This window comes from Cervus elaphus, chromosome 1, assembly GCF_910594005.1.
Source record: "Cervus elaphus chromosome 1, mCerEla1.1, whole genome shotgun sequence".
NCBI lineage: Eukaryota > Metazoa > Chordata > Mammalia > Artiodactyla > Cervidae > Cervus > Cervus elaphus.
The window spans coordinates 95,031,946-95,176,124 of record NC_057815.1 but is presented as its reverse complement, the minus strand read 5'-3'; the positions used below and the strand labels follow the sequence as shown (position 1 = coordinate 95,176,124).

The 144,179-nt window shown below is 40.1% G+C and overlaps 3 protein-coding genes across 3 annotated transcripts; all 3 read right to left on the bottom strand.

Annotated features, from left to right (window-relative positions):
- Nucleotides 1-8,652: 8,652 nt before the first annotated feature.
- LOC122703224 (olfactory receptor 5G3-like) lies at nt 8,653-9,597 on the bottom strand. Its single transcript, XM_043917344.1, has one exon. The coding sequence runs from the start codon at nt 9,595-9,597 to the stop codon at nt 8,653-8,655; it is 945 nt and encodes a 314-aa protein (XP_043773279.1).
- A 64,271-nt stretch (nt 9,598-73,868) lies between these two features.
- LOC122700608 (fatty acid desaturase 2-like protein FADS2B) lies at nt 73,869-126,242 on the bottom strand. The gene is made up of 12 exons (XM_043913605.1): nt 125,805-126,242; nt 113,442-113,552; nt 96,968-97,165; nt 95,208-95,309; nt 89,476-89,601; nt 87,035-87,095; nt 83,375-83,453; nt 83,118-83,228; nt 81,570-81,666; nt 78,674-78,753; nt 75,693-75,818; nt 73,869-74,278 (listed from the first exon to the last, which is right to left on the bottom strand). The coding sequence occupies exons 1-12, from the start codon at nt 126,123-126,125 to the stop codon at nt 74,218-74,220; spliced, it is 1,473 nt and encodes a 490-aa protein (XP_043769540.1). The 5' UTR covers nt 126,126-126,242; the 3' UTR covers nt 73,869-74,217.
- Nucleotides 126,243-132,629: 6,387 nt separating this feature from the next.
- Nucleotides 132,630-139,211, bottom strand: LOC122703219 (fatty acid desaturase 2-like protein FADS2B). Its single transcript, XM_043917330.1, has 5 exons — nt 139,108-139,211; nt 138,113-138,209; nt 135,789-135,868; nt 134,231-134,356; nt 132,630-132,844 (listed from the first exon to the last, which is right to left on the bottom strand). The coding sequence occupies exons 1-5, from the start codon at nt 139,209-139,211 to the stop codon at nt 132,784-132,786; spliced, it is 468 nt and encodes a 155-aa protein (XP_043773265.1). The 3' UTR covers nt 132,630-132,783.
- Between the last annotated feature and the right edge of the window lie 4,968 nt (nt 139,212-144,179).

Sequence of the window (144,179 nt, the reverse complement as noted above, 5' to 3'; positions counted from 1 at the left end):
CAACAAAAATCCTCTATAAGAAAATACTAGATAGCTAAACATTAAAAAAGGAAGTAGAGTCAATGTTTTCATCTATTTGAGGATTCAATAGATGTAATACATTTCCTCTAAAATCAAGAGCAGTCTCCAATACTGTGATACATGATCTCATGAGAAAGAAAAGTACGGAGAAGGAAGGGAGAGGAGCAGAAAGGGGCAAAGGAAAGGGAGTAAAGGAAATGGAGAAAAGCATAAAATGTTACTTGGGGAGGCTATGGCCATGCTGATATTTTAAAGAGTAAAAGAAAAAGAAAACATTCTTAGTTTCAAAAATCTCCTGTAACAACAGAGTAAGTAATCTATAACAACCTTAGTCCCTGGTGGCTCAGCTGGTAAAGAATCCACCTGCAATGGGGGAGACCTGGGTTCGATCCCTGGCTTGGGAAGATCCCCTGGAGGAGGGAAAGGCTACCCACTTCAGTGTTCGGGCCTGGAGAATTCCATGGACTGTATAGTCCATGGGGTCACAAAGAGTCGGACACGACTGAGCGACCTTCACTTTCATAGCTAAAGGAGTAGAATAAAGAATTGTCAGGAGGATATGCAGTGAACGTGACGTTGCTCAGTCCTGTCTGACTCTTTGCGACCCCGTGGACTGTAGCCTGACAGGCTCCTCCACCTGTGGGATTTTCCAGGCAAGAATACGGGTTGCTGTTTCCTTCTGCAAGGGATCTTCCTGACCCAGGGATCAAACCTGGGTCTCCCACGTTGCAGGCAGACTCTTTACTGTCTGAGGCACCAGGGAAGCTAGACTGGAAGCTAAAAGCAAATAGAGAGAATAAAGACCAATAATCCATTGAACAATCAAGTGAACATTCCAATGATGAGTGATGTGACTCTTAAATCAGCTTAGGGTGAGAAGACATCAATGAGCAGAATGATGAAAGAAACTGATCCAGGGAGAACTAGAATAGAAGTATTTCCCTAAGCTATCTCTCTTTCCAGCTTGTTAAGAAGAGATGATAATTATGACGTAAAGCAACTATATGTTTTATTCACTCACCCATTTAACACTTTCTCCTGAGGATTTACCATGTGCCAGGTATTCTCTGTTTCTGTGCAAACCACACGTGATGCTTTCTCCTCACAATTTTTCACCAAGGTCTTCAGTGAACTGCTTATAAAGGGCTAAAATGCCATCCTACTTTCTTTTAATCATCAGTCTTTTTTTAACAGATTTGTATTGCCATGATAAATCACTGAGTTGAAAAACCTTCCAGGTAATATCCGGAAGGATTATCCAGGGAGATCATATCCCTAGAAGGAAAAACTAGAAACTTGAAGGACATCATTGCTAGGAAGCTCTTTCTTTTGGTCAGTATATGAAAAGATAGCATTCGGCTTACCAAGGGGTAAAGGGGGGAGGGATAAATTTTGAGATGGTGTTGACAAATATACACTACCACATATAAAATAGTTAATTAATAAGGACCTACTGTATAGCATAGGGAATTCAATACGCTGCTATGGCCTATATGGGGAAAAAACTAAAAAAGAGTATATATGCATACATATATATGTATATATATAGCTGATTCACTTTGCTGTACAACAGAAATTAATGCAACATTATAAATCAACTATATTCCAATAATACTAAATTTTAAAAAGATACCATTCATAGAAACTTTGGTATATTATATAGAATCATAGAACTTTAGAGAAGGCAGTCATTTAGATGGCATTGAGTCTATTACCCTCATTTTACAAATTAAGACATCAAGAACCAGAAATGCTATAGGATTTATCTGCTTTTAGTCTTCTTAATATTTGGTGACCTTCTTAGGCCAAATTTGGTTTTTCTTTTTAATAAACACTTCAGTCATTCCCGGTAGCTCAAATTGTAAAGAATCTGCCTGCAACACAGGGGACCAGGGTTCGATCCCTGGGTTGGGAAGATCCTCTGGAGAAGGGATTAGCAATCCACTCCAGTATTCTTGCCTGGAGAATCCCATGGACAGAGAAGCCTGACGGGCTACAGTCCATGGGTCTCAAAGACTCAGACATGACTGAGTGACTTAGCACACACATATGCATTCAGTCACTGCAACATTTAAACATATACCACCTCAGGGAGCAAGAAGTGTTATGAAAAAAAGAAGGAATCTCAGTTCAAATGTCACTGTCTGTGGCAGACAGTATAGTGGAGGGGATCAGCACAAGGCTGGAACCAAAGGGATTTAGAGTTAAATGCTGACTCTGCTCTACTTTCTCTGTTTTCCCTGGTGGCTCAGATAGTAAACCGTCTGCCTGCAGTGAGCGAGATCTGGGTTCAATCCCTGGGATGGGAAGATCCCCTGAAGAAGGAGATGGCAACTCACTCCAGTACTCTTGCCTGTAAAATCCCATGGATAAAGGAGTCTGGTGGACTACACTTGGACACAATGGAGCAACTTCACTTTCACTTTTCACTTACTGCTTCTTTTTATCTACAGGTATAGCTTTGCATTACTAACATATGTTAAAAAATAATAAAGAATAATTAACTCAGAGAGCTGTTTTTGAAAGAGTGGATTAATATATTAAGTGCTCACTAAAACTCACTGCTGCTTTTATTCTTTCCTCTAGTAGGTTTTTCGCAAATCTGAGGTCACCATTCATTTCTCCTTCGCTGTGATTCCATGGCTTCATAACATACCTTTATTCAAGAATTTCAAATCATAATATTATTTCCCAACATAAAACAATGTGAGCTTCCCCAGTGCTTATCAGAGTACTTGGTGGGAGGGGGAGATGTGCTAGATACTTGAATAAATAAATTAGAAGAAAAGAAAATTAACATTATAATTTCAACCATACTTTCATCAATCACACATCATCCCTGGACAGTATCATTGTGCAATTATGAAGACAATATATATGTCTGATTCTTACCAAAGAAATATGGAGAGAGCAAGCATACCAACAAAAGTACAAACAACAATAAAGTCAGTAACGCAATCTTAGGTGATGCTGTGATCTTACTGGAAAATGAGCTTTGGGCTGGAGATAAGATTCAAAGACATGCCATCTTGTCTTCAAATACTGAAAGAGCTATTATGACAAAGGGCTGTTATGAACAACAGTGGTTTTACTTTTTTCTTTGAGCAGCCCCAAAAGGCAGATGGTGTCCCTGAGGATTTCAGCCATAAGATCATTGACTTAAGCTAAGAAGGTAAGGATATTTTCCAACTTTAGAAAATTTCAAGAGTAGTTGCTTTTGGAGGTACAAAGATCCACGACATTTTACGAGACCCAGTCAGGCAGTGATTGGATGGCAATTTAATCGCAATATTTCAGAACAAATGAGGAAAAGGATTTGAGAAATTTATCAGCAGAACTTGAGCTTCTGTCATCTTATTAAGTATGTTATTCTAATTCAGAGTAACAGAATTATTTTATTTTCTCAATTCTATCTGAACACAATTCAAGACATAATGGATACAGAGCCTATGAAGATGGATCAATCCCTAATCAGTGTTTTCGACTCATCCAAGAGGAAAAGGAAAAGAGGAATGGATTATTTCAAATGACCAACAGGAAGTCAGGTAGAGGACACCGTGAAGTCATCTGAGCCCCGGAAGTCTCAGTACTCAGCATGTGAGTCAGCTGCAACCACATCACTTGGAAGTGTGTCAGAAATGCAGAATTTGAAGCCCCGCTCCAGTTTAACTGAACCTACATTTAAAAAGATCCCCAGATGATACATACACACACTAAATATTTAAGCACAAGTATAATCACTTGCATTTCCCTACATGTGAACTTCCCAGTGAATCACCTGTGTAAACAAGGGCACTATGAAATGTCATTGTCTTATGACATTGAACAATGTTAAATACAAAATAGAATTCCCTTTATAGCATAATTGTGGTAGGCCAAAGTATCTGCAGTTGTATATTTCATCTCTGCCATAAATTATCTGTGGGAGATCCATACGATTGTGTTTGCTGTAGTCAAATGGTGACTGCCACTTAGTGATAGCTCTTACAGAAGTCTTAGCTTCCAACAAAACCATGAGCCATTTCAGATTGTGTTTATATTTGCTCACAAATTAGTTCATATAATATAGGAAAAATAATGAAATACGGTTTTTAAATAATCTGTTTTGACAAAACATATGTCAAAAAACCACCAGCAATGGAATACCAGTCAAGTTACATCCCTAGATCCTCATTAAAATGGAGCGATTTATGAATATTTTAACAACTCCAATAGGCCAAATTAACACGCTATCCATGTTTAAGAATCACTTGTTTAGTGTGAAGCATACAAGAGAATATCTAAGTTAAGCTGTTCTATTTGGAGAGTTTTAAAAACTAATTTTGGCCAAGTACTCATCATTTCATTTTATGAATTTGGCTTCTCAGCAAACTCACCTCTTTGGTAAAGTCCTTTATTCATCTATTTTAATTACTTCAGAATGATACCAAAATGTGTGGACTTCCAGCCTCAGACAAGAATAATTGTCTCTAACACACTGTTCTTTAAACATCATGAATTCTGACTGTATTCCCTTCATGATGGGTGACCTCTGTCCTGATTCACCTGGGGTCTCCTAACTCACACGTATGAAATAATTCCTTGCCCTTTTCTGGCTCCCATACAGCACAGTATGATGCACATATTTTCCGTGAAAGTTTTGAGTCAATTGCACTTGATGCCCGAAGAACCCTGAAACTCAAGGGTCTACATCCATAGAAGAGAAATTAAAGTGAATCAGATACAGAGTTTGACCCAATATTACCTCACAATGGGACTTTTTTCTCAAAGACAGATCTCTAAAGAAAAACAAAATACTCTCATCTTGGGACCATGTTTGAGAAGTGAAGCAGATTTCTACTGAAAAAGAGGCACTGCATGCTGAGATAAAAACTCACAGTTAAAAAGTTATTTCTGAAAGTAGATACAGATTACTTTGGGAGATGGGACATAAATGAGGGAAAATCAAATATATAACACTAACTATACACAACACTTGGGAATATCTCACTTTAGGTTTATTTAAACTGACTAGGGAAAGTCCATCCAGTAGTCATGTGTAGATGTGAGAGTTGGACCAAAAAGGCTGAGCACCAAAGAATTGATGCTTTTGAACTGTGGTGTCAGAGAAGACTCTTGAGAGTGCCTTGGACTGAAAGGAGGTCCAACTAGTCCATCCTAAAGGAAATCAGTCCTGGGTTCATTGGAAGGACTGATGCTGAAGTTCCAATACTTTGGCCACCTGATGTGAAGAGCTGACTCGTGGGAAAAGACCCTGATGCTGGGAAAGGTTTAAGGTGAGAGGAGAAGGGGACGACAGAGGATGAGCTGGCTGGATGGCATCACCGACTCGATGGACAAGAATTTGAGTAAACTCCAGGAGTTGGTGATGGACAGGGAGGCCTGGCGTGCTTCAGTCCATAGGGTCGCAAAGAGTCAGACATGACTGAGCGACTGAACAACAACAGGGAAAATCCCCAGTTGAGGAATGGGCTCCCAGAGACCACTTGCCAAAATACTTTAAAGTATATAATATAGTCATGCTAAGTTGCTTCAGTCATGTCTGACTCTTTGCAACACTATGGAGTTGTAGTCCACCAGGTTCCTCTGTCCATGGTATTCTCCAGGCAGGAATAATGGAGTGAGAAGCCATGCCCTCTCCCAGGGGATGTTCCTGATCCAGGATCAAACATGCATCTCTTGTGTCTCCTGCATCGACAGGCAGGTTCTTTATTACTAGCACCACCTGGGAAGCTGTTAGGGGTCAAAACTTATTTTCAAATATACCACAGCACTTGGTACTTCTAGGAGAAACTAGTTAATCAAAACCTAACCTGACAGGGTATTATTAGAGTTTAACTGACCTGTGGGGAGGGAGAGGGCCAACTTTATCTTCCTCTGAACTTCCACATGGGGGAAGGGAAGTACCCAACTCCAGCCCACTCTAACCTTCTTATGCCAACTTATGGGGGGTGAGGAGACCCTGTGAAACAATTGTGAAGTTTATAATTCAGATACCTCAGTTCACTAAAAGACTGAGACCTAATCATAGGACATAGAACACGTCTCTTCCCCTCACACCTCACATCACAGTTACTAGAGACCCATTTACAGCAACTCCTTTTACTCAGCACACCATGTCTGGCTACCAAGAAACAATTACAAGGCATACAGAAAGGCAAAAAATACAACTGGACAAGACAGAGCAAAGGTCAGAACCAGAACCGGCAGGGATATAGGAGTGATAAGACCAGGAATTTAAATTGGCTCCGATTAAAATGCTAGAGATCAAATACACTGTGACAAAAAAAAAAAAAAATTTTGATGAGATGATTAGTAGACTGGATGTGGCTGAGGAAAGGATCAGTGTACTTGAGAACGCAATAGAAACTTCAGAAACTGAAAACAAGAGTGAATGAAGACTGAAAAAAAAAAAACAAAAACAAAAACAGAATGGCTAAGGACTGTGGAATAACGCAAAAGTTGTAACATATGCACAGTGGTAATATCTAGAGAAGTATTTCAAACAAAATGACTAGGAATTTCCCCACTAATATTAGACACCAAACCACAGATCCAGGGAACTCAGAGAACACGAAGTGGGATAAATGCCAAAAATGAATAATAACTATACTTAAAATTTTCAAACTATGAAAATCAATAGTAAAGAAAAAATCTGGAAAGAAGCCAGGGGCAAAAAATATCACCTACAGAGAAACAAAAGTAAGGATTACATCAGAGTTCTTCTGAGAAACTATACCTTATGAAAATTAAGCACCTCCTCCCAGGTATCAGCATTGCCAATCAGGTGATTTCAGTGTGTGGATGCCATAACTGACATATAATTTCCCTGCTACTGATGTTGAGACTCACTCTTTAAAAAAAAAAAAAAAATAAGGAGAACCGCTTACAGACTTACAGCGTGAACAAAAATGCAGCTCCAACTGAATTTCTGTCACTTCCTAACGTGAAGAATCAGCTACAAACATTTCTCACTAATAAAAGCAAGCAAAATAAAAATGATCTTAACAAGCAACACGTTACACTTATAAAGTCTGAAGGAAAAGAATATGATGCTGTAAGGGAAAAATACAGAATGGCTCAAATGAGATTGGAGAGTTAGGGTTATTCTCGGAATGAAAGTCACATTAGCCAGTATTTTTAAAAAGTAGTTATCCATGTAAATATGGTACAAAAAGTATTCTAGACAGAAAATACATTAGGGTTTCAGGATAGCAACAGCTAGAGCTAGAGAATACAGTTGGTTTTGAATATATTTGCATATACTTGGGGAAGGAACACAGAGGCATTGAGAAAATTCATAATTATCATTTGTTTCCTATTGTTCTTCTTTCAATCCCCTTTCAAAAGATGTTGCATCATAAATATTTAAGAAAAAATTAAACAGACAGGAAATACTTCAGGTGTCATATTAGGAAATGGAAATCTCAAAAGGTAATGTGATTTGTGATATGCTATATAACAAAGACACAGAACAGATGGATTTAAGGCAAAATTTGATGGAAAAGAAGCTGCTGATCTTTCTAGATAAAACCAGGAAGAATGTATGTTTCCCCTTGTCACACCTAAGTCCAAGTTTTAACAATTCTTTTTTTTTTTAAATATTTGTTTTATATTGGAGTATGTTTGATTAACAATGTTCTGTTAATTTCAGGTGTACTACAAAGTGATTCAGTTATACACATATGTATATCTATTCCTTTTCAAATTCTTTTCCCATTTAGACTGTTACAGAATATTGAGCAGAGTTCTCTCTGCTATACAGAGGTCTTTGCTGGTAACCCTTTTAAACTATATGTTAAATGTAGTAGTGTGTATTGGTCAATCCCAAACCCCCAAGTTATTCCTTGCCCCACCTACCTTTCCTTTTTGGTAACCATAAGTTTGTTTTCTAAGACTGTGAGTATGTTTTTGTTTTGTAATTAAGTTTATTTGCATCATTTTTTTTACATTGTGCATATAAGTGATATCCTATGGTATTTGTCTTTCTCTCTTTTACTGACTACACTTACTATGATAATTTCCAGGGTTAGTAAAATGATGTTGAAAATTTTTACAAGACTGACAATTAGTGATGATAGTTTTATATCTGGATAAATTTAAGACAATATTTTGTATGCCATTCAAATTTCATATTTGCATTGTCATGTGTTCTACAACTGTTCACTCACTTTCCATTGCTCAGCTTTTACCAAGGTCCATGAAACCTTTATTAATGAACTCTGGTGAACTTTCCCTTATACCATTTGATTTTCTGGGGAAGATTAGATTGTTTTCCCACATATAAGAATGCATAAATGTCCTTCTGGATTATGTTACATTTATACCATATATATATGGTATTTATTATGGTATTATATATTATGGTATTATATATATGGTATTTATACCATATATATAATATAAAATATATATATATATATATAATATAATTATATATATATATAATATTTTGTATTCCCTATTATTTTACAAAGGAGAAGACTGAAGAAAAAGCAATATAAGCAGTAGTTTCAGTATATACAACTGTCAGACCTAGGGATTAAAAAGAGTCTATTTCTTAGTCCAGTATTCTTTTAACCACACATAATCAAATCAACATCTTTGGTGCAGCACAATTAGAATTCTATTTTATCCACCTTTAAAAATAGTTTTCCTTTCAAACCTCCTGCTGAATGAATTCTTCACCTCTTTGTTCCTCAAGCTGTAGATAAGAGGGTTCAACATGGGAGTTAATACCGTGTAAAAGAGGGAAATCACTTTACAGATATCTAGGGAGGAACTTGAGCTAGGTCGAACATAAACGAAGAAAAGAGTCCCATACAGGATGGAGACAACTGCCAGCTGGGAAGAACAAGTAGAGAAAGCTTTCCTCCTCCCATCGGCAGTCTGGATCCTCAGGATGGCCACCAGGATGCAAACATAGGAGATCATGATGATCAGGCCACTGAGCACTCCTATTGCTCCAGCCAAGGTGAAAAGTATACATTTAATCACTGAGGTGTCTGTGCATGCTAGGGAAAGCAGTGGTGAAATGTCACAGAAAAAGTGATTGACGACATTTGGACCACAGAAGGGTAAGTAAAAAGTGAGAATCATATGGGTCATGGTGCTTACAAGAGCCACAGCATAAGGGCCTATAACCAGCTGCACACAGACCCTCTGGGACATAATAAGTGTGTACAACAAGGGCTTGCAGATGGCCATATACCAATCATAGGCCATGGAAGCCAGCAGGAAACATTCAGTGGCCACAAAAAGACCAAAGGAAAACATCTGTGCAGCACAACCCATGAAGGAGATGCTTCTTTGATTTGCAAAGAAATCACACAGCATCTTGGGGGCAATGGAAGAAGAGGAACACAAGTCTACAAAGGACAAGTGACTAAGAAAAAGGTACATAGGAGTGTGGAGTCTGGGATCAATCCATATGAGAGTGATCATCCCCAAGTTACCACCCAGAGTGGCAAGATAGACAAAAAGAAGAAAGAAAAAGAGGACAATCTGCAGATAGAGATGATCTGTGAGGCCCAAGAAAAGAAATTCAGTCACTGCTGTCTGATTCTGATCTTCCATTGGTCATCTGCAATCTGTTATAAGAAAGATTTTCATATCAATGTATGGCAAAAACCACTACAATATTGTAAAGTAATTAGCCTCCAACTAATATAAATAAATGAAAAAAATAAAAAACAAAAAAGAAAGATTTTTTGTTGAAAAATAATCATTGAGTTACAAAGAACATATTAAGCCAATGAAAGGTTCTGTTAGATAGGTCTACAGTAGACAATTACTGAAACACCGTGGAACTAGAAAATAATATTCCCAGATTCTAATTTGGGCTTCCCAGTTGGTGCAGTGGTAAAGAGTCCATCTGCCAATGCAGGAGACACTAGAGATGTGGGTTCAATCCCTGGGTCATGAAGAACCCCTGGAGTAGGAAATGGCAACCTGTCCCAGGATACTTGCCTGGAAAATCCCAAGGGCAGAGGAGCCTGATGGGCTAGAGTATGGGGTCGCAAAAGTCAGACATGACTGAACGACTGAGCACACACACAGATACTAGATCATGGCAGTTTGTGCAAAGATCCTGTGTAAACTCGGGCGATTCACCATAAATCTCTACTGTTTGCCACAAAGAGTCCAAGCCTGTAATCTAAAAATCTTTCAAGTTACAAATTTGTATATGAACTACCTTTCATGTTTCATCTTATTGCATAATTGGATATAGAACCCCAGCTAGAAAAACCTTGCTAGGAATACTATAAGATCAATGAGATATTCAGATCCTAACATATGACATCTGAGAAATGCAAGACAGGGAATTTTTTTTTATCTTAATGATCACAACCATCCTAATATTTTTAACACACAATTCACATATGTGTTTATCAGTCTATTCCCTACTACCATTTATACAAAGATGTGGAAAGGGTAATATACACAAATAACAGAGGTTACTCATCTAAAAGAATATGACCCATGGAAGGAATGAGGATGCCTTGCCTGTAATATCAAATGATCTGGCATCATTGGACAGCAAGTTGTCATGGAAACTATATAAATAATTTAGCCTCTCTGCACCAAAATAATGGAGAATTATTTTATATGATATCTCATATTTCATATAAACTTCTTTTAGGACATTTACCCTGAAATCTACCAGGCAATATCAATTATGGTACTGATATATGTAAAGTACCAAATGCATGAGACTTTAGCATGAAATCCGTTCAAGAATATGTTACTTTCTGATTCATTAAGGAATTAGGAATCAAACTGTTTAAAATTCCTACAAGAAGATCACTATGTAGGGTAATTTGTATGAAAAATACCTTGTTTTAAATAACATTTATTATCACTGCAGTGATAAATAAATGCAATAAACTATTCTTGAGTTATATAATAGTTATATGTAGAGCTTGATAAATGAAAAATAAGTGACTTGATTTGTGATTATCTATGATTATGATTTTCTGCTAATCCTAAGGTGGAGTATATTTTCAGCAGTCACAGAGATATTTCTCAGCATAGATTAAGAGCATTATCCATTGCATTAAATGCTTTTGTTTTGTTAAAATTTTAGTCCAAGAACTTTTTAGTTATTTGAATGTGAGTAAATTTAGGTCTTTTATAAAGCAAGGAAGATGGTCTTTATGACAGTTTCACAGCTAACATTCTGTGACTTTAGAATTCTTTATGGACTTTGTAGTATCTGTATATTACACAGAAATAAACAAGAAAATAAGATCTGAAAAAGTCACAGAAAACAGTTACTTTGCCTGTTTAAGGAAGTGAATAAAATGCCAGTCTGCTCTCTTTAAAAGAGAACTTGGTCTGGAAGGGTTACATTCCCAAAGTTCAAACACAGCCTGAAGCTTTTCCATCATACTTCAAAAACGTCATATTATCCAGAAAGCAAAGTACTCACTTCCTTAAGGATATTCTTTATGTAGGTCCTTTGATTGCTGCAAGGAAATAACCATTTTCCATATATAAGGATAGAATATTCAATTTCCTTCATGGTGACAACTTTTTCTAAGAGGCATGACTTTCCAGTACTTGGTGAAGAAGATAAATCCATCATCTTGAACATTCTAGGAGAAAAGAGATTCTCTTTGACCTGCACATTGATTCACATACTGCATAGAATAAGATACTCTCCCTTGGGAGTTTACAGTAATTTAGAGCCAGGTCCCCAAAGAACTAAAGCCACAAGAGTTTACATCTGCAGTCACAAAATTAACATGATCACAGAGGCATCTGGACCAAGTGTTTTTTCCTGTCTTCCCTGGAAAGAAGATGCCTAAGAAAACAGTGTATGTTTTTCCCCCTTTTGGATCCTCCCAAACAAGAGCTCTCTTTTCTAGCAGGGAGGAGGGACCCATTGGTCACCCAGCACCAGTGCTGCCAGGTTTGCTATCTGGTTCTAGAGCCACCCTGCCTGGGTGTGAATCTTCATGTCATCATTTACTGTCACTCTGAGCAAGCTTTAAATCTCTCTGTGCCTCATTCTCTTAATGTATAAAGTAAACAAAGATGGTTTCTAGCTCACAAAGATGTTGGAAGCACTTAATGAAGCAAAACGTTAAAAGAATTAAAAACAAGGTCCAGCATAGAATCAGTGTTCACTCGTCATTTACTATCATAAGGGAACTATAAGACTATTTAGGAGACAATATCTAGATATAAAAGTAAGACACCAGTTCAAAGTAGCATGTTCTTCTCTCTAGACAAAAGATGAAAAAACAGTCTCTGAATTTGAAAGGAGGACAGGTCACTGTAGCAGTAAAGAAGGAAATTTTCAAAAAAGAAGTTGGTCTGAAAGCACAGTTTAGATTTACTGAAGTTAAGAGCAAAGACATTCCAGTCAGTGCTGATGAGTTGATCAGAAGTAGGGAGGCAAGAACAAAGGCAAGAAGTTTGTTTTGCACAGGATTGTTGCAGAAGAGAGAGAAGAACATGCAGAGTCTGATGCCATTGAGTGAATTCTCTAAATCACCACTTCTCTGAGAATCCTAATTGCTTACCCCCCTCAACAAGGCCAGATATCACTCCCATAACACTTCATTGTTAGCTCATTTATGAGTCCTCTTAAGTATCTAACTCAGAAGGCTGTCAATAATTGTGTTCTGTACATATTTGTTGAATTTGTGGGAATAAACCTATAAAATCTGTATATTCATAACGGTTCATGTTTTGCAATTAAAATTATGCTATATACTTTTTAAATTGGAGGATAATTGCTTTATAATGCTGTGTTGGTTTATGCTTTGCAACAAGGTGAATCAGCTATAAGTACACATACTTATGCTATAATTAAAGATACCGATGGAAAAATACTTGTTATTTTTCTTAAAATGATTTAAAATCAATGAGGAAGCAATGAAAACAGATTTTTAAAAATAGAGAATGACAGTACATTAAATCAACCAAAAAAGGAATATGAACAATAACAGAAAGTATTCAATTAATTAAAAAATTATTGGAAAATCCTTGCTTGTCACATTAAAATAAAAGTAATATCTCTTCTGTGGAATAGCAAGTTTAAAAAAAGAAATAGCAAAATGATATCAGGCAATGCAAGGTGAGCCGGCTGAGCCCAAGAAAGAAAATTATATGCCAATTTTTAGTTACATGAAACAAAACCAAAAAAGGAGTATAGATGCTTCTGAAAGCAATCATGGAAGACACATAAGATCTCTATGGAGAAAGAGTGTACAAAGTGTCTTGAAGGAAAAAAACATAAATTAAATAGCTCATGGTTTATTCTAGTAAAGTGTGTGGGCTTCATTTTTTTCTTAAATGTAGGGTAAAACTCAAATTGTTCTCAAAATTCTCCACAACATCATTCTACACTACACTCATCACAATGAATACTCTTACTGATGGAACCAAGACTGGAAAACTCTGTTTATAGGAAATGGTGGTATGACAATAATAATAATATAACCAATAAGGACTAATACTAAGTAACATAATCAAACAAAAATCTTGAGATAAAAAAGAAGGAATTTTACAGGCATTCTGAACAGCCCATCAATCTCCTCCTCTTGGTGTGCCTGACTCTGTGATCCCATGAACTGTAGCCGGCTGGGTTCCTCTGTCCATGGGATTTTCCAAACATGAATACTGGAGTGGGTTGCCATTTACTTCTCCACCTCTTGGTGTAGGAAATTATTAAATATTGCTTAAGTGTGACATATATCATTTTCAGTTCAATTCACTTCAGTCACTCAGTCATGTCTGACTCTTTGCGACCCCGCGGATCACAGCACGCCAGGCCTCCCTGTCCATCACCAACTCCCGGAGTCCACCCAAACCCATGTCCATTGAGTTGATGATGCCATCCAGCCATCTCATCCTCTGTTGTCCCCTTCTCCTCCTGCCCTCAATCTTTCCCAGCATCAGAGTCTTTTCCAATGAGTCAGCTCTTCGCAGCAGGAGGCCAAAGTATTGGAATTTCGGCTTCAACATCAGTCCTTCCAATGAACACCAAGGACTGATCTCCTTTAGGATGGACTGGTTGGATCTCCTTGCAGTCAAGGGACTCTCAAGAGTCTTCTCCAACACCACAGTTCAAAAGCATCAATTCTTCGGTGCTCAGCTTTCTTTATAGTCCAACTCTCACATCCATACATGACTACTGGAAAAACCATAGCCTTGACTAGATGGACCTTTGCTGGCAAAGTAATGTCTCTTCTTTTTAATGTGCTGTCTAGATTGGTCATAACTTTCCTTCCAAGGTGTAAGTATCTTTTAATTTCATCGCTTGAATCACAATCTGCAGTGATTTTGGAGCTCCCAAAAAATAAAGTCAGCCACTGTTTCCACTGATTTCCCATCTATTTGCCATGAAGTGATGGGACCGAATGCCATGATCTTAGTTTTCTGAATGTTGAGCTTTAAGCCAACTTTTTCACTCTCCTCTTTCACTTTCATCAAGAGGTTTAGTTCTTCTTCACCTAATGCCATAAGAGTGGTCTCATCTGCATATCTGAGGTTATTGATATTTCTCCCGACAATCTTAATTCTAGTTGTACTTCATCCAGCCCAGTGTTTCTCATGATGCATTCTGTGTATAAGTTAAATAAGCAGGGTGACAATATACGGCCGTGATGCACTCCTTTACCAATTTGGAACCAGTCTGTTGTTCCGTGCCCAGTTCTAACTGTTGCTTCCTGACCTGCATACAGATTTCTCAAGAGGAAGGTCAAGTGATCTGGTATTCATTCCCATCTCTTTCAGAGTTTTCCACAGTTTGCTGCGATCTACACAGCCAAAGATTTTGGCATAGTCAATAAAGCAGATATAGATGTGTCTCTGGAACTCGTTTGTTTTTTCAAAGATCCAGTGGATGTTGGCAATTTGATCTCTGGTTCCTCTGCCTTTTCTAAAGCCAGCTTGAATGTCTGGAAGTTCATGGTTTGCATATTCTTGAAGCCTGGCATGGAGAATTTTGAGCATTACTTTACTAGCATGTGAGATGAGTGCAATTATGTGGTAGTTCGAGCATTCTTTGACATTGTCTTTCTTAGGTATTGGAATGAAAACTGATCTTTTCCAGTCCTCTGGGAACTGCTGAGTTTTCCAAATTTGCTGGCATATTGAGTGTAGCACTTTCACAGCATCATCTATGAGGATTTGAAATAGCTCAACTGGAATTCCATCACCTCCACCAACTTTGTAGTAAAACTTCCTAAGGCCCACTGACTTCACATTCCAGGATGTCTGGTTCTAGGTGAGTGATCACACCATCATGATTATCTGGGTCATGAAGATCTTTTCTGTATAATTCTTCTGTGTGTTCTTACTACCTCTTCTTAATAGCTTCTGCTTCAGTTAAGGTCCATCCCATTTCTGTCCTTGATTGAGCCCATCTTTGCATGAAATGTTCCCTTGGTGTCTCTAATGTTCTTGAAGAGATCTCTAGTCTTTCCCATTCTATTGTTTTCCTCTATTTCTTTGCACTGATCACCGAGGAAGGCTTTCTTATCTCTCCTTACTATTCTTTGGAACTCTGCATTCAAATGGGAATACCTTTTCTTTTCTCCTTTGTTTTTTGCTTCTCTTTTTTCACAGCTATTTGTAAGGCCTCCTCAGACAGCCATTTTGCTTTTTTGCATTTCTTTTTCTTGGGGGTGGTCTTGATCCCTGTCTCCTGTACAATGTCATGAACCTCTGCCCATAGTTCATCAGGCACTCTCTCTATCAGATCTAGTGCCTTAACTCTATTTCTCACTTCCACTGTATAATCATAAGGGATTTGGTTTAGGTCATCCCTAAATGGTCTAGTGGTTTTCCCCACTTTCTTCAATTTAAGTCTGAATTTGGCAATAAGGAGTTCATGATCTGAGCCACAGTCAGCTCCTGGTCTTGTTTTTGCTGACTGTATAGAGCTTCTCCATCTTTGGCTGCAAAAAATATAATCGGTCTGATTTCGGTGTTGGCCATCTGGTGATGTCCATGTGTACAGCCGTCTCTTGTGTTGTTGCAAGAGGGTGTTTGCTATGACCAGTGTGATCTCTTGGCAAAACTCTGTTAGCTTTTGCCCTGCTTCATTCTATACTCCAAGGCCAAATTTGCCTGTTATTCCAGGTGTTTCTTGACTTCCTACTTTTGCATTCCAGTCCCCTATAATGAAAAGATATGTTTTGGGGGTGTTATTTATAAAAGGTCTTGTAAGTCTTCACAGAACCGTTCAACTTCAACTTCTTTAATGTACTGGTCAAGGCATGGACTTAGATTACCGTGATATTGAATGGTTTGCCTTGGAAATGAACTGAGATCATTCTGTCATTTTTGAGATTGCATCCAAGTACTGCATTTCAGACTCTTTTCTTGACTATGACGGCTACTCCATTTCTTCCAAAGGCTTCCTGCCCACAGTAGTAGATATAATGGTCATCTGTGTTAAATTCACCCATTCCAGTCCATTTTAGTTCACTGATTCCTAGAATGTCGACATTCACTCTTACCATCTCCTGTTTGACCACTTCCAATTCACCTTGATTCATGGACCTAACATGCCAGGTTCCTATGCAATATTGCTCTTTACACCATCAGACCTTGCTTCTGTCACCAGTCACATCCACAACTGGGTGTTGCTTTTGCTTTGGCTCCATCCCTTCATTCTTTCTGGAGTTATTTCTCCACTGATCTCCAGTAGCATATTTGGCACCTACTGACCTGGGGAGTCCATCTTTCCGTGTCCTATCTTTTTGCCTTCTCACACTGTTCATGGGGTTCTCAAGGCAAGAATACTGAAGTGGTTTGCCATTCCCTTCTCCAGTAGACCACATTTTGTCAGACCTCTCCACCATGACCTGACTGTCTTGGCTGGCCCCATATGACATGACTTAGTTTCATTGAGTTAGACAAGCTGTGGTCCATGTGATTAGATTGGCTAGTTTTCTGTGATTGTGGTTTCAGTCTGTCTGCCCTCTGATGCCCTCTCTCAGCACCTACCATCTTAGTGGGGTTTCTCTTACCTTGGATGTGGGGTATCTCTTTTTGGCTGCTCCAGCAAAGCACAGCTGCTGCTCCTGACCTTGGACGTGGGGTATCTCCTCATGGCCACTGCTCTTGAGCTTGGATTATTTTATATGTAAGTATATTCTAAGATGCAAAATTTGTTACTAAGGCATTGAAAAGTGAAACTGAGAGTATCTCAGTCATGTCCTACTCTTTGCCACCCCATGGACTGTAGACTGTCAGGCTCCTCTGTCCTGATACTGGAGTGGGTAGCCGTTCCCTCCTCCAGGGGATCTTTGCAACTCAGGGATCAAACCTAGGTCTCCCGCATTGCAGGCGGATTCTTTACCATCTGAGCCACCAGTGAAGCCCAAACCTGGAGCCCCAGCACTAAGAGCACTGAATCCTTACCACTGAACTGCCAGGGAAGTCCCTAGGGGCATTAGGGAAAATAATATAAACTATCAAAATCAGACTATGAAAAGAACATAAGGAACGTAAGTGTACTAATATTAATATCTTTCATACCAATATGATCTTAAGGTAATAACTCTAGAAACAAAAATGTATAACATTGCTCCTAAAGATTAATATCAGAAAGGGTAAAAGTGAATTGTAAAATTTTCATATTACCAGAATAAATTTACATATTTTATACATGCCAAAAACATGAAAAATTTATACCATAAAGTAAAATATTTTTTAAAAGCTTTTAAATGAAATAGCACATTTAAAACAAAACTTATCTATTATTGCAGCATAATCAGTTATAATAAAAAAAGATTGGGAGTAGTTTTGTATCAATAAGGGATTTACTAAATAGTTCTCAAAATGAGTTAGAGCTATGTTTATTGATTCAACATAATATCCTAAATTATTTGACTCAAAAAAGGAAGGTGTAGAAGTATGTACAAGGTAAGCTTTCATTTATGTTATTATAAAAGCACACAAATTTACATCTGTGTATGCTTTCATATGCAGAGGAAAATCTCTTGATAAGAAATATCTTCATAGGAATCTATGTAAAGTGGATGGGAAACAGCATTTATTTACCCGTGCTATCATGCAATTTAATTTTGTACTAAGTGCAATCATACTTTATAACTGAAAAGGAACAGACACTAAAAGTCTTGTTGGAAGTAATATTTAATCAGATGAAAATATATTCATATATTTATTGGAAAACAGAATAAGAAACAGCATGTATAATATGCATGCTCAAAGGAATTTCATTCAAATTTACTATTTACCCATGCCTTCATCTCTAAACCTTATAATTTACTTTCTTCCTACAGCTTTATCAAAAATAAATGTAACATGTAAGCTACCAGCTGTAAAGCAAGAAATTTACTTTTCTAGAAAATGTATATGCATTTCAACAGGAGTAATATAGGTGTTAATAGAGGTGGTCCTAGTTTCGAGTGCTTCTGATTGTCAATTTCCCACATTACATCACCATATTTAATTCTTTGCTCTATAATTCCTTTCACATGCATTATCTAATCTGGTATGCAGCCAAGTAGTAGTTATAAAGCTTGTGAGGCTGACATGATAAATTAAACTATAATGCCACATCCTAATATTCTCAGCAGTTTCTTGGAGTCATATTTGTTGTTTCTTCCAAACTGAAACAATAATTTAAAAGAAGCCTCAGTCACTTACTCACTGGGCTCTCTACAATATCATGAGATTTCCTTTTCAATTATTAGCCAGTGAGATTTTAAAATCACATCTTAGTTAACTTCAGGCACTAAAGAAGGTGTAGCACATACACTGCTTCCCACTGTTACATTGGTTAGCACGGCAGCCTTTCTGTCTCACTCATCATTTCAGTACACACCACCTGCATTTCTTTACTTCAGAATTTCTTTTCCCACTACTTTTCCCCTAGGCTTCCCAGGTGGCTCAGTGGTAAAGAATCTGCCTGCCAGTGCAGGAGACCCAAAAGAGACAGGTTTGATCCCTGGGTCGGAAAGATCCCCTGGAGGAGGAAATAGCAACCTGCTTCAGTAGTCTTGTTTGGAGAATTCCATGGACAGAGGAGCCTGACAGGTTACAGTCCATGGGGTCTCAAAGAGTTGAACACATCTGAACAAACACACACACACATACTTCTCTACCACCCAACAAGCCAGATGTGTCGAAAGAATAAAACCCTCAGGAGTAAATTTCAGCCAAATACTGATTAAAAGAAATGAGAAAATGAGGCAAAAATGAACCAAGTGCAGATGAGACAAAAAGCACACAAGAAGAATGCAGATGTAAGTCCAAGCATATCAATAATCACTTGAAATCAGTTCAGTCCAGTTCAGTCACTGTCGTGTCCAACTCTTTGCAGCCCCATGGACTTCAACATTCCAGGCCTGCCTGTCCATCACCAACTCCCAGAGTTTACTCAAACTCATGTCCATTGAGTCAGTGATGCCATCCAACCATCTCATCCTCTTTGGTCCCGTTCTCCTCCTGTCTTCAATCTTTCCCAGCATCCCCAACTAAAAGGCAAAATTTTTATTACTGTGAATAAAGCAAGATAATCAATACAAAAACTCCTAAGAAAAATCTACTTCAAATATGAAGACATAAATCGGTCATTAAAACATTGTATACTATACAAAACATTTAGAGATGAGTTAACACTTATTCTTCTGAAACTATTCCAAAAAATTGCAAAAGAAGGTAGACTTCCAACTTATTCTATAAGGCCACCATCACCTTGACACCAAAACCGGACAAATATGTCACACACAAAAAAGAAAATTACTGGCCAATATCACTGATGAACATAGATGCAAAACTTCTCAATAAAATACTGGCAAATGGAATCCAACAATACATTAAAGAAATCATACATAATGATCAAGTGGGATTTACCCCAGGGATGTGAGAATGGTTCAGTATCCATAGATCAATCAGTACAATGCACCATATTAACAAATTGAATAATAAAACTTTTATGATCATTTCCATTGATGAAGAGAAAGCTTTTGATAAAATTCAACATTCATTTACGATAAAAACTTTCCAGAAAGCAGACATACAGGGAATATATCTCAACATAATATGATAAACTCACAGCTAACATTATATTCAATGGTGAAAAGCTGCATTTGTAATGAAACAGTACATTAAACAGATCATACACAATGATCAAGTGGGATTTATTCCAGGGATGCAAGGTTGGTTCAACATCCACAAGTCAATCAATGTGATACACCACATCAACAAATTGCAGAATAAAACTCATATGATAATGAAATAAGGAAAATGTTTCTTTAATGAAATTCACCATGCATTTATGATGAAAACTCTCAACAAAGTGGATACAGAAGGAACATATCTCAACATAACAAAGACCCTTTATGAAAACCCCACTGTTAACATAATGAATGATGAAAAGCTAAATGCATTTCCTCTAAGACCACTAACAAGTCAAGAATGCCCATCCCATATCTTTTATTGAATAAAGTCTTGGAAGTTGTAACCACAGAAATTAGGAAAAAGAAATAAAAGGCATCCAAATTGGAAAGGAAAAAGTAAAACTGTCTTCTTTTCAGATAAAATGAAGCTATATATAGAAAATCCGAAAGATGCCACAAAAAAACTACTAAACCTAACAAATGGATTCAGTAAAGTTGCAGACTACAAAATTGATACACAGAAATCCATTGTGTTTTTATCAGAACTATCAAAAACAGAAATTAAGGAAGCAATCCCACTTACAATTTCACCAAAAGAAGAAAATAACTGGGAATAAATATTACCAAGGAGATAAAAGACTTATACTTGGAACACTATAAGGCACTGATGAAAGAAATTGAAGATGACACAAACAAATGGAAAGCAACTGGATTAGAATAATTAATATTGTTAAAATGATCATATTACCCAAACCATTCTACAGATTTAGGGCTATCCCTATCAAAATACCAATGACATTCTTCACAGAACTAGAACAAATGATTCTAAAATTTGTATGGAAATACAAAAGACCCCAAATAGTCAAATCAATCTTGAGAGAGAAGAACAAAGATAAAAATACCACACTTCTTGATTTCAATTTGTTCTACAGAGCTACTGTAATCAATACAATATGGTGCTGGCACAAAAACAGACATATAAATCAATGGAACAAAAGAGAAAGTTCAGAAATAGGCACACTTATATAGGCAATTAATCTACAACAAAGGAGGCAAGAATATACAGTGAGGAAAAGACATTCTCTTCAATAAATTGTGTTGGGAAAACTGGACAGCTATATGTAAAAGAATCATGGGCTACTTTCTTATACCACATTCAAAAATAAACATAAAGTGGAGAAAAGACTTAAATTTAAGACCAGAAACCAAAAGTTCGCTAGTAGAAAGCATAGACAGTGCCATCTTTGACATTGGTCTTCACAATATTCTTTTGGATATGTCTCAGACCAGAAAAAAAGAAGCAAACATAAACGGATAGGACTGTATCAAATTAAAATGCTTTTCACAACGAGGGGAACTCTCCAAAAAAAAAAATAAATAAATAAAAATAAAAAGGCAGCATACTGAGTGGGAGAGGAAATGCAAATTAGAGCTTGATATTTAAAGAACTCATACAACTCAACAGCAACAAAAAATCCGATTTAAAAAGGGAAGATTAAAAATAGATATTTTCCAAAGAAGACATACAGATGGCCAACAAACACATGAAAAAATGCTTGACATTACTAATCAACAAGGAAAACCAAATGAGATACCACTTCACATTTTTCAGAATAGCTATCAAGAAAAAGATAAAAAATAACAAGTACTGGTGAAGATACAGAGAAAATGAACACTTGTGCACTGTTGGTGGGATTTTCTATCAATGTAGCCATTATGGAAAAGAATATAGAGGTTGCTCAAAAAAATTAAAAATAAAGCTGCCATTTGATCTGAATCTTCTGGATACTTACCCAAAGGAAAACAAAAACTAATTCATAATACATATACAGGGAGGTGGGATGGAGGTTCAAGGGGGAGGAGATATATGTATGCCTATGGCTGATTCCTGCTGATATATGGCAGAAACCAACCCAATAATGTAAATCAATTATTCTCCAAATAAAAATTAATTTAAATATAAAAAACACATATGCACCCATTATCATTGAAGCATTATTTACATTAGCCAAGATAGGGAAACAACTTAAGTGTTTTTGGCTTGGTATATATACAGACATATATATATAGAGAGAGAAATATGTGTATATATACCAATACACACACACACAATGGAATATTATTCAGCCACAGAAAGGCATGAAATCTTGACATTTGTGACAACCCAAATGGATCTAGAGGATATTATGCTAAATGAAATAAGACAGACAAAAACAAATACAGCATGATTTCACTTATATATGAAATTTAACCAAAACAAACCAAAATTAAAATAATCTCATAGAGAACAAAATGATTTCCAGAATGGAGGTGGGTAAAGTTGATCTGGGTGAAATGAGTGAGGAAAATTAAGAGGTACAAGATTCCACTTATATAGGATATAAACCACAGTTCAGTTAAGTTCAGTTGCTCAGTCATGTCAGACTTTGTGATTCCATTGACTGCAGCACTCCAGGATTCCTTATTCATCACCAACTCCCAGAGCTTGTTCAAACTCATGTCCGTCGTGTCGGTGATGCCATCCAACCATCTCATCCTCTCGTCATCCCCTTCTACTGCCTTCAATCTTTCCCAGCATCAGGGTCTTTTACACTGAGTCAGTTCTTCCCATCAGGTGGCCAAAGTATTGGAGCTTCAGCTTCAGCATCAGTCCTTCCAATGAATATTCAGGATTCATTTCCTTTAGGATGGACTGGTTTGACCTCCTTGCAGTCCAAGGGACTCTCAGGAGTCTTCTCCAACACCACTGTTCAAGAGCATCTCTTCTTCGACACTCAATCTTCTTTATATTCCAACTCTCACATCTATACACGACTACTGGAAAAACGATAGCTTTGACTAGATGGACAGTTGTTGGCAAAGTAATGTCTCTGCTTTTTAATATGCTGTCTAGGTTGGTCATAGCTTTTCTTCCAAGGAGCAAATGTCTTTTAATTTCATGGCTGCAGTCACCACCTGCAGTGATTTTGGAGCCCAAAAAAACAAAGTCGCTCACTGTTTCCAGTGTTTCCCCAACTATTTGCCATAAAGTGTTGATCACAAGATGCCGTGATCTTAGTCTTTTGAATGTTGAGTTTTAAGCCAGCTTTTTCACTTTCCTCTTTCACTTTCATAAAGAGGCTCTTCAGTTCCTCTTTGCTTTCTGCCATAAAGGTGGTGTCATCTGCATATCTGAGGTTATTGATGTTTCTCTCAGAATCTTGACTCCAGATTGTGCTTCATCCAGTCTGGCATTTTGCATGATGTAGTCTGCATATAAGTTAAATAAGCAGAGTAACAATATACAGCCTTGTTGTACTCCTTTTCCAATTGGAATCAGTCTGGTGTTCCATGTTCGGTTCTAACTGTTGCTTCTTGACCTGCATACATATTTCTCAGGAGGCAGGTAAGGTGGTCTGGTATTCACATCTCTTGAAGAATTATACACAGTTTTCTGTGATCCACACAGTCAAAGGCTTTGGCATAGTAAAAAAGCAGAAGTTGACATTTTTCTGGAACTCTCTTGCTTTTTTGATGATCCAAAGGATGTTGTCAATTTGATCTCTGGTTCCTCTGCCTTTTTAAAATCCAGCTTGAACATCTAGAAGTTCTTGGTTCACACACTACTGAAGCCTGGCTTGGGGAATTTTGAGATTAATTTGCTAGCGTGTGAGATGAGTGCAATAGTGCAACAGTTTGAACATTCTTTGGCATCACAAGATGAAATATACAGTATAAGGAATATAGTCAATAATACTGTAATACCTGTGTATAGGGACAGATATTAGACTATCATGATGATCTTTTAATAAGCATGCAAATGTTAAATCATTAGTATATCTGAAGTTAGCATAATATTGTATATCAACTATATTTTAATAAAAGTGAAATATTTAATAAATGTCATTTTGTAAACACAATGAAAATTTGATTCCCATGATCAATCTTTTGGCTAATTTTCAAATGGGAAAATCACCATACAAAACCATTGAGCTCTGTCCAGGATCACGGAGCAAATTAGTACCATTGTTGGAACTAGAATCCATGTCCCCTGATTCTCACCCAGTGCAAAAAAGACATCAAAGAGAATATTAAGATCTCTGGACAAAAAGTGATAACTGGAGTGAATCTAAATCTGCACCTCAATGCTCATCGCAGCGTTATTTACTACAGCCAAGATATAGAAGCAACATAAATGTGCATCAGTAGACAAATAGGTAAAGAAGACATGGTATATATAGATACACAATAGAATATTACTTAGCCACAAAAAACAGGGAAATCTTGCCATTTGCAACATCATGGATGGAATCTAATAGGACTTTTCCTAAATGAAATAAGCCAGAGAAAGACAAATACCATAAGATTTCACTTATATGTGGAATCTAAAAAGAAACACAAACATAATAAAAACCAAAGCAGTCTCATGTATAGAGAGAACAAACTTACAGACAAGAGGAGTGTGGTCAGTTGGGCAAAACAGATGAAGGGTATTAAGAGGTGCAAGTGTTAGTCACTTAGTCACATCTGACTCTGTGATCCCATGGACAGTAGACCAGCAGGCTCCTTTGCCCATGGAATTCTCTAGCAAGAATATAGGAGTGGGTTGTCAATTGCTTCCCCAGGACATCTTCCTGACCCAGGGGTCGAACCTGGATCTCCTGCATTGGAGGCAGATTCTTTACCAACTGAGCCACCAGGGTAAACTTCTAGTTATGAAATAAATAAATCATGGTGCTATATGGTGACTATAGTCAATATAATATTGTAATAACTTTGTATGGCAATAGATCATGATTAGACTGAGTGTGAAGGTCATTCAGTAATAAATCACTATGTTGTATACCTGAAATAATATAATACTCTGGGTCAATTATATTTCAACAACGAAAAAAGAGCCACTGAAACAGGAGCCTTCAAAACCTGACCAATGACAAGAAAATACCAAGAGATGGCAGTATATCCACATACAAAGAGGTCAGCTGTATTTCCTTTCTTCAAATGTTTTTCCTCTCCCATCTCAAAATCACAACAGAACATCCAAACTCAGCCATTGATATCCTGACCACACCACAGTTTTTCCTTTGCCCGATTAAGCTTCAGTTCAGTTTAGTCCAGTCGCTCAGTCACATCCGCCTCTTCACGACGCGGTGCACTGCAGCACACCAGGCCTGCCTGTCCATCACCAACACCCGGAGCTTACTCAAACTTGTGTCCATCGAGTCGGTGATGCCATCCAACCATCTCATCATCTGCCACCTCTTCTCCTCCCTCCTTCAATCTTTCCCAGCATCAGGGTCTTTTCAAATGAGTCAGTTCTTTGCATCAGGTGGCCAAAGTATTGGAGTTTCAGCATCAATCCTTCCAACGAATATTCAGGACTGGTTTCCTTTAGGATTGAATAGTTTGATCTCCTTACAATCCAAGGGACTCTTAAGAGTCTTCTCCAACACCAGAGTTCAAAAGCATCAATTCTTCGGTGCTCAGCTTTCTTTACAGTCCAACTCTCACATCCATACATAACTACTGGAAAAACCATAGCTCTGACTAAATGGACCTTTGTTGGCAAAGTAATATCTCTGCTTTTTAACATGCTGTCTAGGTTGGTCATAGATTTTCTTCCAAGGAGCAAGCATCTTTTAATTTCTTGGCTACAGGCAGCATCTGCAGTGATTTTGGAACACCAAAAAATAAAATCTCTCACTGTTTCCATTGTTTCCCCAACTACATGCCATGAACTGATGGACCAGATGCCATAATCTTAGTTTTTTGAATGTTGAGACTTAAGCCAACTTTTTCACACTCCTCTTTCATGTTCATCAAGAGGCTCTTTAGTTCTTCTTTGCTTTATGCCAAAGAGGTGGTGGCATCTGTGTATCTGAGGTTATTGATATTTCTCCCAGCAATCTTTTTTTCTTTTCCATTTATTTTTATTAGTTGGAGGCTAATTACTTTACAATGTTGTAGTGGTTTTTACCATACATTGACATGAATTAGCCATGGATTTACACGTATTCCCCATCCCGATCCGCCCTCCCACCTTCCTCTCTACCCGATCCCTCTGGGTCTTCCCAGTGCACCAGGTCCGAACACTTGTCTCATGCATCCAACCTGGGCTGGTGATCTGTTCCACCCTAGATAATATACATGTTTCGATGCTGTTCTCTCAAAACATCCCACCCTCGCCTTCTCCCACAGAATCCAAAAGTCTGTTCTGTACATGTGTCTCTTTTTCTGTTTTGCATATAGGGTTATCATTACCATCTTTCTAAATTCCATATATATATGTGTTAGTATACTCTAATGGTCTTTATCTTTCTGGCTTACTTCACTCTATATAATGGGCTCCAGTTTATTCCATCTCATGAGAACTGATTCAAATGAATTCTTTATAATGGCTGAGTAATCTTCCATGGTGTATATGTACCACAGCTTCCTTATCCATTCCTCTGCTGATAGGCATCTAGGTTGCTTCCATGTCCTGGCTATTATAAACAGTGCTGTGATGAACATTGGGGTGCACGTGTCTCTTTCAGATCTGGTTTCCTCTGTGTGTATGCCCAGAAGTGGGATTGCTGGGTCATATGGCAGTTCTATTTCCAGTTTTTTAAGAAATCTCCACACTGTTCTCCATAGTGGCTGTACTAGCTTGCATTCCCACCAACAGTGTAAGACGATTCCCTTTCCTCCATACCCTCTCCAGCATTTATTGCTTGTAGACTTTTGGATAGCAGCCATCCTGACTGGCGTGTCATGGTACATCATTGTGGATTTGATTTGCATTTCTCTGATAATGAGTGATGTTGAACATCTTTTCATGTGTTTGTTAGCCATCTGTATGTCTTCTTTGGAGAAATGTCTGTTTAGTTCTTTGGCCCACTTTGATTGAGTCATTTATTTTTCTGGAATTGAGCTGCAGAAGCTGCTTGTATATTTTTGAGATTAATCCTTTGTCTGTTGCTTCATTTGCTATTATTTTCTCCCAATTTGAGGGCTGTCTTCTCACCTTACTTATAGTCTCCTTTGTTGTGCAAAAGCTTTTAAGTTTCATTAGGTCCCATTTGTTTATTTTTGCTTTTGTTTCTAATATTCTGGGAGGTGGGTCATAGAGGATCCTGCTGTGAATTATGTTGGAGAGTGTTTTGCCTATGTTCTCCTCTAGGAGTTTTATAGTTTCTGGTCTTACATTTAGATCTTTAATCCATTTTGAGTTTATTTTTGTGTATGGTGTTAGAAAATGTTCTAGTTTCATTCTTTTACAAGTGGTTGACCAGTTTTCCCAGCACCACTTGTTAAAGAGGTTGTCTTTTTTCCATTGTATATCCTTGCCTCCTTTGTCAAAGATAAGGTGTCCATAGGTTCATGGATTTATGTCTGGGCTTTCTATTCTGTTCCATTGATCTATATTTCTGTCTTTGTGCCAGTACCATACTGTCTTGATGACTGTGGCTTTGTAGTAGAGTCTGAAGTCAGGCAGTTGATTCCTCCAGGTCCATTCTTCTTTCTCAAGATTACTTTGGCTATTTGAGGTTTTTTGAATTTCCATACAAATTGTGAAATTATTTGTTTTAGTTCTGTGAAAAATACCTTTGGAAGCTTGATAGGGATTGCATTGAATCTATAGATTGCTTTGGGTAGTATACTCATTTTCACAGTATTGATTCTTCCAATCCATGAACATGGTATGTTTCTCCATCTATTTGTGTCCTCTTTGATTTCTTTCATCAGTGTTTTATAGTTTTCTATGTATAGGTCTTTTGTTTCTTTAAGTAGATATACTCCTAAGTATTTTATTCTTTTTGCTGCAATGGTGAATGATATTGTTTCCTTAATTTCTGCTTCTGTTTTCTCATTGTTAGTGTATAGGAATGCAAGGGATTTCTGTGTGTTCATTTTATATCCTGAAACTTTACTATATTCATTGATTAGCTCTAGTAATTTTCTGGTAGAGTCTTTAGGGTTTTCAATGTTGAGGATCATGTCATCTGCAAACAGCAAGGGTTTCACTTCTTCTTTTCCTATCTGGATTCCTTTTACTTCTTTTTCTGCTCTGATTGCTGTGGCCAACACTTCCAAAACTATGTTGAATAGTAGTGGTGAGAGTGGGCACCCTTGTCTTGTTCCTGATTTTAGGGGAAATGCTTTCAATTTTTCACCATTGAGAGTAATGTTTGCTGTGGGTTTGTCATATATAGCGTTTATTATGTTCAGGTATGTTCCTTCTATTCCTGCTTTCTGGAGAGTTTTAATCATAAATCGATGTTGAATTTTGTCAAAGGCTTTCTCTGCATCTATTGAGATAATCATATGTTTTTTGTCTTTCAATTTGTTAATGTGGTGTATTACATTGATTGATTTGTGGATATTAAAGAATCCGTGCATTCCTGGGATAAAGCCCACTTGGTCATGGTGTATGATTTTTTAAATATGTTTTTGGATTCTGTTTGCTAGAATTTTGTTAAGGATTTTTGCATCTATGTTCATCAGTGATATTGGCCTGTAGTTTTCTTTTTTTGTGGCATCTTTGTCTGGTTTTGGAATTAGGGTGATGGTGGCCTCATAGAATGAGTTTGGAAGTTTACCTTCTACAATTTTCTGGAAGAGTTTGAGTAAGATAGGTGTTAGCTCTTCTCTAAATTTTTGGTAGAATTCAGCTGTGAAGCCATCTTGTCCTGGGCTTCTGTTTGCTGGAAAATTTCTGATTACAGTTTTGATTTCCTTGCTTGTGATGGGTCTGTTAAGATCTTCTATTTCTTCCTGGTTCAGTTTTGGAAAGTTATACTTTTCTAAGAACTTGTCCATTTCTTCCAAGTTGTCCATTTTATTGGCATAGAGCTACTGGTAGTAGTGTTTTATGATCCTTTGTATTTCAGGGTTGTCTGTTGTGATCTCTCCATTTTCGTTTCTAATTTTGCTAATTTGATTCTTCTCCCTTTGTTTCTTAATGAGTCTTGCTAATGGTTTGTCAATTTTGTTTATTTTTTCAAAAAACTAGCTTTTAGCTCTGTTCATTTTTGCTATGGTCTCTTTCGTTTCTTTTGCATTTATTTCTGCCCTAATTTTTAAGATTTCTTTCCTTCTACTAACCCTGGGGTTCTTCATTTCTTCCTTCTCTATTTGCTTTAGGTGTAATGTTAGGTTATTTATTTGACTTTTTTCTTGTTTCTTGAGGTAGGCTATGGCTATGCTATGAATCTTCCCCTTAGCACTGCTTTTACAGTGTCCCATTGGTTTTGGGTTGTTGTGTTTTCATTTTCATTCATTTCTATGCATATTTTGATTTCTTTTTTGATTTCTTCTATGATTTGTTGGTTATTCAGAAGTGTGTTGTTTAGCCTCCTGTTTGAATTTTTAATAATTTTTTTTTTCCTGTAATTGAGATCTAATCTTACTGCATTGTGGTCAGAAAAGATGACTGGAATGATTTCAGTTTTTTTGAATTTACCAAGACTAGATTTATGGCCCAGGATGTGGTCTATTCTGGAGAAGGTTCCACGTGCACTTGAGAAAAAGGTGAAGTTGATTGTTTTGGGGTGAAACGTCCTATAGATGTCAATTAGGTCTAGCTGGTCCACTGTGTCATTTAAAGTTTGTGTTTTCTTGTTAATTTTCTGTTTAGTTGATCTATCCATAGTTGTGAGTGGGGTATTAAAGTCTCCCACTATTATTGTGTTACTGTTAATTTCCTCTTTCATACTTATTAGCATTTGCTTTACATATTGTGGTGCTCCTATGCTGAGTGCATATATATTTATATTTGTTATATCTTCTTCTAGGATTGATCCTTTGATCATTATGTAGTGTCCTTCTTTGTCTCTTTTCACATCCTTTATTTGAAAGTCTATTTTATCTGATATAAGTATTGTGACTCCTGCTTTCTTTTGGTCTCCTTTTGCGTGAAATATTTTTTTTTCCAGCCCTTGATTTTAGTCAGTATGTGTCCCTTGTTTTGAGGTGGGTCTCTTGTAGACAGCATATATAGGGGTCTTGTTTTTCTATCCATTCAGCCAGTCTTTGTCTTTTGGTTGGGGCATTCAGCCCATTTACATTTAAGGTAATTATTGATAGGTATGGTCCCGTTGCCATTTACTTTGTTGTTTTGGGTTCACGTTTATACAACCTTTCTGTGTTTCTTGTCTAGAGAAGATCCTTTAGCATTTGTTGAAGAGCTGGTTTGGTGGTGCCAAATTCTCTCAGCTTTTGCTTGTCTATAAAGCTTTTGACTTCTCCTTCATATCTGAATGAGATCCTTGCTGGGTACAGTAATCTAGGTTGTAGGTTATTCTCTTTCATAACTTTAAGTATGTCCTGCCATTCCCTTCTGGCCTGAAGGGTTTCTATTGATAGATCAGCTGTTATCCTTATGGGAATCCCTTTGTGTTTGATCTTTGTTAATTTGATTAATATGTGTCTTGGGGTATTTCACCCTGGGTTTATCCTGTTTGGGACTCGCTGGGTTTCTTGGACTTGGTTGGCTATTTCCTTCCCCATTTTAGGGAAGTTTTCAGCTATTATCTCTTCGAGTATTTTCTCATGGCCTTTCTTTTTTCTTCTTCTTCTGGGACTCCTATGATTCGAATGTTGGGGCATTTCACATTGTCCAGAGGTCCCTGTGGTTGTCCTCATTTCTTTTGATTCTTTTTTCTTTTTTCCTCTCTGCTTCATTTATTTCCACCATTTTATCTTCTACCTCACTTATCCTATCTTCTGTCTCCGTTATTCTACTCTTGGTTCCCTCCAGAGTGTTTTTGATCTCATTTATTGCATCATTCATTTTTAATTGACTCTTTTTTATTTCTTCTAGGTCCTTATTAAACAATTATTGTATCGTCTCAATCTTTGTCTCCAGGCTATTTATCTGTAACTCCATTTTGTTTTCAAGATTTTGGATCATTTTTCTTATCATTATTCTAAATTCTTTTTCAGGTAGATTCCCTATCTCCTCCTCTTTTGTTTGACTTGGTGGGCATTTTTCATGTTCCTTTACCTGTTGGGTATTTCTCTGCCTTTTCATCTTGTTTACATTGCTCTGTCTGGAGTGGGCATTCTGTATTCTGGAAGTCTGTGGTTCATTTTTATTGTGGAGGTTTCACCCAGTGTGTTGGGTTGGACGATTGGCTGGTCAAGGTTTCCTGGTTAGGGAAGCTTGCGTCCGTGTTCTGGTGCATGGAACTGGATTTCTTCTCTCTGGAGTGCAATGGAGTGTCCAGTAATGAGTTTTGAGATGGGTCTATGTGTTGGGTGTGGCTTTGGGCAGCCTGTATGTTGACGCTCAGGGCTATGTTCCCACGTTGCTGGAGAATTTGCATGGTATGTCTTGCTCTGAAACTTACTGGTTCTTGGGTGGTGGTTGGTTTCATTGTAGGTATGGAGGCTTTTGGATGGTCTCTTATTACTTAATATTCTGTGTAGTCAGGAGTTTTCTGGTGTTCTCAGGTTTTGGTCTTAAGTCTCCTGCCTCTGGATTTCAGTTTTATTCTTCCTGTAGTCTCAAGACTTCTCCAACTATACAGCACTGATAATAAAACTTCCAGGTTAATGGTGAAAAGATTCTCCACCGTGAGGGACACCCAGAGAGGTTCACAGAGTTACATGAAGAAGAGGAGAGGGAGGAGGGAGAGAGAGATGAGCAGGAGGAGAAAAAGGGGACTCAAGAGGAGAGAGACAGATCTACACAGTTATCTGTTCCCAAAGTGTTCTCCGTAGCCAGACACCCACAAAGATTCACAGCATTGGATTGGGAAGAGAAGGGGAAAGGAGGAAATAGAGGTGTTCTGAGGTAGAAAACGGAGAGTCAAAAGTGGGAGAGAGTAATCAACACACTCCTGAATAAAACTGGGAACTGAATATTGGATTCTTAAATGTCCAAGTTTTGTATCACATACTGAAAAACAAAGATTAAAAATCTAGAGTAGAGGTTAGACTCTTTAAAATACAATATGAAAAACAAAAACAAAAACACAGAAAATTTTAGAAATATGTATAAAGTTTGGTTTAAAAATAGTGATTCATTTTTTTTTTGCAAGGTTATAGTGAAAAGAAAATGAAAATTAAGGCATACTAGAGGAGAAATAGAAGAATTCAATAGAAAATAAAAGAAAAAAAAAGAAAAGGAAAAAAACAAAACATAATTTTTTTCTTAATTAAAAAATTGTAAAAATATATGAAAATGAAAGTTAAGGAGTAATGGGGGAGTAATAGGGAATTTTAAAAGAAAATAAAATAGAAAAAATAAAAAAGAAAAGAAAAGAAAAAAATTAATTAAAAAAATAAAAAAGGTAAAAATATATCTTGGAATTTCTCTGGAGCTGTTGCGGTCAATGTGGGTTTGGTTCAGTTTCAGATAGCTCCTCGTTCCACCTTACACTTCTCAATATCTATAGGCCCCTTCCATTGTAGTCGGTGTTACCTACAGGGATTTTAATCTGTCGCACAGGTCCCTTCTGAAGCGGTTCCCTTTGTTTATTGGCTTCTGTTTGCCGGTCTCTTCAGTGTCTAATTTCTGCCCTGACAAAGGCAGGTGGAGGTGGTCTCTTGTTCAGGTTTGCTGGTTCAGTCGCGCTGCGGGGAGGGCAGGGCCCTGCAGACAGATACCGCTGTGTGTGGGGAGCACTCACAGTGTCCGGCCACACTGGGTTTGCCCCGCTCATGGGTGTGTGTGCTTTCCCCGTCTACACTGCTCAGGCTCCCGGCTGCTCTATATGGAGCGGGCCCTGCGTTGCGTGGGGTTCCAGTTTTCAGGTATTCCACAAAAGCGCGGACTCGGTTGGGCCTGTGTTCTGTGCCTTCCCAGGCCCAAACAGCTCAAGCAGCCAGGAGCTTGATGGGCACACTCTCCCCAGGTGCAGGGTTCCTTCTCCCCTCCGCGGTCACCAGCCTCAGTTTCCACCCGTGCCAGTTGGGTTTCTGTGCCTTGTGTTTAGCCACGACCGGCCCCGCGGAAGTCGACCATCCAGAATCTCAGGAAGTCTTTGGTTAGAAACTGGAGGCCTGTTTGCAGTGTGGTAGGGGATGCCGTCTCTGGGGCCGAGTTTGCCCCTTTTCCCTACCCCCTGCCTCGTGCCTCCGGCGGGGATGGGCCAGTCCGCAGCTGGCTAGCTCCTCTGGACTTGCTCGGTCCCTTTGTCCTGCGAATGGCTGGCAGTGTGTTCAGGCCAGTTAATTTTCTCTCTCTCTTTTGCTATCCCACAGTTTAAGTTGCTATCTCACAAAAGCTCCCTCCGATTGCCCTCAGGGCACTCAGGCCCGGTCCTTACCCTAAGCAATGCCGCCCGCTCCTCTCTGTTCAGCCCCCACTTGCTGGTGGAGGATGCGGACGTCTGGGGTACTTTTCTGCTGGGAGTTGCTATTAGGCACATAATCTGTGGGTTTTATTTATTTTTCCTCCCAGTTAGGTTGCCTTCTGAGATTCAAAATCTTCCCCCAGAACCGCCAGTGCGAGGGTTTCCTGGTGTTTGGAAGCTTCCTCTATTAAAACTCCCTTCCTGGGACGGGTCTCCATCCCTATCTCTTTGGTCTCTCTTTTTATCTTTTATATTTTGTCCTGCCTCCTTTTGAAGACAATGGGCTGCTTTTCTGGGTGCCTGATGTCCTCTGCTAGTGATCAGAAGTTGTTTTGTGAAGTTTGCTCAGCGTTCAGTTGTTCTTTTGATGAATTTGTAGGGGAGTAAGTGGTCTCCCCATCCTATTCCTCCACCATCTTGGCTCCTCCCTGGAATTGGAGTTTTAAAATGCTGTTGTTTGCATATTTAGCTCCCATCAATAGGAGATGGTACAAGAAATGATGTGGGGTTTCATGTTCAACTGCATAAATGGAATGAAATCCCTGGCTGTACACACCAGTTTGTGGAATGGCCTTGATACAAAGAGCTATGTGTATCTCAGGAACTAAAGATCTATTTGTGTTCAACTCTGACAAAAGGAGTGGTCCACAGAGCCTGTTTATAGTAACACAGGCCCTTGGGCTTATTTCTAATGCCTTTCAAGCTTGAAAGACCTTCTGATGGAATGGAGTAAAATCATATATATATATATATGTGTGTGTGTGTGTGTGTGTGTGTGTGTATGTATGTATATATGCACTTGTGTATGTATATATGCATGTGTGTGTGAGAAAATGTACAGTATTTTTCTTTTCTCTATCTAATTTATCTCACTAAGCATCATACCCTCCAGGTCCACCATTCACGTTGTTACAAATGGCAAATTTTCATTTTTTTATGGTTGAGTAAAACCTCAGTGAGGTATCACCTCACACCTGTTCAAATGGCAAATAAAAAAGACAAGAAATAAGAAGTGTTGGTGAAATGTGAAGGAAAGGGAACCCTTTGTGTACGTGAGTGGGGATGTAAATTAAAGCAACCACTATGAAAAATAATATGGAGGTTCCTCAAAAGATTAAAAATGTGACTACATACAATCTGGCAATTCCACTCATGGGTATCTATCCTAAGAAAACAAAAACACTTATTTGAAAAGACATTTGTGCCCTAATGTTCATATAAGTGTTACTTACATAGCCTAGATATGGAAGCAAACTAATTGTCCATAAATAGATGAATGAATACAGAAGATGTGGTACATATATTTACCAGATATTTTGTGGGGGTTTGGTTTAAAAATCATGATGGGTAAATATAAGCATAACATAATACCAGTAAAGATACATGGGGGTAGTGGTGCATTTTTTAAGCTTAAAATAACTAGAGAAAATCTGATAGATTTGACCATATATGTGAAACTTTATTCCTGCTTTATTTTATTCTATTTCTTTAAACAATTCTATTCTATTCTGTCCTACCAATCCGATTTTATTAATATTCCCATTGTTGTTTTTCAGTCACTAGGTCGTGTCCGACTCTTTGTGACCCCATGGACTGCAGCACACTAGGCTTCCCTGTCCTTCACTATCTCCTGGAGTTTGCTCAAACTCATGTCCATTGAGTCAGTGATGCCATCCAACCATCTCATCCTCTGTCACCTCTTTGTCCCCCTGCCCTCAATCTTTCCCAGCATCAGGGTCTTTTCTAATAAGTCAGTTCTTCATATCAGGTGGCCAAAGTATTGGAGTCTCAGCTTCAGAATCAATCCTTCCAATGAATATTTGGGGTTGATTTCCTTTAGGATTGACTGGTTTAATCTCCTTGCAGTCCAAGGGACTCTCAAGACTCTTCTCCAGCATCACAGTTTAAAAGCATCAATTCTTCAGTGCTCAGCCTACTTTATGGTCCAACTCTCACACCTGTACATGACTACTGGAGAAACCATAGCTTTGACTATATGGACATTTGCAGGCAAAGTGATGTTTCTGCTTTTTAATATGGTATCTAGGTTTGTCATAGCTTTTCTTCCAAGGAGCAAGCCTCTTTTAGTTTGATAACTGCAGTCTCCATGCATAGTGATTTTACTCCAATTAATAGAACTAAATTGAAGCTTGAAAAATGCTATTCTTATTCAGAACTTGAGAAGGAGTATATTAGTACATATTAATTAAGATCATACACAGTAAAACAGAACTTGGGTTTATATTCTTACCTTTATACTCAATAGCTGTGTGGCAAGTTCCCTAATATCTCTGAGCTTCTGTAACCATGTATATAGAGTGAAAATGATAATAATAGTAGCTACATAGTTAATTTTTGTGAAGAGACTGGAATAGTGTCTTGTTACATAAGGAGCACTAGTTGTTTGCTATTATTTGTGTTTGTATTAGTCAGGGTCCTCTGGAGAAACAGAACCAATAAGATGTGTGTGTATAAGTAGAATGACATTTATTTTATTTAAGTAATCAACTCATGATATTATGGAGGCTGGCAAATACAATTTCTGCAGGTTGGAGTTTCAGGAAAGAGTTGATGTTATAGTTCAAGTCCAACCATCAGGCTGAAGACACAGGAAAAAAGAATGATGGAATGTCAAGTCTGAAAGGATTCTGCCACAGGATTCTCTCTTGTTCAGGAAAGATCAGTGTTCTATTCTAATCAGGCCTTCAGCTGATTAGATGAGGCCCACCCACGTGCTGGAGGGCAGTCTGATTCAAAATTCACTGATGTGAGTGTGACTATTATCCCAGAACACCTGCACAGAATCATTTAGAATAATGTTTGACCACAGACTGGCATTGTGACCCAGCCAAACTGACACATAAAATTAGTCATCATCAAGCTGAATAGATTTCATGTCATAGTAAAATAAAGAAACATGTTAATTGTTCAGTATACTGAAGACACTGGGAAGGATATTATATTATTTTCAAATTATTTTCAAATATCACATTTTACTGAAGCAAATACAATTCAAAATGATAAGACACATGATTTGAATTTGTAAAAAAATTACAAATAATTTTTTTCCAAAGTTTTGAATGGAAAACTTGAGTTGGCTTCCAACAGTTTACCTCAGCCTTTTCATTTGAAATGACTATGAAAAATTTCTGAAGAATAGAGTTTTAAATTTAAGAAGATTTTTTTAACTTAATTTTTTTAATTGGAGTATAGTTGCTTTTCACTGTTGTGCTGGTTTCTGCTACACAGCAGAGTGAATCAGCTCTCTATATGCATATCATCTCCTCTTCTTGATTTTCTTCCCATTTATTTCCCACAGGGCACGGAATAGAGTTTTCTGGGCTATGTAGTCAGTTCTCATTAGTGATCTATTTCATTTGTTGGTGTTGTTTAGTTGCTGTCATGTCAGACTCTTTGTGATCCCATGGACTGTAGCCTGCCAAACTCCTCTGTTCATGGGATTTCCCAGGCGAGAATATTGGAGTGGTTTGCCATTTCCTTCTCCAGGGTATCTTCCAGACCCAAGCGTCAAACCCAGGTCTCTTGCTTTGCAGGCAAATTCTTTACCACCTGAACCACCAGAGAAGCCCTATCAATTTTATCCATAATAATAATTTGAAATTTAATTTTTGCCTCTTTCAAATACTTAAAGGGTCTGACATTAAAGTTAAAGAAGTGGTGTTAAAGCTGTCCTTCCTTTTCTCCCTTTGAGAAACACAGTGTTGAGATTTCCTGTTACAATGCAAATGAATTTCAAATCCAATCTCATGTTCACATATAGCATATTCCAAAAGCTGATGCATCTCTAAACTGTGGAATCTTCACGCAGTGTTAGATAGTCATGTTGCAACCTAGATGTCAGTAAAATGACAAGTCAGCTAAAGGTGCACATATTTCTGATGAATGTGAAGACAGGTTTGGGAACCCAGGTGGAGCTGCATTTGCCAGGAAACTTCACCAGACACAATATTCACCCCTTCCTGTCCGACTGCCTCTCCACAGCCCTATCCTGCTGTCCCATGGCCCTTATCCACAGTGGGGCCGTGGAGACAGTTGTTCGGGTGCCTGGATTAACCAGATTAGCATATGATGGCAAGGCGGAGAACAGAGCAGAAGATGTCGGGGTTAGTCTCCCTGGGGTCCCAGGGCCAGGCCATCAGAGCACCTCTGCAAACTGCCTTCCATATTGTACCTGAGGAGGCTGCCAGGTTTGCGTGGCCAGCTCCCTGTCTTTGTCCCCTTATGTCTAGGCACCCTTGTACTTTGTACATTAATCGAAAAGCTCTTTTCATTCAGCACTGTCCACCTAGCAGAATGTCTGCTACAGAGTAGGTGCTTAGTAATTGTTAAATGAGTGTTCACAAACTAGCTAATATTTTATATTGTCATATTCATCCTAATTTCAGTAGAAAATCGTTGTTTTGTTCTTACATGGCTAGAAAGTTTCCTGACAATAGCTGGACTATTCATCATAGTCAAAAATGTGGAAAAAACCCCTAAATATCCATTGACAAATAAATGGATAGTCAAAGTGATATATCCATGTAGTGAAAGTGAAAGTGAAATTCGCTCAGTCATATCCGACTCTGCGACTCCATGGACTATGCAGTCCATGGAATTCTCCAGGCCAGAATACCAGAGTGGGTAGCCTTTCCCTTCTCCAGGGGATCTTCCCAACTTAGTGATTGAACCCAGGTCTTCCACAGTGCAGGCAAATTCTTTACCAGCTGAGAAACAAGGGAAGCCCAAGAATACTGGAGTGGGTAGCCTATCCCTTTTCCAGTAGATCTTTCCCACCCATGAATCGAACCCAGGTCTCCTGGGTTGCAGGCAGATATCCATATTTTTGGATTGTAGAATTGTGGAATATAAAGGAATGGGATTCTGATACATGCTACAACATAAATGAAATTTAAAATATTCAGCTAAGTGAAATAAGCCAGACACAAAAGGACAAATATTGCATGATTCCACTTATGTGAGGTAATTTTGGTAAGTCCCTTCAGTTGTGTCTGACTCTGTGCGACCCTATGGACTGTCACCCATGAGGTTCCCTGTCCGTGGGACCTTCCAGGCAAGAATACTGGAGCGGGTTGCCATTTCCTTCTCCAGGTCATCTTCCCAACCCAGGGATCAAATCCCCGTCTCTTACATCTCCTTCATTGTCAGGTGACTTCTTTACCACTAGGCCCACCTGGGAAGCGAAGAGTAGTCAAATTCACAGGATGGAAAATAGAATAGTGGTCACCAGCAGGTAGGGGAGGGGACACTATGGAGCTATTGTTTGATAGGTAAGCGTTTTAGTTTCGAATGATGAAAAAGTAATTCTTGAATTGGATGGCAGTAATGGTTGTATGAAAGTGTTATTTACCTAATGTCACTTATACATTGTCAATTTCATCTAATGTCAATTATACACTGAATGGTTAAAATGACAAGTTTATATATGTTTATGTTATTTTACTATGATTTTTTAAAAGTTGATAGACAGGATTTGTACAGAATAAGGTTGCATGTTCTGCCTTAAAGAAATTTCCAGGTCTCTACCTTTTCTCTAAAAAAACCAAAAACTAAAAAATTAGAACCTGCAAATGATTTTAAAATGGCTTTTTTAATGAATTTCATCCTTAAAAGTGCAAGCTTTGGGCTCAGATGCACCTGGCTACAGATGGAATGATCAACTACTAAAATAATCATTTTTCTCTGTTGAATATTTAAGCCCAGTGAACTGTAGACTTAGTCCTATATATCAAAATATTTTTCAGCTATTGCTAGTCTTAAACAAGTGTTTATAAACCATGAAGATATCATTCTCTGGCTAAATGTGTAGTAAAAATAAAATGTTATAGAGATGTTTTCAAAACACAAAATAGGGGAGAAAGGTTTAAAACAAGGAAGATCAAAAATGAACCACTTAACTTAATAGCAGTTGTTATTGTGTGATGAGATCATTGAAAAAATTTTTCTATGTTACTGTGTTGTTTAAGCTTTTCACGATAAATATGTTTCTATAAAATCTACTTAAAAAGGACCCTAGGATACCCTTAAGAATGTCCACTTAATTCTTTATTGTCATTTTCAAGGGTAGTAACTCTCCTTTTATTTATTTTTAATTGAGATTGGGATTTGAAAATAAGCCTGTTTAACATATTTATTATTCAGTATCAGTCAATAACAATGCTTCAAGCATTCCCTTCCCAACTTATAGACTTCCAATTTTTAATTTACTATTTCTTGGTATAAAAGACACATTCACCATTCTCATTTCATACTTGGATTTGCCTGGTTTTAAACTTGAGGCCCCTGTGTCATGGATTTTGCCCTTGATGAGGTACTTCTAAGGGCTTTTAGGAGATTCTGGGCTTGTGGACACTTTGGTGGGAAAAAAACAACGGGAATAGAAGATGGGTCTGGGGGAAGTTAAATGACTATAACCTTTGCATAATTTTGCTTGTAAAATAGAGATGAAACTAATACTCTGGCAAATGTGTAAGTGTTTATGTGGGAAGCCTGAGAGCATACGGACTGTTGATAATGTTGACGGTACAGGACTGGTGATCTTGTGCAGGTAAGATTAAGAAGATATTGGTCTGGGAAGCTCACTGGAGAGGAGTCAAAGGGAAGAGTATCAGACTGAAGTTTGTCATTAATTTTTTCTTTAAACTCCAGATGCTGCCTTGTTCCCAGGAGGGTTTCACATTTATAAAACAGAATTACAGCCATTTCTGAGCAACAAAATAGGGCTTATTTACTAAAGTTAAAATACTATCATTTGTTGGGCTTCATTGTTGCTATTAATAAAAATAATCAGAAAAATGTAGTCTCTATCCTTAGGAGTGCCCCAATCAAATAAAGCATGGCTAATGTATAATGACTAAAATTTGTGACAGAATTGTTAATAGTCATAAGAAGGAAACACAGAGTTTGATGAAGACTCAAAGGAAGGAAGGAAAGAAGGAAGGAATATTCATTGTGTATTAGATTAAGCAGTAAATAATCATTGTGGAGGAGGTGCCCTTTGAGATGGGCACTGAAGGTAGGATTTGGGTGTCCAGCTGTGATGAGAGGAATAGCAGGTGAAGGGAATGACTGAAGGAGGGGCCTGGTGATGTGACAAACAGGGGTCACATTTAGCTGAGATTAGGGGAATGGTACAGTCAAGTTGTATGGGATAGGAATAGAAAACTAGGTGGAGTCATATTATGGTCTGATTGGTTTAGTGAGCTGGAACATTATTCTCTAGAAAGAGGTTAATTTTTATCACATTAGGGCTACCCTGTTGGAAAGGTGGCTTTGTGTAGGATGGTCAGAGTGTCTAGAGGTGATGCGACCTGGTAGGAGCTAGTGCAATAGTCTGGGTGACAATAATAGTGAAAATTAAGCAAGAATGAGAATTAATATTTATTGAGCACTTAGTATCTTCTAGGCACATTATACACAGTGTCTTATTTAATTCCTGACTGTGGGTACCACTAACTTGCAGCTACGCTTGAAGAAACAGAAAGTCAGGGGTTTTAAATAACTTGCTAAACATCAAGAGCTGCTGTTCCAACCTAAAAGTGTCCTCCTGAGGTAAACACACTCTTTTGTTTTTGCTTTTAAGTAAGTTTTTATTTTGAGGTAATTGTAGACACACATGCAACAGTAAGAAATAATACAGAGAAAACCCGTGCACTTTTTACTTATTTTTTTCTAATGTCCTGTGTTTCACCTACTTTACACATCTACCCACCTCCAAACCCTTGACAATCACTGATCTTTTCTGTCTGTATATTTCTGCCTTTTCTATAATGTCATGTAATGGGAATAACAAAATATGCAGCCTTTGAAGACTAGGACCCATGTTCTTCAAGTAGCAAAGAGTTTGATTTACAGCCTTTCCTATAGCTTCTGATTTTTATAAAGCAATTTAATCTTCTAGCTTTGCCAATTTTTGCTAAATGCGAATAAATTTTTCTGTTGTTTGTTTTGTAGGGCAAACAATCTAGCTTCAAGAAACCAGGGTAACAATCAATAAACTTACAATGCTAGAAAGAACTACCTCACACCTTACGTTAATTTACAAAGGCATTGTCATTCCCCCGGGGTCAGTTCTTTGCCGCCTCACTGTATCAGATCTCAAGAGCTACATTTCAGAGTTGAACAGCAATTATCATCCATGATGTTTTATTTAAAAGGGCATTCATTAATTAGTTCCCCTGAAACTTGTTTAGGAGTGAGGCAAATAATTTCTTTCAAGGTTAGTAGTCACCTATCTCTGAACACTCAATCAGTCTTACTAATGCCCAAAGCATCTTGTTAGAAAGAAGATCAGTAAAAATGTTGGGTCTTGGAGTCTGAGTCTCACACTGGCATGGGAAACCTAAGTTAGTTTTTGCTGTGATAGCTTCTCTGAAGGTTTAACTTCTGATTGCTCAGGTCTGAAACTCACTCAAAGCTTTTCTGATCCCAGAAGGGTTAGAAGGAAAACCACCTTAGCAATCATCTGGGCTGGTCCTTCTGCTGGTGAGATGAGGGAGCTAATAAATAAAGAATCAATTGGCTCAAGGTCATGGAGGTAGAAATGCAATATGAAGAACCTGGTCCTGCTGATGATTAGGGCGGTTACTCCTTGCAGGGTCCCATGATATTTATAAAAAACAGCGTAAAGAAGCAAGGAGTGAAGGGAAGAAAGCTCCAATAACTAATTACACTGAAAGAGAACATTAAACATTTTATGATTAACTCATGACTATTCCCAAAGGACATTCTCTTACAAAAGACAATCATATTCTTGTGGAATTTTAGAAATATGTGGTAGAGAAGTAAAGGAGAATGTTTTGAAAACAAAGTCAGAGCTTCCTGGTACTTTTTGATACAGGCAGTAAGGGGAAGGAAATAGTCTTGAGCACTCAGGGAAATAATGACCCTTGCTCTCAATTAAATCAACTTTGCTTTCTTTTCTGGCCAGCTTTTCTTTAAAATAAATTGAATCTTTTCTCTGAGAGATAGTTGATTGGTATAATCTGCTGAATGGATATAGCAAATATATGCAAATATGCTTTATATATTTTCAATGCATGTAAACTTGTATGTGTATATGCTGTATGCTGCTGCTGCTAAGTCACTTCAGTCGTGTCCAACTCTGTGTGACCCCACAGATGGCAGCCCACCAGGCTACCCCATCCCTGGGATTCTCCAGGCAAGAACACTGGAGTGGGTTGCCATTTCCTGTAAACACACCCATAAAAACACTCTGAGCAAATATATGACAGAGCAAGCATTATCCTAGCTTAGGGGGAGGTCCTGAATTGATGAAATAAGTTTAAATGGGTATTACAAGGCATACCAATGCTAAGTTTTCAGATAAAAGTGAGAGGGTTGCAATAAAAAGCCATGACTAATTATGCAAAAGAGAAACAGTGGTGGAACTCTTGCTGGTACAGCACATGCAATAGTTAACTGAAAATGGATTAAAGACTTAAATGTAATACTTTATACTGTAAAAACTAGAAGAAAACATAGAGGGAAATATCCTTGACATTGACAATTTTTTGAATGTGACACCAAAAGCCCAGAAATCAAAAGCAAAAATATATAAATGGGTTGTATAAAAATGCTTCTTTACAGCAAAGAAAACTATCATCATAATGAAAAGACAACTTGTGTTTGGAAAAATATTTGCAAATCATAGATCTGATAAGGAGTTCATGTCCAAAACATGTAAGGATCTCAAACATCCTAGTAGTAAAAAATGTCAAAGAAGTTGATTTAAAAAATGGGCAAAAGACTTGAATAGACACTTTTTTTCCCCAAGGAAGACATACAAATGACCAATAGGTATATAAAAATATACTCCACATCACTAGTCATCAAGAAAGTGCAAATTAAAACCATAATGAGATATGGACTCATACTTGTTGGAATGACTATTGTCCTAATAGTGTTTTGCACATGTGTCTTTTTGAATTGTGGTTTTCTCAGCTATATGCTCAGTGGTGCTTTCTATTTTTAGTTCTTTTTTTTTTTTAAAGGAACCTCCATACTGTTCTCCAAGTGGCTGTATCAATTTACATTCCCATCAACAATGCAAGAGAACTCCCTTTTCTCCACCCCCTCTCCAGCATTTATTGTTTGTAGGTTTTTTGATGATGGCCATTGTGATTGGTGTAGACTGGCACCTTACTGTAGCTTTGATTTTCATTTCTCACGTATGGATATGCAAGTTGGACTATAAAGAAAGTTGAGCACCAAAGAATTGGTGCTTTTGAACTGTGGTGTTGGATAAGACTCTTGAGAGTCCCTTGGACTGCAAGGAAATCCAATCAGTCCATCCCAAAGGAGATTAGTCCTGAATATTCATTGGAAGGACTGATGCTGAAACTGAAACTCCACTACTTTGGCCACCTGATTCAATGAGCGGACTCATTTGAAAAGAATCTGATACTGGGAAAGATTGAAGGTGGGAGAAAAACAGGATGACAGATGATGAGATGGTTGGATGGCATCACCGACTCAACGGACATGGGTTTGGGTAGACTCATGCAGTCTACGGGAGTCGGTGATGAACAGGGAAGCCTGGCTTGCTGTGGTTCATGGGGTCTCAAAGAGTCGGATACGACTGAGCAACTGAACTGAAGTGATTTTGGTAATGTAAGATAGTCTTATTTTAATTTTTCAATTTCTTTAAATAAAAACATCTATTACTTTATTTTCTGTAATTGGTAATTTCAATATTTCAAACCCCATGTTATTCAATTCTGTTATCTGCTATTTCTGCTTAGTTTTGTTCAGGATAATGATTTTCTTTATATATGTATGTATGAATTATACTATTTTTTTTTTTTTTTTACTGATTTTACCTGCAGGAATCTTAAGGTAATCTGGCATATTGTTATATTCTTCCTCATAGTTTTACTTTGTTTCTGCCAGATAGCTAAGGTATTCACAATCAGCACAAGGTTCTGTTAATTTATTACCTAATAATGCAAATTTCAACTCCACATCCATGTGAATTCAGGGTGGTTGTTAGAAATGCTCATGGGGACTCTTTTTTTTTTTTTTTTTAACCAAACAGAAGGTCTTTTCCCATCAAAGTAATTTTTTTTTGAAACCATTATTTACTAAAATTCCAGTTTTGTGTCCATCTACACTGTGTATCCAAGACATAGTTTCCCATCCCCCACTGAAGTCTATAAACCAAAGGTCTATGTTTACTGTAATGGCAGAAGTCCTTATGGCAACCTCAGCACCATCTCATGACCCCACTCTCGTTGCAGGTTCATTTTTAATCTTCAGTGCTAGGTATTTTCTTACTTGCATCTTACTGCATCTCTAAAGTCTCCCGGCAGGCAGGTTCGATCCCTGGGTCAGGAAGATAGGAGAGTATTACAGATTTCCCAAAAAGTAATCATTGTAATGACAGTCTCAGTAGGTGAGCTAAACAATAGATTAGAAATATTTGCAGAGAGAATTAGTGAGCTGGAAGACATGTATGAAGAATTCCTTAGATATGGGCCAGTATGACAAGGAATGGAAACTATGAGAAGGAAGTTAAATGTGGAAGTTGGAATAGAATACATAAAATTAGCATGTCAGAAAGAAAGATAATGTTTTAGGAAATGATGACTGAGAAGTTTTGAGAACTGCCAAAAGATAAAAAACGTTTGGAAAGTACGAAGACTCTCAAGCAGAATAAATAAAAATTGTCCACAGTTAGAAATACCATTGTGAAAAAAAACCTGAACAAAAGAAAACAGAATATCATAAAAGCAGTCAGAGAGAAGGGAATGACAGATTCTGAAAAAGCAGACTTCAGGACAGTAAAAATAAAACACCAGGTGAGGAGAACAAAATCCTCAAAGTGTTGAGAGAAAATAATCATGGTCTAGAAGTGTACATCCATGGATCAATTATACCAAGTAGGGCAAAAGCATCATCTACTTTGTTTTAATGCCAGAAATCTTTATCCTGAATTTAATCATGATTAAGCAACCTGAAAAAAAATCCAGATGAGGGGAACATCTTAAAAGTTTTCTTTTTTTTTTTTTTTGAAACCTAAAAAAGTCAATTTCAAAAAAATACAAACAAGAAACAAAACTAAGAACTGCTTTAGATTTTTAAAAGACTAGAAAGATATTATAACTATCATAAACAATCCTTAATTGGATCCTTAATCTAAGAATAAAATAGCTACAAATGATATTATTGGGGCAAATAGGGAAATTTAAAGAAATTTAAGTAATGAGTACACAGCTGCTGCTGCTGCTGCTAAGTCGTGTCAGTCGTGTCCGACTCTGTGCGACCCCATAGACGGCAGCCCACCAGGCTCCGCCGTCTCTGGGATTCTCCAGGCAAGAACACTGGAGTGGGTTGCCATTTCCTTCTCCAGTGCATGAAAGTGAAAAGTGAAAGTGAAGTCGCTCAGTCGTGTCCGCGACACCATGGACTGCAGCCTACCAGGCTCCTCCGTCCATGGGATTTTCCAGGCAAGAGTACTGGAGTGGGGTGCCATCGCCTTCTCCGGAGTACACAATAGATCATGTCATTTTGTGTGCTCAGTCTCTCAGTCATGTCCACTCTTTGCAACCCCATGGAGTGTAGCCTACTGTCTGTGGGATTCTCTAGGCTAGAATACTGGAGTGGATTGCCATTTCCTTCTCCAGGGGACATTCAAGAATTGAACCCACACTTTCTGTGTCTCTTGCATTGGCAGGCAGATTCTTTACCACTGAGACACCTGGGAAGCAATACTAAATTCCTTTGGCAAGAAAGCTTGGTTATGATAGAGATTTTCTTTGTAGAAGATAAATGCTGAATAGCCCTTATCTATTTGTCAGTGTACAGATAAAGCTAAATGGAAAGAAAAAGAATAGGTTAATCTAGGTGAAGTTCATACCAGTGTTTCTTGTACTATCATTTTAACTGTTATGAAGGTTTTATTTTAAAAAATAAGAAATTAATAAAATTGGGTAAAATGAAACACTTTCATGCAAGAACAAATGCAGAGAGTTTAACCATCAATAGGTGTACACTAAAGATGCTTCTAAAGACTTGTTCAGAAGAGAGGAATATGATTTCTAAGCAAAGTCTTAGAAGAAAGAAGAAACAGTGAGCTTAGAAACTGGCCAATGTGGGAAATAACATATTGGCATAAACAGAGGTAGTTTTAAATATTAATAATATTGTCTATGTTGTGTGTGTTAGTCGCTCAGTGGTGTTTGACTCTTTGTGACCCCCTGGACTGTAGCCCACCAAGCTCCTCTGTCCCTGGGATTCTCCAGGCAAGATTACTGGAGTGACTTGTCATGTCCTCTTCCAGGGGATATTCCTGACCCAGGGATCGAACCCACGTCTGTTATGTCTCCTGCATAGCAGGCAGGTTCTTTACCACTAGCACCACCTGGGAAGCCCTTTGTCTATGGGGAAGTGAGAAATTAAATATATCAGCTAACACCAACACCTTATATTTGAGTATTCACTACATTTGGAGTACTCTAAAATTCTTATACTTTATTACTTAGATGTATGTATTTTCAAAGGAGAAGGCAATGGCACCCCACTCCAGTACTCTTGCCTGGAAGATCCCATGGACGGAGGAGCCTGGTAGGCTGCAGTCCATGGGGTCGCGAAGAGTCAGACACGACTGAGTGACTTCACTTTCACTTTTCACTTTTATGCATTGGAGAAGGAAATGGCAACCCACTCCAGTGTTCTTGCCTGGAGAATCCCAGGGATGGGGTCTTGCAGAGTCGGACATGACTGAAGTGACTTAGCTTAGCATGTATTTTCAAAAATTATGAAAGATAACAATGAAGTTTTTTTTAGAGTTTAGGGGAATAAATGGACTTTTAAAATCTATCAATCTAAATTAAAATAAAGAAGGTAAATAGAATAAAAGGAGAAATCAAGACAAATAGAAATCCCCCGAGAAGGCATAAATAAGTCTAAATGAATTAGTAAGGAAAATAAAAATGGACTGAACTCATCATTAAAATTCAAAGATCGTGAATGTGGATTTTATAAATGTAAATCAAGCCATTTGATATAATAGACAAAGATGAAAAAGAAATGAAACAAGTAATCATTAAATAAATAATGGCATAGAGAAGAATGTCATGCAGAAATGAAAATTAATTGACATGAGCTAAACTTCTTAACCCAAATAAAAAAACACATAATATTGAGGCAAAGAGCTTATAGATTAATTATAGCACAGTAAAATACTGAGGCTTTACTGTTACTCGTAACACTTTACATTTGGTAGTTATATGTGTTGGTTGTATATTCTACATGCCTTTTGTAATATTAAACATTATTTACACCCCCAAGTTGCCTTTAAAGCACAAGTTACAGACACACCACCTCTCTCAGCAAGTCAAAATGCTGCCAGTTTTACTAAATCAAAGCCACATCTCCTTTGCTAGACATTAGAAGGTATTACCATTTTCAAGATTAAAAGACAAATTGGTACTAAAATATATTTGGGATTATATAGACTAGAGATGTGAACAACCAGTGATGCTAACTCCAAACAGGACGCACAGGACTGTTGTCCCAAACTAAGGGCAAGAGGCACAGGCACGCACATACACAATGATGGAGTGTTGCTCTAATTGGCAGCGGTTTCTATATTAATATACAGCAGATTTTTCTTGTATCTCTTTCAGTGATATTTTTTCCCCCCATGTTTACTGATATATAACTGACATATAACATGTAAGTATAAGGTGCATAGTGTGATGATTTGATACCCAAATACATTGTCAAATATTTATAGTAAGATTAGTTGACACATCTTTCACCTCACGTAACTGCCACATTATCTTTGTTATGGTGAGAACACGCAAAATCAACGTGTACAGCACCTTTCAAGTACTCGACAATAAATGTTAACTGTAGTCACTGTGCTGTACATTAGATCCTCAGAACTCATTCCTCTTACAACTGGAAGTTTGTACCCTGTGACCAACATTTCCTCCAATCTCTGGTCCTTGGCAACCACCGTTCTACTCAAAGATATTAAGTAAGGTAAATTATGGTTCTAGACCTGACTTTCCCTTTCCCCAAAGTGTTAACTGGAAACTACGATGAATTATTTCAGTTGCAAATCTTTCAGAGAGCATTGACAATATCCAAGGCATTGTTTTAAATACTGATGTTCAAAGTGTTCCCATCTCTCCTGGTCAGCAGATCCTGCTATTCATTCCCACTCCTGATTTTCTGGAAGAGGATTCTTCTGGAGTCTGCAAAGAATCAAGAGATAAAATTCCTGGTGTATTTTTCTGATGTATAGGCTTGGATTTTCTTTCCAAGACACTATAGAAAAATTTGACAAGAGTTATTTTTTTTAGAAAGTCCCATCTATGTTAAAATATCCTTTTCTGTGTGTGTGGCAAAGTGGTATTTTGCTTTTGCTACAAATGGGGGATTTATTTTTAAGGGCTGTTGGATTAAGGACCATTCTCATGAGAATCTTAAACACTGTGGACTTAAGTTGAATGCACAGGTATTGAGCTTCCCAGTTGAGACCATTTAAAATTTTTTTGTTCAGGTCTGTCCTTTAGGCACTTTGCACTACTTTACTCCAAGAGTTTGGGGACCACCTGTTCCAACATGTAGCTGATCTTGGATTTTGAAAACTTGGCTTTGCATCCTCGATTTTCCATTTACTTTAAGTCTTGGTTTCTCCCCTTACACTTTAGACCTAATGACACCAGACATCGCTGCCTTGGTGTTGCTGAAAGAGCGAGTGTGGAATGCCCATACATCTATATGTGTTTTGAACTGTGGAGGGTATTGCCATGAAAGGATTATCAGAATTATTCCTGTTAGAAGACATCTCCAAATCTGGGTGCCCCTCTTCTTTCCCTGATGCCGCAGTTCTCATTCTCACCTACCTGAAAGACTCCTGGGGCCTTACACAGCCAGGATCCTCAACTTGAATGCTGTTCCCATCATGAGAGAGAGTCACATGCCTCATTTTATTAACATGATTAACTCCCTGCCTCACTTTAAATGTTGCCAAAACATTGACACTGCTGCTAAATAGAAATATGGAGACAGGGTTTTGGGGAAAAGACAGAGTAACTTTATTTCTTTGTCAGGCAAAGAAGGAACATAAAAGGTTAGCACCTCAAGAATTGTGCCTTCTTCTTAGGGAAACAGGGAGAGGTTTTATTGTCAGGGTTCATGGTCTGGGGAAGGTGTAAAGGATCAGAGTGCTGAAAGTCTTGCATTCTTCTTCTTCTGCAAAATCTCTGGTCAAAGCCAGCATCAGGTGGCTCAGTAACAGTTTAGTGCCTCTGAGGTTATCTGCCTGTGACCTTTTTGTTTTGAAACACAAGACTGCTACAAGGGATCTTAGGGGGAGAAGAATGCCAGGTGCAGAGTATAATTCACATGAAGTCAGAGAGTAATTAGCTTTGTGAAAGCCATATCTACCTTCAAGTGTTTGTTAGTAGCAACAGCCAAAGAATAACACAGATTGTTTAACTCTTGCAGACCTGTTTGGCTGGTTTGTATTTAAGGCCGTTTATTCATTTCTATTTTTGCTGCAACATTAATCCTGTGGTAGTCTTTAGAAGAAACCTCACAAGCATTTCCCTATGGTTTTAGATTCAATGAAGAGGGTGAAGCATGGTAAATAATGCTGTTCACCACTCACAGTTTCAGTGTAGGTTCTTTGTTAAGTACAGTAAGGATTTGGGCAGTCAAATTCCAACTGCTACAATGTCTGCCTACTTGGTAGATATTCAGGCAACAGCTTCACCCTCTCTCACTGAATTTCTTCCATGACTCCTTACTCTTTTGGGATAAAATTCAAACTCATTTTAGAGAGCTCTTTTTATGTTCTTGAGCTCAACTGCTGAGGGAGTCTACAGAATTCAAATCCTTTCTCCTCCAGGTATTAGATGCCCTGGCAGGGATTCTGGCCAAACAACAAAAAAGTTATTATAAATTCACATTTTATTGCCTCCTCTTCTTATATTTGGTCATTTCTAGTATTAAATGGCTGTATTCATCTTTTACCTAGCTGGACGGGCAAGGTGGTAGGCTGTCTGTCACATTAATTTTTAAAGCATGAACTCTCAGAGACATTCGGCCTGTGCCCAAAGCCTGGCTCTGTCACCCACTAACCTAGTAAATGTGGGCAAGTTACTGAATCTCACAGAGACTTTGGACTTTGGGGTTTGTGGGCCTAAGGATTCTATAATACATTAAATTATATAAGTCATGTTTACGGAAGCACTCAAGATATTTGAATCTGTTACCTGAAAAACTACCAAGTATGCAGACACTGTAGTAGTCACGATTTGATTGACCAAATCCTCATTTCACCTAATGAATAATCTACACTGAACCTGTGAGTGGTGACCAGCATTACTTACCATGTTTCACCCTCACCAGCTATCCAATTGCATCTTGATCACTGGCTGATGTTGCACCAAGAGTCAGAACTTGCCAAGAGGGAATTATTGCTCTCAATCTGTATAGGAATGAAGTCTACAGTTCCCTTTCACTGGCCATACTTGGGCTTCTCGAACTGGCCTTTTATTTGAATGTCTTTTTTAAAGCCAAATTAATTCTACTTCTCTTTCATAAGCTCCAAACTTTCCATCTTCATATCTATTGCCTGAGTTCATGCCTGTTCTGCCCGTAGTCCGAGTCCCCGGTCGGGAAAGAAGACCCCTCGAAAGAATGCAACTCACAATAGGGGAATTTATTACTGACTCGAGCCAGGGCCTCCCACCCTCACCAAGTGTGTGAGGATGAAAGGCCCTGAGCCCCAGTTCTCTCGTGTATTTATTAGGTCAAAATAAGCAGCAGGTAGTTGGGGCAATCAGATTGGTTACACAGTGGGTAGTTGGCATAAGCAGATTGGTTACACAATGGGTAGTTGGAGTAAGCGGATTGGTTACACAGTTGCAAGGTAATTTTTGTTGGTCCAACGTGGGGCTTTCAGCTTTACCCTGATAGGTTCCCTTTTTTTCTGGCTAGGCATATGTTGATTGGCTGGCTCCAGGAGGCCTGCTAATTATGTTACCCTGGGAAACCAGGACTACTCCTAATCTAGGCTGCCTGCCATGGCGTTAGCCGTGACAGCCTCACATTTCCCCCCTGTCTGTTGTTCAAGTAGAGGAATCTTCCTCTTCACCCTGTGAAACTGACTGATATTGTTGTCTCAATACCATAATTTGGATGGTAATTAGGCGCTGTCTAATAAATGAGACCAGACGGTTTTAAATGCATTGACCAAAGGTCAGTAACAATATTAATATTACGAGTGGACCCAGGAGGGTGGAAATCAAAGTGGTCAACCAGGGGGAGCACTGAAACCAAGATTCAAACCAGCCTTGTTGGGCTTCTCGTTCTCTCTTCCGCTGGGCTAGTTCCTCTCTTACTTTCTGGAGAGATTTTTGTACCACCCCTGAATGGTCGATATAGAAACAGCATTCTTCTCTCAGTGCTGCACATAATCCTCTTTGTTGCAGAAACGACAAATCTAAACCTCTCCTATTCTGTAACACTACTTCAGCCAAGGAGCTCAAGGATTCTTGGAGGTATGAAATGGACTGTTCTCGTGGTTTCACAACCCCAGGTGGCGCAATAAAAAGAGTCAACTCCCCCACATTTTTCAATTTGGTTCCAATCTCTTCCTCCCCCCGGGCAGACATAGACAGGCACCTGTTCATAGTACTGTGGGCCTTTCCGCTCACAGTTACGGGTGAACAGACTGAAAGAGCTGTGGGCAAAGAACTTGGTCACCTGGTGGGGACCAAACCCATTACCGTCAGCTGCCAGCACGCACAAATCAAAGGTCAGTACTGGCCACCATGTCCCTTTGGGGGCCACGTTGGAGCTCGAATTAAGCACTTCTCCAGTCTCAGGATTGTAGATCACCCAAGTCAGGTTAGCCGGCTGATGGGGGTTGTGGCTGGTTGCTCCTGGGCTGATGAAAACTGTTATCAGCAGGATGGTTAAGAGGGCTCCCGTCGTACAAGTTTCAGTTTCAAAGGATGTGACGGGTGAGGTTTTGCCTCTCATTCTGCTTGTGCCTTTTCCTGTTCTTCCTGGGTGGCTTGCCACATGTGATTGCAGTGAACCCAGGGCCCAATCCCGTCGACCTTAACAGCAGTAGGAGTGGTAAGGAGAACAACATAAGGGCCTTTCCATCTAGGTTCTAATGCTTTAGATTGGTGTCGTTTTACCCAAACCCAATCACCCGGGCCAATATTATGTGAGGGGATGGTCCCCTTGCTTGGACCCTCATGTATCTCTCGAATTAATTTCCAAACATGGCTATGTACCTTACTTAATGCCATCAGTGTTTGCTGAAATTGTCCCAAGGTAGGGGGTGGTAGGCATTTTCTCTCGAATATAGGACACACAGGAGGGGGTCTTCCATACAGAATCTCAAAAGGGGTAAGATTCAGCTTATAAGGGGTGTTACGCGCTCAAAAGAGCGTGAAGGGAAGGAGGGTCACCCAGTCCCCACCAGCCTCTATTGCCAACTTTGTCAGAGTTTCTTTTAGGCTCCGATTCATTCTCTCAACCTGTCCTGAGCTCTGGGGATTATATTTACAATGTAACTTCCATTTTGTCCCCAGAGCTTGGGCCAGCCCTTGTACAATCTGGCTCACAAAGGCAGGTCCGTTATCAGAGTCCATAGTCACTGGCAGCCCGTACCTAGGCACTATCTCCTCTAAGATCTTTTTAGCAACCACTGTTGCTGTCTCTCCCTTAGTGGGGAAGGCTTCTACCCACCCCGAGAATGTATCTACCAGAACCAACAGATAGCGATACCCGTACTTGCCTGGCCTTACCTCAGTGAAATCTATCTCCCAGTGTTGCCCTGGCTCTTCCCCTCAGTACCTCGTTCCAGTGTGCTGCCTTTTCCCTGTCCTCATCAGCTGGCACACTTTGCAAGCCTGGATTATCTCTCGTATAGTTGCATTTTGTCAAGGGAACCTCAGGCAGGCTGTCTGGAGAAGTGTCAAGGTCTTTTTCTCCCCCAAGTGTGTAGTTGTATGCAGGTGTTCACATAGGTGACGACCCAGGATGGCAGGTAATATCAGGTTGTTGTTTTGATCTCGGTACCATCTATCTTTGTCATCCTTCTGGAGGGTGGTATCCTCGTTGATCCAAACGAGGTCAGGGAGGGAATAGTCGGGGACTGGCGGCAGAGTCCCCATACCAGGAGGTGGAAGTCCCATGGCTAATATGGGGGCAGTGTAGTCCCGGCTGGCCGCTTCTAGTAGGGCCCGTCTGAGTGTTTGGAAAGCCTGCTTCATTGGCTCAGTCCAAGTCGAGTTTGGGGTCTCTTTACTTCCCTCATACAAGGGCCGGGCCTTCTCAGCAAACCCCATGATCCACAGTCTACAATATCCAACAGTCCCCAAAAACTCTCTCACCTGGCGGGGGGTTTTGGGCTCTGGTATCTGCAATATTGTTTCCTTCATTGCCTGAGTTAGCCGCCTTTGTCCCTGCCTGATCTTATACCCCAAATAGGTGACCTCTTGCTGGGATATTTGTGCCTTCTTTGTGCTAGCACGATATCCCAAGGTGCCTAGAGTCTGTAAGAGGTCACTGTTGGCACGGCTGCGTGCCTCCTCTGTGGTTCCAGCCAACATAAGGTCATCCACATATTGCAGCAGGATGACCTCTGGGTGGCTGAGTCCAGTATTCATAGAGGTCCTCACTCAAAGCCTCATTAAACAAGGTAGGGGAGATTTTGAACCCTTGTGGGAGGTGGGTCCAAGTTAGTTGTACTACCGGTTGGCCTTCCCCCTCAGTCCACTCAAAGGCAAATATTTCCTGGCTCTGGGCCACCAGGGGTAGGCTGAAAAAAGCATCTTTCAAGTCCAACACAGTGTACCAAGTGTAGTCAGGCAGCAGACTGTTCAGGAGGGTGTACGTGTTGGGGACAGTAGGGTGTATGTCACTCACCCACTTGTTGACTTCTCTTAGGTCCTGGACAGGTCTGTAATCCATACTCCCTGGCTTCTTCACCGGTAGTAAGGGGGTGTTCCAAGGGGATTGGCACCGCTTGAGAATTCCGGCATCCATGAGCCGTCGAATGTGGGGAGTGATCCCTCGCCGAGCCTCCTGGCTCATAGGGTATTGCCTCATCCTCACAGGAGTCGCCTCGGCTTTTAGTTCGATGACGACCGGATGTCTCTGTTTAGCCAGTCCCATTCCTGCTGTTTTTGCTCATGCCAATGGGTATTTGTGGACCCACGGTTGTATATCTGGTGTGATAACCTCTGAGGGCTTAGGCACAAAAAGTCCAAGTCCATCTGTGCAACAAGTCCCGTCCAAGTAGAGGGGCTGGGCATTCTGGTATCACCAAAAACAAATGGGACACCTGATGGGTCCCCAGATTTACTTTCCGTTCCGTGGTCCAACAATATCTTGTTGTCCCCGTGGCTCCCTGCACCAAGCTGGTTTTTTTTTAGACATTGGTCCCAGTTTTTGATTTAAAACAGAGTGTTGGGCGCCAGTGTCTACCATGAAGCCAACGGGTTTCCCTTCCACATGTATGGTTACCCAGGACTCGGGGAGGGGTGTCGAGTCTTGACTCCCCTAGTCACTGTCTTCCCCCGCATATAGAACTCGAGTTCCAGGGAATTTTTTTTTTTTTTCCCCTCTGGGTTGTTCCTCTCTTTGGGTCCCTCTTAGGGCACTCATTTTTCTAGTGCCCCCATTCTTTGCAGTAAGCACACTGATCTTTCTTTAGGGCCTGCCTTTTTGGTCTCTCTTTTATTAAATACCTTTTCAGCTGCTTTCAGTAAGTCTTGTATTGTCTGTTCTCCTAACCCCTCTATCTTTTGTAATTTCCTCTTAATATCTGGGGCTGCCTGATTCACAAACGCTAGTAGAACTGTAGCACGTGATTCCTCAGCCTGGGGGTCCATGGGTGTATATTGCCTAAAGGCTTCCATTGGCCTCTCTAGGAAGGCTGACAGGCTCTCAGTGGGCTCTTGCCTTACTAAATTTACCTTTGCCAAATTTGTTGGCTTTTTAGCTGCGGCCCGCAGGCCAGCCATTAGAGTCTGGCGGCACACTCGGAGACGCTCCCTACCTTCCACTCGCTCAAAATCCCAGTTAGGCCGCAACAGAGGAAACCCCTCGTCCACGAGATGAGGCTGGGTGGTTGGTTTCCCGTCAACCCCTGGGACCCGTTTCTGCGCCTCTGCCAGGATTCGCTCCCTTTCTTCCGTGGTGAAGAGCACCTGCAACAGCTGCTGGCAATCATCCCAGGTGGGGTTATGAGTGAACAAAATGGGAAAAGGGCCAGTATTGATAGGTTCACTCTCCGTCTGGATTAGCTGGTCCCACCTGGACGGGGAGTGCCTGTACAGTAGATGAAGGTAACTCTGGGTCCCCATGATCCTGCTCACCCCTATTTCCTCTATTCCTTCTCCGGGGTCGGGATTCCCTTGTCCCTTCTGATTCATCGGGGGCGGGGGGGGGGGCTCTTCCCCCCGGGGACACCTGCAATGGAGGAGGGGCATATGGCAGGGGCCTAATTTCCATCTCCATGTCAATCAGGTTCCGGTCCAAGGATTCCTGCAAGACTGGTTTTGGGCCCTTATTCTTCTTGGCTTCCTCTGGGGGAGTGGGAGTTTCCATAACCAGGGCCTGTACATTAGGAGAATCAGGGAGTTTGTGAACAAAAGGTTTTAACCTTTCGGGTGGATCTTTTACTAGATCTTGCCAGACCATAACATATGGGACTTGGCTTGGGTGGCCCCAGGGATCAGGAACCATAACTTTTTCTTTCACTGCCCAAATAATAGAAGGTTGAAAAGTTCCCTCTGGAGGCCATCCAACTTGGAAGGCGGGCCACTCTGCAGAGCAAAAGGTTATTAATTTACTCTTTGTAACCAGTAGCAACAGATCATATGCTCTAGCCCTGACATCTGAGAAATGATCAGTCATGAGAGAGAGTGAGGTAGATTTTCCTTGCCCCATAGCGAGAGTCAGAAGAAAGTCACCGAGAATTACCACCAATAAATCCTATCAGGAGTGGTGGCGGCCAGGAGGTTGGGCTTGTGGTATGCTTTGTGGAGCTATTTGAGTGTCTTAGTCATTGCACGGAAGTTTTCTTGTTGGGGGCGGGCACCCTAAGGGTTTCTAGCCCGTTCCGTGACCCCCTTATCCTTTCACGGGAGTCTTCCAGTGGCAGGTGCCCTATCGCCTCTTAAGTGCCTGTCCCGTGCCCACACAGATGGGTTTTTATTTGGCCAGATTCTCGGTTTAGAATACAAGAAAAAAGAAAAGAGTTTCAACCTCTCGGGCTCCCGTTACTGGGGCTGACTTGTTGGGAGGCCTTCAGGATCCGCCAAGAAGTAGCCCTGGCTGGGACTTGTCAGTTGCCCCGACAACTGTCTGCCTGTTCACTGAAACTCTCAGAAACAGAAATGAGGTTCCAAGGCTTTATAGGAAGAAGTAGTCAATGACACACCAGAGAACAATGAGACAGGAGACAGTGCCGGCAGTTATACAGAAAAACACACAGACAGACACACATCGGCCGACAACACAGATCCTCTGGAACAAGGGTCACCTTACCGAATGGCGTCCACCCTTCCCCAGATTCGGGCCTAGGAGAGGAGGTCTCCTTCCAGCAGAGCTGGCTGCCTTCCAGCATGCTCGCTGGCCTCGGCCTCACACCAGCCAGAACAGCCAATCTGTTCCCTCATGGAAAGCTTTCCTTCACACCAGACACCTTCCTGCCTTTTAGCAGGGCCTCAGATTTACTCTGGTCTTTTCTGTGCCAGATACCTTCCTGCTTCACAGCAGGGCCTTGGATTTACTCTGGTCTTTCTACACCAGATACCTTCCTGCTTCACAGCAGGGCCTCGGATTTACTCTGGGCTTTTCTAGACCTGCCTGAGCACTGGTGCTATTACCTGTCCTTTTTCCCCTTTGTTCCAAAGAGCATTCTTCCCCGGTCAAGGGATCCCGGATGAGCCCCCAAATGTTCTGCCCATAGTCTGAGTCCCCGGTCAGGAAAGAAGACTCCTCGAAACAATGCAACTCGCAATAGGGGAATTTATTACTGACTCAAGCCAGGGCCTCCCGCCCTCACCAAATGTGTGAGGACGAAAGGCCCCGAGCCCCAGTTCTCTCGGGTACTTATTAGGTCAAAATAAGCAGCAGGTAGTTGGCGCAATCAGATTGGTTACACAGTGGGTAGTTGGCGTAAGCAGATTGGTTACACAGTTGCAAGGTAATTTTTGTTGGCCCTACGTGGGGCTTTCAGCTTCCCCCGATAGGTTCCCTTTTTTCTGGCTAGGCATATGTTGATTGGCTGGCTCCAGGAGGCCTGATAATTATGTTACCCTGGGAAACCAGGCCTACTCCTAATCTAGGCTGCCTGCCATGGCGTTAGCCGTGACAGCCTCACAATGCCTTTGCTCCTTTAGTTCAGGATCGCAAGAAAAACTTCCTAATTGACTTCCCATTAGCTACTTTCATCTTTCACAAATCCTATCTTTCTTAAAGACACTTCTGGTGATGCATTTTATCTCACTGAATTTCTTCCATGACTCTTCATTCTTTCAGGATAAAGTTCAAACTCCTTGGCTCAGCACACAAGACTCTTCACAGTTTGCCCACTAGACCCTAAAGCTCTAGCAGTGAATAAGAAGATAAGTTCTTGGCCCATAACAAGTGGACATTCTGGTAGGGGAGACAGATCAAATACTACTGAAATTATTAATAAAAACTTTAAGCATATGTTAAAGAGTGCCCAGACCCACATGTACAGGAAAATCCACCTAGTCATGAAAACTATTAGAATATCAGAGCTAGGTGAAAACTTAAATATCATCTTAACTCCCTCATTTAATTTACTATATGTGAGGTTCAAGGCACAGAGGTCAAAGCCCAGTAGACATTATTGCCAGTGCTTTGTTCTTCTAGAAGACTACACTGACTCCTTAGAGTCTTAATTATCACTATCTCTATTTTTCTTTTTGCTTAACATTTGAATGTTATTTCAGATGTAAAATTGGTATTTTTGCTGTTTTTTGGATAGAATCCTTTTATTTTTATATATTTTGAAATATTTATGGAAGAAATGATATAATATCTAGGAATTGATTGAAAATAATCAAGGGGAGGAGGGAACTTAAGATGGCGGAGGAATAGGATGGGGAAACTACTTTCTCCCCTACAAATTCATCAAAAGAACATTTGAACTCTGAGCAAACTCCACAAAACAACTTCTGATCACTAGCAGAGGACATCAGACACCCAGAAAAGCAGCCCATTGTCTTCAAAAGGAGGCAGGACAAAATATAAAAGATAAAAAGAGAGACAATAGAGTTAGGGATGGAGATCCGTCCCAGGAAGAGAGTCTTAATAGAGGAAGTTTCCAAACACCAGGAAACCCTCTCACTGGTGGGTCCGGGGGAAGTTTTTGAATCTCGGAAGGCAACCTAACTGGGCGGAAAAATAAATAAAACCCACAGACTACATGCCTAAAAGCAACTCCCAGCAGAAAAGTACCCCAGACACTCACATCCGCCACCAGCAAGTGGGGGCAGAACGGAGAGGAGCGGGAGGCAGTGCTTAGGGTAAGGACAGGGCCCAAATGCCCTGAGGGCAATCGGAGGGAGCTTTTGTGAGATAGCAACTTAAACTGTGGGATAGCAAGAGAGAGAGAATTAAGTTGGGAAAATCCCTAAACTTAGGCACTACCCGCCAGTTCCCAGAACAAAGGACAGAGCAAATACCAGAGAAGAGCTACCTGGCGGTGGACAGGCCCATCCCCTGCCGGAGGCAGGAGGCAGCGGGGAGGGGAAAGGGGCAAACTCGGCCCCAGAGATGGCACCCCCTACCAAACTGCAAACAGGCCTCCAGCTTCTAACCAACGACTTCCTTGAGTTTCTGGATGGTCGACATCCACCGGGAGGGTTGCAGCTAGAGTCCAGCTCCCCAGAACTGACACAAGGTGCACCCGACCGGCTTGCATAGAAACTGAGGTTAGGACTGCAGGGGGGATAAGGTGCCCTGCACCCGGGGAGAGTGCGCTCGTCAGGCTCCTGGCTGCCTGAGCTGCTCCGACCAGGAAAGGCACAAAACGCAGGCCCAACCAAGTCTGTGCTTTTGTGGAACACCCAGAAACCTGAATCTGAGTGGCTTAGGCCTAGGAAGTCCATGCAACGCAGGGCCTGCTCCCTGGAGAGCAGCCTGGAGCGTGAGCAGTGTAGATGGGTAGGCACACACCCATGAGCGGGGGCAAACCCAGTGAGGCCGGAAAACCATGAGTGATCCCCACACAGGCAGGTGACATTTGTCTGTAGCAACCCCCCTCCCCACAGCACGACTGAACAAGCGAACCTAAACAAGAGACCACCTCTGCCCGCATGTGTCAGGAAATTAGACACTGAAGAGACCTGCAAACAGAAGCCAAAGAAACAAAGGGAACCACTTCAGAAGTGACCAGTGCAACAAATTAAAATCCCTGTAGGTAAAACCGACTACACTGGAAGGGGCCTATAGATAGTGAGAAGTGTAAGCTCGAACAAGAAGCTATCTGAAACTGAACCGAACCCACACTGCCTGCAACAGCTCCAGAGAAATTCCTAGATATATTTTTACTACTTTTTTTAAAAAATTTTTTTTTCTTTTTTTACTTTTTCTTTTCTTTTTTTTAAGTCCTCTATTACTCCTCTATTACTCCTTAATTTTCATTTTTATAATCACTATAACCTGGCCAAAAAAAAAAAAAGGACCCTATTTTTAAAGTAAACTCCATATATATTGCTTACATTTTTTTGTGTTTTTGTGGTTTTTTACTATTGTATTTTTAAGAGTCTAACCTCTACTCTAGATTTTTAATCTTTGTTTTTCAGTATTTGATATCAATTTTGGACATTTAAGAATCCAACCTTCAGTACCCATTTTTACTCAGGAGTGTGATTACTGGTTTGATCACTCTCTCCCCCCTTTGATTCTCCTTTTTCTCCCCCAGATCACTTCTATTTCCTCCCTCCCCATTCTTTTCTCAATCCAATTCTGTGAATCTCTGTGGGTATTCTGGGCTTCGGAGAACACTTAGGGAACAGAGTACAACCTAGATCTGCCTCTCTCCTCTCTTAAATCCCCCTTTTTCTCCTCCTGCTCACCTCTATCTCCTTCCTCCTTCTCCTCGTCTTCATGTAACTCTATGAACCTCTCTGGGTGTCCCTCACTGTGGAGAATCCTTTCACCATTAACCTAGAAGTTGTATTATCAGTGCTGTATGGGGGGAGAAGTCTTGAGACTACTGAAAGAATAAGATTGAAACCCAGAGGCAAGAGGCGTAAGCCCAAAACCTGAGAACACCAGAGAACTCCTGACTACAGGGAACATTAATTAATAAGAGATCATCCAAAAGCCTCCATACCTACACTGAAACCAGCCACCACCCAAGAGCCAAAAAATTCCAGAACAAGACATACCACACAAATTCTCCGGCAACGCAGGAATATAGCCCTGAGCATCAACATACAGGCTGCCCAAAGTCACACCAAACCCATAGACCCATCTCAAAACTCACTCCTGGACACTCCAGTGCACTCCAGAGAGAAGAAATCCAGCTCCACCCACCAGAACACCAACACAAGCTTCTCTAACCAGCAAACCTCGACAAGCCAAACACCCAGCCCCACCCACTGGGAGAAACCTCCACAATAAAAAGGAACCACAGACTACCAGAATACAAAAAGGCCACCCCAAACCCAGCAATCTAAATAAGATGAAAAGGCAGAGAAATACCCAACAGGTAAAGGAACATGAAAAATGCCCACCAAGCCAAACAAAAGAGGAGGAGATAGGGAATCTACCTGAAAAAGAATTTAGAATAATGATAAGAAAAATGATCCAAAATCTTGAAAACAAAATGGAGTCAAAGATAAATAACCTGGGGACAAGGACTGAGAAGATGCAAGAAATGTTTAACAAGGACCTAGAAGAAATAAAAGAGTCAATTAAAAATGAATAATTCAATAAATGAGATCAAAAACACTCTGGAGGGAACTGACAGTAGAGTAACAGAGGCAGAAGATAGGATTAGTGAGGTAGAAGATAAAATGGTGGAAATAAATGGAGCAGAGAGGAGAAAAGATAAAAGAATTCAAAGAAATGAGGACAACCTCAGGGACCTATGGGATAAGGTGAAACGCAACAACATTAGAATCATAGGAGTCCCAGAAGAAGAAGACAAAAAGAAAGGCCATGAGAAGATACTCAAGGAGATAATAGTTGAAAACTTCCCCCAAATGGGGAAAGAAATAGCCACCCAAGTCCAAGAAACCCAGAGAGTCCCAAACAGGATAAACCCAAGGCGAAACACCCCAAGACACATATTAATCAAATTAACAAAGATCAAACACAAAGAACAAATATTAAAAGCAGCAAGGGAGAATCAACAAATAACACACAAGGGGATTCCCATAAGGATAACAGCTGATCTATCAATAGAAACCCTTCAGGCCAGAAGGGAATGGCAGGACATACTTAAAGTAATGAAAGAGAATAACCTACAACCCAGATTACTGTACCCAGCAAGGATTTCATTCAGATATGAAGGAGAATTCAAAAGCTTTACAGACAAGCAAAAGCTGAGAGAATTCAGCACCACCAAACCAGCTCTTCAACAAATGCTAAAGGATCTTCTCTAGACAGGAAACACAGAACGGTTGTATGTACGTGAACCCAAAACAACAAAGCAAATGGCAACGGGACAATTCTTATCAATAATTACCTTAAATATAAATGGGTTGAATGCCCCAACCAAAAGACAAAGACTGGCTGAATGGATACAAAAGCAAGACTCTTATATATGCTGTCTACAAGAGACCCACCTCAAAGCAAGGGACACATACAGACTGAAAGTGAAGGGCTGGAAAAAAATATTCCACTCAAAAGGAGACCAAAAGAAAGCAGGAATTGCAATACTTATATCAGATAGAATAGACTTCAAAATAAAGGCTGTGAAAAGAGACAAAGGAGGACACTACATAATGATCAAAGGAGCAATCCAAGAAGAAGATATAACAATTATAATTATATATGCACCCAATATAAGAGTACTGCAATATGTAAGGCAAATGCTAACAAGAATGAAGGAGGAAATTAACAAAAACACAATAATAGTGGGAGACTTTAATACCCCACTCACAACTATGGATAGATCAACTAAACAGAATATTAACAAGGAAACACAAACTTTAAGTTACACAATGGTCCAGCTAGACCTAATTGATATCTATAGGACATTTCACCCCATAACAATCAATTTCACTTTTTCTCAAGTGCACAAATGAATGTTCTCCAGAATAGATCACATCCTGGGCCATAAATCTAGCCTTGATAAATTCAAAAAAATTGAAATCCTTCCAGTCATCTTTTGTGACCACAATGCAGTAAGATTAGATCTCAATGACAGGAAAAATAAAACTATTAAAAATTCCAACATATGGAGGCTAAATAACAAACTTCTGAATAACCAACAAATCATAGAAGAAATCAAAAAAGAAATCAAAATATGCATAGAAATGAATGAAAATGAAAACACAGCAACCTAAAACCTATGGGACACTATAAAAGTAGTGCTAAGGCGAAGCTTCATAGCAATACAGGCTTACCTCAAGAAACAAGAAAAAAGTCAAATAAATAACCTAACTCTACACCTAAAGCAACTAGAGAAGGAAGAAATGAAGAACCCCAGGGTTAGTAGAAGAAAAGAAATCTTAAAACTTAGGGCAGAAATAAATGCAAAAGAAACAAACAAACAAAAAAAAAAAAACACAGCAAAAATGAACAGAGCTAAAAGTTGTTCTTTTGAAAAGGTAAATAAAATTGACAAGCCATTAGCCAGACTCATCAAGAAACAAAGGGAGAAGAACCAAATTAACAAAATTAGCAATGAAAATGGAGAGATCACAAGAGACAACTCTGAAATACAAAGGATCATAAGAGACTACTACCGGCAGCTCTATGCCAATAAAACGGACAACTTGGAAGAAATGGACAAATTCTTAGAAAGGTATAACTTTCCAAAACTGAACCAGGAAGAAATAGAAGATCTTAACAGACCCATCACAAGCAAGAAATCGAAACTGTAATCAAAAATCTTCCAGCAAACAAAAGCCCAGGACCAGATGGCTTCACAGCTGAATTCTACCAAAAATTTAGAGAAGAGCTAACACCTATCTTATTCAAATTCTTCCAGAAAATTGCAGAAGGTAAACTTCCAAACTCATTCTGTGAGGCTACCATCACCCTAATACCAAAACCAGACAAGCATGCCACAGAAAAAGAAAACTACAGGCCAAGATCACTGATGAACATAGATGCAAAAATCCTTCACAAAATTCTAGCAAACAGAATCCAACAACATATTAAAAAGATCATACACCATGACCAAGTGGGCTTTATCCCAGTAATGCAAGGATTCTTTAATATCTGCAAATCAATCAATGTAATACACCACATTAACAAATTGAAAGATTAAAACCATATGATTAGCTCAATAGATGCAGAAAAAGCCTTTGACAAAATTCAACATCCATTTATGATAAAAACTCTCCAGAAAGCAGGCATGGAAGGAACACACCTCAACATAATAAAAGCTATATATGACAAACCCACAGCAAACATTATCCTCAATGGTGAAAAAAAAAAAAAAAAATGGTGAAAGCATTTCCCTTAAAGTCAGGAACAAGACAAGTGTGTCCACTCTCACCACTACTATTCAACACAGTTTTGGAAGTGTTGGCCACAGCAATCAGAGCAGATAAAGAAATAAAATGAATCCAGATAGGAAAAGAAGAAGTAAAACTCTCACTGTTTGCAGACGACATGATCCTCTACATAGAAAACCCTAAAGACTCTACCAGAAAATTACTACAGCTAATCAATGAATATACTAAAGTTGCAGGATCTAAATTTAACACACAGAAATCTCTTGCATTCCTATACACTAACAATGAGAAAACAGAAAGAGAAATTAAGGAAACAATACCATTCCCCATTGCAACAAAAAGAATAAAATACTTAGGAGTATATCTACCTAAAGAAACGAAAGACCTATATATAGAAAACTATAAAACACTGATGAAAGAAATCAAAGAGGACACAAATAGATGGAGAAATATACTGTGTCCATGGATTGGGAGAATCAATATTGTGAAAATGAGTATACTACCCAAAGCAATCTATAGATTCAATGCAATCCCTATCAAGCTACCAATGGTATTTTTCACAGAACTAGAACAAATAATTTCACAATTTGTATGGAAATACAAAAAACCTTGAATAGCCAAAGTAACCTTGAGAAAGAAGAATGGAACTGGAGGAATCAATCTGCCTGACTTCAGACTCTACTACAAAGCCACAGTCATCAAGACAGTATGGTACTGGCACAAAGACAGAAATATAGATCAATGGAACAGAATAGAAAGCCCAGAGATAAATCCACGTACCTACGGACACCTTATCTTCTACAAAGGAGGCAAAAATATACAATGGAAAAAAGACAACCTCTTTAACAACTGGTGCTGGAAAACTGGTGAACCACTTATTAAAGAATGAAACTAGAACACTTTCTAACACCATACACAAAAATAAACTCAAAATGGATAAAAGATCTAAAGGTAAGACCAGAAACTATAAAACTCCAGAGGAGAACATAGGCAAAACACTCTCCGACATAAATCACAGCAAGATCCTCTATGACCCACCTCCCAGAATATTGGAAATAAAAGCAAAAATAAACAAATGGGACATAATGAAACTTAAAAGCTTTTGCACAACAAAAGAAATGATAAGCAAGGTGAAAAGACAGCCCTCAGAATGGGAGAAAATAATAGCAAATGAAGAAACAGACAAAGGATTAATCTCAAAAATATACAAGCAGCTCCTGCAGCTCAATTCCAGAAAAATAAATGACCCGATCAGAAAATGGGCCAAAGATCTAAACAGACATTTCTCCAAAGAAGACATACAGATGGCTAACAAACACATGAAAAGATGTTCAACATCACTCATTATCAGAGAAATGCAAATCAAAACCACAGTGAGGTACCGTTACATGCCAGTCAGGATGGCTGCTATCCAAAAGTCTACAAGCAATAAATGCTGGAGAGGGTGTGGAGAAAAGGGAACCCTCTTACACTGTTGGTGGGAATGCAAACTAGTACAGCCACTATGGAGAACACTGTGGAGATTTCTTATAAAACTGGAAGTAGAACTGCCATATGACCCAGCAATCCCACTCCTGGGCATACACACTGAGGAAACCAGATCTGAAAGAGACACATGCACCCCAATGTTCATTTAAGCACTGTTTATAATTGCCAGGACATGGAAGCAACCTAGATGCCCATCAGCAGACGAATGGATAAGGAAGCTATGGTACATATACACCATGGAATATTACTCAGCCATTGAAAATAATTCATTTGAATCATTTCTAATGAGATGGATGAAACTGGAGCCCATTATGCAGAGTGAAGTAAGCCAGAAAGATAAACACCAATACAGTATGCTAATGCATATATATGGAATTTAAAAAGATGGTAATGATAATCCAATATGCAAAACAGAAAAAGAGACACAGATGTACAGCACAGACTTTTGGACTCAGTGGGAGAAGGTGAGGGTGAGATGTTCTGAGAGAATAGCATTGAAACAAGTATACTATCAAGGGTGAAAAGGACCACCAGCCCAGGTTGGATATGTGAGACAAGTGCTCAGGGCTGGTGCACTGGGAAGACCCAGAGGGATGGGATGGGGAGGGAGGCGGGAGGGGGGGGGGTTGCGATGGAGAACACATGTAAATCCATGGTTGATTCATGTCAATGTATCGCAAAAACCACTATAATACTGTGAAGTAATTAGCCTCCAACTAATAAAAATAAATGAAAAAAAAAAAAGAGAGAGAGAGAGAAAAAGAGAGTTCCAGAAAAAAAAAAAAATCAAGGATGGGGAATGGGTTTTGTCATACATTGACATGAATCAGACATGGATTGACAAACCCACTACAATACTGTAAAGTAATTAGCCTCCAACTAATAAAAATAGATGGAAAAAAAAAAAGGGATGGGGAATGGAAACGGCTAGAGAAAACAAGACTGGTTATGAGTTAAGCATTATGGAAGCTGAGTGACAGTTAAATGGAAGTTCATTATGGAAGCCTTTTGCTTTTGCCAGTGGAAAGTTTTCCACAGTGAAAAGTTTAAAAAAAAATGAGTATGAGGATCCTTTGGTAGAAGTTCTCTGGGTTCCATACCATTTCCTGGGATTCTTCCCAGGAGACATGACCCTGTATGTCTTTAAACGAGTCTACAGAAAGCTCTAGAGACTCCCTTGTAAAGGAGGCCGTGTCTGCTCTTCTGGATTCATGTCCAAGAGGCATGGGAAAAATCAAACAAACCAACCCCTGGAGGTAAAACTGGAAAAGGACCAGAGGATGAAGGAGGAATCTCAAAGATGATGTTGGTCTTCGCTTTGCTGATGGACTATCATTTTAGTGCCAGCGCCTAAGCAGCAAGTACTTGGCTAATCAGTACTCATGGACCGGTGGGGATGCCCTTCTCCAGCAGACATTCTGGTTGTAGTACTACCTCTGTTGCCTACTATCTGTGTGATCTTGAGCAAGTTACTTAAGTTCTCTGTGCCTCTCTTTCCTCACCTATAAAATGGGGATGCGAGTATCAATTTGGTGAGGCTTATGTGTTTATGCCTGGCATAAAGTAAGTGCTAAATAAATGTCAGCTGGCATTAATATTATTGCCTGAGCTTACCAATAACCGGAGTCAAAGTGCACGTGGGAGTAAAGAGCAGCCGTGAAAATGCAGCTCACTGCCCTGTCCTGACCACCTGCAGCACAGTAACCTACACAAAGGCTCTGCCTGCTGCCGTGGCCGTGACATACGCTGGAGTCCCCAGGTTGGAGAAAAGGGCTGTGCTGCAGGGGCCCACCAGGGGGCCCACCAGGACCTCCCCCCAACCCCCACAAAGTCCCAGTAGCCGGGCCTCACTGGGTGTGTGCTCACCAGCAGCCCACCATAGGCAGTGGGCTTCCTCGTACGGGAGGTGGTCCTGCCCAAAGAACCAGCACCAACCTCGGCTGGACAGGTTTCTCAGGGCTGAAGAGGGTGATGGAGGATCAGCGGGGATGCCCTGGAAGAGACTCCTTCCCTTCCAGCTCGGCCACAGGCAGCGGTAGGTTCTCAGCCAGGTGGCTGGGGCCTGGGGGAGGCCCTTCTCCAGCAGGAACCCGTCTGGGGCCACGGACAGCGGGTGGAACGTCTTGCAGTCACCGGCAAGGTCTGCTTCCAGACTCGCCCTTGGCTTTCTCGGCCTGTTCTTCCGCCAGCTTTTCCCTCTCTTTATTGCGGCGCGCCTCAGGCCGGGGCTTCTCCAGCAGCTTCTCCAGGACCAGTGAGAGGGAGCCAGGTTGGCCTCCGGTCCTGGCTTCGCACCGCGGTCTCAGGCGGCTTCTCCTCGCTCCACCTCCTGCGGAAGGAACCCCGGACCCTCCGATGTTGGCAAGTTCTGCGCAGGCGCTGCCTCCCCCCTCCTCCCCTCGGTGTGTCCGACGTCGCTCTGGCGTGTTAGTTTTATCTTTCTATTAAATCTATTTTAGTCTTGTTAGTAAAGCTGTCCGCTTTTCAAGGGCGGAACACTAGCGTGTCCACAGTCCATGTGCCTGCAGCGCACCTTGGCCGAGACAAGGTTCTCCATGGTGGCACTGTTGGGCTCTCTGAAGCGGGACTGGGAAGTCTTCCAGGTTCTACTCCCTTGGACAGGGCTGGGGCTAAGGAGCCCAAGCTCGTTCTGCTTGTTGCTCCAGGCCAACGAATCCGGAGACGAGTTGTTGGAACAAGGGATAAAGACTCTAGTCAGAAAGCTAGCTGACAGGGAAAGGGCAGCCTCACCTGTCAGAGAGCCATCCTCCACGCATCAGAATGTGGGCGCCTTTATTTATAGGAGGGGGCGGGGCTTACTGTGGCAGTAACCAATGGCTGAGGGGGCCACTAACGGTAGCTGGTCGTCAGTTACTCACTAACGGCCTCCTGCCTGGGGGAGGGGTTTACTGGCGCTGCCAAAGGTGGAGCAGGGCTGCCCCAGCTTGTGCCCGCCTCCTGGCCTCCGCGCCAAGAGCAGAAAAGTGCCACAGCAGAAAGCGGCCAGTCAGAAGTACCAGCCGCTCCGGCAGTCGTCCTCCAGCTCTCAGTGGAGTAAGTCGTGCAGGCGGCAGACGTGATAGTGGCCGCGTAGAGACAGCGGAGGTGCAGTCAACTGGGATCGTGGTCTGAGGCGCCGGGCACCAGGGCCTCATTCCACAGCCAGTCTGTGACCGCCATGGGTGGCCCTGGATGGGCAGCGGGAGCAGCTGGTCTGCCTGGTTGCAAGGGGGTCTGCAGGCGGAGAGGTGCAGGGGAGCAGCCTCGGCCTCTGGAGAGGAGTAGGATGGTGCAGCAAAGGAGGCAAAAACCCATCATGTCTCGGATTCGGATACAGCGGCCACCACTACACTGGTGGCTTTTCCCCTCAGAAATTCCAGCCAAGCCTGGACCTTGTTTTACCCTCTGCAGGACCACTCCGAGATGTGTTTAGGGGCTTGAAGAGAAAAAAAATAAATAAAAATAAAAAGCAGCCCTTGAAAAACAGGTGTTTACTGAACAGTCCCTCAGGGCAACTATGGTGTTAGAGCTATAACAAAACCACTGCTCCCAAGGAGTAGATGTTAAATTTTATGAAGAGCAAGGATATACTTATTCATTTGCCAGGTTTCAATGTTAAAACTTATATCCCAATGAAATGAGATAACAAATGATTTCAGATGGTGTTGAATACTGTGAAGGAAATAAAAGAGGTTACTGCTTAGGGAATGACAGACTCTGGTAGGGAGGGAACAGGGATTTCATGCCTCAGTTCCATTAGATAGAAGGGGGCTGAGATAATAAATAGGTACCCATCGTGCAAATGTCTGGGAGATCGGGATAGCTAGGACAAGTTCAAAGCTGTTGGTGAGGGGAAGAAGAGGGTAAACAATGAGAACAATTAGAAAGCTGATGCAATAGCCCTTGAAAAGCTGACCAGTGCCAGGCAAAGTATAAACTCTCTAACATATATTGCCTTTTTATAAGCCCAAATAATGCCTTGTATTTCAATCAATTACCTATGAATAAGAGGTAATCTCTAGAAAGTTAAGGAGCAAGCTCATGATTAGAGAGTAAGTGAGGACTAGATATATAACTATTAAGAGAATCCAAATCTAGGGCTGCAAAATCCACATTGTGATTTAGGGCAACCTTACTTTCTCATCTCTTCAGCTCTGCCTATTCCTTCCCCCCAAAACATGTCAGAATGCAAATTCAGTTGGTGTGAGTCAGCATTTGAGTGTTCCACTGAGACATAGACACAAGTCACTTTTGTGCAGCCTTTTTCAATTGACTGAGGAAAGGGTTCCAAGTTGCAGGCTTTAACAATTCCTTTCACTTAGGAGTGTTATTATCACCATTTTTTAATCTCCATATGGAACAGAGCACATCAGGACTACAGCTGGATTCTAGGCGGCAATTACAAGGAATTTTTGGAATGTTTGTCATGAGAAGAACGATTAACTAATTATTCTTTAAAACACTTATTGAATACCTGGTCAATGCCAAACATTGGGCTGGGCCTGGTTGTAAAATGGTAACAACATACAGGCTCGTCACTACCCTCATGGTGTTTTCAGCTTTCAGAGGTTACACAGGCGGAAATAAATTGTATAATTGAGGCACACAGGACACAGAACTCATGAAAGGAGATTTAACCTAGTCAGTTAAATCTGGAAGGATTTCCCAGAGAAAACTATGCCTGTACAAATAATAGAAAATACTTTTATTATTTTTATTGAAGTATCATTGGTTCACAATATAATTTTTAGTTTCAGGTGTACATCATGATGCTCCAACATTTTTACAGTTTATACCCCACTAATATTATTACAAGATAATGGCTATAATTCCCTGTGCTCTACAATTTATTCTTGTTGCTTATCTAGAAAATTATTTTTGAATGCCTCTGAAAAGTCAAAATACACTGAAGAAATGAAGTTGAAGTAAGATTAACGAAAATACTGGGACATTATTCCACTGTCATTCAGGCCTCCTGCTGTGTTCTTTGAACAGAAGCTCATTCCTGCCTTAGGGCCTTTGCGCTTGGCTGATGCCACTGCTCCTTTGAATCTGATTGCATGCTCCTTCATATTCTTCTTATGGTCACTTTTCCATAACCATCCTTATTTTGATTAGCCCTGCTTATCACTCTCAAAAAGCTCTTTTGCTTTCTTCAGATGTGATGATCTAGGTTTTTCTTCCATTTATTTATTTATTTATTTTTTATAGTAGGTTGTAAGCTTCAAGAACCTGGGCTCCTGGATCTCTGGGTCACATCAACTGGTCCAAGTCTGACACATGGTAAGTGCTCAATAAATATTGAAGTGTTCAATAAATAATGAAGGATGCATGTTTGCACAAGAAGGTTTATACTGAGTTAATTTATTTTGCTCAATGTTAACCATGTTATATTCCCTTCACATTGCAAAATTCTGATAAAACTCCTTTAAAAATGAAGCTTTATTGAAGATGAGAAATGAACCTTATTGTTTGCATAATCTGAGGCTTAGTTTAAAAAATAAGCCCCTGGAAATTTACTTTGAAGCACATAAAAAAGATTAATAGATAGGTAGGTAGATGGATAGATATAAAATAAAACAAGTTTACTAAAATTTAATTTCAAAATTTTGATTATGGCTAAACATATAGATGTTCACTGTAAATTTCTTTCAACACAACTGTCTTTATGCAAATTTTCATAAATAAATGTGGGAAAGAAAAAATACCCGAGTATATTCCTCCTCTGAGTAGAGTTTATGTTTAATTTATATTTTCTGTGTCCTTCAGGTGGATGATTAGCAGGGAAATAGTCAAGAAAATCCTTTACAATATATTGTTTAAGCAACAAGTGATAGATTTGGCATGGTTTCCACTAAAGAGTTGTGCACTCACATGGTTAATTGGAAGTTGGGAAAACTAGAGCCCATGGCTCACTATTCCTCTGGCTTGAGATCTGGCTGCTGGTTCCGGGGGACTGAGTACAGTCAGAAGTGGAAGGTGACTCCCAGGTGTTACCTGTTGTGATAGGAGAAATCATGGTCTCACTTGTGACTCATAATCCTCTCATCAAAGGAAATGTGCCCTCTTCACCATTAAGATGGTTCAGTGTCTTTCTGTCCTGTGAATCTATTTGACCTTGTACCTGCTCTTGATTTTGATGGCCCAGGATGGGAGGAACCCTCATTACATTAATAATAACAACCAGCATCTGAATGAGTGTTCCTGGCTTATGAAAGTATTCTATTTACCTTACTTTATTTGTCTGTCCCAACAATGCATTGAGGCAAATAGGCCAGGAAATATTATGCACTCACCTATTTTATAGATCAAGGCAATGTGTGAGAGCCATGGCCAATTTCATGGTAGGGTACTGAGGAGCTGAAATTTGGACTGAGGTTCCTGACTTCTAATCCAATCATTCACCCTTATCTAATGCCTGACTGAAAATGTAGGCAATTTTTTACTATCTGATTTTATCAAAAGAAAGGAGGCTTTCAAGGAAATAGAGTAGCAGAGAAAAGTCCTAGGGAAAGTGAACTTTTCCCAGGTTGAATTCATGCTATGTTATCCCCAAATCTCGAATCCATTTCTTGATTCTGCTGAATAACAGCAACATTTACACACAGCTTTTTCTTCCTGCCTCCTCCCGCCCTCCCTTCCTTCCTTCCTCCTGTAGACTGAAAGAAACGTACAACATGAGAGCTGTGAGTTAAGTTTTGTTGGGGTAAAATGAAGACTACAGCCAGGGAGACAGCATTTCTGATAGCTCTGAGAAACTGCTCCAAAGAGCAACTGCTGCCTGACTTTCGGTTTTCTTTTATCTCTGAAAACATTTCAGTGTCTTGTTAGGGGATAAGGTAAGTGTCGTATATGATTTTAGTGAAGGGGGCACCTGCAGTCATGCACACATTTTGGCAGAGGTTTGATGCTAGTCATGAGGACCAAATTCGCCATTAATGAGTTTAGTGCTTTTCTGGATATGAACAGATGTAGTAACTGGGCTCATAAAATCTTCTCCTGAAAATATCTAACTATCTGAAGGCTTTTCCTGCCAGTTTTTCCAAGAGCACAGAGTGCCTCATTCCTGTTCTCCACTCTTAATTTCTTTCAGAGGGTATTGAATGTCAGCAGCTGCAGCAGCACTTGATTTATTCCTTGTAGAGGTAGCTGTCAAGTGCCAATTTGTAGTTGACACTTCCTTCTTTCCTTCCTTTCTCCCCTCCAGCTTCCTCCCTCCCTCCCTTCCTTCTGCATGTCTTCATTGAGTGTCTCTATAATGTCAGGAAGTCTCTACTCTTATGGATATTTCAAGTTACAGTGGTAGAATAAGGAATCACACAAATGGATGTAAAAATATAGCTCTAGTAATTACTACAGAGTATATCACAAGGAGGCCTTGAATTAATGGGGAGGCTTCCCTGAAATCTTTACCAAGCAAAGGGCTCACTGCTTGAAACACATAGAAACCAATACTACGGCACCAGCTTTTGAGAAGAGTGTTTTGAGGCCAACTGGCAATGAGACGCGGGAAGGGCTCAAATCTGTGTCTTTGATCTGGGGTTCGGTCAAACATTATGAGTTTGTGGAGGATGTATTCGTTGGCAGAACTGTTGGTGGAGCAGGTTTCAATTAGTGGGCTTTGGAACTTGTCCTTTTATGATAAGATATGGTTGAAGCTTCAACCTGGGATCTTCTAGGATGGAGAACCCTTCACTTCTGAAAGGATTCTGGCATTCAAGTTCTAGTCATGTCCTGATCCTTTGGTTCCCTGGGGGTGGTATGGAGACTTAGTTTTTGGGTGTTATTTGAGGTCAGACATTCTTCCTTTGTGCCTGCTTTGGCTGCCTGGGCCTGAAGCTGAGGGAGGGAGTGGCACAAGGTGGGAGAGGGTTCTGGGAGGAAGGCCAGTGCTGATAGTCTGCTGGCAATCACCAGGTTGCAGATTGCAACTTTATTCCAAGGGCAATGGGAATCCATTGAAGAATTTCAGGTAGGACTGTAACGTAACTCTCATGAGTCATTTAGTTTAAATGGAAGCCTGCCCAATTAAGCCATCTTTATTCATGTGGCCTGTGAGCAGAGGGCAGAAATGATCCACAGGATTGGTCATCTGAATTAATTCTAACGCCATGCTCAGTGATCTGGGAAGTTGTGAAAGTAATAGGCCTTGGGTGTCCTCCTCTGGGAAGTTTATTGAACAAGCTGTTAAGAAAAAAAATCAATTGAGTAAATTTGAAGATTTCCTTGGCTTTATTCAATGACTTCTGAATCCAGCAATATCCCAGTTAGTAAGCAGAAGGGAATTCTGAGAGGTTGTGCAAATGGAAGGTTTTTATAGGAAGAAATGAGGGGCAAAGAAGCCATCAGCAAAGTATATTCAGGGCAGACACCTTTTTTTTGGGGGGGGGGTGGATTACAAGGGTTTTATCATGCAGATATATATATGTCCTTTCTCTGGGCCAGGGATAGGAATGGAGAAGGAGTAAAACACAACAGATCACCACCACATTGCCTACACCAAAATTCCAGACTAGATGATTAAGATTACATTTTTGGGGAAGGCTGTAACTGCAATTGTGTCAGGTATTGTAGAGGTTTGGTGTCATGGGCTTTAGCACAAGTGACACTTTTGGGGCCTGTGGTTTTCTTTTTAGCACCTGCACATCTGCATTATATTTCTGGATGCGTGCAGTAAGCCTCCTTCCAGAGGGCTGCGGACTTCTTCAGGGCCCTGCAAGAGGAGCAGACAAAATCATGAGTAGCTGAGACTCAGGTCAAAGGAGCTACTTCAAGGAGCATTTGCTCTTTTACTCAATACTTTATAACATTGTCATTTTCAGCTATATCTGAAAGACCTCTTTCTATCTTGCCCGGTGGAGGGAGTCAAATACTGACATGTTTTAGAAAGTGATTTCACATTTTCTGTATGGAGGAGATTGAGATTTTCTTTTGTTTTATGCTTTTCTATACTCCAAAGCATCACTTTCCTTTCCTCCAGTATTAGAGAAAAAGCTCTGCTGAATCTCTATAAGATAAAACATATAACTATAAACCAACTCATCCTGTATCCACCGACCTCTCTTACTTTATAAAGTGAAACATTTTCTAGGCTCTGGTGATACAGAAGTGAAAGGGAGTGATAAGAGTCTTGTCCACCTGGAGTTCCTGGTCTGCATTGGGAGACACATATTACCCAATATGCTATTTAATCATGATTGTGATAAAGGTCAGACATGAAGAGAAGCAAGTGTTATAAGAAGCAAATGTGACAGGTTTAGACTTGGGGGCAAGGGAGGACTGAGATGAACAAAAGACCGTTCAGGTGAGCTTTGGAGAGTGAGTGGAAATTGAGAAGGTGATAGGAGGGGGGAGGCAGGTTGGAAGATTATTCTGGTAGAAGAAACATGACCAAGGATGTGTCATGGGCAAGGGGCAGGGAGTTATATAGCAGCTGAATGGAGGTCAGATATCTGGAGGGCAGGAAAGGAGGAGGGCAGTGGTAGAAAGTGAAGATGGATCACTGTTCAGGGATCAGATCTGACTAGGTCTAGCCTTGATGGCTTATTTATTCATATTAATAAGATAGTGTTTTTCTTTTTCCTAATCTTAAAATTAAAAAAATAAAAAAGATTCAACCAAGGTTTTGGCTATTAATTTGACAAGCACAGGATTCTCCAGGGAACTGTGCATGGTTTAGGATGAGTATGGATTCTCAGTTCCTATAGAAAGAGTCACCCCTGCCTGTCTTACCAGACCCTGCAAACATCTTAATTTGCAACCCTGGACCAGATGATTTGAGAGTCCCTTCCACCGGTTAAGTTCTAAAGCATGTCAAGGCTCTTTGGGTGATACAAAGACAAATGATACAGAACCCTGGTTTATAAGAAGCTTGAAATTTAGTAGGGCATCAAGGCACTAAGAAGTACCCAGAAGGCAGCAGGTAAATGGTAGGAATTATTGTTATCAGTTCTGTGTTAGTGTTGCTCCTTATAGAGACTCAGTCCTTATAGAGCCTCATGTCCATGGTGGGCATGTGGCTGTTCCTTAATAAATAGCTATTGGCTGAATGATTTATAAAGAAGTGAAGAGTCTGGGGACCAGCAGTGAAGGAAAATGAGAATTGTTCATTGTGGCACTGTTATTACCTGACAATATCTCCAAATGCCTTCAACATGGGCTTATTCACGTACGGCAGTCCATGCTTGGCACACAGTGACTTCACCAGAGGTGCCACCTTGTGATAATTATGGCGTGGCATTGTGGGAAATAGACTAGGGAAATAGAGAAGATATAAAACTTCTCAGACCTAAGGAGAAACCCAAAGTTCCCATTCCCCTTTTACAAATTAAAATGATATCAACCACACAGACCCAACCTTGACCTTGCACAATACTTTTGTTTTGGGAAATTAAACTTGCTGGCAGACTCTTCTTATTCCTTGTAGCCCACTACAAGCCTTGTGGGTGGCATATGTTTAGGAAGAACTAAGAATATGTTTTAGCTCCATCAACTGTTTATTTTTGGCCTGATCAAATGAAAGTATACCATTTACAACTTTTTACCATTTAGAACTACCCATAGAACTGGAGATACTGAACAACCCACCCCGCCCCTGCTAACCTCTGTCTTATCTCTGTTTTTCTAACTTCCTTAGAAAGCATAGATGAATGTATATCCAGTTCAGTTCAGTCGCTCAGTTGTGTCTGACTCTGCGACCCCACGAATCACAGCATGCCAGGCCTCCCTGTCCATCACCAACTCCTGGAGTTTATCCAAACTCATGCCCATCGAGTCAATGATGCCATCCAGCCATCTCATCCTCTGTCAACCCCTTCTCCTCCTGCTCCCAATCCCTCCCAGCATCAGGGTCTTTTCCAATGAGTCAACTCTTCACATGAGGTGACCAAAGGACTGGAGTTTCAGCTTCAGCATCAGTCCTTCCAATGAACACCCAGGACTGATCTCTTTTAGGATGGACTGGTTGGATCTCCTTGCAGCCCAAGGGACTCTCAAGAGTCTTCTCCAACACCACAGTTCAAAACCATCAATTTCTCGGTGGTCAGCTTTCTTTATAGTCCAACTCTCACATCCATACATGACCACTGGAAAAACCATAGCCTTGACCAGATGGCCCCTTGTTGGCAAAGTAACATCTCTGCTTTTTATATGCTATCTAGGTTGGCCATAACTTTCCTTCCAAGGAGTAAGCGTCTTTAATTTCATGGCTGCAGTCACCATCTGCCGTGATTTTGGGGCCCAAAAAAATAAAGTCTGACACTGTTTCCACTGTCTCCCCATCTATTTCCCATGAGGTGATGGGACCAGAGGCCACAGTCTTAGTTTTCTGAATGTTGAGCTTTAAGCCAACTTTTTCACTCTCCTCTTTCACTTTCATCAAGAGGCTTTTTAGTTCCTCTTCACTCTCTGCCATAAGGGTGGTGTCATCTGCATATCTGAGGTTATTGATATTTCTCCTGGCAATCTTGATTCCAGCTTGTGCTTCTTCCAGCCCAGCATTTCTCATGATGTTACCTGCATATAAGCTAAATAAGCAGGGTGACAATATACAGCCATGACGTACTCCTTTTCCTATTTGGAACCAGTCAGTTTTTCCATGTCCAGTTCTAACTGTTGCTTCCTGACCTGCATACAGGTTTCTCAAGGGGCAGATCAGGCAGTCTGGTATTCCCATGTCTTTCAGAATTTTCCACAGTTTACTGTGATCCACATATGGAAGGCTTTGGTGTAGTCAATAAAGCAGAAATAGATGTTTTTCTGGAACTCTCTTGCTTTTTCAATGATCCACCAGATCTCGGCAATTTGATCTCTGGTTCCTCTACCTTTTATAAAGCCAGCTTGAACATCTGGAAGTTCTTGGTTCACATTATTGCTGAAGCCTGGCTTGGAGAATTTTGAGCATTACTTTACTAGCGTGTGAGATGGGTGCAATTGTGCGGTAGTTTGAGCATTCTTTGGGATTGCCTTTCTTTGGGATTGGAATGAAAACTGACCTTTCCAGTCCTGTGGCCACTGCTGAGTTTTCCAAATTTGCTGGCATATTGAGTGCAGCACTTTAACAACATCATCTTTCAGGATTTGAAATAGCTCAACTAGAATTCCATCACATCCACTAGCTTTGTTCATAATGATGCTTTCTAAGGCCCACTTGACTTCACATTCCAGGATGTCTGGCTCTAGGTGAGTGATCACACCATTGTGATTATCTGGGTCATGAATATCTTTTTTGTATAGTTCTTCTGTGTATTCTTGCCACCTCTTTTTAATATCTTCTGCCTTATATTAAGTCATGGTAAATAACTAAAAGTCCCAGGAAAGGAATAAGAAGTGAAGAAAGATGGATTTTTAATCCCAAGTTTTCACTAGCCAGATGACCATCTTGGATATAAACCTCTTCTTTAATAAAATTATGAATAATAGTCCTTCCTTTGTTTTGCTGAAATTTTCAAGCACTAATATGAGAAATATAATGAAAAAATCCATTGAACCAATAAAGATCTTGTTCCTCCTTTGACTACCATAGACACACATGGCTTAGACATAGAGAATGTGGAAAGCTTCTCTCTGATATTCTGGAGAAACTGACTCTCATGTATTATCTATCATCAAGGCATGAACTACCCATTTCCTCTCCCTAACTGACCCGTTGGTAAAGTATTTCCAGATACCATTTTGAAATTGCAGCAGGGACTCTATTATTCATTATATTGTAAACTGGGCTGTAAAGACACAGATAAGCACATGTTTGAATTATAGTGAAGTTAATTTTGAACACAAGTTGCTTACCCAAGTGTCCTGATTTTTCTTGGATTTTGCCAACGAAGCAAATGCAAAGAGAACAATCACCAATTCCTAAGCCCATAGGAATCTGGAAACTGAGTCACTGATACTTTTCCAAGATTTCACTCCATTTACTCACAATTGTGACACCTTCATTTCTCTCTTCCCTTATCATTGATGTTAGTAGAAAAATAACATTCATTAGAGAATCCTGGTTCATTCTATTCCCTTTAAGATCCCAAGCCCAGTGCTCTACTCTGGACTATATGTAGAGCAGTTATTAGTGACAGCCCTTGCCCTTTATCATAAATTTTATTCTCTCACTCACTGGTGCTCAATTTGGAAGTTCAAGTGCCCAGTGAACCAGTCATTGAAAAAGGACTGTTCAACATCACAGGTGGCCAAGACCTGCAAAGAAAAAAACTTATGTTAGATGTAAATGAGCCCATGTGTCAAAATATTTATTTTATTCAGTCATTCAACAGGTGTTCATTGAATACCTATTTTTTGTAAGAAACCATGAAGGATTAAAAATGAAATACAGTTTTATATAAATATCATATAAAGGCAATAAGGTATTTTGCTCAGAAGTACAGGTTAGGCAGGCCTCCCCAGTGGCTCAGTAGGTAAAGAATCCACCTGTCATGCAGGAGACACAGGAGATGTGAGTTCAATCCCTGAGTTGAGAAGATAGATATGATAAAGTACATAGAGTTGAGGGGAGTACCTCACTACCAACCCTCAAATACAGAAGACTAAGTTGTCATGAATAAGAACTTTGGCAGATGTACTTGGGATTGTAGGGCTTTGGTAGAAATTGTAGGGGTCTTTGAATACCATTTCCAAGGGGTAGGCTTAAAGGACTTCTAACCTTTGGACTGCAGTGAGATCCAACTGAAGGAGATCAGTCCTGAGTGTTCATTGAAAGGACTGGTGTTGAAGCTGAAACTCTAATAGTTTGGCCACCTGATGCGAAGAGCTGACTCATTTGAAAAGACCCTGATGCTGGGAAAGATTGAGGGCAGGAGGAGAAGGGGACAACAGAGGATGAGATGGTTGGATGGCATCACCGACTCCATGGACATGGGTTTGGGTGGACTCCGGGAGTTGGTGATGGACAGGGAAGCCTGGTGTGCTCTGGTTCATGGGGTCGCAAAGAGTCGGACACGAATGAGCGACTAAACTGAACTGAATAAATGGGGAGCATTGTATTCAAGGCCTTTAACTAAGGGTATGTGAATGGAAATGCATTTGTATACAAGTACTTCCTTGTTGGAGAAGACAATGGCGCCCCACTCCAGTACTCTTGCCTGGAGAATCCCATGGACGGAGGAGCCTGGTAGGCTGCAGTCCATCGGGTCGCTACGAGTCAGACATGACTGAGCGGCTTCACTTTCACTTTTCACTTTCACACATTGGAGAAGGAAATGGCAACCCGCTCCAGTGTTCTTGCCTTGAGAATCCCAGGGAGGGGGAGCCTGGTGGGCTGCCGTCTGTGGGGTCGCACAGGGTCGGACACGACTGAAGTGACTTAGCAGCAGCAGCAGCAGCAGCAGCAGCTCCTTTTGTAATCTATTTTATACATTTTGAAACTTAGCCTGAGAAGAAGTTCATAGGCTTCTCAGACTACCTTAAACTCTTAGTACTGTACTATGCATGTGTGCTCAGTTGTGTCCTACTGTTTGTGACCCCATGGACTATAGCCTATCAGACTCCTGTGTCCATGGAATTTTCCAGGTGAGCCTACTAGTGTGAGTTGCCATTTTCTCCTCCAGGTGGTCATCTGACCCAGGGATGGAACCTGCATCTATTACATGGGCAGGTGTATTCTTTACAACTGAACCACATGGGGAGCCCAGAACCCTTATGAATGTCATTTTATTCAGTACCTTCCTAAGGCTTAATTCTTATTGTTGCTGCCATTTCAAATGTTATTTTTGAAGTTACTGTATATCAAAGTAGATCAAAGTATACTTTAGAGTACCTTGGAGTTCCCCAGAACACTTTCAGGGGATCCTCAAGCTCAAAATGATTCCAATAATACTTCTGAGATGGTATATGCATTTTTCATTTTTCCTCACATGCTTATAGCATGGGTTTTTCCAGAGGTTACTAAACAGGCAATGACTTCATCACTCTGATGGTAACATGTATTGGCCTTATTTTTGTCATTTTAAAATAATCAATGTTTTAAAATCTTCAGTTTTAATTTCAAATACAGTAAATATAAATGTATATAACCTCCACAGAAAGAAGTTGTTTGAAGTTCTCAATAAATTTTAAGAGTGGAAAGTGGGTCCATGATCAGAGAATCCACTGAATCTGGGAATGAACTTTAAGAAGCAATATGATGACTGGATTCTCCAGTTAAACATGGCATAACCGGTAGAAGGCTTGGGAGGAAGTGGAATTCTGCATAGGTCACAGTTCTGCTAATCGTTAACAGCATGCTTGGAGAGAATGCCAGGTCTCCTCTCTGGGTCTCTTTATCTATACAATGAGATGAGGGGATTCCAGGGTTCTTCCAGGTGCAAATTCATTCTGTAATTCTAGGAGTCTCAGATTCATTGAAAAACTATGTCATGTTGGAGCAGGAGTCCTTTTTTGTAAAGTACCAGGCAGTAACTATTTTAATTCTCTACCACAGCTACCCAGTTCTGTTGTTTTGGCATGAAAGCTGTCATAGAGGATATGTAAATGTATGAGTGTGGCTGTGTACCAATGAAACTTTATTTACAAAAACAGAGAGCTGGGCTAGATTGGGCTCTTGGTGTGTAGTTTACTGAAACCTGGTTTAAATCAAAGACTCTAAAATCAAACTGCTCAGTTTTAAAACATACTTCTACGGAATTCACAGGTGGTTCAGTGGTTCATACTCTGTGCTTCCACTGCATGGAGCACAGGTTTGATCCCTGGTTGTTGAACTAAGATTCTGCATGCCATATATAGTACAGCTGAATAAATAAATACATAAATACATAAATAAGACTGTTTCTACCACTTATTAGCTGTGTGATATTATGCAAGTTACTCAACTTCATGCCTCAAATTTGTCATGTATAAAGTGGAAATAATCATGGCACATATATTATGTAGTTACATGCAAAGCAGTTGACAGTACTTGGCCCCTGGCAAGCCTTCAATAAATATGAATTATGATTTGAGGTAAGCAAATTCTAAATCAGGATGTTTTGGTAGATGCTTCCCAGGAAATGCCTTATTACCTGAGTGCTGAACCAGTCCTGGTTCTCCTCTCTGCTGATTTTCATTGGTATGTGGCTCATCTGGCTAACATATCCAAACCAGGGACTTTCAAGAAGCCTTTTAGAGAATAAAAGGAGCATGTGATCAGTTGGGGAGTTTCAATTCTAATTGCTGGGCTTGCATAACCACTGGCAGAGCTCACTGGGCATTGGAGGAAATGGCAGTCACACCAAGTTTCCAATAATATGGTGGTTATTTGTTTTCTTCTTTGGAGGCCTTTATATCTAGAGATGACACATTACACATCCAGTCACATGGCCTGCATTGTAGTCTAATGTACAAGAGCCATGCTCCTGAAGTTTTCTCTGGCATTGGTGAAAGACTCAAAAGATACCTAGGTAACTTAAGGACAAGCTTCCTAGGTGGATCAGTGGAAAAGAATACACCTGTTAAGGTAGGAGATGCGAGTTTGATCCTTGGGTTGGGAAGATCCCCTGGAGAAAGAAATGGCAACCCACTCCAGTATTCTTGCCTGTGAACACCCAAGAACAGAAGAGTCTGGCAGGCTACAGTCCATGGGGTCCCAAAAGAGTTGGATGCGACTTAGTGACTAAAACAACTTAAGGATATATGCTATGTGATCAATAGCTTGGGTGTTGTCATCAGATAGAGCTGGGTTCAAGCTCTGATTTTTCACTGCCACTGGCCCTTATTTGCTCTATAACCTTGAATAGGTTATTTAATTCTCTGAACTTTAGTTCTCTTATCAGAAAAATGAAGCTAATGCTATCTATATTACAGAGTTGTGCATGGATTGATTACATCAAATAAGAATGCATGTAAAGCATTTAGCAAAAATGCTTTAGCTAAAGCATTTAGCTTGAGACATAGTAGCTATACCGTTATTGTTATGGAGGATTTAGAATAATAATGCAAATGAATGAAGGAGGAATAAATTGGGAAGTTGAAGAAGGTTATTCAGTCTGAAGTCATTTAGGTGTTGGGAAAAATCTCTAGTCAAAAATAACTTTAAAAAATCCTGTACTTCCATTATCATTGGCAAGAATTATATCCAACTGGATTACAGTTTTAAGGGCTTCGTGATCAGGAAGACTACAGGTGATGTTTGAGCAACACACTGGTTCACTTAAATATGGATATTTTTTCAGGAAATATGTACAATATTATAAGATCCATGGTTGGTTGAATCTACTGGTGTGGAAACACAGATAGGGATAGCTGACAATGGGACCTGAATCTCTCTGAATTTTGGTAACCAAGGCAGGTCTAAGGCTCAGTCCTCCACAGATGCTGAGGGAATATTGTACTGCAATTGGTAATTAAGCAAGTGGGGGAAGAAAAAGGCAAGATTGGGCAAATTCATTTTCCAAGGAACTCATTCAACTATTTGAACTTTTTTTGCCCTGCATTTTCTTGGGAATGTTTCAGTTACAAGAATGCAGCCAGCTGTCATAATCTGCTGATCATTGCTAATCATAAATAAATCAGATAAGAAAGGTAAGAGGACCATCCAGGTAACTAAGAATATTCTTGTTTTCTTTTCTTACTTGGTTAAATATATGAGCACCATGGTTCCAAAGATTCCATAGAAAGGACCAAATGTGATGAAATAGCGAATGTAAAAGCTGCTGACCCAGGCAATGTCCTGCAGAAAGAAGTGTTTGAAAGTTAAGCTAGTGAAAATAAAACTGGCTAAATCTCATATCCTGGTACTCAAGGAAGCTACATCTGGAAAGGATCAAGTGTTTACATTTCCTGTTTTCTACCAGTCTGATCTAGCTTTAAAGAAAGAATTGAGTTACTCACCTCCCAGTACCTTCTGAGGTACATCTCTTGCATGGATTCCAGGTTCAGATATACTGGCATGAAAAGGGGGGCCCCAACTGAAAACAAAAACAAAAACAAAGACAGAAGATGGTGAGCAGATGAGCAGATATGATTCCTGTGGAAGCTAGTGTGAGTTGATCTCCTTAACATGCTCCCCCTAGAATACTGCCCCTGAGAAGGGATGCAAGGTGGAGATCCACAACTGCATCCTAGGTGCTGCTGGGCTTTTAGAGTCTCTGAGGCTCAACCAGGACTTTGGTTCAAGCTCCCTTAAGGAGACTAGGGGAGCTTTGAAGATCTGAGTCATTCTTGATGAAGGCATCCTGGAAGGGCTTCTGCTATGAGCTTTCAAGTTTTCTCAAGGTCCCTGGAATCCTTCAGTCCTTCACAATCCTTCGTGTTGGGCCCTGTCACAGTATGTTGAGGTGGCAGATACAGAGCAGGTATACTGAGTCTGGCCAGATAGTTATTTACCTGCCCTTCCCCAAGGACCAGTGAAGTTGCCTGGAGCACGTAGGAGTCATGTGGAGACCCTTCAGATTTTGACAACTCTCTCCTTGATCAAACTTTAGTCAGATGCTCTGAGTCCCCTTCCTGACTAGGCTTCAAACTTGACCTATACACTTTCAAAGTCTGTGAACTGTCAGCATAAATGATTTTGTCCACCCTACATACTAAGAGACTTGAACCAACAGTAGCAAAGTTTCTAAGAACAGCTCATGGCATGTCCTTGGGATGACCCTGACACCCTTAAAGTTCCTGCCTGAGAAACTTCAAGACTGTCCAAAGAGCTTACTGTTTGTTTAAGCCAAAACCTGACTGTAGGCTTCTGACCTCTGTTTTCTTAGATCATTTGTTAGAAAACTTAAAATTGTAAAGTTCTTTCTCTGTCCTTCTGAGATGGATCTTGCCCGACCCAGAGATGTCTTTCTCAAGGATTGGGAGTCATCCCTTTGAAATGTAATCATTAAGAATTCAGCTCTTTACCCTCTTTTATCAAGGAGCTGGACTTGATAAGCATGGGTTACAAGAAGCCGATGGCTTAATCACAAGACCAGTTTCACCTCCCTTTAACCTCTTTCAGTAATTTCCTTTAGCATACCCATATGTTTTTTTAAAAAAAAGTCTCCCACCTTTTTCTCACCAGAGTTGACCTCAGTCTATATTGATGTTCCTTTTCCCGACTACAGATGCTTGAATCAAAGCTGTCTTGCTTCCTTTTCCAAATGTCCAGCCCTATTTCTCTTTGAGAGACTGAGTATGATTCATTTATACCTGACATCCTAAGATGAAGATATTTGAAAGGAAAGGACAAAATGAAATAGCTCCTGAAGATCGTGTGTTTTGTGAACTGGGCATTCTGCTGTGAATCTGCATTCTGCTGTGAATACACCATTGATTCATTCCTCCTAAGTTAAGGTTGTATTGTTGAGCTATACATAGGAGGAGAGTTCAGACAAGAGACTGCAACGGATTTTTCTAATGTGAATGCACATATCTCTAGGCTGAGGATCAGTTACCTTTCAAACTGGGGCACCAGTGTCCTCATTACTCTTTTTGGTCATGCAAGAGAAGGACTACTTTAAGATAGGTATGCAGAATTCTAGCAGTGGAAGAGGTAGCAGTGGGTGTTGGTTCCCATGTTGCATAAAAATGGGCCCATAGGCCATCCTGGTCAGACATGTGACAGATGACCTCTGCTGACTAACATTTGGGCAAATCAGATCATCTGCAACAGTTTTTCAGCATTAGCCCTATTGGCATTTTCAGACCAAGTAATTCTTTGTCGTTCAAAGTTGTCCTGTGTGTTGTAAGTTATTTACAATATCTTATAGTAGTATCCTTGGCTTCTGCCACCCAGATGTCAGCACAGCCCCTCCCTCCTTATCATGCTAACCAAGAAGTATCTAGAGTGTGTCAACTGTCCCACTGGGGCAACAGTGCTACTAGCTGAGAACCACTGATTTATAGGGAATGTTTGGAAGCTACCCTAATTTAGGCTTATTTTCCAAATATGTAGGCATATTTTAGATGAACAATTTTGGGGTTCCACTAAGCCTATCTTTGTGAACTATCATGAACTTGACTTGGCTAAAAGCAAAGCGTTTTTGCTTCTGACTTTTTTTTTTTTTATTATTGGTATTAGCATTATCCAGTTATCCTATTTTCTCTCAAGCCTACACTAACATTCAGTCCCATTTTATTTGTAAAATATATGTATGTCTCTGTCCACTAAAGTGTCTTCCACAGCTGTATGTAAGCCATGGGGAACAGTTAACTTTCTTCCACACAGAAACTCTATAGGTAACTTTTATTTTTGAGACTACTTTTTCTGGCATCTATTATCAGTATTTTCCTATTTTTCCTCCCTACCAAATACCACTGTCCTTTTCTTCTTGATAGTATTTAGTTTATCCAGGATGAGAATCAGAGATACCAGGACCCTTTGATTGGCATCCTGCTTCCCATCCTTCTTGGAAGATCTCCATCCCTGCCTAGTAGCCAGAGTGATGAGATGCCTGTTAAGAATGCCTAATTGCTTTTCTATTTTCTTTTTCATATTTCAAATAGTAAAAGGAGTAAGGCAAGGCTGTATATTGTCACCCTGCTTATTTAACTTATATGCAGAGTACATCATGAGAAGTGCTGGGCTGGAAGAACCACAAGCTAGAATCAAGATTGCTGGGAGAAATATCAATAACCTCAGATATGCAGATGACACCACCCTTATGGCAGAAAGTGAAGAACTAAAGAGCCTCTTGATGAAAGTGAAAGAGGAGAGTGAAAAACTTGGCTTAAAGCGCAACATTCAGAAAACTAAGATCATGGCATCTGGTCCCATCACTTCATGGCAAGTAGATGGAAAAACAGTGGAAACAGTGGCAAATTTTATTTTTTGGGGGCTCCAAAATCACTGCAGATGGTGACTGCAGCCATGAAGTTAAAAGCCACTTACTCCTTGGAAGGAAAGTTACGACCAACCTAGACAGCATATTAAAAAGCAGAGACATTACTTTGCCAACAAAGGTCCATCTAGTCAAGACTATGGTTTTTCCAGTGGTCATGTATGTATGTGAGAGTTGGACTATAAGGAAAGCTGAGCACTGAAGAATTGATGATTTTGAACTGTGGTGTTGGAAAAGACTGGAGAGTCCCTTGGACTGCAAGGAGATCCAAACAGTCCATCCTAAAAGAGATCAGTCCTGAGTGTTCATTGGAAGGACTGATGTTGAAACTGAAACTCCAATACTTTGGACACCTGATGCAAAGAACTGACTCATTTGAAAAGACCCTGATGCTGGAAAAGATTGAAGGTGGGAGAAGAAGGGGACAACAGAGAATGAGATGGTTGGATGGCATTACTGACTCAATGGACATGAGTTTTAGTAAACTCCAGGAGTTGGACAGGGAGGCCTGGCGTGCTTCAGTCCATGGGGTTGCAAAGAGTTGGACATGACTGAGCGACTGAACTAACTTTCATATATCACCTCCCTAAGTCAAAAATAAAACCTGCTGCTTTTCTCAGGTACAGTAAGATGTTGACTGGTCTCTGTGGAAGGATCCCATCCTTCTGGCTTGACGACTGTTTGCTTCAGGGAAACGGGATGAAAAGAAATGTGGTTCCCTGGTGACTCACCCATGTGGAAGTACAGGTGCTGCTTCTCGTAGTCAATGTATTTGATTTTGTTCTTGCCATGCTGAATGAAGAGAGAATAAAACTAAAATAAGAGACAATATCTACTTCTGGTCATTGTATTCAAGGTTGTGTGTATTTGTGTAAATTCTCTATAGAAAGTGCAATCTAGTCAGAGTTCACTCTCAAAATTAAAGTGCTAGAAAATCAGAACTGAAGACTATGGTGTCTTTTCCTTTATTTAAAGTGGGCAGTTCTTGCATGGATGCTTTATTCTATTTGACTACAGGGATTGTGGTCTTCTATTTTTATTATTCCCTTGGAAGTCATTTTGAAAATTTTGTCCTTATATGAAGTAGTGATGGAAAAGACACATTTATGATAAATTTCCAAGCTCTTCTTCAACCAATGTACATAGAATTCTGCTTGCATCTCAGTCTGCATCTCCATTCATCCATTCAATATATATTTATTGAATGGTCACATGAAAAAGGCATGACCCCTAGTGTATGCATCATCATTCATCCTCTGTGTTTCCACTGTGGAACTTATGCTGTGATTTCCTCATTTTAAGGCATGATGATTTTATATATATATATAATCATATTACTGGGAATTTGAGTCATTTTCTAGAGGCCGTCTTAAATAATTAGGCTGTGCCCAATGCATAAAGACAGCAAATATTTTGAGAGGAACCATGTATGAGTGTATTTCCCTTACCTAGAAGATACTTAGTAAGCATTTAGTTGAAAGAATAGATGAATGAGTGATAATTCACACCTCTTCCATAGTTTTAGTATATGTACACACAGTAACAACACTATGAACAGTGTTCAATTTTTACTTTCCCTATTCTTCCCTTTACATATAGATTTCTTCTCTTATTCACATATTAAACTTGATTCTTCTTTTTCTTACTGTGATAAATGAAAAGAAATGTCATGGTGATAAGGTAATAGTAGTTATTTGCAGTTTCTCCCAAGCTTCTGGATAGTTAAGTAGTAGGAAACATGGAAAAGGGAGTGGGTGAGAAGTTTTGCAGAGTTAACAAACATAGGTGAAGGGTTGATTTTTGAGTATCACCCCAAAGGAGAAGTCTAACTCTCCCAGAATGTGAGCATAGGACTTTGCACCTAGAAGATTTAATTAATGGTTATTGAAGGAATGAATGTTTGAAGAAAGTAGTAGAAAGATTGACAGTAAAATGGGAAGAACAGAAACATTTAGGGCTTATCAGAACAATTTTGTTATGAAACAGCTGAATTATACAGTTTAAATATTTCTAAGTGATATAGAGTCACTTCGAAACTTTAATACACAGAAAGCTAAGGCTCTAGGGATTTGTCTCTAGATTGATGGAGAGGTGATGTCTCTAGAATGCAGTCTCCATTATCTGTGAAGAAGCAGCATGTGAACTGGATACAGTTCTACAGAAGGCACTTCTGGAGGGGGTCAGGGGTCATGAACTCCAGTGAGACAAATCTCCATTGCTGTAAGGGAATGAGGAGAGAAGTCAAAATGTCATAAGTCTAGTGATCAGCCTAGGAATTCACAAATATCAGAGTTCTGACTTGTTTGTGGAGTCATTGTGAAGAACGACTGACTGAAGACTACACTCATGTTTTTGTTTTTTGTTTTTCCTTTAAATCTATGAAAGAAACTTTTTTCTTAATTGGAAGAAGGTTGTCTTCCAAAACTGGGAAAACCTATTTTCAGAAAGTTGCACCATTCTGGTTACCACAAAGTCTAGGCAGCAACTGACTAAGCTACACTCTTTTGTTTTATGAAAACTAAATTCTTCCAGAAGGAGATAGAGCTTCTTCTTAAGCACCTGACTCTCAGGATCCATCATTTCCCCTTGAGGAAAGATACCTTACTATGGTTATCCTTACACTTCTATGTTGAAAGAAGACTCTTTTCTAAAAAAACATGGTAATAATCCTTATATGCTGATTTTTAAGTTGAGGTTAAAAAAAATTCAATAGCTGAGACATTCTGGAGTTTGCCTTTCTTTGCTTAAGAAGTCTGAATTAGAAGCAAGGTCACTAAGTGTCTTATGAGTTTCATGTATAAATGAACCAAAATGAACCTAAACTAAAAATAACAGCTTAGTTTCTTCTAGCAGCTAGAATTAGTTGATGTAATTAGATATTTAGATATTTGTGTTTTAGCACTTGTTGAAGCTACTGCCATGTCTTCTGTGAATGAGTTGGACTGAATGATCTTTAAGGTCACAGAGTCATTCACTCTGCATCTTCTTCTATTCTTAGAACCCCAGATTCAGTTATTTCAAATCTATATTCTGGACTTAAAAGAAGAAGAGATGCTCTGAAAGCGTGCTTGAAGCCAGAACCTTCAGCCTGTTCTCCCCAAGACAAGGGTGTAGAGCTTTCCAAGAACCACTTTCTGGAACATTTTCCAGTGCTCAGGATTTCTAAACATACCTCAACAGGTGTCAAATCTCCAACAATAAAAAGTGGGCCTACATCAATATCTGGGTCTTTGGTGTCGATGTTTGTTTTTACATGGTGTTGGAAGTGTCGGTTATTCCACCATTTTGTAGACAGGCCCTGAGGAGAAGAGAGCGTTTATTAGCTGCAAGATTTCTCACCTGAAATATCACTCACTATCAGAGTCTTCTGCCTGCATCTCAAAAGTCAAAATAAGATATTGACTCCTTGAAATTGCCACCCCCGCCCCCACCACCACTTGGTCACAGACTGATTCATTGGATATAGGCTCTAAAAGTCTATGAACAAAAAATTATCTGATCCAGGAACACAAATTTAGGTTAAAACAACTCCTGATAAGGAAGAAGAATAAAAGTCTGTTGAAATGAAATGTTATTTCATTCTCACTTAAAAAAGATACATGAATATAAGTAGGGAAGAAATTATTCTTATTTTACAAATAAAGAAACATCAGTTCCAAGACTTTAATTATGGCACACACAAAAAAAGTGGCCCCAGGAATCCTACTTCAATGAATATTTTAAAGAAGCATAGATCTGAAATCATCTCCTAGGTGGGCTTGCCTCAGATCATTGCATGTTCAAGGCTCTCATAAAGCATAAATGAGAATAAAGATATTCATATCTGAAGACATACTAATCTGATTAGGCTGTTTGAGATTTTTCTCTCTTTCAGTGAAAACCTGAAGGTTTTAATAGAGCAAAGAATTTGGAAACTCATCAACCTAGTTTCATCCACTGGATGTACAAATACTGCTGTGTGTTTGGGCAAATTATCCAACCTATGAGGTTCAATTTCATCTTTAGTGAATATAATATAATGACATTTATATCTATGGGTTATTTGAGGAGACATGAAATGCTGCAGGTAGAATGTTGTCATGTTGACATACTCCATTTCTCCTCTCTTCCCCTATTACATTAATCATTTATGGAAGAATAAGCAGTAGTCAGAGTTTTTATTGTGTATTTGATCTCTCTCAATAACTGCTGTTTTAGATCTGCACTATTCAATATAGTAGCCATTAACCACATGTGGCTACTGAGCACTTAAAATGTGACCAGTTAAATTAAGGTGGACTTTGTAAGTGTATAATGCATAATACATACTGGATTCGAAGCCTCAGAATAAAAAAAGGAAGTGTAAAATATATTAATTTCTATACTGATTACATGTTGAAATGAAAATGTTTTTAATATGTGTGGGCATCATAAAGTTACCTTTTAAAATGTGGCTATTAGAAAATTTAAAATGACTCATGCCATTTTAATGTGGCTTGCATTACATTACTGTTGGACTCCGCTGGCTTAGACCCTGTACATCTATGGGGAAACTAAACTAAACATGAGGGAAGGGGGTTGAGTTTGTTTGAAAATCTGTAGGCATTAGCACTGCCTCTCCATAGTCTTTGTTGCAGAGACCTCTCTTAGCAAACCCCTCTGACCCCATCCATCAGGAGGGATATTATTTCCTTACCTTGCATACTCCCTAACACCCTTACTGTGGAATCTCTCCCACCACCTCGGGTCTCTCTTCTGAATCTCAGTCTTGCAAGAGCAATCACTTTCCATACATTTCGTGTTGGGAATCATAAACTCAACAGGTACTCGTCAAAGTCCTGGGACTCCACTGCTCTCTATAATTCTCTCATCAAATTGCATACCACCGACTCACTCTTACAGTTGGACACTCATTATTCACCCATTCATTATTTGTTTTAAAGTTTGTCTATGTGTCAGATACCAAGCCAGGAATCTGGAACAGAAAGGTAGCTATGATAAAATGGCGTTCCCACACTGTGAAACATACAGTCTAACAGGAGCAGTAGACAGTTACACGCGGACACTGTGAAAAGAAATTGTTCTCTGTTTCCATGTAAACCTTTTAGTCAATGACCATCTGTGGAAACTGGTAATACGAAAGATAAGTATCCAGGCTTTGTACTGAAACGATCCTGAATTTAAATTCATTCTACTAGGTGTTGCCTTGGACAGCTTCCTCATCTATAAAATGGACAACATTATGGAAAGGATTGTTGGAAATAACATGCTTGACACTTCCCCCGTTAAAAATATTTTGGGATTTAGTCATGGAAATAGCAAGGAAATTTTTAACTTCAAATATTCTGCCTCTTTATCTCTATAATAATACTTGCTCCTCATAGTTTTCAAAGTATGCATACTGGGTTTGGGTTAAAAATATGCTCTGAGGAGTTCTTTCTGATTTTAGAACTGCACAGAAGTCTAAAACATATGCAGATATTTTGTGGGCTCTTTTATTGTGCAAACACTGCAAAGACCAGAACATGTATATTGTTGCACAGCAAGTGAATGAAAATTCCAGAGAATCTCACTATCTGTGCCTTTTCAAGGGGAAAAGTATATTGACATAAAATCCAGTTTTGAAATTAATAATTGTGATACATGTATAAAGTGAGGATGTTGCTGTTTATGTTATACTTTTGTTACCTCCTTCCTGGCCACAGGTAATTTTCTCTCCTGAACAAAGTTGAACCCTATATTCAGTTTGCTTATAAATCCTTGGTTTTGCCTGCAAAAAGGCTGAGTACACATGATTTTCTTTTTGAACAATTTTCCCTTTACTGATTCTGTTCATGAATCATCAAGGTTATATTTATTTCAACTAGTACAAATTGTTTCTGAAGACATAGTTTATAGAAAGCTATGTACAGATTTCCCCTTCATGGCTTACAGCCTTTTTGTGGTGAAGGGGCTTGCAAAACTCAATGGATCTATGAGCCATACTGTGCAGGGCCATCCGAGATAGATGGGTTATGGAGAAGAGTTCTGACAAAACATGGTCCAGTGGAGGAGGGGATGGCACACCACTCCAGTATTCTTTCCTTGAAAACTCCATGAACAGTATGAAAAGGCAAAAAGCTATGACACTGTAAGATGAGACCCCCAGGTTGGGAGATGTCCAATATGCTACTGAGGAGGAGCAGAGGAATAGCTCCGGAGAGAATTAACAGGCTTGATGAATGTGGAAGCAAGGCTCAGCTGTGGATGTGTCTGGTGGTACATGTAAAGACCAATGCTGTAAAGAACATTGCGACTCCATGAACTGTATCCTGCAGGCTCCTCTGTCCATGGAATTCTCCAGGCAAGATTACTGAAGTAAGTTGTCATGCCCTTCTCCAGGGGATCTTCCCAGGTTCAGTCTCGAGGATCGAACCTGGGTCTCCTGCAATGCAGACAGATTCATTACTGTGAGCCACTTGGGAAGCCTACAACATTGTGTAGGAACCTCGACTGTTAGATCCATGAATGAATCAAAGTAAATTGAATGTGGTCAAGCAAGAGATGACAAGAGTGAATATGGACATCTTCTGGGGAAGATATCATCAATCTCAGATATGCAGATGATACCACTGTAATGGCAGAAAACAAAGAAGATCTAAAGAGCCTCTTGATGACTGTAAAAGAACAGATTGAAAAAGCTGTCTTAAAACTCAACATTAAAAAAACTAAGATCATGGCATCCAGCCCCATCACTTCATGGCAAATAGATGGGAGAAAAGTTGAAAGAGGGACAGAATTTATTTTCTTGGGCTCCAAAATCACTATGGAGGGTGACTGCAGTCATGAAATTAAAAGAACCTTGCTCCTTGGAAGGAAAGCTGTGACAAACCTAGACAGCATATTAAAAAGCAGAGACAATACTTTGTTGACAAAAGTTTGTATAGTCAAAGCTATGGTTTTTCCAGTAGTCATCTATAGATGTGAGAGTTGGAACATAAAGAAGGCTGAGCATGGAAAAATTGATGCTTTCAAATTGTGGTGGTGAAGAAGACTCTTGAGAATCCCTTGGACTGTACGGAGATCAAACTGGTCAATCCTAAAGGAAATAAACCCTGTCTATTTATTGAAATGACTGACGCTGAGGCTCCAATACTTTGACCACCTGATGTGAAGAGATGACTCACTGGAAAAGACCCTGATTCTGGGAATTATTGAAGGCAAGAGGAGAAGAGGGTGACAGAGGATGAAATGGTTGGATGGCATCACTGACTCACTGGACATGAGTTTGAGCAAACTCTGGCAGAGTTAAGGGTAGGGAAGCCTGGTGTGCTGCATACCATGGGGTTACAAAGAGTTAGATAGTACTTAGGGATTGAACAACTACAACAATGTAGAAATTTGAGCCAATGTAAAGCAGTGATTTTTTTAAAAAGCACCACCAAGTGTGGAACTGATTTGAAATATTGCATTTACTGGCACCACATCAACTGCATCTTCAGGGCAACTGAGTCTCACCTTTCCTCTTATTACTCAGAACAGGGGTGAGAAACTGCAGGCATCCATAAACTGAGACTCACAACAACATAATCATCTCAGCTTTTATTCTGTGGTAAAGATTTCCAAGTGAATCCAAAACACTTCATACATCTAAGACTGGTGGAGAGAAGGCAGAATAGTGTGCCTGCAAGAATTTTCTGGTTAAATATACCATGTCATATAAAATTACAATATTATTATTCACTCTAACCATTTTGAAGACAGACCTAGTTCTCATATGAATCCAGATCCAATTCTGTATGATTCAGTCTACTTAAGCTTCAATTTTCTCAACTGGAAACTGTGTAGATAAGATGATGGTTCTAAGTATGTTCCAACTCAATATAAACTGTCTGTGTTAAAGGAAAACAGTCTCTGAATCATGACTTATGAGTTTTTTCTAAAACAACCTGGCTTGTGTACAAAGATTTGACTTATTGGAAGGCTGAAGGGCATTTCCCCCTTTCTGGGCCAGAGAATATAGTCACCTAAATCTAGAATGTCATAGAAAAGCTGAGATCCAGTTTAACTCCTAATATTAGAGATGAGAACACTGAGGGCCAGAGATAGAATCTGACTTAATTCACGGCTGTGCAGTGAGCATTATCAGCACCAGGGCTAAAACCAACTCTCATCAGTCGTTGAGCTGTTACCTAGGTTTATCCATCAGTTGGTCCGTCCATCCATCATTCCATCCCTTCCTTCCTTCACTCAACAAATGCTTATGAAAGGTCTACTGCGTGCCAGGCACTCTGCTAAGTGCTGCATTGCAGGGGTGCGTAGGGCGGTGTGCCTGTCCTCCTGGAGCAGATGTGAGGGGGATAAGACCAACTGCCCTCATTGCCATCTGCTTTTTCTAGCAGACTGAGTTTGCAACCCTCAACTCTTGAACAGAGTCTTCTGACCTTTCTTGGTTACTCTTTCTCCTTATTTTTATCTATTCTTCTGCATCTTTTCCTTTAATTCTTCATAACCCTTCCTGGACTAATCAGGATTGCTGGATTCACCTAGCTTCCCATTAGTACATATACAGACTCTTTCTGAGAATATTCCTACTTATGACTTTACAGGGCACATCTTCTCCTGAGAGGTGGTTCCTTAATGAGTACCAGGGATTGGGCCAAATACTTATTGGTTAGAAGCAACACTGGAACTTCTTAAATAAAAATAAACCTTTCCTCCTAAACATTTAAAATTTAATTTTAGCATATATGCTATAGTGTTTGTGTGTTTGTGTGTGTGTGTGTGTATACATCTAGTACCTACATTGTTAGGATATTTACACTTATTTGCGAGGTGTGAACAAACATTTTTGCTGTTATAAGTGCACAGCCAGACACTCTTGGAAACCACTGCTTACAAAAATGACTTTCACAAATCTCATCATGCTCCTGGAACATTCTGTACCTTGAGATGACCCATCACAAATTTTTGCATCAGGTGGTTCCACTTGGACTTCTTAAATATGGAAAGGTGTCCCATGTCATGTTGCAGAAACATACTCTGAGCCTAGAAGAGACAGGGCTGCTGTCAGAGATAGTGACAAGGTAAGAAGAAAGTAGTAAGTGAGCCTGCTGGCAGATTTGGGAATCCATGAGAACAGTGGGAGATCTCATCTGACCTCAAGCCAAGTGTGTATCTATCACACTTGCTGAGTTCTTTCCCATCTCTGCCTAGAATGCTCTTCTCTCCACTGTCAGAAATGTCCAGGGTGGATTGGAAGGAGGATGCCTTTGGAGTCAGGCTGACTAGGGCTCTGAACTGGCCTTCGCCACTTTACAAGTTGTAAAACTCTTGGCAAGTTACTCATTAGCTCTAAACTCAGTTCGTCATCCAATGTGCTGTGCTGTGTTTAGTCGCTCAGTTGTGTCCGACTCTTTGTGACCCCATGGGCTATATCCTCTGTCCATGGGTATTCTCCAGGTGAGAATACTGGGTTGCCATGCCCTCCTCCAGGGGATCTTCCCAACCCAGGGATTGAATCCAGGTCTCTCGCATTGCAGGTGGATTCCTTACCACCTGAACCACCAGGGAAGCCCATGAGTAAGGATTATAATACTGTACTCACTGGGGTGTCATAGAGCTAAAACACATGTAAAGTTACCGCTAATACTAAGAACCCAAACAAATGTTTGTTTCCTTTCTTGTTTCCAAAAGTGGCTTTTCAAGCAATAAAGCAGGTTGGCTTTTCAAGAAAAAGAAATTGACCTATGAAGTTTTGGTATTAACATTGATGTCATTTCTCTATGAAATCATCCCCAGTTGCCCCAGTTAGAATTAATGCCTGTTTCTGCTTAAACAGCACATGCTTGTTTCTTTCCCTTCTGCCTTGTATCCAGTCTAGATATCTAAATGACCAGCTCCCCCACTGGATGACTGTTTCCCAAGGGCAGCGTCAGGTGCATTTCCTTTTCTGTCCACAATACAGTATTGGGCTTATCTTCAGAGACCTGAAGTAGATATGTGCTTCATTCAACAAGGATTTATCAACTGCCCTGCTACACACCAGTTGCTGATTGCCATTTCTGGCAGAATCTACATGATTCTATTATCATGTAATAAGATGTAGTCTCTGCTCTTCATAGTCTGGTGTATTAATAAATGTTGGTGGGAATGTGGCTTTTGGTTAGGCTCTCTTAGGGAATTTTTTTAAAAACATATCTAGCTTCTTTTTAAAAGAATTTTTACTGTGAAACACATTATGTGTAAGTAGTGACTAAATATAAAGGTAAAAATATGTTGTGTATGCATATAGTCTTTAATAAAATCATTGAACAATCATAAAAAATGTTGGTTGGTAAATAAATGAAAAGTAAAGATGAGTGTTTTGTGTCTGGGAGCAGAACTTCAGTTACTGACGCTTTGTGGATAAAACTGGGCAAAGAGTAGTAACTGACATGAATATTTACCACATGCCAGTCTCTGTGCTAGGTACACTACAGAGTAACTTGTTTAGTCCTTCTCAGAATATTTCCATAAGAAAATTGTTACCCCATGTTACAGAAAACAGAACTGGGACCCAGAGTGGTTTGGTAGCTTGCTGGTGTCAGACACTGATAAGTAACTTGCCAGGAAGTGCCAGGCAGCTGCTGACACCAGCGTAAAGAGAAGAAAAAATTCTGCGGCTTCCCATGAAGTAACAGCCCAGGCTTATGATACTGACTTACCTGAGCAACTGTGAGAAGACAGGAAATGAATATTGTGATAAGCCAACCACTGCCAAAATGCCACACTATTACCCAAGCCAGGGCTTCCAAAATCAAGATCTGGGCAAAGTGAAGGAAGAAGAACCCCAGGTTGGCTTTGAACATATTCATGGTCTCTAATGTCCTCCGCAGTTCTTGGAAATCTTCCACCAACTGGGACTGTGAGATAAACATGCAAGAAAGAAATTAGTTCCTTCAGCGGAGAGGGAGCACAGATGAACATAATTATTAATCTATTTTATCAATGTATAATGCCTTAATTTTAAGAATAAACATTTATTTAATAAATAAAATTAAGCATAATTTAAACAAAAAAAAAGAAACCTAAAAAAAATTAGCAAAAAGCTAAATGCTTAAAACAAGTTATGATAATTTTTTTTTTTTTTTTTTTCTGGAGAAGAGACAGATGAGTAGTGATTTGTAAACTGTCCTCAAATGGTTATAGGACATATAATTTACCTTTTTTTGTGTGGATGGGGAAGTTCAGTGAACAGATACATAACTCTAACAATTCTCTTTTTAACTGATTAAAAAAATTCTTGATGCAGATCATTTCTTTTGAAGTCTTTATTGAATTTGTGGCAATATTGCTTTTTATTTATTTATTTATTTATTTTTTGCTGTGAGGCATGTGCGATCTTGGTTCCCTGACAAGGGATCAAACCTGCATCCCCTGCATTGAAAGAAGTCTTAATGACTGCGCTGCCAGGGAATCCCCCGAAAAGTAGTTTTCTACTTTTCAAAACAAAGAGTTTTATTGATATGTAGGTGATGAACAATGTTGCATTGGTCTCACGTATACAGCAAATGATATATATGTGTGTATATATATACACGTTGTTTCTTCAGAATCTATTCCATTGTAGACCATTATGAGATACTGAACATAGATCCCTGCCAAACAGTTGGTCCTTGTTGCTTGTCTGTTTTATATGTAGAAGTGTGTATTTATTAATAATAGTTGTCTTTTTAAATCAATGTGTTGTTTGATCTCTGATCATACTTTCGGGATCTTTGCTATCTATACAGATCTCTGTTACTTTCTATGTTATCAGCTATTTAGCATGTGCAAAAGACTCCTTTAGGAAAGATAGAGTTCACTTAGATGAGCTCAAAGGATGAATTTCCTGTGAGATGCTCAGAAGCCCTACAGGAATGATACAGGGTCTCCTGTGGTATTAGCGTGTGTGTCCATTGGTTGGAGGAGTCCTGATTCTGTGTACAAGTACTGTGCTTATGTATGTACGTCAAGTACTAGCACTGATTTACGAACTTGCACATACTCGAGAGTCAGTGAAAGGCCTGGGAAGAAATATCTCCTTAGCCTAATAACTATAATGTGCTCAAAACTCAGACTGTTGAGAAAGTGACCAGGGTATAAGAATGGAAACTTGATTGTTCAGATGTAAAAGAGAAGAGAAATTTGAAATAATAATAAAAAAGAGCTATGAGCATAATCCTAGAAGCAAGAAAATTCATTTCAAAATTCACTGATAAAACTTTTAAATGATCCAATGCCTGGGAAAGGTCTGGATGGGCTCATCTCTAGAGGCCCAATGAACATCAGATTCTTGCAGCCATAGATAACTTTAATAGATCACACAAATGTGCTAGTCCACAAAAGAGTCTGAAATAGTGTACTTGGGTACAAAAATCAAAAATGAAAGATGCTCTCTGTTCATTTCCAAGGGAAACCGTTCATATCAGAGTAATGCAAGTCTGAGCTCTGATCACTAATGCTGAAGAAGCTGGAGTTGGATGGTTCTCTGAAGACCTACAAGACCTGCTAGAACTAACACCAAGAAAAGATGTCCTTTTCATCATCAGTTCAGTTCAGTGGCTCAGTCGTGCAACCAAATGGACTGCTGCAAGCTAGGCTTCCCTGTCCATCACCAACTCCCGGAGCTTACTCAAACTCATGTCCACTTAGGTGGTGATTCCATCCAACCATCTCATCCTCTGTCATCCCCTTCTCCTCCCACATTCAATCTATCCCAGCATCAGGGTCTTTGCAAATGAGTCAGTTCTTTGCATCAGGTGGCCAAAGTATTGCAGTTTCAGCTTCAGCATCAGTCCTTCCAATGAATATTCAGGACTGATCTCCTTTAGGATGGACTGGTTGGATCTCCTTGCAGTCCAAGGGACTCTCAAGATTCTTCTCCAACACCACAGTTCAAAAGCATCATTTCTTCAGTGCTTAGTTTTCTTTCATCCTAAGGGATTAAAATGCAAAAGTAGGAAGTCAAAAGGTACCTGGAGGAACAGGCAAGCATGGCCTTGGAGTACAAAGTGAAGCTGGGCAGATGCTAACAGAGTTTTGCGAAGAGAACACACTGGTGATAACAAACACCCTCTTCCAACAACATAATAGATGACTCTACACATGGACATTACCAGATGGTCAATACCGAAATCAGATTGATTATATTCTTTGCAGCCAAAGATAGAGAAGCTCTATATATCAGCAAAAACAAGACCGGGAGCTGATTATGGCTCAGATCATGAAGTCCTTATTGCCAAATTCAGACTTAAATTGAAGAAAGTAGGGAAAACCACTAGGCCATTCAGGTGTGAACTTGCAGTTATACAGTGGAAGTGAGAAATAGATTCAAGGGATAAGATCTGATAGACAGTGCCTGAAGAACTATGGACAGAGGTTCATAATATTGTACTGGAGGTGGTGATCAAAATCATCCCCAAGGAAAAAAAGTGCAAAACGGCAAAGTGAAGCCTGAAGAGGTCTTACAAATAGCTGAGAAAAGAAGAGAAGTGAAAGGCAAAGGAGAAAAAGAAAGATATACCTACCTGAATGCAGAGTTCCAGAGAATAGCAGGGAGAGATAAGAAAGCCTTCCTCAGCAATCAATGCAAAGACATAGAGGAAAACAATAGAATGGAAAAGGCTGGAGATCTCTTCAAGAAAATTAGATATACCAAGGGAAAATTTCATACAAAGATGGGCTCAATATAAGGGACAGAAATGATATGGACATAACAGAAGCAGAAGATATCAAGAAGAGGTGGCAAGAATACACAGAAGAACTGTACAAAAAAGATCTTAATGAACCAGATAACCACGATGGTGTTGTGATCACTCACCTACAGCCATACATGCAGGAGTGTGCAGTCAAGTGGGCCTTAGGAAGCATCACTACCAACAAAGGTAGCAGAAGTGATAGAATTCCAGCTGAGCTATTTCAAATCCTAAAAGATGATGCTGTTAAAGTGCTGCATTTAATATGCCAGCAAATTTGGGAAACTCAGCAGTGGCCACAGGACTTGAAAAATCAATTTTCATTCTAATCCTAAAGAAAGGCAATGCCAAAGGATATTCAAACTTCTGCACAATTGCAATCATTCCACACGCTAACAAAGTAATGCTTAAAATTCTCCAAGGAGGCTTCAACAGTACATGAACTGAGAACATCCAGATGTTCAAGTTGGGTTTAGAAGAGGCAGAGGAAGCAGAAATCAAATTGCTAACATCTGTTGGATCATAGAGAAAGCAAAGGAATTCCAAAAGACATCTACTTCTGCTTCACTGACAATGCTAAAGCCTTTAACCATGTGGATCACAAAAAACTGGAAAATTCTTCAATAGCTGGGAATACCAGAGTGCCTTACCTACCTCCTGAGCAACCTGTATGCAGGCCAAGAAGCAACAGTTAGAACTGGACATGGAACAATGGAGTGGTTCCAAATTGAGAAAGGAGTCCATCAAGGCTGTGTTTTGTCACCCTGCTTATTTAACTTCTATGCAGAGGGCATAATGAAAAATGTTGGGCTAGATGAAGCAGAAGCTAGAATCAAGATTGCCAGGAGAAATATCAATAACCTCAAATATGCAGATGACACCACCCTTATGGCAGAAAGTGAACAGGAACTAAAGAGCCTCTTGATGAAGGTGAAAATTAGAGTGAAAAAGCTGGTTTAAAGTGCAACATTCAAAAATGAAGATAATGGCAACCAGTCCCATGATTTCATGACAAACAGATGGGGTAAACAATTAAAATAATGACAGACTTTAGTTTCTTGGGCTCGAAAATCACTGCAGATTGTGACTGCAGCCATGGAACTAAACTTTGCTTGCTCCTTGGAAGAAAAGCAGTGACAAACCTAGACAACATATTAAAAAGCAGAGACATTACTTTGCCAACAAATGTTTGTCTAGTGAAAGCTATGGTTTTTCCTGTAGTCATGTTTGGATGTGAGAATTGGACTATAAAGAAGTTTGAGCACCGAAGAATTGATGGTTTTGAACTGTGGTGTTGGAGAAGACTCTTGAGAGTCTCTTGGACAGCAAGGAGATCAAACCAGTCCATCCTAAAGGAAATCAGTCCTGAATATCCATTGGAAGGGCTGATGTTGAAGCTGCAGTTCCAAATTTGGCCACCTAATAGGAAGAGCTGACTCATTTGAAAAGACCCTGATGCTGGGAAAGATTGAAGGCACAAGGAGAAGGGGATGACAGAGAATGAGATGGCTGCATGGGCATCACTGACTCAATGGATATGAGTTTGAACAAGCTCCGGGAAATGGTGAAGGACAGGGAAGCCTGCTGTGCTGCAGTCCATGAGGTCACAATGCGTCACACAACCTAGTGACTGAACAATAGTAACAGAGCATTTCTGTGATTTTACCATCACGTTCACTGTACTGTTGGGGTCACTAAGCCCAGAAGGGTGGTTAATGTGAAGTCCGCCGCAAGTGATGGAAGCTGGACTTAAGCCTGTACTTCCTGACTTTCAGTTCTGTGCTCAAACACTAATTGTCTACATACATATCTCTGGGTAATCACAGATGCACAAAGAAAATTCATATCAGATCTCTACCCTCAGGGATCAGTACTGTTTTAGATAATAATTATAGCTCTCAGCCATGAATGGGATTATCTTTTCCTTAGAGAAAATATTTAGGAAAAACAACTAAACTCTGCACCATTTTCTCTTTTTAGCCTAGGGCATCCTGCCCTAAATGATTCTGTAAATTTAGAGGCTTGTAAATTACTTGTGTGCCTGTTGAGTTTATTATAATTACAGTATCTAAAGTTTATTGGACACTTGCCACATTCCAGACACTGTTCTAAGCATTTTAAATGCCTTTAACTCTTTCAGTAATCTCCCAATATCACTTAATGTGGTTTGTTCTATTGTTGCTATTTTACAGAGAGAGAAACTGAACCACAGACAGGTTTGGTAACTGGCCTAGACTCATATCCCACAGTCTCAAGCCCTTCAAAGTCAGGGTCCCAGGATGGATGGGCCATGGTAGAAAGTTGTGACCAAACGTGGTCAGAAGGGAATGGCAAACCACTTCAGTATTCTTGCCTCAAGAATCCCATGAACAGTATGAAAAGGCTAAAGCTATGAAACTGAAACAGGAGCCTCCCAGGTAAGTAGATATCGAAATTGCTACTGGGGAAGAGTAGAGAAATAGCTCCAGAAAGAATATGAGACTAGGCCAAGGCAGAAATGACGCCCAGTTATGGATATGTTTAATGGCGAAAGTAAAGTCCAATGAAGAAAACAACAATATTGCATAGGGACCTGGAAAGTTAGGTCCATGAATTAAGATAAACTGGACATGGTCAAGCAGGAGATGGCAAGAGTGAACATCAGCATTTTAGGAATCAGTGAACTACAATGTATGGGAATGGGTGAATTTAATTCACATGACTATTATATTTACTACTGTCAGCAAGAATCCCTTATAAGAAATGGAGTAGCAATCATATTCAACAAAAGAGTCTAAAATGCAGTACCTGGGTGCAGTCTCAAAAATGAGAGTATGACCTCTGTTTGATTCCAAGGCAAACCATTCAGTGTCACAGTAATCCAAATCTATACCCCCACCACTAATGCTGAAGAAGCTGAAGTTGAATGGTTCTCTGAAGACCTACCAGACCTTCTAGAACTGACACCAAAACAAGATGTCCTTTTTGTCATAGGGAATTGGAATGCAAAAGTAGGAAGTCAAGAGACACCTGGAGTAATAGGCAAGCTTGGCCTTGGAGTACAAAATGAAGCCAGGCAAAGGCTAACAAATTTTTGCCAAGAGAATGCACTGGTCATAGCAAACACTCTCTTCCAATAACACAAGAAACGACTCTATACATGGCTATCACCAGATCATCAATGCTGAAATCAGATTGATTATATTCTTTGCAGCCAAAGATGGAGAAGCTCTATACATCAGCAAAAACAAGACCAGGAGCTGATTATGGCTCAGATCATGAACTCCTTATTACAAAATTCAGACTCAAATTGAAGAAAGTAGGGAAAACCAGTAGGCCATTCAGGTATGAAGTTGCAGTTATACAGTGGAAGTGACAAATAAATTCAAGGGATAAGATCTGATAGATTGTCTGAAGAACTATGGACAGAGGTTCATAACATTGTACTGGAGGCGATGAGCAAAATCATCCCCAAGGAAAAGAAATGCAAAAAGGCAAAATGGTGTCAGAGGAGGTCTTGCAAATAGCTGAGAAAAGAAGAGAAGTGAAAGGCAAGGAGAAAAGGAAAGATATACCCAACTGAATGCAGATTTCCAGAGAATAGCAAGTAGCGATAAGAAAGCATTCTTATGCGAACAAAGCAAGAAGCAGAGGAAAATAATATAATGGAAAACACTAGAGATCTCTTCAACAGAATTGGAGATGTCAAGGGAACATTTCATGCAAAGATGGGCACAATAAAGGACAGAAATGGTAAAGACCTAACAGAAAAGAAGCTATTAAGAAGATGAGGCAAGAATAAATAGAATTATACAAAAAAGCTCTAATGATCCAGATAACCACGATCGTATGGTCATTCACCTAGAGCCAGACATTTTGGAGTGTGAAGTCAAGTGGGCCTTAGAAAGCACTGATATGAACAGAGCTAATGGAGGTGACTTAGTGCTAATGGAGGTGGTGGAATTCCAGCTGAACTACTTCAAATCCCAAAAGAAAATGCTATTATAGTGTTACACTTGATATGTCAGGAAATTTGGAAAACTCAGCAGTGGCCACAGGACTTGAAATATCAATTGTCATTCCAATTCCAAAGGAAGGCAATGACAAAGAACATTCAAAGTACCGCATAATTGCTCTCACTTCACATGCTAGCAAGGTAATGCTCAAAATCCTTCAAATTAGCCTTCAACAGTACATGAACTGAGAACTTACAGATATACAAGTTGGATTTAGAAAAGGCAGAGGAACCAAAGATCAAATTACCAATATCTGTTGAATCATAGAAGAAGCAAGAGAATTCCAAAAATTAAAAATAAAAAAAAAGGGGGGAGGAGCCAAGATGGCAGAGGAGTAAGATGGGGAAACCACTTTCTCTCCTACAAGTTCATCAAAAGAATAACTGAACGCAGAGCAAACTTCACAAAACAACTTCTGATCGCTAGCTGAGGTCGTCAGGCACCCAGAAAAGCAGCCCATTGTCTTCTAAAGGAGGTAGGACAAAATATAAAGGATAAAAAGTGAGACAAAAGAGATAAGGACGGAGATCCGTCCCAGGAAGGGAGTCTCAATAGAGGACATTTCCAGACACTGGGAAACCCTCGCACTGGCAGACCTGGGGGAAGTGTTCAAATCTCAGAGGGCAACCTGACTGGGAGGGAAGCAATAAATAAAACCCACAGATTACGAGCCTAAAAGCAACTCCCAGCAGAAAAGTACCCCAGACACCCGCATCTGCCACAAGCAAGTGGGGGCGGAACGGAGAGGAGCGGGCGGCATTGCTTGGGGTAGGGTCGGGCCTGAGTGCCCTGAAGACAATCGTAGGGAGCTTTTGTGAGTTGCCAACTTGAACTGTGGGAGAGCAAAAGAGAGAGAGAAAATTAACCGGCCCAAACACACTGCCGGCCATTTGCAGAACAAAGGGACCAAGAAAGTCCAGAGAAGAGCTAGCAGGCTGCGGACTGGCCCAGCGGCCCCGGAGGCAGGAGGCAGGGGGGAGGGGAAAGGGGCAGGCTTGGCCCCAAGGACCGCATCCCCTGCTGCACTGCAAACAGGCCTCCACTTTCTAATCAAAGACCTCCTGAGACTCTGGATGGTCGACATCCGCTGGGAGGGTCACGGCGAGACACAGGGCGCAGGCACCCGACCGGCACGGGCAGGGACTGGAGATGGGGACGCGGAGGGCAGAAGGCGCATGCACCCAACTGGAGCCAGCGGAAACTGAGACTGGGACCGTGGAAGGGAGTGGGCGCGCCGCACCCGGGGAGAGTGCGCCCGTCAAGCCCCTGGCTGCCTGGACCGCTCTGACGGGGAAGGCACAAAGAGCAGGCGTAGCTTTTTGTTCCGTGCTTTTGTGGAACACCCGAGGGCTGGAACCGCACGCAGTGCGGGCGCGCTCCATATAGAGCATTTGGGAGCCTGAGTAGCGCAGACGGAGGAAGCAGCGCCGGCCCCTCCCCGCAACGTGCCCGGAACTAGCTACCTGAATAAGAGTCCACCTCCGCCCTGCCTGTGTCAGGGCAGAAATAAGGCTCTGAAGAGACCGGCAAACAGAAGCCAAATAAACAAAGGGAACCGCTTCAGAAGGGACCTGTGCAACAGATTAAAATCCCTGTAGAAAACACCGACTACACCGGAAGGGGCCTGTAGATATCGAGAAGTGTAAGCTGGAACGAGGAGCTATCTGAAACTGAGCCGAACCCGCACTGACCGCAACAGCTCCAGAGAATTTCCTAGATATATTTTTACCTTTTTTTTTTTTTTTAAGTAAGAAAAAAAAATTATTTTAATTTTTTTTCTCTTTTATTTTCCTTTAAAATTCCCTATTACTCCCAAATTACTCCTTAACTTTCATTTTCATAGATTTTTACGTTTTTTTAATCAGGAAAAAATTTTTTTCTTTTTTTTTTTTTTCCTTTTTCTCTTCTATTTTCTATTTTTCTTTTTCTCTTATTTCTTTTAAAGTCCTCTAGTACTCCTCTACTACTCCTTAATTTTCACTTTCAATACACTATAACCTTACAAAAAAAAAAAGAGAAGCCCTATTCCAGACACAGCAATCTAAACAAGATGAAAAGGCAAAGAAATACCCAACAGGTAAAGGAACATGAAAAATGCCCACCAAGTCAAACAAAAGAGGAGGAGATAGGGAATCTACCTGAAAAAGAATTTAGAATAATGATAAGAAAAATGATCCAAAATCTTGAAAACAAAATGGAGTTACAGATAAATAGCCTGCAGACAAAGATTGAGAAGATGCAAGAAATGTTTAATAAAGACCTAGAAGAAATAAAAAAGAGTCAATTAAAAATGAATAATGCAATGAATGAGATCAAAAACACTCTGGAGGGAACCAAGAGTAGAATAACAGAGACAGAAGATAGGATAAGTGAGGTAGAAGATAAAATGGTGGAAATAAATGAAGCAGAGAGGAAAAAAGAAAAAAGGATCAAAAGAAATGAGGACAACCTCAGGGACCTCTGGGACAATGTGAAACTCCCCAACATTCGAATCATAGGGGTCCCAGAAGAAGAAGACAAAAAGAAAGGTCATGAGAAAATACTCGAGGAGATAATAGCTGAAAACTTCCCTAAAATGGGGAAGGAAATAGCCACCCAAGTCCAAGAAACCCAGAGAGTCCCAAACAGGATAAACCCAAGGCGAAACACCCCAGGACACATATTAATCAAATTAACAAAGATCAAACACAAAGAACAAATACTAAAAGCAGCAAGGGAGAATCAACAAATAACACACAAAGGGATTCCCATAAGGATAACAGCTGATCTATCAATAGAAACCCTCCAGGCCAGAAGGGAATGGCAGGACATACTGAAAGTAATGAAAGAGAATAACCTACAACCTAGATTACTGTATCCAGCAAGGATCTCATTCAGATATAAAGGAGAATTCAAAACCCTTACAGACAAGCAAAAGCTGAGAGAATTCAGCACCACCAAACCAGCTCTTCAACAAATGCTAAAGGATCTTCTCTAGACAGGAAACACAGAAAGGTTGTATAAACGTGAACCCAAAACAACAAAGTAAATGGCAATGGGACCACACCTATCAATAATTACCTTAAATGTAAATGGGCTGAATGCCCCAACCAAAAGACAAAGTCTGGCTGAACGGATACAAAAACAAGACCCCTATATATGCTGTCTACAAGAGACCCACCTCAAAACAAGAGACACATACAGACTAAAAGTGAAAGGATGGAAAAAAATATTTCACGCAAAAGGAGACCAAAAGAAAGCAGGAGTCACAATACTCATATCAGATAAAATAGACTTTCAAATAAAGGATGTGAAAAGAGACAAAGAAGGACACTACATAATGATCAAAGGATCAATCCAAGAAGAAGGTATAACAATTATAAATATATATGCACTCAGCATAGGAGCACCGCAATGTGTAAGGCAAATGCTAACGAGTATGAAAGGGGAAATTAACAATAACACAATAATAGTGGGAGACTTTAATACCCCACTCACAACTATTGATAGATCAACTAAACAGAAAATTAACAAGTAAACACAAACCTTAAATGACACAATGGAGCAGCTAGACCTAATTGATATCTATAGGACATTTCATCACAAAACAATCAACTGCACCTTTTTCTCAAGTGCACACGGAACCTTCTCCAGAATAGACCACATCCGGGGCCATAAATCTGGTCTTGGAAAATTCAAAAAAATTGAAATCATTCCAGTCATCTTTTCGGACCACAATGCAGTAAGATTAGATCTCAATTACAGGAAAAAAATTGTTAAAAATTCCAACATATGGAGGCTAAATAACACGCTTCTGAATAACCAACAAATCATAGAAGAAATCAAAAAAGAAATCAAAATATGTATAGAAATGAATGAAAATGAAAACACAACAACCCAAAACCTATGGGACACTGTAAAAGCAGTGCTAAGGGGAAGGTTCATAGCATTACAGGCTTACATCAAGAAACAAGAAAAAAGTCAAATAAACAACCTAACTCTACACCTAAAGCAATCAGAGAAGGAAGAAATGAAGAACCCCAGGGTTAGCAGAAGGAAAGAAATCTTAAAAATTAGGGCAGAAATAAATGCAAAATAAATGAAAGAGACCATAGCAAAAATCAACAAAGCTTAAAGCTGTTTTTTTGAAAAAATAAAGAAAATTGACAAACCATTAGCAAGACTCATTAAGAAACAAAGAGAGAAGAACCAAATTAACAAAATTAGAAATGAAAATGGAGAGATCACAACAGACAACACTGAAATACAAAGGATCATAAGAGACTACTACCAGCAGCTCTATGCCAATAAAATGGACAACTTGGATGAAATGGACAAATTCTTAGAAAAGTATAACTTTCCAAAACTGAACCAGGAAGAAATAGAAGATCTTAACAGACCCATCAGAAGCAAGGAAATTGAAACTGTAATCAAAAATCTTCCAGCAAACAAAAGCCCAGGACCAGATGGCTTCACAGCTGAATTCTACCAAAAATTTAGAGAAGAGCTAACACCTATCTTACACAAACTCTTCCAGAAAATTGCAGATGAAGGTAAACTTCCAAATTCATTCTATGAGGCCACCATCACCCTAATTCCAAAACCAGACAAAGACACCACAAAAAAAGAACTACAGGCCAATATCACTGATGAACATAGATGCAAAAATCCTTAACAAAATTCTAGCAAACAGAATCCAACAACATATTAAAAAAAATTATACACCATGACCAAGTGGGCTTTACCCCAGGATGCAAGGATTCTTTAATATCCGCAAATCAATCAATGTAATACACCACACTAACAAATTGAAAGATAAAAACCATATGATTATCTCAATAGATGCAGAGAAAGCCTTTGACAAAATTCAACACTCATTTATGATTAAAACTCTCCAGAAAGCAGGAATAGAAGGAACATACCTCAACATAATAAAAGCTATATATGACAAACCCACAGCAAGCATCACCCTCAATGGTGAAAAATTGAAAGCATTTCCCCTGAAATCAGGAACAAGACAAGGGTGCCCACTCTCACCACTACTATTCAACATAGTTTTGGAAGTTCTGGCCACAGCAATCAGAGCAGAAAAAGAAGTAAAAGGAATCCAGATAGGAAAAGAAGAAGTGAAACTCTCGCTGTTTGCAGATGACATGATCCTCTACATAGAAAACCCTGAAGACTCTTCCAGAAAATTACTAGAGCTAATCAATGAATATAGTATAGTTGCATGATATAAAATTAACACACAGAAATCCCTTGCATTCCTATATACTAACAATGAAAAAACAGAAAGAGAAATTAAGGAAACAATACTATTCACCACTGCAACAAAAAGAATAAAATACACTAGGAGTATATCTACCTAAAGAAACAAAAGACCTATACATAGAAAACTATAAAACACCGATGAAAGAAATCAAAGAGGACACAAACAGATGGAGAAACATACAATGCTCATGGATTAGGAGAATCCATATTGTCAAAATGGCTATTCTACCCAAAGGAATCTAGATTCAATGCAATCCCTATCAAGCTACCAATGGTATTTTTCACAGAACTAGAACAAATAATTTCACAATTTGTATGGAAATACAAAAAACCTCGAATAGCCAAAGTAATCTTGAGAAAGAAGAATGGAACTGGAGGAATCAACCTGCCTGACTTCAGACTCTACTACAAAGCCACAGTCATCAAGACAGTATGGTACTGGCACAAAGACAGAAATATAGATCAATGGAACAGAATAGAAAGCCCAGAGATAAATCCATGAACCTATGGACACCTTATCTTTGACAAAGGTGGCAAGGATATACAATGGAAAAAAGACAACCTCTTTAACAAGTGGTGCTGGGAAAACTGGTCAACCACTTGTAAAAGAATGAAACTAGAACACTTTCTAACACCATACACAAAAATAAACTCAAAATGGATTAAAGATCTAAATGTAACACCAGAAACTATAAAACTCCTAGAGGAGAACATAGGCAAAACACTCTCAGACATAAATCACAGCAAGATCCTCTATGACCCACCTCCCAGAATATTGGAAATAAAATCAAAAATAAACAAATGGGACCTAATGAAACTTAAAAGCTTTTGCACTACAAAGGAAACTATAAGTAAGGTGAAAAGACAGCCCTCAGAATGGGAGAAAATAATAGCTAATGAAGAAATAGACAAAGGATTAATCTCAAAAATATACAAGCAACCCCTGAAGCTCAATTCCAGAAAAATAAATGACCCAATCAAAAAATGGGCCAAAGAACTAAACAGATATTTCTCCAAAGAAGACATACAGATGGCTAACAAACACATGAAAAGATGCTCAACATCACTCATTATTAGAGAAATGCAAATCAAAACCACAATGATGTACCATGACACACCAGTCAGGATGACTGCTATCCAAAAGTCTACAAGCAATAAATGCTGGAGAGGGTGTGGAGAAAAGGGAACCCTCTTACACTGTTGGGGGGAATGCAAACTAGTACAGCCGCTATGGAAAACAGTGTGGAGATTTCTTATAAAATTGAAAATAGAACTGCCATATGACCCAGCAATCCCACTTCTGGGCATACACACTGAGGAAACCAGATCTGAAAGAGACACATGCACCCCAATGTTCATTGCAGCACTGTTTATAATAGCCAGGACATGGAAGCAATCTAGATGCCCATTAGCAGATGAATGGATAAGGAAGCAGTGGTACATATACACCATGGAATATTACTCAGCCATTAAAAAGAATTCATTTCAATCAGTTCTAATGAGATGGATGAGACTGGAGCCCATTATACAGAGTGAAGTAAGCCAGAAAGATAAAGAACATTACAGCATACTAACACATATATATGGAATTTAGAAAGATGGTAATGATAACCCTATATGCAAAACAGAAAAAGAGACACAGAAATACAGAACAGACTTTTGACCTCTGTGGGAGAAGGTGAGGGTGGGATGTTTCAAAAGAACAACATGTATATTATCTATGGTGAAACAGATCACCAGCCCAGGTGGGATGCATGAGACAAGTGCTCAGGCCTGGTGCACTGGGAAGACCCAGAGGAATCGGGTAGAGAGGCAGGTGGGAGGGGGGATCGGGATGGGGAATGCGTGTAACTCTATGGCTGATTCATATCAATGTATGACAAAACCCACTGAAATGTTGTGAAGTAATTAGCCTCCAACTAATAAAAAATTAAAAATTAAAAAAAAAATAAATTAAAAGAAAAAAAAATCTGCTTCACTGACTACACTAATACTCCTCTGCGTTTACTGTTTCTTCTGATCCTTTGTGGATCACAACAAGCCATGAAAAATTCTTAACGAGATGGGAGTACTAGACCATCTTACCAGCCTCTTGAGAAACCTCTATGCAAGACAAGAAGCAACAGTTTGAACGAGACTTGGAACAATGGACCGGTTCAAAATTGGGACAGGAGTACGTCAAGGCTGTATATTGTCACCCTGCTTATTTAATTTATATGCAGAGTACATCATGTGAAATGCTGTGCTGAATGAAGCAGAAGCTGAATAAGATTGCTGGGAGAAATATCAACAACTTCAGATAAGATCATACCACTCTGATGGCAGAAAGTGAAGAGGAACTAAAGAGTCTGTTGATGAAGGTGAAAGAGGAAGGTAAAAAATCTGGCTTCAAACTCAGCATTCAAAAAATGGAGATCATGACATTCAGTCCAATCACTTCATTCAAATAGATGGGGAGAAAATAGAAATTGTGACAGACTTTCTTTTCTTGGTCTCCAAAATTCACTGCAGCTGGTGACTTCAGCCATGAAATTAAAAGATGCTTGCTCCTTAGAAGGAAAGCAGTGAAAAACCTAGATAGCATATTAAAAAGCAGAGACATTAGTTTGCCAACAAAGGTCCGTATAGTCAAATATATGGGTTTTCCAGTAGTCATGTATGGATGTGAGAGTTGGACATGAAAGAAGGCTGAGCCTCAAAGAATTATTGCTTTTGAACTGTGGTGTTGGAGAAAACTCTTGAGAGTCCCTTGGACAGCAGGGAGATCAAACCTGTCAATCCTACAGGAAATTAACCCAGGATATTCATTGAAATGATTGATGGTTAAGCTGAAGCTCCAATACACTGGCCACCTGATGGAAGAACAGACTCATTGGAAAAGACCCTTGTGCCAGGAAAGGTTGAGGGCAGGAAGAGAAGAGGGATAGAGGATGAGATGTTTGGATGGCATCATGCTCTATGGACATGACTTTGCACAAACTCTGGGAGATAGTGAGGGAACATGGAGGCCTGGCGTGCTGCAGTTCACAGGGTCGCAGAGTCAGACGTGACTTACTGAGCGAACAACAGCATCTCGGCTCCTACACCTTGTCATAGGAACCGGGCACTGTGTCCAGGCTGTCTGCCTGAGGGCACACTCATCTCAGTACAGTGCATTGCTTCCTGACACACAGCCTTGAGGGATGCACATGGGCCTAAGGAGTCAGCTTAAGTATTCATCTTGGGCCTGCATATAACCAGTCCTCTTTCCTCAGATTCCTCCTATCCCCTTGTGAGTTTGTTTCTTCATTTCTTTTTTTTTTTTTTTTGTTTGTTTGTTTCTTCATTTCTTAAAGTGGAAATATAATTCTTTTTCTTTCTGCCTCACAGTGATATCTGGATCACCACTTTGTACAAAGTAGTTCAAAAGAATGGTACAATTGTAAGCTGTTTAAAAACATGAAGAGCAAAAAAAAAAAAAAAAAAAGCAGTGCTTAATATTAGTTAAATCCCTTTAAGCTTTATGTGCAATCATTCTAGTGAATTCTAGTTTTATGGAGGCCCTGCCCTCTGAAGACAGTTTTTCAGTCAACCAAATCCTTGGCGAAAGAAAAGTGGTGCTTTTCGTGGGGAATACCCAAAGGTTTGGAGCCAGAAAGAGGTGAACTGGAGTTCCCGTTCTTTGCTTTTCAGAAGGTAGTTTATTCTCCTGGAACTGTAATTTCTCCAATTGTAAAAAGAACTCTAGTTAGGATATAGTCACACCATTGATTCAAAGGCTATTTATGGAATTCCTACTACAAGTCCAATCCTGTGCCAGTAGGTACTGAGGACACATAGTCTCTGCTCTCATGGATACTGGTTTAACAGGGAATATCAAAAAATATAAGCAGTCATGGAAAAAGAAAATTATGTGTAAGTTCGAGGCAAGAAGTAGGTAGTTCAGTTCAGTCACTCAATCGTGTCCGACTGTTTGCGATCCCATGAAGCGTAGGTTAGACACATTGAATTACTGTTTGGCAGAGGGCCAAGCATTCCATTCCTTTGTTTCTCACAGGTTTAGCAATTCTGAGGATCTCAGAAAGGTTATTATGAAATATTTGGAATCCTCTCATTTATGCTATCGCAGGCCCTCCCAGACATGATGGCTGGTTTCCCACAGAAAATGATAAATTGGCCCTGAAATATACCCCATCCCCATCCCTCTGTATACTCTTGAGTCCTGAGACCTCACTCACATTTTTGTTTCTCTCCTGATTAGGCTCTTCTTGAGCAAGCTCTCCAATGAACAGTGGTTTAAGGTACAATCGCACAATGTCAGGGTCCGGATGCATGGCTCTGAAGACGTCCTGTGAATCAGAGAGAACTGTTAGAGGCTTAAAAAAGACCTGCTTACACACAGATACCTCCCCTTTCTTACTTCGCTCTGTACCGACCTTAGCAATCAGCACAGGCTATGTTATAGAGCATTTACTTCTAACTCTAGGTTGACACTTCAAGTTCATTGATCAGAATTGCCCTTGAAATTCCTCTATGAAAGCCTCACAGTGGTGATCCACCCACTGAGTGCATGGCTTACTAGGCAAGTCCTGGGTAGAAAGTTGATCCCCAAGCATTGGAAGAGATCATTGTTTATTTGATTGAGCACCAGAAGAAGTAGTTGGCTTTGAGATTATGGGCTATGGCAAGTCTTTAGAGTCAAACCTCAGGCTTGGTGTGGAAGTTGCCCACATTATTTGGGGCATGCAGCAACCAAGACTGCCCATGCAAATCACATTTATCAGAGTTCCCCTTTTACTACTTGGCCTAGGACCAGGGGACAGAGGATCTTGCATTAAGTTATTTCCAAGTAAAGAAGTTAAAGTTGATGATGATAACAAACGTCTAAGAGAGCATGGGAGCAAAGCTCTCAAATCCTTAGTTTTCTAAAGTAGCACTTTCTTGGCTAAGTTTATCACTGAAGAAGCCTTAGCACTCTTAAAAAAAAAAAAAATAGCATTCTCTGTAGGGGCTTGAAATAGGCACAAAATAGAGCTGACCCACTGTATTTTTCCAAATCCATTCCCATTTTAAGTAGTAACTCCAAGTGGCTATGAGAAGCAGTGTTGGTTCCCATGTCCTGCTTAAGTTTGGAAATAAGAGACAGTCTTTTTTTTTTTTTTTTTCTGCGGGGATTTAAACTGCTCTTGGGGGGGGGGGGGGGAAGGAGGCTTCTCCAAGAGAAAGATAATGGACTTCTTGCTATTATGGCTTTGAGAATAGGAAGGATTTAGTATGAAGAAAAATAACCAAGGTTTGAATTTGAATGTGCGGAATCCATACACAATACTTTGGAGTGGTGGTGTTGCATAGTGCTGATCAAGAAACTGTATCCCTGAGCAGCCTTCCTCCACCCAAGTTCGATACTTGCTGTGTAACTGTTGACAAGTCTCTTGACCAGTCCATGCTCCTGTTTTCTCCTCCCTAACATGGGAGTGACAGTAATAGCTACTCAATATATAAAGTTATTATAAAAATTAAGTGAACTGATTAGAATCTGAGTGGCTTATAGTAAACTCTCAGACACATTAGTTCTCTTTCCTATGTGTATACCTCTGGGCTTCCTTGGTGGCTCAGATGGTAAAGAATCTGCCTGCAATACAGGAGAGCCCTGTTAGATCCCTGGGTTGGGAAGATCACCTGGAGAAGGGAAAGGCTACCCATTCCAGTATTCTTGCCTGCAGAATTCCATGGACAGAGGAGCTGGTGGACTACAGTCCATGGCGTTGCAGAGTTGAACATGACTGAATGACTAAGACACACAGGGATAAGAGCTACCTGCCTTCCTTCTCTTCAATAAAATATAACAGTTCAGAGATTTTCTTTCCATACTCCATTCGGAGTGAGCTCTGAATTGTTTTAGTGAACACAATGAACCCTCCATCATCAAAATCTAAAGCGATTTTAGATATATCTAGAACTACATGCAAACCTACACATACAGCATTTTCATATGTGTAGGCTTGTATGATGTATGTATATACATATATATATATATATATAGTGAATGAGGTTATTCAGAGAGGTGCAATATCAACTCTTTAGACTCACTTTTCTAGATTGACTGATGTAAGAAGGGATTTGTATCTGCTAGAACCAGTCCAGGCTCTACTGTTCATTCTGCCTTTGTACACTTTCTCTGACCCCCTTGGGATATGCTGCTTTCAAAGATGTGTTTTCGTGTCACATTCAATGACTCTAAAGTTAGTTTACCTAACAGGATGAGAGTCATTCGGTGATTACCAATGTGACTAAACGTTTCAGGGTGGCCCATACTGAAAAATCATGTTCTGCCTTTGTTAAGGAACAGATGAGGGTGCGAAACACTCTGAGGGATCAAGATCAGAGTGTAGAGGAGGGTGAGGCCCTGGATTTGCATCTCACTCTGAGCAGTCATCCGGAGCCCTGGAACAGTGTGCTGATGCTAATGTTCCTCTGGGTTCACTGTTTCTTCTGATCTTCAGCAAGATTCACAGGTCAGTACTGTGACAACAGAGACTGAAGACCCACAGAGTTTTCCAGAAGAGTAAGAACTGCCCTGCTGTGTGGAACTCTTTTCACTGTATTAATGGGCAGCACAAAAGTGGCTTAGTCAGTCTTAGAATATTCAATTAGAAGGAATGTGCCTATTAGAGTCTAGATACAGAGTAAGTTGTGAGATTTCCTTTTCAAAAGACCTTCATAATAGAGTTTTTTCTTTTCTTTTTTTTTAAATTAACATTATTTGCCAAGTATGCTGCTCCTGAAGAAAGTCTGGGGTAAGTGAAGGGGAGAGGGAGTAACACCATTTTTTTTTTTTTTTAGTATATCCTATGTACAAGGTACTCTATGGGCCAACTCAGCATCATCAACTTAGTTCTGTGAATTTCCATCATTTTGTTATACATATAAAGACTCCAAATCTCAGGACATTTCCACAGTAAGTGGGAGAGACAGGATTTGAACTCAAGTCTATGTGGCTTTAAAGCCATGAAGCCATAATGTCCATTCCAGCCTTAACATGAACAGTTATTTTCCTGAAAGAAGGGTGACACAAGATTGTTTTGGGAGGATATTAAGACCAGTACATGCATGCTAGGCAGTTAGTAAAGGTGTTTCCCACCTTAGGTTTTAATCACGTGCATCACTTTTTCTGTGGCCCCAACCTACTTCTCCAGGTTTGCCTCTCACCATACCCTTCAGGCCTCATCCTGTCCAGTGTAAGCCTCCCTGTTCAATAAACATTCCATGGCCCTGTGTAGTTCTGAAGCTTTGTGATACATACGGCTCCCTTTGCCTTGACTACTTTCCTCCATTTTTTCAACTTAAAAGTTCCTTCTCATTCTTGAACATCCAGATGAAATATGCCTTCTTAACATAGTCAGGAAAGTTATTTATGATCTCTTCTGGGCTCTCGTGACACTGTGTTCCTAAATCTTTTCAAATGATGTTGCAGTGAACCTGTGTATTCACAAAGGCCTTCTCTAGTGGCTTTTGACTTTTTTGAACTGAGACCATGCACTATTGATTAAATTATACCTGATGTTTCTTGCTGTGCCTGGAATATGGCATGTGATCAAGAGATGTCTCATGAATAAGGGAAAGGGTGAATGAATAGAGCAGTAGATGATTTCTCTAACAAGGAGAAAGTTGAGAAGTATTGAGTTCAAGGATATGGGTCTTAAGCACTGCTGTCTCTTCCCCGCTCTCAGCATCTCTATTTTCTGACCTCTTAACTACTTTATAATCTCTCATTTTCCTCTGTTATCTTTTGATTCACCTCTCAACCATCATCTCTATTTCCTAACCTATTCATAAATTTACACTGTAGCTCCTCTTAAGACTGATTCTTTCCCAAACAGTATCAACGCAGTGGAAAGATGTGATTATCTTTGCTTTCACAAGTGACTTTGGAAATCCTGCTGATTTTTTGCTGTTATTTAATGGGGGATGGATAGCTGTCCTTTATTGGAAGAGCAGTATGATCCCTACTGGGAGAGACAAGTATGTGAAGTGAGAAGGCCTAAGAAGGATCATGTCCTTACAATTTACCTACTGTATACAGGCTGTGCCCTACATCAAGGCACTTGGCCTAGAGGGATGTGTGGGTTGAAATCCAGGAGACACTCTATTTGCCAAATCTTGTTCTGCAATCAACCAAAGTGCGTGCCTATAAAATTTACACCAAAATACAGCATAGGGAGCAGTGCAGTGTGTGGTTTATATTGGGAAAATTGCTTAATCACTCAAGATTCAATTTGTTTTCTAACTTTGGATACTACTTAGTCTGTTCCATGGGCTCATTTACTCCCTCACTCATTTGTTCAGTCATTATAAAACCTTGCTGAAGTGTTAGCTTAGCACCAAAGAGCTTAAGCTTTGGAATCAGATGCCATTAAATGATGATATTTTCATATTATTATTATTTGGTTCATCTGAATTGGGTTGAAATTTCCGCATATTCAGAAAAAATAATTTAAAAAAAGCACCCATAGTGAATATATGTACATAGTCACAAAATCAATGTAACTAGAACATAGATTTTGATTTACTTATTTCAAAAAGCTCACCAGGGGACTTCCCTGTCAGTCTGGTGATTAAGACTCGATTCTTCCAATGGAGGGGTGTGGGTTCAATCCTTGTTGGGCAACTAAGGTCCCCCATGCCTTGCAGCACAGTCAAAAAAAACAAAACAAAACAAAACAAAACAAAAAAAAAAAACAACAACAAAAAAAAAACCTCACCAGAATATTCAATACCCAACCGTGGACACCCATTCCTACATCTTTGGGTAATTGCTTTCCTGGTTCCTTCTGAAATCTCACCTGTTTCAAGGCAAGTGCTAAATCAAGGTCACTCTTATTTCTGGGAGATCACCAGTTTTGAGTAGGCTTATTTATGGGGAGAATATACTCTTTACTTTTGTTCTGGAAAAAAGCCACTTTGGAGTGGAGAATGTTTACATGAAGTCACCAAGATTCCCCTCCATCCACAGGGATAAACAGAGGGCTATTTTTTGCCATAACTCACTCTATTATTTGAAACCTTTCATTATTTGAGATTTTTTTCCTGTGATATATTTACTGAGCTCCAGGCCAGATTCTCTCTCTCTCCAGTGTCCCCACCAAACATGTTCATCTTCCTGGCTTCATTATCTCATAATGGCAACTGCCACCCACTTACCTACATAAGTCATCCATCAGGCAGTTTAGACTCCTTACTCCTGCTTACTTACCCAGCCGCTTATCCCCTATTATAAATTATGTCTCCTGGTTATCCACCCTCTCTTCTTCATTTCTGTTGCCAGTGCCTCATTCAGGACTTCAGCATGTTCCGTGGACTCCTTCCTTTGTTTTGACTCTTAATTTTTTTTTTTTTTTTTTATATGGGACCATACCCTATTGACAATTCTGTGATAATTTCAGGCAGACAGCAAAGGGACTCAGCCAGACAGATACCTGTATCCATTCTGCCTTGACTAACTCTTCTTGATCTTCAACCTTTACGTAACCTCCAGGCTGGCATTTGAAAAAGAGTCCGTCTTCATTGCCGTTATCACCCATTAGCACTTTAACTGCACTTGCCTCTTTAATATCGTACCTATTTTTCAACTTGAACCATCATTCAAATGAGAATCAAATTAAAATTTAATTTTAAAGTAAAAAAAAAATGTTGACAGCCCACAAAAATGCAGTTATTACTGATGACAACTTTCCTTTTACAAACAGCTCAGAATCCTGGTTGATTTCCTTGTAGGGTTGGAAGTAGGGAGGGGTGTTGGGCTAGAGAAATGTTATTACCTGCAGTGGGAGGAAAGGAAGACCTACAGTGATGGTAAAATCCAGAGTCCTTCACCCAGAGTTCTCCCCCTCCTCCTTCTCTTGTCTCTTTCTTTACCTCCCACACCCTTCATCCTCTCTTCTTCCTTCCCCTCTTCTCATCCTCAAGCCATCATATTGACCAGGATTGTACTAAGCAAAGGACATGGCCAAGCCGGGACACCTATTCTGCTGGTGCTTACTCACGATGTGAACCTGATCTGTATCCCACCTGTGTACACATCCTCTCTTCCCCTGCCCCAGCCTTGCCTCTATTGATTCCACATGACTGACTCTTTTGGACCTGCAAGCAGCTCTATCCTCTTCCACCTTGCAGTCTCCCAAACAGATGAAATAAATTTTGCTATATTTCCTCTAGGCTTTTGTCATCTCTTTCCTGTCATATTCGATTGTTATTCTGATGAAGTGTTTGAGATTCTCAGTGTCCCTCTCAGAGCATGATGTTCAGGCATAAGAGGGTGGCTGACCATGCACATTGGATAATAACCCTGGCTTCTTTGTTCTGAACATGCTGCTCTTGTGCGCACCTCACAAGATTGTGTTTACGTCTTTTGTGGAGCCCAGAAATATTGTCAACTTACTTACATAAAACTCGGGACTTCCCAGGTGGCACTAGAAGTAAAAAACCCACCTGCCAACGCAGGAGACATAAGAGATGCAGGTTCGATCCCTGGGTAGGGAAGATTCCCCTGGAGGAGGACAGGACAACCCACTTCAGTATTCTTGTCTGGAGAATTGCCAAGGACAGAGGAGCCTAGTGGGCTATAGTCCATAGGGTTGCCCAGAGTCAGACATGACTGAAGTAACTAAGCACAACTTAGCATCCACCATGCTTCATATGGACATGTTGTAATTTATATAATTAATTCTTCTTGTTGGACTTATAGGTTGTTTCTGACTTTTCATAGGTAAGCTTTTCCAGGTGAGGAAATCTAAGCCTTTATTTTATTTATTAACATTGTGCATTAATTTCCAATCATACAATTTGAAAAAAATCAGATAAACAATACATGCAATAACAGGAATTCATGTGCCTGTGCCTTGTATAATAGACTTACCCTCTTCCAACAACACAAGAGAAGACTCTACAGATGGACATCACCAGATCGTCAACACCAAAATCAGATATATTATATTCTTTGCAGCCAGAGGTTGAGAAGCTCTATAGAGTCAGCAAAAGTAAGACCAGAAGGTGACTGTGGCTCAGATCATGAACTCCTTATTGCCAAATTCAGACTTAAATTGAAGAAAGTGGGGAAAACCACTAGATCTCTCTGGTATGACCTAAATCAAATCCCTTACAATTATACAGTGGAAGTGAGAAATAGATTCAAGGGCCTAGATCTGACAGATAGAATGCCTGATGAACTATAGATGGAGGTTCATGACATTGTACAGGAGAAAGGGAGCAAGAACATCCCCAAGGAAAAGAAATGCAAAAAAGCAAAATGGCTGTCTGAGGAGGCCTTACAAATAGCGGTGAAAAGAAGAGAAGTGAAAAGCAAAGGAGAAAAGGAGAGAAATACCCATTTGAATGCAGAGTTCCAAAGAATAGCAAGGAGAGATAAGAAAGCCTTCCTGAGAGATCAGTGCAAAGAAATAGAGGAAAATAATAGAATGGGAAAGACTAGAGATCTCTTCGAGAAAGTTAGAGATACCAAGGGAACATTTCATGCAAAGATGGGCTCAATAAAGGACAGGAATGGTATGGAACAAACAGAAGCAAAAAATATTAAGAAAAGGTGGTAAGGATACATAGAAGAACTATACAAAAAAGATCTTCACAACCCAGATAATCACGATGATGTGATCACTAACCTAGAGCCAGACATCCTGGAATGTGAAGTCAAGTGGGCCTTAGGAAGCATCACTATGAACAAAGCTAGTGGAGGTGATGGAATTCCAGTTAAGCTATTTCAAATCCTAAAAGATGATGCTGTGAAAGTGCTGCACTCAATATGCCAGCAAATTTGGAATGCTCAGGAGTGGCCACAGAACTGGAAAAGGTCAATTTTCATTCCAATCCCAAAGAAAGGCAATGCCAAAGAATGCTCAAACTACCGCACAACTGCACTCATCTCACAGGCTAGTAAATTAATGTTCAAAAGTCTCCAAGTCAGGCTTCATTATTGCATGAATCGTGAATTTCTAGATGTTCAAGCTGGATTCAGAAATGGTATAGGGACCAGAGTCCAAATTGCAAACATCTGCTGGATTATTGAAAAAGCAAGGGAGTTCCAGAAGAACATCTATTTCTGCCTTATTGACTATGCCAAAGCCTTTGACTGTGTGGATCACAAAAATATGTGGAAAATTCTGAAACAGTTGGGAATACCAGACCACCTGACCTGCCTCTTGTGAAACCTGTTTGCAGGTCAGGAAGCAACAGCTAGAACTGACCACGGAACAACAGACTGGGTCCAAATAGGAAAAGGAGTGCGTCAAGGCTGTATATTGTCACCCTGCTTATTTAACTTATATGCAGAGTACATCAGGAAAAACTTTGGGCTGGATGAAGTGCAAGCTGGAATCGAGATTGCTGGGAGAAATATCAATAACATCAGATATGCAGATAACACCACCCTTATGGCAGAAAGTGAAGAAGAACTAAACAGCCTCCTGATGAAAGTGAAAAGAGGAGAGTGAAACAGTTGCTTAAAGTGCAACATTCAGAAAATGAAGGTCATGGCATCTGGTCCCATCAGTTCATGGCAAATAGATGGAGAAACATTGGAAACAGTGTCAGACTTTATTTGGGGGGCTCCAAAATCACTGCAGATGGTAACGGCAGCCATGAAATTAAAAGACACTTACTCCTTGGGAGAAAAGTTATGACCAACCTAGATAGCATATTAAAAAGCAGAGATGTTACTTTGCCAACAAAGGTCCGTCTACTCAAGGCCATGGTTTTTTCCCAGTATTCATGTATGGATGTGAGAGGTGGCCTATAAAGAAAGCTGAGTGCTGAAGAATTGATGCTTTTGAAATATGGTGTTGGAGAAGACTCTTTAGAGTTCCTTGGACTGCAAGGAGATCCAACCAGTCCATCCTAAAGGAGATCGGTCCTGGGTGTTCATTGGAAGGACAATGTTGAAGCTGAAACTCCAATGCTTTTGCCATCCAATGCAAAGAGCTGACTCATTTGATAAGATCCTGATGCTAGGAAAGATTGTAGGTGGGAGGAGAAGAAGATGACAGAGGATGAGGTGGTTGAATGGCATCACGGACTCAGTGGACATGAGTTTAATTAAACTCTGCGAGCTGGTGATGGACAGGCAGGCCTGTTGTGCTGCAGTCCATGGGATCACAAAGAGTTGGACACAAATGAGTGACTGTACTAGTTATAACTAGTTAGTTATAACTCTAGTAAAAATTCCTTGGAAGAAATGACAACTTATCTCAGAACACCTAAGTAATAATAGATGTCATTTTTGAATGTTTAATCTGTGCCAGGTATAAGAAGAAAACCTTTATTTTATCTCTGCTGACTTTGACAACTGAACTAAGATAGAAGTATCATTATGCCACTTTCTAGATAAAGGAGCTGAGGTTCCAAGAACTTCAGCAAGCTTCTCAGGACATTCCTGGTAAGTGGTGGAGCCCAGATACAAACCACACCTCTTTCATTCCCAAATTTGTACTCTTAATCATCAGACTGGACACCTCAAAAAGTTTTAGAATGATTCACTGCATGAATGAATGAATAAGTGAGTGACCCTATGGAACAGATTACCTTGGTATCATTATATACTTTTCATGAGAAGGATGGAGGCTTGGCGAAGTTTCTATGTAAATAAGGAAAGATGCCCCCCTGTGGGCAGGTGCAGCTATGGTCCAGGGCTTGTGCACAGAGATCATATTTGGTGCACATTTGCCTTTCAGGGCACAGCCTGCAAACACTTTTTAGGCTGTAGAGAGACAGCATTTGACCTCAGGTTCTCTGACTTCATGGTCTTCCCTCCTTCCCTAGAGAGCATGCCGTTCTCCACCACCTACTCCTCTGCTCCCAAAGAGTTGGCAACAAACAATCAGGACTTCTAAGCAGGTGGTAAACAGGAAATGTGAGTCACATCTCTGAGGCTATGGATGCTGTGATATGAATAACAATAGCTATGGTTTAATGAAAGGTGCATCTGGTATTATGCTAAACCCTTTACAAGCTTTTGTCTCATTTACCAGTTAGATGGGTAAGGTCGTTCCCACTATGCAGATGATGAAGCTGAGTTCCAGAGCATTTCAGGGACTTTCCCAGGCTTATATAACCAATGTACCACACCTCAGGCTCCATGTACTCTGAGTGGCCATGGAATATCACGGTTGTCCCAATTCTCCTGGCACCCTTCCATTCTTCTGTAGCCATCATCCCCTGGAGACTTTTCTCTGAACATTCTGGATCTGCCTTCTAAAAGTGTGGGGCACATGGCTGACCATGCTCAGGGTGTTCATCCTCAAGACACAAATCCTGAGGTGTTGTGGGTATTTTCCGATAAGGTTCAATTCTTCCTTGTTGACTAGAATTGGATGCAGAATCATGGTCTTTCTCTGACTTCTGGGAGATAAAACTCACCAGCAAAGTACAAATTCATCAGCTGAGCTGCTTGCTGCAAGCTACGTCTACCAGTTATATTTAAGGTGGTTGAAGGTACATATTTTTCTAACACATCCTCTGAACTGATTCTGTGACTTGTGTTAGAAAAGCATTGTCCATATTTTCTTTGTGTTGTGGAGATGAGATCTGTGGTATTTTTTCCTCTTTTTTGCCACTTTATTTTTTTAAGTGAAGTATTATTTCTTTACAGAATTTTGTGGTTTTCTGTCATACATCAACAAGTATTTTTTCCCTTTATTTTTGTTAATCTTTCCCCTGATTCTTGCACAAATGCCTGTCACTTGGCTTCTTCTGTCCTCAGCTCTCTGGCTTCCTAGGGTCTTCCTGACACATGTGAGACTCCCATCATGGGCTACAAGCTCATGCACACTTTCCGAGGAAAAGGTTGAGTTTTGTTTTAAAAATATCAGATCAGACCAGAGTGGTGGGGATGTGGAAGGGTCTGTTCAGAGAGGAATTCCTCTAACTGCAGAATCAAGATGCGAAGATGGTAGAAGACTCTGACCAGACAGAGAAGTTGAGAAATTGGGGGTAAAGGAGAATTGGGGAAAGAAGATGTTGCTAGTTTCAAAAAACAAAATCCTTCCTTCTTTGCAAACTTGTCGTGTGCTTCTGTATTCTGTTTTTATCAGTCAGGTAACACAGAGCAGAGCTTCATGAATCAATATTTTTAATCCTATGCTTTGAAGCCAGTTGGAAAAATTATATACTAACATGAAAACAACAAGGGTAACATTAAAAAAAAAAAAAACAAAAAACTTCAAATTTCTACTCTATAATATGCTAATTTTCTGATCTTGAATTAGTTTATTTAACACCTTTTATTCTGCATTTTTTCATATTTATAATGTGGTGAAAGAGTTCCTAATTGGGCTAAAATCAACTTTCTTATAGAATATTTTAGAATGGATTTCTAAATGCATTTAAAGATTGAGAAACCTCCCTCTTCAATATTAAATGGAAATTTTATTTTTAAGATCAGCTGTAAAGGCTTTATAGTAAAAAAGGAACTATCTGATTTAAAAGTTTGTCACTGTTATTTGTGTGCTCTGAGACACATTATTTTCATGTTTTAGTATTAGTTTTTTCCATCTTTAATATGGGAATACCATTCATTTTCCTGATGATGAGGTTTAAATGAGGTCATGCATTTGTGTCTATGGTATCTTTGAGCTTCCCAAGTGGTGCTAATGGTAAGAACACTCCTGCCAATGTTCGAGAGGTAAGAGATACAGGTTCAATCCCTGGGTCAGGAAGATCCCCTGGAAAAGAGCATGGCAACACACTCTAGTATTCATGCCTGGAGAATCCCAAGGACAGAGGTGCCTGGCCGGATGTGGTCCATAGGGTCTCAAAGAGTTGGATGCAGCTGAAGTGACTTAACACACATGATGTATGGTATTTTAGGCATCCACTGAAAGTCTATTTTTTCAGCTATTTTGGTGGAGGAGAGTTATGAGGAAAAACAGTGAAGGAAAGTGGTTAAGACTGAAAGTTAAGAAAGATAAGTGTTTTGAATCTGAGATCTGATGGCTGGGTGAACTTGGGTCAGTCACTTAACCACTCTGATTTCAGTTACTTCTTCCATAAAAGTGGTTGTATTACCTGTATCACATTGAATGAACTACACGACAAAAAAGAACTCTACAAAGTCTAAAAGTCAGTGTCACTGTACGCCTTCAACATCGTTCAACATTTTGATGCTCGAGATGAATTGCTATTTCACGCACCCCAGTTGTAGGAGTCTGAGAAATTTCTACATGAGTGAAGACGATTTTTCCAGATTTTACTCACCTATTTGTAACTTTCTTCTTATAAGACAATGACTCCATTTCAAAACAAAACGAAACAAAAAAACATAATGCCAAGAACAAAAACCAAAACCTGAAATACACATAGTATCTACTGTCAGCACCTGAGCTCACCCCAAAACTAGTGTAAATAATAGCTAGACCTTGAGGCTTAATTAGCTTTTAATTTTTTGCGGGATTGGAATCCTGAAAAAATGGTTTGGGAGGAGATGAGTGATCATGGAGCTTGAACACATACTTGAAATGCTTTTGGAAAGACGGCCAAGGTTCCAGCCACCCAGAAGCTGGAAGAGAGAGAGAAAGGGCAGACTTTGAGTTCCTTACCGTGGCGTCCTCCCCAGCGTAGTGGCTGAGGACCTTGTGCCCACCGGGATGCCTGTCCGCCCAGCCAGTAACATCGTAGACCTTGCGATTGATCACCAGCCATTGGCCAGTCTCTTGATTGTGTCTCTGGATCTCCTGCCAGGTGTACATGTTGAGGCTTTTTCTGGGCAAGCCGCGCTTGTCATTTACCTCCTGCCTTGCAGAGAACTTGGCTTTCCCACTTGCTCCTGGTTTCCTGTTTGCCTGTTGCCTCGCACCTAGGTACAGCTGGTTCTCATCTACAAGGCCCCCATTGCCCTCAGGCTTTTCTTCAAACGTCATTGTCTTTATACTTTTAGAATTTCTGGCTTGACACCTGGAATTTCTAATTCTCACCTGATTGAACTACGGAATGATCTTTTCGCTATCCTTTTATTCAATGAAGTAAGAAGCCTACACAGAAAACTTTTTAGCCTACTTGACTCTTGGCAAAGCTGACAGTGAGATCTTTCCCAGTGTCTCACTTCTCTGTCCTGAGTCTTTTTTGTCCTGATGAAGACCGTACTACCTTTTCCCTGCACCCAAGAAGATTAGTCTAACTTTCTCTCTTCTCTCTCTCTGCTGGCTGATCATTTCGCAGCGTTCTTATTCATCATTAAATGTCCCTTAGTCAAGAGCTGGAGCCAATCACAACCCAGAGGATGGTGTGGCCTGACCCCTGGAAGGAGGGGCTGGGCTCCCTCTCTGCTGACTGCCTACACTGGCATCATGCTGGGTCAGATGCATTAGCTCTCCCCCATTGAAAGGAAGAGTTGTTTTAATTCAACACATGAGCAGAAGCTTTCAAAACCTCTGGGAGGATGTGAACGCCTCCTGGAATTGGGAAATGTTCTTTTGTTGTTGTTGTTAAGATTGGAAATTTTCCTTTATTACTTTTTTTTTTTTAACTAATTGAGAAACCTGTATGCAGGTCAGGAAGCAACAGAACTGGCCATGGGACAACAGACTGGCTCCAAATAGGAAAAGGAGTATGTCAAGGCTGTATATTGTCACCCTGCTTATTTAACTTCTATGCAGAGTACATCATGAGAAACTCTGGGCTGGAGGAAGCACAAGCTGGAATCAATATCGCCAGGAGAAATATCAATAACCTCAGACATGCAGATGACACCATCCTTATGGCAAAAGTGAAGAGGAACTAAAAAGCCTCTTGATGAATGTGAAAGAGGAGATTGAAAAAGTTGGCTTAAAACTCAGCATTCAGAATACTAAGATCACGGCATCCGGTCCCATCACTTCATGGCAAATAGATAGGGAAACAGTGTAAGTAGTGGCTTTATTTTTCTGGGCTCCAAAATCACTATGGATGGTCATTGCAGCCATGATATTAAAAGGTGCTTACTCCTTGAAAAGAAAGTTATGAGCAACCTAGACAGCATATTAAAAAGCAGAGGCATTACTTTGCCAACAAACCGGGTGTTGGTAATGGACAAGGAGTCCTGGTTGGCTGTGGTTCATGGGGTCGCAAGAGTCAGACACGACTGAGTGACTGAACTGAACTGAATCTCCATATGGAACAGAGAGCATCAGGATTACAGCTGGATTCTAGGCAGCAATTACAAGGAGTTTTGGAATGCTTGTTAAGAGAAGAATGATTAATTATTCTTTAAAACATTGTTGAATACCTGGTCAATGCCAAACATTGGAGTGGGCCTGGTGATAAAATGGTAACAACATACAGGGTGGTCTCTATCCTCATGGAGTTTTCAGTTTTCAGTGGTTGCACAGGCAGATATAAATTGTATAAGTGAGGCACACAGGACACAGAGCTCATGAAGGGAGATTTACCTAGTCAGTTAAATCTGGGAGAATTTCCCAGAGAAAACTATGCTTGTACAAATAATAGAAAATACTTTTATTATTTTTTATTGAAGTGTCATTGATTCACAATATTATTTTTAGTTTCAGGTGTACATCATGATGCTCCAGCATTTTTACAGTTTATACCCCACTAAAATTATTACAAGAAAATGCCTATAATTCCCTGTGCTCTATAATTTATCCTTGTTGCTTATCTAGAAAATTCTTTTTGAATGCCCCTGAAAAGTCAAGGCAAAATACACTGAAGAAATGAAGTTGAAATAACATTGAGGGAAAAACTGGGACACTATTCCACTGTCGTTCAGGCCTCCTGCTGTGTTCTTTGAACAGAAGCTTATTCCTGCCTTAGGGCCTTTGCACTTGGTTGATGCCACTGTTCCTTCACTGCTCCTTTGAATCTGATTGCAGACTCTTTCATATTCTTCTTATGGTCACTTTTCCATGACCCTCCTTATTTTGATTAGTCCCTGCTTATCACTCTCAAAACACCCTTTTGTTTTCTTCAGATATGATGATTTTGGATTTTCTTCCATTTATATATATATTTATTTATTTTTATACTAGATTGTAAGCTTCAAGAACCTGGGCTCCTGGGTCTCTGGGTCACATTAACTGGTCCGAGTCTGACACATGATAAGTGCTCAAAAAATACTGAAGTGCTCAATAAATAATGAAGGATAAATGTTTGCACAAGAAGGTTTGTACTGAATTAATTTATTTTGCACGATATTAACCATGTTATATTCCCTTCACGTTGCAAAATTCCAATAAAACTCCCTTAAAGGTGAAGCTGCTACACAATTCTTTATTGAAGATGAGAAATGAACTTTGTTATTTGCATAATCTGAGGTTTAGTTTTAAAAATAAGCCCCTGGAAATTTACTTTGAAGCATGTAAAAAGGATAGATTAATGGATATATAGACAGGTAGATGGATATATATAAAATAAAACAAGTTTACTAAAATGTAACTTCAAAAGTTTGATTATAGCTAAACAGATGTTCACTGGTAAATTCTTTCAACACAACTGTCTTTATGCAAATTTTCATAAATAAATGTGTGCAAAAAAAATGTACCTGGTTATACTCCTCCTCTGAGTAGAGTTAAGTTTAATCTATATTTTGTGTCCTTCAGGTCAATGATTAGCAGGAGAATAGTCAAGAAAATCCTTTACAGAGTGTTGTTTAAGCAACAAATGATAGATTTGGTATGATTTCCACTAGAGCGTTGTGCACTCACATGGTTAATTGGAAGTTGGGAAACTAGAGCCCATGGCTCACTATTCCTCTGGCTTGAGATCTGGCTGCTGGTTCCAGGGGACTGAGTAAAGTCAGAAGTGGAAGGTGGCTCCCAGGTGTTACCTGTTGTGATAGGAGAAATCATGGTCTGACTTGTGACTCATAATCCTCTCATCAAAGGAAGTGTGCCCTCTTCACCATTAAAATGGTTCAGTGTCTTTCTGTCCTGTGAATCTGCCTGACCTTGAAATTGCTCTTGATTTTGATGGTCCAGGATGGGAGGAACCCTCATTACATTAATAACAATCAGCATCTGAATGAGTGTTCCTGGCTTATGAAAGTATTCTAATTGCCTTACTTTATTTGGTTGTCCCAGCAATGCTATGTTGCAAATAAGCCAGGTAATATTATGCATCCACGTATTTTACAGATTGAGGCAATGTGTGAGAGACATGGCCAATTTCATAGCAGCGTACTGAGGAGCTGAAATTAGGACTGAGATTCCTGATTTCTAATTCAATCAGTCACCCTTATCTAATGCCTGACTGAAAATGTAGGCAATTTTTTACTACCTGATTTTATCGAAAGGAGGGAGACTTTCAAGGAAATAGAGTATCAGAGAAAAGCCACAGGGAAAGTGAACTTTTCCCAGGTTGAATTCATGCTATGTTATCCCAAAATCTCGAATCCAATTCTCTGTTCTGTTCTTCCATGCTTTTTGCAGTGTCTGTCCCTTCTGAAAGGTTAAATCTCTGCTTGAATCTCTCCCAGTGAATTCTTCTGAGTTGGATAATACGCTTTAAGGATTGGGGAGTAGAGACTAGCTAACAGGCATTCTTACTATGCTGCTGCTGTGCCTGTCCTATGTTTCTTGTATCTTCCCCTCCCCAGGTGGCTGTTCTTAGTGAGGTGGAATGATAACTACTTTAATGCTTATTCCATCAGCTCCTGGGAAACTATTAGTTCAAATGTGCCCACTGCTCATGACTTGTAATGCAACTTAATTCCCCTTTACTTTTGGTTTCTTGAATGTTAATGAATGTTGACTACAGAATCAGACATCCCTGCATCTGAGACTATACTCAACTTACCTGTGCCATCAGGCAAGTTGCTTGGCCTCCCTTAAGTGTCATGTTTTTATTTATAAAATGAGATTAATTATGAAACTTGCCCTTTCTAACTGTGTGAGGACTAAATGGAATAATACTTATGAAGGGTGCAACTCAGTATTTACAGCTTAGGAGATGCTCATAACTGTTGCTAAGAATTTTAATAATTCAGTTAGAATACAGAAATGCTCCTTACAAGTTTGATAAAATTCATCTTACTCTCTAATTAGAAGGAATTACATTTACAGCATTTTGTCAACAAAGGTCCGTATAGTCAAAGCTTTAGTTTTTCCAGTAGTTATGTACAGATGTGAGATTTGGACCATTAAGAAGACTGAGCTCCAAAGAATTGATGCTTTTCCATTGTAATGGAGAAGACTCTCAAGAGTCCCTTGGATAGCATAGAGATTAAACTAGTCAATCCTAAAAGAAATCAACCCTGAGTATACACTGGAAGGACTGATGCTGAAGTTGAAACTTCAGGATTTGGCCACCTATTTTGAAGAGCCGACTCATTGGAAAAGACCCTGATGCTACGAGAGACTGAAGAGAAGTGGGTGACAGAGTATGAGATGGTTAGATGGCATCCCTGACTCAATGGACATGAGTTTGAGCAAACCCCGGGAGACAGCGAAGGACCAAGAAGCCTGCCGTGCTGCAGTTCACTGGGTCACAAAGAGTTCAACACAGCTTAGCTACTGAACAACAGCAACATTTACACACAGCTTTTTCTTCCTGCATCCTCCCTCCCTCCCTCCCTTCCTTCCTCCTGTAGACAGAAAGAAAGGCGCAACATGAGAGCTGTGAGTTAGGTTTTGTTGGAGCAAAATGAGGACTCCAGCCTGGGAGACAGCATTTCTGATAGCTCTGAGAAACTGCTCCAAAGAGGAACTGCTGCCTGACTTACAGTTTTGTTCTTTTATCTCTGAAAACATTTCAGTGTCTTGTTAGGGGATAAGGTAAGTGTCATATATGATTTTAGTGAAGAGGGGACCTGCAGTCATGCACACATTTTGGCAGATATTTGCTGCCAGTCATGAGGAGCAGATTCACCATTAATGAGTTTTTCTGGATATGAACAGATGTAATAACTGGGCTGAAAAAATTTTCTCCTGAAAATATCTAACTATCTGAAGACCTGTCCTGCCAGTTTTTCCAAGAGCACAGAGTGCCTCATTCTTGTTCTCCACTCTAAATTTCTTTCAGAGGGTATTGAATGTCAGCAGCTGCAGCAGCACTTGATTTATTCCTTGTAGAGGTAGCTGTCAAGTGCCAATTTGTAGTTGACAGTTCCTTCTTTCCCTCCTTCATTTCTCCCCTCCAGCTCCCTCCCTGCCTTCCTTCCTTCTGCATGTCTTCATTGAGTGTCTCTATCATGTCAGGCGGTCTCTACTCTTATGGATATTGCAGGTTACAGTGGAAGACTAAGGAATCACACAAATGGATGTAAAAATATATTTCTAGTAATTACTACAGAGTATATCACAAGGAGGCCTTGAATTAATGGGGAGGCTTCCCTGAAATCTTTACCAAGCAAAGGGCTCACTGCTTGAAGCATGTAGAAAGCAATACTATGGCACCAGCTTTTGAGCAGAGTTCTATTTTGAGGCCAACTGGCAAGGAGACATGGGAAGGGCTCAAATCTGTGTCTTTGATCTGGGGTTCGGTCAAACATTATGAGTTGTGGAGGATGTATTCGTTGGCAGAAATGTTGGTGGAGCAGGTTTCAATTAGTGGGCTTTGGAACTTGTCCATTTATGATAGGATATGGTTGAAGCTTCAACCTGGGATCTTCTAGGATGGAGAACCCTGCACTTCTAAAAAGATTCAGGCATTCAAGTTCCAGTCATGTCCTGATGCTTTGGTTCCCTGGGGGTGGTATGGAGACTTAGTTTTTGGGTGTTATTTGAGGTCAGACATTCTTCCCTTGTGCCTGCTTTGGCTGCCTGGGCCTGAAGCTGAGGGAGGGAGTGGCACAAGGTGGGAGAGGGTTCTGGGAGGAAGGCCAGTGCTGGTAGTCTGCTGGCAATCACCAGGTTGCAGATTGCAACTTTATTCCAAGGGCAATGGGAATCCATTGAAGAATTTCAGGTAGGACTGTAACATAACTCTCATGAGTCCTTTAGCTTAAATGGAAGTCTGTCCAATTAAGCCATCTTTATTCATGTGGCCAGTGAGCAGAGGGCCAACATGATCCACAGGATTGATCATCTGAATTCTAACGCCATGCTCAGTGATCTGGGAAATTGTGAAAGTAATAGGCCTTGGTGTCCTCCTATGGGAAGCTTATTGAACAAGCTATTAAACAAAAATTCAACTGAGTAAATTTAAAGATTTCATTGGCTTTATTCAATGACTTCTGAATCAAGCAATATCCCAGTTAGTAAGCAGAAGGGAATTATGAGGGGTTGTGCAAATGGAAGGTTTTTATAGGAAGAAAGGAGGGGCAAGGAAGCCATCAGCCAAGTATACTGAGGGCAGACACCTTCTTTTTTTGGGGGGAGGGAGGAATTACAAGGGTTTTATCATGCAGATATATATATATATCTTCTTTCTCTGGGCCAGGGGCAGGAATGGAGAAGGAGTAAAATACAACAAATTACCACCACGTCACCTACCCCAAAATTCCAGACTAGTTGATTAAGATTACATTTCTGGGGAAGGCTGTAACTGCAATTATGTCAGGTATTGTAGAGGTTTGGTATCATGGGCTTTAGCACAAGTGACACTTTTGGGGCCTGTGGTTTTCTCTTTAGCACCTGCACATCTGCATTATGTTTGTGGATGAATGCGGTATGCCTCCTTCCAGAGGGCTCCGTACTTCTTCAGGGCCCTGCAAGAGGAGCAGAGAGAATCATGAGTAGGTGAGACTCAGGTCAAAGGAGCTACTTCATGGAACATTTGCTCTTTTACTTAATACTTTACAACCTTGTCATTTTCAGCTATATCTGAAAGACCTCTTTCTATCTTGTCCGGCGGAGGGAGTCAAATACACTGATTTATGTTTTAGAAGGCAAGCTCACATTTTCTATAAGGAGGAGACTGATATTTTGTTTTATGCTTTTCTGTACTCCAAAGCATCACTTTCCTTCTCTCCAGTATTAAAAGAAAAAGCTCTGCTGAATCTCTGTAAGATAAACCATATGACTATAAACCAACTCGTCCTGTATCCACCTACCTCTCCTACTTTATAAAGTGAAACATTTTCCTAGGCTCTGGTGACACAGCACTGAATGGGAGTGATAAGAGTCTTCTCCACCTGGAGTTCCTGGTCTGCACTGGGAGACACATATTACCCAACATGCTATTTAATCATGATTGCGATAAAAGTCAGACATGAAGAGAAGCAAGCATGTGACAGGTTTAGTCTTGGGGGCAAGGGAGGACTGAGATGAAGAAAAGACCTTTCAGGTGAGCTTTGGAGAGTGAATGGAACTTGAGAAGGTGACAGGAGGGGGAAGTCAGGTTGGCAGATTATTCTAGGTAGAAGAAAAAGTGACCAAGGATGTGTCATGGGCAAAGGATAGGGAGTTATGTAGCAAGTGAAGTGAGGTCAGATATCTGGAGGGCAGGAAAGGAGGAGGGCAGTGGTAGAAAGTGAAGATGGATCACTGTTCCGGGGTCAGATCTGACCAGGTCTAGCATTAATGGCTTCTTTATTCATATTAATAAGGTACTGTTTTTCCTTTTCCTAATCTGAAAAAAAAAAAAAAAATCAGCCAAGGTTTTGGCTGTTAATTTGATGGGCACAGGATTTTCTAGGTAACTGTGCAAACTTTAGGATGAGTATGGATTCTCAGTACCTACAGGAAGAGTCACCCCTGCCTGTCCCACCAGACCCTGTAAGCATCTTAGTTTTCAACCCTGATCCAGATGAATGGAGAGTCCCTCCTACTGGCTAAGTTCTAAAGCATGTCAAGGCTTTGTGGGTGATACAAAGACAAATAATACAGAACCCTGGTTTATAAGAAGCTTGTAATTAAGTTTGGCACCAAGGTATTTTCACTAAGAAGTACCTAGAAGGTAGCAGGTAAATGGTAGGAATGACTGTTATCATTTTCTGTGTTGGTGTTGTTCCTTATAGAGCCTCCTGTCCATGCTGGGCACATGAATGTTTCTTAATAAATAGCTATTGACTGAATGATTTATAAAGCAGTGAAGAGTCTGGGGACCAGCAGTGAAGGGAAATGAGAGCTGTGGGTTGGGGGACTGTTATTACCTGAGAGTATCTCCAAATGCCTTCAACATGGGCTTATTCACATATGGCAGTCCATGCTTGGCACACAGTGACTTCACCAGAGGTGCCACCTTGTGGTAATTATGGCGTGGCATTGTGGGAAACAGACTAGGGAAACAGAGGAGATATACAACTTTTCAGACCTAAAGAGAAACCCAAAGCTCCCTTTCCCCTTTAACAAAATAAAATGGGATCAGCCACGCAGACCCAACCTTGACCTTGCACAATACTTTTGTTCTGGGAAGTCAAAAGACTTGCTGGCAGACTCATCTTATCCCTTCAGTTCAGTTCAGTTCAGTCGCTCAGTCATGTCTGAGTCTTTCTGACCCCATGAACAGCAGCACGCCCGGCCTCCCTGTCCATCCCCAACTCCCGGAGTTTACCCAAACTCATGTTATTGAATCGGTGACGCCATCTAACCATCTCATCCTCTACGGTCCCCTTCTCCTCTTGCCTGCAGTCTTTCCCAACATCAGGGTCTTTTCAAATGAGTCAGCTCTTAACCCTCTACAAGCCTTGTGGGTGGCAGGTGTTTAGGAAGAATTAAGAGACTATGTTTTAGCTCCATCAACTGTTGATTTTTGGCCTGATCAAATGAAAGTGTACCATTTAGAACTTTCTACCATTTAGAACTACCCAGAGATCTGGAGATACTCAATCTCCCACCTTGCCCCTACTAATCTCTGTCTTAGTTTCTGTCCTTCTAACTTCCTTAGCAAGAATAGATGAATGTATATTAAGTCATGGTAAATAGATAACAGTCCCAAGAAAGGAATAAGAAGTGAGGAGAGATGGATTTTTAATCCCAAGTTTTCATTAGTCAGCCAGATGACAGTCTTGGGTGTAAACCTCTCCTTTAACAAAACTATGAGGAGTAATTTTTTTGCTGAAATTTTCAAGCCCTAATATGACAAATAGAAGGAAAAAAATTCCTTGGACAAATAAGGTCTTGTTCCTTCTTTGACTATCATAGACTCACATGGCTTAGACAAAGAGAATGTGCAAAGCCTCTCCCCTGATACTCTGGAGAAAATGACTCTCAATGTTTTAACTTGCATCAAGGCGTGAACTACCCATTTCCTCTCTGTAACTGGCCCATTGGTAAAGGATTTCCAGATACCATTTAGAAATTGCAGCAGGGACTCCACTTCATTTATTTTGTAACCTTGGCTCTAAAGACACAGATAAGAAAATATTTGAATTATAGCATAGTTAAGTTTGAACACAAGTTGGTTACCCAAGTGTCCTGATTTTTCTTAGGTTTTGCCAACAAAGCAAATGCAAAGAGATTCCTAAGCCCATAGGATTCTGGAAACTGAGTCACTGATACTTTTTCAAGATTTCACTCCATGTACTCGCAGTTGTGACACTCCCTTCATTTCTTTCTTCCTTTCCTTAACATTGTTGTTAATCCTTTAGAGAATCCTGGTTCATTTTTTTCCCTTAAGATTGTGAGTCTACTGCTCCGCTCTGGACTATATGGAGGGCAGTTACTAGTAACAGCCCTTGCCCTTTATCGTGAACTATTTCTCTTACTCACTGGTGCTCAATTTGGAAGTTCAAGTGCCCAGTGAACCAGTCGTTGAAAAAGGACTGTTCAACATTACAGGTGGCCAAGACCTGCAAAGAAAAAGCTTACATTAGATGTAAATGAACCCATGACAAACAAGGGATTTAATTACTCTGTTATTCATCCATCATTCAGCAAGTGCTGATTGAGTACACATTTTGTGTAACAAACCATGAGGGATAGAAATAAGTCCCAGGTCTCAGGGACCTTGCAACTATAAAGGAAATAAGGCATTTTTCTAAGAAGTATTGATAAGGCAATAGATATGAAGAAGTAAATAGGATTTGAGAGGACTAAGTCACTATTTGCCCTCAAAATCAGAAGACTAAGGTATTATGAGTAAGGAGTTTGGCAGATGGAAGTGGGATTGTAGGACTCTGGTAGAAATTATAGGAGTTTGAATGTTATTACCACAGAATAGACTTAAAGGACTTCTAAATGGGGAATAAAGCATACAAGGGCTTTAATCAAGGGTTTTGTGCCTAGAAATACATTTATTAATATATACAAGTAGCTTCCTTTTTAATCTCATGTATTTTATTTTATTCAAAGACAGACTGAGAAGAAGTTCATAGGATTCTCCAGACTACTTAGAATGCTTATGAATGTGATTTTATTCAGTGCCTTTCTAAGATTTAATTCTTGTTAGGGTTGTTGCCATTTTGAATGTTATTTTTGCAGTTATTCTAAGTCATGGTTCCTCGAAGTGTACTTCAGAGCACCTTGGGGTTCCCTAGGACACTTTCAGGGGATCTTCAAGGTCAAAATGATCCCCATAATACTTCTGAGACAGTATTTGCCTTTTTCATTCTCATTCATGCATGCTTATAGCATGGGTTTTACCAGAGGCTATTAAACATGGGATGATGTCATCACTCTGATGTTAACCTTTATTGGCTTTATCTTGTTATTTTAAAATTAATAGATATTTTAAAACTCTCAGATTCAGTTTCAAATACAGTAAGTATCAGTGGATATAACTTCCACAAATGAAAGCTCTTTGATGTTCTCAATAAGTTTTAAGAGTGGTTTCTTGACCAAAAAGATTGAGAAGCACTACTGTGTGGAACGTCCACTGAATATGGAAATGGGCATGGAGGAGGAAGCAGTATGATGCCTGGATTCTCCACTTAATCATGGCACAGCCAGTATTAGGCTTAGGAGGCAGTGGTATTCGCATGGGTCACAAATCTTTTAATCGTTAACAGCATGCTTGCAGAGAAGGCAGTCTCCTCTCTGGGCCCTACCACCTATACAATGAAATGAGGGGGATTCCAGGGTTCTTCCTTCTGTTATTCTAGGAGTGTGAGATTCATTGAAAGATTGAAAGATTCATGTTGAGGCAGGTTTAGTAAACCTTGCCTGTAAAGTGCTACCCAGTAAATGTTTTTATTTTGCATCACAGCTATGCAGTTCTACTGTTTAAGAATGAAAACTATCATAGAGAATATGTAATGTGTTAGTGTGACTGTGTTCCAATAAGACTATAAAAACACACACTGGGCTAGACTGGCCCTTTGGCTGTAGTTTATTAAGACTTGGTTAAGAGCAAAAACTCTTGAGAGTCCCTTGGACTGCAAGGAGATCCAACCAGTTCATCCTAAAGGACATCAGTCCTGGGTGTTCATTGGAAGGACTGATGTTGAAGTTGAAACTCCAATACTTTGGCCATCTGATGCGAAGAGTTGACTCATTGGAAAAGACCCTGATGCTGGGAAAGATTGAGGGCAGGAGGAGAAGGGGATGACAGAGAATGAGATGGTTGGATGGCATCACTGACTCAACGGACATGAGTTTGGGTAAACTCCGGGAGTTGGTGATGGACAGGGAGGCCTGGCGTGCTGTGGTTCATTGGGTCGCAGAGAGCTGGACACGACTGAGTGACTGAACTGAACTGAACTGAAGAGCAAAGGTTCTGAAATCAAACTGCCGAGGTTTAAAACCTGCTTCTAGGGAACTCCCGCTGGTCCACAGGTTAAGACTGTGTACTAAACACAGGTTTGATTCCTGGTAGGAGAACTAACACCCTGCATGCACACAGTGTGGCCAAATAAATAACTAAAATCTGCTTCTAGCAGTTAGCTGTGTGATCTTACACAAGTTATATAACTTATTCTACCTCAATTTTATCATTTTTAAAGTGGGAATACTCCGAGCACATAGCTACATGTAGCAACATGCAAAACAGCTGACAGTGCCTGGCCCCTGGCAAGCCTCTAATAAATATTATTTGAGGTAAGCAGATGGTAATCAGGATGCTTTGGTGGATGCTTTCCCAAGAACAGCATTATTACCTGAGTGCTGAACCAGTCCTGGTTCTCCTCTTTGCTCACTTTCATTGGTATGTGGCTCATCTGGGTAACATATGCAATCCACGGACTCTCAAGAAAGCTTTAAGAGAATAAAAGGAAGATGTGATCACTCCTTGGGGAGTTTCAGTTCCAGTCACTGGGCTTGCATACTCACTTGCAGATCTGGCTGAGCATTAGAGGAAATGGCAGTAACTGAAAAGATCCAATAAAGTGGTGGTTATTTATTTTTCATCTTTGTAGACTTTTTATATCTAAAGATGGCACACTAGGGAATCAGTCACAGTCCCTGTCTTGCAGCCTACTGTACCAGAGCAGTGTCCCCAGTATTTTCTGAAGGCATTGGTGCAAGGCTCAGAAAATACCTAGATAACTGAAGGTCAGGCTTCCCTGCTGGTTCAGTGGTCAAGATTCCATCTGCCAATGCAGGAGATCTGGGTTTGATTCTTGGGTCAGGGAGATGTCCTGGACAAAGAAATGGTAACCCACTCCAGTATTCTTGCCTGTGAAACCCCCAGGGCAGAGGAGTCTGGCAGGCTACAGTCCACGGGGTCGCAAAAGAGTCAGACATGACTTTGTGACTAAAGCAACAAAAACTTAAGCATATATGCAATGTGATTAATAGCTTGGCTGATGTCATCAGATAGAACTGGGTACAAGTTGTGATTTGGCACTGCTACTGGCCCTTATTTGCTCTTGAGTAAGTGATTTCATTCCTCTGAACTTTAGTTCTCTTACCAGAAAAACGAAATTGATACTATCTACATTGCCTGGTTGTGCATTTTTGATTACATCAAATAAGGTAATGCATGTAGAGTGAGTGAAGTCGCTCAGACGTGCCTGACTCTTTGCGACCCCGTGGACTGTAGCCCACCAGCTCCTGCATCCATGGAATTTTCCAGGCAAGAATACTGGAGCGGGTTGCCGTTTCCTTCTCCTGGGGATCTCCCCCACCCAGGGATGGAGCCCGGGTCTCCCACAATGCAGGCGAGTGCGTTGCTGTCTGAGCCAGCAGACCGCCTGAGGCAGCGGAGCCCCTGCCGCTGCTATGAGCAGGGACGCGAGTGATGAGGGAGGGATGCATCGCGAGGTGAACGGGGTGATTCAGTTTAAAGTGCTTTTGATGTGGGGAAAATCTCTAGTCATAAAATAACTTTTTAAAAAACTGGGCTCCTACTACCTTCAGTAAGAATTATGATGTCCAGCTGGATTACAGTTTGAAGGACTTGGTGATCAGGCAGAATGCAATTGTCCTTTGAGAAACATGCAGGTCCACTTAAATGTGGATATTTTTAAGTAAACAGTACTGCAAGATTAGTGCTTGCCTGAATCCACAGTTGAGGAACCACATACTGGATAGATGACTATGGAGCCTGAATATCTTTGGATTTCGGTAACTGAGGTGGGTCTAGGGACTAATCCTCCTTAGATGCTGAGGGATTACTATACCGCAGTTGGGAATTAATCACATGGGAAAAAAAGGCATTATTGGGAAATTCAGTTTCCAAGAAACTCAACTACTTCAGCTGCTTTACCCCACATTTTCTTGGAAACGTTTCAGTTACAAGAATGTGGTCTGGTGTCATAATATGCTAATCATTGCTAATGTAAGTGAAGAATAGATATATAACTATTAAGAGAATCCAAATCTAGGGCTGAAAACTCCACATTGTGGTTTAGGGCAGCGTTAACTTTCTCATCTCTTCAGCTCTGCCTATTCCTTCCCCCAAAAAACATGTGTCAGAATACAAATTCAGTTTGTGTGAGTCAGCATTTGGGTCTGTTCCACTGTGACACAGACCCAAGTCACCCTTGTGCAGCCTTTTTCAATTGACTGAGCAAAGGGTTCCGAGTTGCAGGCTTTAACAATTCCTTTCACTTAGGAGTGTTATTATTATTAATTTTTAATCTGGAATGTGAAGTAAAGGGGGCTTTAAAAAGCATCACTACGGACAAAGCTAGTGGAGGTGATGGAATCTCAGTTGAGCTAATTCAAATCCTGAAAGATGATGCTATGAAAGTGCTGCACTCAATATGTCAGCAAATTTGGAAAACTCAACAGTGGCCACAGGGCTGGAAAAGGTCAGTTTTCATTCCAATCCCCAAAATGGGTAATGCCAAAGAATGCTCAAACTACCACACATTTGCACTCTTGTCACACACTAGTAAAGTAATGCTCAAAATTCTCCAAGCCAGGCTTCAGCAATACGTGAACCGTGAACTTCCAGATGTTCAAGCTGGTTTTAGCAAAAGCAGGGGAATCAGAGATCAAATTGCCAACATCCGTTGGATCATTGAAAAAGCAAGAGAGTTCCAGAAAAACATCTATTTCTGCTTTATTGACTATGCCAAAGCTTTTGACTGTGTGGATCACAATAAATTGTGGAAAACTCTGAAAGAGATGGGAATACCAGACCACCTGACCTGCCTCTTGGGAAACCTGTATGCAGGTCAGGAAGAAACAGTTAGAACTGGACATGCAACAACAGACTGGTTCCAAATAGGAAGAGGAGTATGTCAAGGCTGCATATTGTCACCCTGCTTCTTTAACTTATATGCAGAGTACATCATGAGAAATGCTGGGCTGGAACAAGCACAAGCTGGAATCAAGATTCCAGGGAGAAATATCAATAATCTCTGATATGCAGATGACACCACCCTTATGGCAGAAAGTGAAGAAGAACTAAAGAGCCTCTTGATGAAAGTGAAAGAGGAGAGTGAAAAAGTTGACTTAAAGCTCAACAGTCAGAAAACTAAGATCAAGGCATCCGGTCCCATCACTTCATGGGAAATGCATGGGGAAACAATGGAAGACTTTACTTTTTGCGGCTCCCAAATCACTGCAGATGGTGATTGCAGCCATGAAATTAAAAGACATTTACTCCTTGGAAGGAGAGTTTTGATCAACCTAGACGCCATACTAAAAAGCAGAGACATTACTTTGCCAACAAAGGTCCGTCTAGTGGAAGCTATAGTTTTTCCAGTGGTCATGTATGGATGTGAGAGTTGGGCTACAAAGAAAGCTGAGCACAAAAGAATTGATGCTTTTGAACTGTGGTGTTGGAGAAGACTCTTGAGAGTCCCCTGGACTGCGAGGAGATCCATCCTGTCCATCCTAATGTAGATGAGTCCTGGGTGTTCATTGGAGGGACTGATGCTGAAGCTGAAGCTCCAATACTTTGGCCACCTGATGTGAAAAGCTGACTCATGTGAAAAGACCCTGATGCTGGGAAAGACTGAGGGGAGGAAGAGAAGTGGATGACAGAGGATGAGATGGCAGGATGGCAACACCGTCTCGATGGACATGGGTTTGTGTAGACTCCGAGTGTTGGTAATGGACAAGGAGTCCTGGTGTGCTGTGGTTCATGGGGTCGCAAGAGTCAGACACGACTGAGTGACTGAGCTGAACTGAATCTCCATATGGAACAGAGAGCATCAGGATTACAGCTGGATTCTAGGCAGCAATTACAAGGAGTTTTGGAATGCTTGCTAAGAGAAGAATGATTAATTATTCCTTAAAAATTATTGAATACCTGGTCAATGCCAAACATTGGAGTGGGCCTGGTGATAAAATGGTAACAACATACATGGTGGTCACTACCCTCATGGAGTTTTCAGTTTTCAGTGGTTGCACAGGCAGAAATAAATTGTATAAGTGAGGCACACAGGACACAGAGCTCATGAAGGGAGATTTACCTAGTCAGTTAAATCTGGGAGAATTTCCCAGAGAAAACTATGCTTGTACAAATAATAGAAAATATTTATTATTTTTTATTGAAGTGTCATTGATTCACAATATTATTTTTAGTTTCAGGTGTACATCATGATGCTCCAGCATTTTTACAGTTTATACCCCACTAAAATTATTACAAGAAAATGCCTATAATTCCCTGTGCTCTATAATTTATCCTTGTTGCTTATCTAGAAAATTCTTTTTGAATGCCCCTGAAAAGTCAAGGCAAAATACACTGAAGAAATGAAGTTGAAGTAACATTGAGGGAAAAACTGGGACACTATTCCACTGTCGTTCAGGCCTCCTGCTGTGTTCTTTGAACAGAAGCTTATTCCTGCCTTAGGGCCTTTGCACTTGGTTGATGCCACTGTTCCTTCGCTGCTCCTTCGAATCTGATTGCAGACTCTTTCATATTCTTCTTATGGTCACTTTTCCATGACCCTCCTTATTTTGATTAGTCCCTGCTTATCACTCTCAAAACACCCTTTCGTTTTCTTCAGATATGATGATTTTGGATTTTCTTCCATTTATATATATATTTATTTATTTTTTATACTAGATTGTAAGCTTCAAGAACCTGGGCTCCTGGGTCTCTGGGTCACATTAACTGGTCCGAGTCTGACACATGATAAGCACTCAAAAAATATTGAAGTGCTCAATAAATAATGAAGGATAAAGGTTTGCACAAGAAGGTTTGTACTGAATTAATTTATTTTGCACTATATTAACCATGTTGTATTCCCTTCACGTTGCAAAATTCCAATAAAACTCCCTTAAAGGTGAAGCTGCTACACAATTCTTTAATGAAGATGAGAAATGAACTTTGTTATTTGCATAATCTGAGGTTTAGTTTTAAAAATAAGCCCCTGGAAATTTACTTTGAAGCACGTAAAAAGGACAGATTAATGGATATATAGACAGGTAGATGGATATATATAAAATAAAACAAGTTTACTAAAATGTAACTTCAAAATTTTGATTATGGCTAAACAGATAGATGTTCACTTGTAAATTCTTTCAACACAACTGTCTTTATGCAAATTTTCATAAATAAGTGTGTGCAAAAATATGTACCTGATTATATTCCTCCTCTGAGTAGAGTTAAGCTTAGTCTATATTTTGTGTCCTTCAGGTTGATGATTAGCAAGAGAATAGTCAAGAAAATCCTTTACAGTATATTGTTTAAGCAACAAATGATAGATTTGGTAGATTTCCACTAGAGCGTTGTGCACTCACATGGTTAATTGGAAGTTGGGAAACTAGAGCCCATGACTCACTATTCCTCTGGCTTGAGATCTGGCTGCTGGTTCCAGGGGACTGAGTAAAGTCAGAAGTGGAAGGTGGCTCCCAGGTGTTACCTGTTGTGATAGGAGAAATCATGGTCTGACTTGTGACTCATAATCCTCTCATCGAAGGAAATGTGCCCTCTTCACCATTAAGATGGTTCAGTGTCTTTCTGTCCTGTGAATCTGCTTGACCTCGAAATTGCTCTTGATTTGATGGTCCAGGATGGGAGGAACCCTCATTACATTAATAACAACCAGCATCTAAATGAGTGCTCCTGGCTTATGAAAGTATTCTAATTGCCTTACTTTATTTGGTTGTCCCAGCAATGCTATGTTGCAAATAAGCCAGGTAATATTATGCATCCACGTATTTTACTGATTGAGGCAATGTGTGAGAGACATGGCCAATTTCATAGCAGCGTACTGAGGAGCTGAAATTAGGACTGAGATTCCTGATTTCTAATTCAATCAGTCACCCTTATCTAATGCCTGACTGAAAATATAGGCAATTTTTTTACTACCTGATTCTATCGAAAGGAGGGAGACTTTCAAGAAAATAGAGTGTCAGAGAAAAGCCACAGGGAAAGTGAACTTTTCCCAGGTTGAATTCATGCTATGTTATCCCAAAATCTCGAATCCAATTCTCTGTTCTGTTCTTCCATGCTTTTTGCAGTGTCTGTCCCTTCTGAAAGGTTAAATCTCTGCTTGAATCTCTCCCAGTGAATTCTTCTGAGTTGGATAATACGCTTTAAGGATTGGGGAGTAGAGACTAGCTAACAGGCATTCTTACTATGCTGCTGCTGTGCCTGTCCTATGTTTCTTGTATCTTCCCCTCCCCAGGTGGCTGTTCTTAGTGAGGTGGAATGATAACTACTTTAATGCATATTCCATCAGCTCCTGGGAAACTATTAGTTCAAATGTGCCCACTGCTCATGACTTGTAATGCAACTTAATTCCCCTCTACTTTTGGTTTCTTGAATGTTTTTGAATGTTTACTACAGAGTCAGATATTCCTGCATCTGAGACTATACTC

Bases quoted from the DNA above. Each gene is read 5' to 3' on its own strand.
- LOC122703224 (XM_043917344.1), bottom strand. From the start codon at position 9,597: ATGGAAGATCAGAATCAGACAGCAGTGACTGAATTTCTTTTCTTGGGC.
- LOC122700608 (XM_043913605.1), bottom strand. From the start codon at position 126,125: ATGACGTTTGAAGAAAAGCCTGAGGGCAATGGGGGCCTTGTAGATGAG. The intron at 113,553-125,804 runs GTAAGGAACTCA...TCTGATTCACAG, and splicing joins ACGCTGGGGAGGACGCCACG to GACGTCTTCAGAGCCATGCA. The intron at 89,602-95,207 runs GTACAGAATGTT...TCTTCTCCTCAG, and splicing joins TTGTGATGGGTCATCTCAAG to GGCCTGTCTACAAAATGGTG.
- LOC122703219 (XM_043917330.1), bottom strand. From the start codon at position 139,211: ATGCATCCCTCCCTCATCACTCGCGTCCCTGCTCATAGCAGCGGCAGG. The intron at 138,210-139,107 runs GTGGGAGACCCG...ATTCTCTTAAAG, and splicing joins GCAACGCACTCGCCTGCATT to CTTTCTTGAGAGTCCGTGGA. The intron at 135,869-138,112 runs GTAATAATGCTG...TTTTCTTTGCAG, and splicing joins AGGACTGGTTCAGCACTCAG to GTCTTGGCCACCTGTAATGT.